The sequence below is a fragment of the Onychomys torridus genome, chromosome 1, assembly GCF_903995425.1.
Source record: "Onychomys torridus chromosome 1, mOncTor1.1, whole genome shotgun sequence".
Taxonomy (NCBI): domain Eukaryota; kingdom Metazoa; phylum Chordata; class Mammalia; order Rodentia; family Cricetidae; genus Onychomys; species Onychomys torridus.
Genome location: NC_050443.1, coordinates 155,269,414 through 155,413,592, shown reverse-complemented (window position 1 = coordinate 155,413,592; position 144,179 = coordinate 155,269,414). Strand labels below are relative to the sequence as shown.

At 41.1% G+C, this 144,179-nt stretch overlaps 3 protein-coding genes and 1 pseudogene across 15 annotated transcripts in view; 3 read left to right on the top strand and 1 right to left on the bottom strand.

The window, feature by feature from the left end:
- Cpeb3 (cytoplasmic polyadenylation element binding protein 3) overlaps positions 1-20,351 on the top strand; it is a 193,835-nt gene extending 173,484 nt beyond the window's left edge. For 8 of the 12 annotated variants that reach the window (XM_036167895.1, XM_036167877.1, XM_036167914.1 and 5 more), the window contains one exon: positions 16,565-19,492. In XM_036167895.1, coding sequence (XP_036023788.1) covers positions 16,565-16,792 — 228 coding nt within the window. In that variant the 3' untranslated portion in view covers positions 16,793-19,492. Of the gene's footprint in view, positions 1-16,564 lie in introns of all 12 variants that reach the window. The other 4 variants (XM_036167847.1, XM_036167923.1, XM_036167866.1 and 1 more) reach the window with 1 other exon arrangement.
- Positions 20,352-29,370: 9,019 nt separating this feature from the next.
- Positions 29,371-121,178, bottom strand: Btaf1 (B-TFIID TATA-box binding protein associated factor 1). Of its 2 annotated transcripts, XM_036167706.1 has the most exons (38): positions 120,867-121,178; positions 103,315-103,438; positions 99,959-100,073; positions 97,754-97,897; positions 92,979-93,142; positions 90,315-90,451; positions 86,711-86,840; positions 85,960-86,028; positions 85,298-85,387; positions 84,251-84,346; positions 83,986-84,162; positions 79,301-79,441; positions 78,482-78,606; positions 75,154-75,274; positions 68,508-68,612; positions 66,514-66,663; positions 66,110-66,252; positions 65,326-65,500; positions 63,688-63,891; positions 58,942-59,368; positions 57,633-57,823; positions 54,828-54,981; positions 54,367-54,476; positions 53,130-53,331; positions 50,939-51,087; positions 48,915-49,067; positions 48,623-48,744; positions 48,370-48,537; positions 46,753-46,830; positions 46,178-46,307; positions 42,843-42,984; positions 42,635-42,765; positions 41,240-41,365; positions 40,525-40,677; positions 39,277-39,488; positions 32,474-32,633; positions 31,974-32,144; positions 29,371-30,895 (listed from the first exon to the last, which is right to left on the bottom strand). In XM_036167706.1, the coding sequence occupies exons 1-38, from the start codon at positions 120,878-120,880 to the stop codon at positions 30,752-30,754; spliced, it is 5,547 nt and encodes a 1,848-aa protein (XP_036023599.1). In that variant the 5' UTR covers positions 120,881-121,178; the 3' UTR covers positions 29,371-30,751. The 2 variants fall into 2 exon arrangements, with proteins under 2 accessions (XP_036023599.1, XP_036023608.1); XM_036167715.1 differs by lacking the exon at positions 120,867-121,178 and having other exon boundaries at positions 92,975-93,142; positions 103,315-103,437.
- Positions 80,930-81,119, top strand: LOC118569635 (annotated as a pseudogene).
- A 14,180-nt stretch (positions 121,179-135,358) lies between the features above and the next one.
- Positions 135,359-137,363, top strand: Fgfbp3 (fibroblast growth factor binding protein 3). Its single transcript, XM_036196258.1, has 2 exons — positions 135,359-135,465; positions 135,746-137,363. Exon 2 carries the CDS (start codon positions 135,809-135,811, stop codon positions 136,577-136,579), a length of 771 nt encoding a protein of 256 aa, XP_036052151.1. The 5' UTR covers positions 135,359-135,465; positions 135,746-135,808; the 3' UTR covers positions 136,580-137,363.
- The last annotated feature ends 6,816 nt before the right edge of the window (positions 137,364-144,179 follow it).

Genomic DNA, 144,179 nt, shown 5'->3' with positions numbered 1-144,179 from the left:
CCTTTAGTCTATGACAGGGAAAACTGGATGTTCAGAGAGTTCTGTAAGGTACCTCCCAAGTAAGGGCAGGGCTGCCTCAGCTTTGGAGGCTCCTCAGCCGCACTGTTCAGCTCAGGCCTAATGTTCTGTTTGTTCGTGTGTCTGTTTGTCCCTCTTGTGCAGTGCTAGGAATGGGGGTTCTTCCACTGAAATACATCCCTCATCCTTTGGGACCCAAAGATTCTTCAAACTCAGTTCTTCCATGGAATCTCAAATGCTCAAACTTACTTTCAAAATTATAAACTGGGTGGTGGTGGTGCACACTTTTAATCCCAGCACTTGGAAGGCAGAGACAGGTGGATCTCTGTGGGTTTGAGGCTAGCCTGGTGCATAGAGTGAGTTCCAGGACAGCTAGAACTATACAAAGAAACCCTGTCTCAAAAAAAAAAAAAAAAAAAAAAAAAAATTATTGGCGCACCTTTAATCCCAGCAGTTGGTAGGCAGAGGCAGGTAGATCTCTGAGTTCAAGGCCAGCTGGTGTACAAAGTGGGTTCCAGCACAGCCAAACTCATTCTCTGGGGAAAAAAAAATCATAGGCCCCTTACTAAGGTATGTGTTTGTTTAGTGCAGTGGTTCTCAACCTTCCTAATGCTGCAACCCTTTAATACAGTTCCTCATGTTGTGGTGACCACCTACCATAAAATTATTTTCCTTGCCACTTCATAACTATAATCTTGCTACTGCTATGAATTGTAATCTAAATATATTTTGGAGATAGAGGTTTGCCAAGGAGTCTCAGTCCACAGGTTGAGAAGTACTGGCAAGTGCCTATGATCTTAGGCAGGTTAATGAAGGGAAGTTATGAGTTTAAGACCAGACTGGGCTATATAATGAGTCTGAAGCATAGTGAGACACTTCAAAAATAAAAAGAAAAGAAAAAATAAAAAAAAATAAAAAGAAAGAAAAGCTACAACAAAAGACTTGTACTTGTTTTGGTATTTCAAATAACTTTTCAAGAATATCTACGTCATGGAACAGGCGTCATGGAGTTGATGGGGCAGCTCCCGTGTGTTTCTGGACATAGCTAGAGCGTTAACAAAATAAGAATGAAGGTTTCCTATGGGTTGTTTTTTTTTTTTTTTGGAGGTTTTTTATTTTTACTTTTACTTCTTTTGTAGTCAAGCTATTAGTTTATGTTTCAGACTGTTCTTGAACTCTGCCCCTTAGAATGTAATAGGGGATCAGTTATGCCCACCCATGTCTCATCCCTTTGGAAAGTCATTGCTCTATTTAAAAGTACTAGCTTGAGAACTGACTTTTCCTCCCTTGTGCTGTGATCTTAAGAAAGGCCAGAGAGACCGGGTGGGTGTGGGGGGAGCAGGGTAGCTCTTGCCTTTAATCCCAGCACTCGGTAGGCAGAGACAGGTCGAGGCCAACCTGGTCTACAGAGTGAGTTCCAGGACAGGCTCCAAAGCTACACAGAGAAACCTTGGTGGGAGAGGGGGGCGTCAGAGGGTTCTGTGGTTATAAGAACATCAGCTTAAGTAACTTCAGGGTGTTCCAGAGATAAAGGAAAGGGCAGATGAATAGATGGTTTGGGAACTCCTTGTCAACACAGATGTTATTCTGGATTGTTGATGGACCTGGCCCTCTTAAACTGTTCCTAAGCATATGTCCACAGCTGATTACTGTCTCCCCTCTTCTAGTGTACCTGTGTGTAAGGGAAATGTTTAGTTGAAGATATCATTAGAAACATTTGACCCAGGCATCAGTCAGCTAACACTGTTTGGATGTTAGCCAAGACACATAGGTGAAATTTAAAGTCCCCTTTTCATTTTCCACTTAACAGACTGCAGAGTTTTCTTTTTTCATCTTGCTTAGAAAGAAATGCTTTACCTGTTGGTATCTTTTCTCTGACAAAGAAAAGATTTTGAACCTTAACTGGAATGGAAATTAAATTAAATTTTGCTTGTATTCCTTTTAATGGTAGTTTTGAGAGAAAACTAAAATAGTCTAAAATACCTAGGTATCATCAGAGCAAATGATGACCTCTGTGCTCACCTTGTCTGTTTTAATGTGTTTTTAGAAGGGATGCTAATGAATGCTTTATGGGCTGTGAAAGTCCTGAAGTCAAGTCTTCTGTGCAGCTCACACCTGGGTCACTGACACATGAGAGACTCCTGCAGTGGAAAAAGGAAACCACTGAAAATGGGCACTCTTCTTATATGGGCTTTTCCTACTCTTTTGTCTGCTTTATATGATAATGATAAAACAGTATCAAGTGTATGCAGGCAGTGGTGGTGCATACCTTGAATCCCAGTGCTTGGCAGGTGAATCTCTGTGAGTTCAAGGCCAGCCTGGTCTACAGAGTAAGTTTGAGGACAGCCAAGACTACACAAAGAAACCCCATCTTGAAAAACAAAAGAAAAAAAAAAGAAAGAAAGAAAAAAAAGAAAGAAAAAAAAAAAGAAAGTGTATAAAAGTCAGTTGACTCTTACTCCATCTAGCAAAAATCTATGACTGGATTGATGGATTGATACTAGCAATGTTTATCAAACTCTGAACCCACCCAAACAATTGGTTAGCACAACTTGGTCATGTCTCCTGGAAACCTCTACACTGGGTTTGCGAGACTTGAACAATGTCACACAGTGAACACTGGGTAGGCTCTGTCATTTCCGCTCATAAAAGCTTTTTTACTAGTGAAAAGGATATAGACCAGAATCAGCTAATGTAAGGTCTTCACACGCCTACTGACAGACCTTTCTCTGGTGTGCAAGTGTGTTGTGTGTGTGTGTGCGCGCGCGCGTGTGTGCATACGTGCGCGTGTATGCCCATATGCACACATAGTTGGCATCAGGTAGTGTTCCTCAGTCACTCTTCACCTGCATTATTGTGCCAGCGTCTTTTAGTAAACCTGGAGCTCACCAATCCCAGCTAGTATGGCTAGCCAGCTTGTTCCAAGGAGCCCCTGTCTCTGCCTGCCAAATGCTGGGATTACAAGCAGTTGCAGTACCTGCCCAGCCTTTGCGTGACTTTGTGAGAGCCAAAATTCAGTCCTCACAGTCATTCAGCTTGAACTTTATCCACTGAGCTATCTCCCCAGCTCTTCCTATATATCTTAAAAGAACAGTGGCCTCCCACAAACCCAGTGTGTATGTGTGTGTGTGTGTGTGTGTGTGTGTGTGTGTGTGTGTGTGTGTGTGTGACACAGAGAGAGAGAGAGAGAGAGAGAGAGAGAGAGAGAGAGAGAGAGAGAGCGCGCGAGCTTGAAAATTGCAAATCAGTGTCAGTATTTAGTAGCGCTGATAACACAGTGGTTCTGTGACTCTGGTTGGTGTTGGAGATCTTCTGGGAGTTGTTCATTAAAGGCTATAATTAGAATTTTGGGTGATAAAGGGAATCACGTATTTCAGACAAGGGGTAAATTTTGTTGGTTTTTCAGTTTTTAAGCAGGAGGAGGACTCTGGGAAGGCAGGTCTGTCCTGTCCAGGGATGTTACTATGATTAGTTCCTCTAATCTACCATATCCTAAAGTGTGCTCCATGAAACCTGAGTCTCTAGGGACTTGTTTAAAATTTATCTTATGTTTAAAGATCTGTTTGTGCATCACAAAAATTTGAAAATGCTTGTTAAAAGAAGTTAGGTAAATAGTTTATCTAGGACATATTAGGATCTTTCTCATGCTAACCTTCATTTTGAAGATCTAAAAAAGAGGCACGTTTTTCACACTAATAATTTTCCTATTATAAATTAAAATTTTAAATTAGCATGCAACATATAGTAATTTCATTGTAGCATTTTCATACATATCCATGATTTTTATCATAGGACCCTTCCAAGATATATCATATATGGAGAATAATGTTTTAGGGAAAATACTGTGTTTTCAACTTTTTTTCCTCCCATGTTCAAATTACATGAAAGAGTCACACAATTTAATACACAGTTGATTATTTTTTTTCTTCCTCAATCCTTTTTTTTTTCCCCTAAGTGTGTTTAGCTTGACATGGCCTTTGTAGCTACAGATTTGAGTAAGACAAAGGTATTGTGGGCATGTCTGTGATGATTGACAGGGCATTGAAGATGTAGTTGATAATCCTTTAGTATTTATGACTTTTGTGGTATTAATGATCAAACACAGGGCCTCTTGAATGTCAGACAAGTATTTCCCCACTGAGCTGCATCCCTAGGCCCCAAATTTCTCTCTCTCTCTCTCTCTCTCTTTTTTTTTTTTTTTTTTTTTTTTTGGTTACTTGAGATTATCTGGTACTTTTTTTTTTATCAAAGCATCTACAATGTCCCCATATTATTTTCAAATGCATTTATTCCTTGATAATTTCATATGTGTATGTAATATATGAGCTGCCCTGCATGGATGCTGGAATCGAACTTGGGTCCTCTAGAAGCGTACTTCATGTTGTTAACCACTGGGCCATTTCTCTGCCCACATGTATATAATGTATTGTGGTTGCTTTGCCCATTGGTGTCCTCTTCCTTCTCACTTCCTTTTCATCCAAAGTCCCTCTGTCCATATTCTTTTTGAGACCTAGAGGATCTCATCTATCCCCAGATAGCCCCAATCTTGATTGGTAACCAAAGCTCATCTTGAACTTCTGATCCTTCCTGCCTCTGCCTCCTTAGTGTTGAGATTACAAGCATGTGTCATCACTGTAGTTGGTTTATGTGCTGGGGACCAAACCCAGAACTCTCTGCATGCTACTCACATACTCTACCAACTGAGCAACATCCCCAACCCTCTAATGTCTTAAGATAATAAAATTTGCCGGCCAGTGGTGGTGCACGCCTTTAATCCCAGCATTTGGGAGGCAGAGGCAGGTGGATCTCTGTGAGTTTGAGGCCAGCCTGGGCTTACAGAGTGAGTTCCAGGAAAGACACAAAGCTACACAGAGAAACCCTGACTCAAAAAAAACAAAAAAAAATTTTTTAAAAAGAAAGAAAATAAAATTTAGAATACCTTTGACAAATATTTCCTTTACTACTTTATATTGAGGGCTAGAGAGACTGAGTTTCAAAGTTGGGCTTTTTGAATACTCTGGTTTAAAGAACATTGTAATAGTACATGCTGTTTGCTTTCATGCTTTTCAAAATCACCTTTCTAATTTAATGAGATGCCATCCTTTGCCCCTTTCTTTGCAAGCACCTTAAGTAGTTCAAATATTAATCTTTTTTACTTCTCTCTCTTTACTGAGCCTGAATTTGCTGAAGACTGAAAGGCATTGTATTTTTAGCTACTTGAAGATTAAGATGACCTAGCAGCCATACTAAGTAAAGTGTTGATATTACAGTTTGTCCCTGGCCAGTCACAGCTGGGATATATAAAATGACCCAATAGCAAAAAGTGTGAGGGCTCTAGGACCTTGCTTTGGATGATTTCTGCTGGGACCTGTAGTCTGGGCTCCTGTAACCAGGCCTGTATCTCACTGCTGTGATTTCTGCTGGCATCTGTGGTCTGGACTCTTGTGTCTCACTGCCGTGGTCTCTGCTGGCATCTGTGGTCTGGACTCTTGTGTCTCACTGCCGTGGTCTCTGCTGGCATCTGTGGTCTGGACTCCTATGTCTCACTGCCGTGGTCTCTGCTGGCATCTGTGGTCTGGACTCCTATGTCTCACTGCTGTGGTCTCTGCTGGGATCTGTGGTCTAGACTCCTATGTCTCACTGCCGTGGTCTCTGCTGGGATCTGTGGTCTGGACTCTTGTGTCTCACTGCTGTGATTTCTGCTGGCATCTGTGGTCTGGACTCCTATGTCTCACTGCTGTGGTCTCTGCTGGCATCTGTGGTCTGGACTCTTGTGTCTCACTGCTGTGGTCTCTGCTGGCATCTGTGGTCTGGACTCTTGTGTCTCACTGCTGTGGTCTCTGCTGGCATCTGTGGTCTAGACTCCTATGTCTCACTGCCGGGGTCTCTGCTGGCATCTGTGGTCTGGACTCTTGTGTCTCACTGCTGTGATTTCTGCTGGCATCTGTGGTCTGGACTCCTATGTCTCACTGCTGTGGTCTCTGCTGGCATCTGTGGTCTGGGCTCCTGTAACCTGGCCTGTGTCTCATCACTATTATTTGTCCCTGCCTGTTCTGGCTCAAAAACCTCCGAGCTATTCTAACCTGGGTTTCCTTTCAAACACTGAGACTCTCACCTTTGATTAGAAAGTCTTATTCAAGGGAATTTATTTGTGTAGTCTAGTGAGATTTTAGAATGGTGTGGGACCTTTCTGTCAAGGCTGTCTTTGCTAATTGTGAACTCTGACTTCTCCTCACCTGTCTTTCTGGGTCTCAGGACTTATGGTCACTTTTAGTGTGAATACCTGGTTGTAGCATGATCAACATGTTCTTCTCACTGTGCACAGTAGTGCAGGTCTTCCGGCTCCTCAGGAGACTGAGGCAGAACATTCGTAAGTTTGAGGGCAGCCTGGGCAACACAGTGAGATGCAGTATCAAATGAATGTTTTCTTTCTGGTTCATATTTGAGTGTAGACGAGGCTCATGGGATGACTAGTCCAAAAAAGAGCATTGTCATTTTCCTAGCTGTTTACTTTAACAGAACACTCGGGATCTGCAAATTTAGAGGTAGGTGCTATCAACCAGCTAGCAGTCTCTCGGTGAGTGCTTGTTCTTACATGGAGGAGCTGGCAGAAGCCCCTCTTGCAGTGAAGGAAACAGGCTGAGTTGACTCAGCCAAAGTGCTCTGTGCCTAGATACCTTAAGGGAGTGGCACTGTGTAACAGTCACCTCGCTCACCACAGATTTCGTACAAATGTCTTGTCTTTGTCATCCACCTGGTATAGATTTTGTCTCCAGTCCTTGGTTGAAGGTTCACATTTCAATCCCATTCCCAAGCAGCGTGAAGAAGTTAGGCTGGATGGCTCACCCATGTGCCACGTGGAACTCTACTAGCTGTCCTTTCTGTCTTTCATGAAACATGACTGCCGCCATGTCTGATGACCTGAGTTCCACCCCTGGGACCCTCGTGGTGGAAGGAAGGCAGCCAGATACCATAAGTAGTTCTCTGACCTCCATGCACGCCATGGTGTGCACACACAAATGAATTTTTAAAATGTAAGGTTTTTAAATGGATGATCTTAAGGCCAGAGACCTCACAGACCTTCACACTTTATAAAACATGGTGGAGGCATTGGCATGGGCCTACTGTGCAGGCATACATTTTGAACTATGGGGATGACGTCAGGATCCTTTTAAACCTTTCACCTCCTAGCACCTCAGAATGTGAAAAATGGTAAGGATTATCCTTTATAAAGCAAAAGAAAATAAAATCCAAACTATTCCCCCTATAGATTTTTTCAGTCTACCCAAAGACATCTCCAAAATTAATAACTGAATTTGCTATATCTGGAAGGTTGTGGGTGATTTTTGTTGCTAGCAAAAATCTATTTGCACATTGCTGCTTTCATTTCCTAGGTATCTGCCATCTGCTTCTTAAGTTGCAGGATTTCAGCTCACAGATAGGTGACACTAAGCATTCTATTTAGCTATTCCTGGTACAGCCTACTGGTGGGGAACCTGCATCATCAGCACTGTGGTGGGTATGGTAGTTACTGGGAGTCTTAATAAGGTGGCTGTGGTTTTTTAGGTCGGGATATAGTCTGTGATTCAAGCCAAGAAAATTTTGAGAGCATGTGTTAAAGGCTTTGGGTACTCCCATTAAATGATTTTCCAGGAAGACACGTTGCTCTGTGTGATAGGAAATAGCCTAAGTGAGCTAGAACCTTTCATAGAATACCCCAGTCACTGTAAGGCCAGTGTAGAGACAAGGAGCCATTCCACCTGATCCTTAACTTTGGAACACTTCAGTTGTCTTGAACTTGGGTATTAAACACTGCCCTTTTCCTAGCCCTCACACAGTGTATTTAAAGAACCCGATGCATTCCTACTCCTGTCCAGCAGGCTCTACTTTTCCGTCTGTGGCTTTGGTGAAGATGACTTCTCAAAGGCTTGGCAGACCTGCGTGAGTCTGAACTGTGCCATTCTAAGTGGGGTCCCGTCGGAGCACGAAGGTCCCAGCTGTACTGCTTCAGTGAGGGCACTGTCAGTATTGTTCCGTTTGAGGAGATACGTTTGTTCTGAGTTTCTTAGCCTCAGGAAGTCCTTTCATTTTGTTTTAAATGATATGTATGAGTGTGTTTCTGGTGGGGGTGGTAAATATGCTTGTGAGTGGTGCCCATGGAGGCCAGAAGAGGAAGGCGGATCCCTTGGAGCTGAAGTTGCAAGCAGTTGTGAGCCATCTGTGGGTACTAGGAACTAAACTCAGGGCCTCTGCAAGAGCATCAAGTGCCCTTACTGAGAGCCATCTCTTCAGCCCCCAGGAACTTATTTTTAAATGGTAAACTTAGGATGCTTCCTTTTGGCCAGAGAAAGCATTCTAACGTCGCAGTTTAGAAATGCTTACCTTGACTACATCACATACCCACAGTCGTCCTAATGAATATCTTGACTGGGAAGTGTTGAATCATATCTGTCTCAGTTGTGAGCTCTGGTTAGCTTAGGTCTCTTGTGTTTTCCTTTAGCTATTAAAGCTTTTGTGTTGGCAGCTTGTTTATGTTCTCATCAGCTGATTTTCTGTATCTCTCTCATTGGCAACTTCCACACATGTTCTGAACCTATCCAAGTTAAAACATTTCAAAATTCGTTCTACCTCTTCAACTACTATAATTAATTCCTGGAGCTATTGGAGAGACTATTTCTGACAGAGACATATAGTGTGTCAAGCTCACATTCACAATCTCTTGGCAAGACTAAAGCTGGAATTTATGCTTCTTCTTGAGACAAGAGTCCCAGTGTAATAGCCTAAGCTAGCCAGGGTGGCTTTGAACTCACAGAGATCTGCCTGCCTCTAAGAGTCTGTGCTTTCAGTCCTGGAAGTACTGTGTGTAGTTGGAGTTTTCCTGCCTGGCCTAGTCAGGACAAATCTCTCTTACCCGCCAGTCCCACAGTTGCTCAGACCCAACCAAGAAAACACACAGAAACTTATATTGCTTATAAACTGTATGGCCATGGCAGGCTGCTTGTTATCTACTTTTTCTATCTTAAATTAACCCATTTCTATTTATCTATACTTTGCCACATGGCTCGTGGCTTACTAGTACCTTACATCTTGTCATGGCGGCAGCTGGCAGTGTCTTCTCCACCCAGCCTTCCACCTCTCAGAATTCTCTTCTCTCTTGTCCTGCCTATACTTCCTGCCTGGCCAGTCAGAATTTTATTTACACAGAGCGATATCCACAGCAACTGTGGCCATCTAAAGCCATGCTGCAGATGTCTCTATCCAGAACTGTTATCTCCTTTGGTAGCATCACATAGGATCTCCCAGTGAGTCTGGTCCCTCTGACAATGTCCTTTCCAAAGCAGGATGCTCAGAATAGAAAGAGTTGATGGTTCCAACCAAGAGTATAGCTAGTTTTCTCTTCATTTGGTTAAAGCACAGCAGTGCCTCAGCTCCTCATTTCTTATTCCCTCATCTCTGAGCCCTAGAGAGACAAAGAACACCCACTACCTGTACTACCCAGTAGTTCGCCCCTGCAGAGTGATTATGTGTCCAGGTGAAAGCGAAGGACCCCACTTCAGAGCTATGTTTCCCATTTGAGTGGACTCCTCATAATCACATGCCTCCAGGTTCTCTTGGGGAACCTCTGTTTGCTGTGTTTCTTTTAAGCACAGAGGTGGTGTTGTCTTTGTCTCTTTCCGCTCATCCATGGGGGGGGGGGGTTGGGCTCTGAGTAGTGCCCCACAGCCTTTCCCACCCATGATCTCTGTATCCTTGCTTTCCACCTCTCCTCGTCTGTGCACTCCCATGTATCTGCACACGTTATGTGTCTTCAGGTGCCTTCCTCTGTCACTCTCCACCATGCTTTTTAGTCTCTAAGTTCAGTCTCTCACTGAACCTAGAGCTCACTGTTTCTGCTACACTAGGTGGCCAGAGAGCCCTTCCCCACCCATCTGCCAGCACTGGACTCACAGTTACATGCCTGGCTTTTATGTGAGTATTGGGCATCTGAACTCAAGTGTGCATGTTTGTGCACTAGGCATTTTGCCAACTGAGCTAACCACCCCACCCCCGCCCAATTTCCTTCTTAAAATCTTTGGCAAATCTCACAATTCAGTTTCTCCTCTTGTTGGCTTCCTCCTATTTCCAATTCATGCCAGCATGACCACATCTACCCTATAAGGCTTATTGTCAACTTTTGTGACCGCAGACAAGTCTTCAGTTCATTTCTGTTAGTTCTGTCTCCTTACTTAGCCTCCTCTCCAGCTTGTCCGCTTGCACTCTGCCGTCTGCAGTCTTTGCTTTTAATTAGCTTCTGTCCAGCCACCTGGAAGCATCCCTTACCTTCTCCCAGGGTGGCTAGACATCTGATTGGCTTATTTGAGTGGTAGCTCTCATCAAGGGCGTACAGTCTTTGGCTGCCCTTAATAGAGCTTTTAGACATAAGCCACACTGCAGCTGACCTTGTCCAGTGCCTCATCTCATTACCACAAACCTTCTGGTCCAAAGAGAGAGAATTCTGCACCTGCCCATGCTCTCCCTAGTGTCTGATCTGCCTCCAAGAGTTACTTAGCCAATTTTTCCACTTGATTTGGGAGGTCAGTATTTTGACTGTTAGAGACAAAGTAAGCACTGAAATCATTTTGTTGATATCTGACATTCTTTTTGTCTGTGTAATTCTAGATTAGCTAACAGCTACCTGCAGCCCCTAACTAAGGCTCTGCGTTGGTTCTTGCCTGGAGGAGTGCATCATCACAATACCACAGGGACTTTCAGTGTCCTTTTGGCCTTGTCACCCCATGTGGCTGTGTATCTAAATGTTTCTGAATGTCATTCTTCTGTCCTGTTCCTTTGAGTGTCCTGGAAGTGGAGGGTCAGCTTGGTTGTGCAGCCACTTTTGCCTAGACTTTGGTATTTGGGCTTTTGGGGTAGTCTAGATCTGTCTGTTACATGGTTCCTACCAGGCTACTGTCACCAATGTCCTGGCTAAATTGACGGTGGCTGGCAGAGAAACCAGCTTCTTTTCTGTTGTGTCTCTTTATCAAGAAGAGTAGAATTAATTTGGGTAGTTACCTAAAATACCAGTCAGTGGTACAGAAGGAACTGGGGTAAGGCAGAAACTGCAGAGAGTTTGGAATGCCTTTAGGAAACTTATCTTGTTTGGGTATACATGTTCATGTGTGTGTAGTGTGTGTGTGTGTGTGTGTGTGTGTGTGTGTGTGTGTGTGTGTGTAGGCCAGAGGTTGATGTTGAGGTGTTACTCTCCACCTTATTTTTTGAGACAGAGTTATTATCCAATAGCTGTCCTATCCTGAAGAATCTAACTCTAGTACCTAATTATGTTCATAGCCATAAAAGGGATGAGAGAAGGGAAGAGGAGAGAGATGGCTTGGCAGTTAAGAGCACTAACTGATGTACCAGAGGACCTGGGTTCAATTCCCAGGCCGTCCAGTGTCCGATCATGCCAGAGTTTTGTTTTGTTTTGTTTTTTTAAAGGAAGAAGGGAAACATGTGACCCCTCTATCCTCTCCTTTTAAAAGGTTACATACAATGGCAAGAAGCACCACCTCTTTGGGGCTGTATAGCCCAAGGACACCACTACACAGAGCATCTCATTAAACCTGTACCTCACTAATGGATTAGACCAAAGGCAGCAAGCCCTAGAGAGCCTCTGTCCCTTCGTCCATGTTGAGATGACCCGAGCCTGGCTCTTAGGAGATAGAGGCAGAAGATCAGGAGTTTGAGGTCGTTCTGGGAATCCCACTCAGGCCCTATGCTTATTGGACACTGATTTTATCAGCTGAGCCACCACTCTGGCCTCAGAAGCTGTTTCAGAGCAACATTATTTTTGAGAAGAGCTGTGTCTTAACCTCCATTGTTTAGTGGTGTTCAGTGAGCCTATAAATATCAGTCACATGGGTAAATCCATTTAACAAAATAACTGCCCTCCTGTAGTAGCATGGGACAATCTAAACAAACATCCTTCATGGAGGGTTTCCCTTTTGTAGAAGTCTCTGTACTTCAGATCAACACCTTCCATACAGTGTCCAGAGAGGCTTTGTGGTCAGCTCTGCTCACCCAAATGGAAGAAGGTCGGGGACATCTTCTGGAGAGCCTCTCAGAATTCAGTATTGTCTAGAAGCTGTATGTTCATTTGGGGTCAGGTGCTCTCTTTAGACTCCTATTGAGTGGCATTAATGAAGTAAAAACAAAAACGATGAGAATTCACAGACTTAAAAGGGCAGTTGGAAGGTTGTAGGAGTGATAGTTTGAGAGGGTGACAGGAAGTAGACTACATTATCCGACCTGACAGGGGCGTCATGCCTCCTGATTACCAGGGGACAGAAGGTACACTACATTCCAGCAAGGAGTGCGTGCATGTATGCATGTGTGTGTGCGCGTGCACGTGTGCGTGCTTGCGTGCATGCATGCGTGTTGAGATGGACTCTTGTAGCTCAGAATGACCTCAGATCCCTGATCTTCTGCCTCCATCTCCTAAGTGCGGGGAGGGTTGGGGAGTTACAGGCACACGTGTGACTGTGCCTTTTAAAGACCAAAAGTCAAGGTGTCTTAGAATCAAAAGGGAGAAATGCCTGACCTCTGAACCTTCAGACTAAGGGAGGGAACTACTGTAGCAGATAATAAGGCATCAGCTCTTGCAAAGATCTGACACGATGCAGCAGACCCCTCACGAAGAGGGCCTTTGCAGATGTGCAGTACACAAGTGACCTACTTTTCTGTATCAAAGGACATTGTCCAAAAAGTGAAAAGATACTAGACCATGGAGGCTGAATCCAGAATATTTAAAAAATTCTTCAATTTAACAACAGAACAACAGCCCACTTAAAATGAAGATGTTTGAACTCTAGTTCTCCAACTAGGACATACGCATGGCCATGCTTGAAGTAGGAGTGCATGCCTGTCATTCACAGCCCTGAGAACACCAAGACATATACTGAAAGCCTGTCTTTAAAAACAAAACCAAAAAATGGACAATACGCAGATGAAAAGAAGCTAAATATTCTAGGTTATTAATTAAATGCCAATCTTAACCATGTGGGTCACATCCTACCCACCAGGGTGGTTCTAACCCCACAAATGGAAAGTAAGTATTGGCACACATAGTCTGTGGCTCTGCTGCTTGGTGGGTTGGCGTGCAAAATGGTTTATGGCTGTGGAAAAGAACTCGGTAGTGCCTCAGAAGCGAAAACATTGACTGGAGAGATGGCTCAGCATTTGAGGACCAGAATTTGAATCCCAGAACCTGCGTCATAAGTTTCCCCACAGAAATGCTTGCAATTCCAGCTCCAAGGAAGGCTGAAACAGGAGAGTTGCTGGGACTTGCTGGCCTCCAGGTTACCCAGAGGCCTCCACACATATACTTGTACACACACACACACACACACACACACACACACACACACACGGTCACGTACATAGACACCTATAAATAACACAGAAACAAATCTAAGTTAAAATCAAATTGCTGTCTACCCAACTAAGTTCATCCCCAAGTATCTATGCTAAACAAGCTAAACAAATTAGAAACAGCTGCTCTCACAAATGTACATCCACGCATATTTGAAGAGTGGCAATCACAGCAGACTCAAGACAGAAATAACCTGGTGACATCAACAGACAAATGGACAAAATGCAGGAGTTGGGTAAAAACGTGTAATGGATATCATTTAGCTACAATGTGCATAACGTGGTGCTGGGGATGGAACCCAGAGCCCTATGCGTACAGCATGGGTGAACCTTAAAACCTCATAAAGGTCAAAGAAGCCAGAGGGAACAGATCTCATAGTATGCAATCCATTCTGTGGAATACCCAGAATTGTAAAATGTAGAGAGGGAATATAGAATGGTCCCCAAGGGTGGAGAAGTAGGTAACTAGTGGATCCAGGACTTCCTGCTGAGGTGGTAGAAGCATTTTGTAACCTTAGGTAGTGTCTACACACAGTATGAATGTATTGAGTAGCACTGACTTATTCACTTTAAAATTGTTGATTTGGCCAGACATAGTGGCTCACACCTTTAATCCAAGCATCCTGAGGCTGGAGGGCCTCTGTGAATTTGAGGCCTGTCTGGTCTACATAGCAAGTTCTAGGCCATTCAGAGCTATGTAGGGAAACCCAGTGACACACTTCCTCTAACAAGAACACACCTCCTCACAAGGACACACCTCCTAATCCTTCCAAAACAGTTTATCAACTGGAGACTGAGCATGTAGTTAGAGTTTTCCTGCCTGGCCCACAGTCAGGACAAATCTCTCTCACCCGCCAGGCCCATAGACGCTCAGACCCAACCAAGTAAACACACAGAAACTTATATTGCTTACAAACTGTATGGCTGTGGCAGGCTTCTTGTTATCTAGTTCTTCTATCTTAAATTAACCCATTTCTGTTAGTCTATACTTTGCCACATGGCTTGTGGCTTACCGGTGTCTTTATATGTTGCTTCTCATGGCGGCGGCTGGCAGTGTCTCTCTCCAGTCTTCTACTTCCCACAATTCTCTTCTCTCTTGTCCCGCCTATACTTCCTGCTTGGCCACTGGACAAACAGCATTTTATTTGTACAGAGCGATATCCACAGCACTGAGCATGCAGATAAAAGGATTGACTTGGGGAGATGGCACAATAAGTAAAGTATTTGGCGTGCCAGCATGAAGACCTGAGTTCAGATCCCATATAGTCCTATAATCCTAGCACTGGGGTAGAGTGGGGAGACAGGAGGTTCACTGAGCTTACCGATTGCCTGTGGAGCTCAAGTTCAGTGAAAGACCTGTCTCAAGGAACTAAAGTTGAGAACAGGACACCCACCCTCGCCACTAGCTTCCTTGCACACTCCTGTGCATATGCACTGGTACACAGAAGTGCGCATACCACACACACAGATTGTTGACTTTATGAAAAAAAGGGGAAAGAGTGGCTGGATGTCATTAGGGGTGACACTTCAGAGCATGCTGCCAGCAGGTGCAAGGGAAGGCTTTTAATCTGGGAAGCACCTGTTCCGGAAGAGACCAGTGTGGGAAGAAGCTGAGATAGCGGAATCTTGGGTGTGAAGCCAGCCTGGGCTGCATAAGGGAGACTGTATATCTGAAGAAAGGAAGGGGTGGGCAAGCTTGAGCAGTTAGAGTCTGCACTGGGACGTCACTAGAGAGGGGGTTCAGGGTGAACTGCAGACTGGCTTGAATTGGAGCCATTGGAGACAGGAAACAGCTGAACTCAGTCCTGTAGGCAGAACAGAACCTTTGACCAAGGAGAGGACCTTTGCTTTGTGATGGACAGTTTAAATGGCAAATGTATGTGGAGAACTAAACCAGAGAAGACAGAGAACTTGGTGGCCCAGTAGATGTTAAGCACTGAAGCTAATTTAAGCACTGAAGCTAATTTAAGCACATCCAAGCACAGAGTTTGCCTGGCCTCAGGAAGCCATAGAAAGTACAGCTGTGCCTATGGGGTGTGGGGCAGAGCTCTGGGGGGGGCCGACTTCACTTACTCATAGGAAATCTATAAAGTAGGGCGGGTTTTTTTCCTCCTGGTGTGCAGGTGAGGAGAACAGATTTCTGATATGGCCTGGCTATGAGCCCAGACAGGCTTGATTGCAGAGCCATGTTAGTTTATGATGCAGAGATTAAAATGAGAGATTTTTTTTTAAAATCCCACTTGTTCAATCCTTAGCTTAAGGAGGCGGGGGAGCAGTAAAGACATTTCTCCTTGGGTGACCAAGAGTGTGAGTCTTCTCATGAGGGTCCTACAAGGGGAAATGTCTGGCCAGCATATAGACCTGTGGACAGGAGCTCACAGTGGGAGGAGACTATATCCTCTGTGCCCCTCCCCCACTTCCTACCTTCCACTCCCTTAGTGAGACCCCTGACTCATGCTCTCCTAGAGGCTTCTGTCAGACAGTTGACCCATCATTGAAGACCAGGCTCCAGCCGCAGGGCTGCTCTTCCCCAGTGTGGCTCCACCACAGGTGCGGCAGAGACTTGGTCAGACTCTCCACCTTTGTGCTTAGTCCTGGTGTTCAAAACAAAGAAAAGAGAAACGTGACAAGCAGGTGTTTTCATCTTTGGTTTTGAAAGGCTTTCATGCTATGTAGCTTGGTTTCATTTTGGTCCATTAAGTGCTCCCTAAAGGGCTGGGATAAACACCCACTGGTCCAGCTTCCAGTGATGGAGAGAGAAAGATGATAAAGCATGTCCAGACTAGTAGGAAGCCTGTTTCTACAGTAACGCCTCAGCATGTCCCTTGTCCCCAGTGCCCCTACAGTTCCCAGAGTCCAGTATAGCCCTGGGACAGGTTCAAAGCCTTGCCATCACAACAGAAGCCCCGAACCTCCCTTGAGTCTCCCCGTCAGACCTGGTTCCCTGCCTTCTCAGGCTGGTAGCCTTTGTCTGAAGCATTCCCCAGCTGGGATGTTGTTTGTCTTGCACTAGGCTCTGTCCATCCTCAGGAGTTATGTGTGTGGGGTTGGGGTCCTTACAGATCAGGTAGCCGGAGGTTTGCAGATGAGGCTAAGGAAGCCTTGCTGAGCCCTGTCCTGTCTCCTCTCCTCTCTGGTCCAGGTGGAAGTGAAACCATATGTGCTGGATGATCAGATGTGTGACGAGTGCCAGGGCACGCGCTGCGGTGGGAAGTTTGCCCCGTTCTTCTGTGCCAACGTCACCTGTCTGCAGTACTACTGTGAATACTGCTGGGCCAGCATCCACTCCCGAGCCGGCCGCGAGTTCCACAAACCGCTGGTGAAGGAGGGTGGAGACCGCCCTCGGCACGTCCCGTTCCGCTGGAGCTGAACCCCCGGCGACCCAGCTACAAGTACTGGAGTAGATCACAAGGAGGAAGAGAGGGCACTGCCTCAGGGCTCACGGCGTTCTGGAAATCTGTGCATTCGTTCTCGATTTTTAAAGAAGAAATGGGTCTTTTTATTATTATTATTATTATTATTATTATTATTATCATTTACAGTCATATTACTGAACTCAGCGTCCAGTATAATGCAGAATCGCAGAGTGTGTAACGGTACCCATTTGCACTTTGACTCACAACTTGTCTGCTTGGTACCTTGACTTCTTACACATGACCTGTCACCTCCACAGTACGTGTAGACTGCCTCTCCCATCAGCGGCGTCAGGTTGACGTCTGTGACTCTGTCTGATTGTGCTGTCGCTCTGATTGGTTTTACTGGAGCATGCACTTATTTTCAGAAACGTAGAGAGTCGCCCCTAGGACAAGACTTACCAAAGGTCACACGTGTAAGTAGAGGCCTATGTAGCAAACACTTTACAATCGGCAGTCAGTAGTGGAGGTCCTGTAGAGTAAGGATAGCCCTTCATGAAAGTAAGTCTGTAGTCGCTCTGTACATGTACGGATACCTCACAAGCTGGATCTTTCATTTTTCCTTCATGTTTGATTTTTGTTTTGCTGAGGATTTGGGTTAGATCTTTTAGTGTTATGTAAATTTATGCTGCAATAGCTTCTGCTGCTATTAAAATGGTATTGTTGATACCATACTACTCTATTCAGGCTAAGGTATCAATTAACAACAAAAACAAGAACCCAACACACACTTTTGTGGTTTAGGGATAGAGCCAGCTGCCGGAGGGAGATGAGGAGAGACCAGAGAGAGCCAGCAGAGGCCGCTGTTCCTGACTGCATGCTACCTAATGCGGTTGCTGCATGCAATAAATTCATATCCAATGTCTAGTATAAAACCTTCCCACAATGCACAAATTAAGAATCTATATAAGCTATAAAATACTCATTTTTTTAAAGGATTTTTTTTTTCATTCAAAGAATTGGTAATCGGTGGGAGGAAGGCATGCCTCAGTGGGTGGAATGCTTGTGGACAGGAAGAGCCCATCCCAGGCCGACCATTATTCAAACCCATAGGAAACCTAGTGTAGGACACTCTTACGGCAGATCTGTGGACGGTGGATGAAGTACTTGTGGTGCTCTGATATATATTGTGCAATTTATTTTATATAGTAAAGTGATTGTGTCTAACTGTGATCAAATGTAACTGTTAAAAGCCTCTGTGTCAGACATTAATGAACTTGACCATTCATAACTGGTATATTATTAAGTAACACATGAGCTCTGAGTTATGACCTCCTAGTACTCACACCACTTTACATAGCTTCAGACCTTGTCCAGAAAGCCTAAGAGCTCAGCTTACAAACACGAAGACTATACACAGTATCTAGAGATAAGTTGTCAACTTGACACTGACGCACATCTTTAAGAAAGCCACGTAAGTAAGGGTGACGCTAAAGAAATGGCTGTACCAAGATGGCCTGGGCAGACGCGGCCTTCCGTGCGAGACACTAACTACTAGTTCCCTGGATTACCCTGTGAAGCTTGAATAGGATGGAGCCCTGCTCATGCTACCGTGGACATTGTTTTAGCATTCACTCCTGGGCTGTGGAGAGTACTAGGAACAGCACAGTGATTGCAAGACTGTAAAGCTTTCTAACCCTCCACCCTTGTTTTGAATTCCGGGGACGATCTGACTGGATGCACACTGAGAGCGGGTCTGTCGCTGTGTCTCCTGTGCTGTGATCTTGTACCGTCTGGAAGTTAGTGTGGCTTGGTTCTTTAGTTCTAGTTTGTTCTTTTTGTCTCTCTAGTGTTTAGTTGTGAATACTGGCTCTCCAGCTACAGCTTGTTTTCAAAAAAGGAGAAACAAAATAGTTTTTTACTGAATTAAAAGATGCCTATTAGATCCCTCCCCCTTGGGGGTTTTCCCTGGGCCTTTTGGGAATAATTGCTTTTCTGCGGCCCAGGTGTGGTTTGGTTTGGTTTTGTTTTTTCCTTTTTTTTCTATGTTTGTGTTTTTTTTTTTTTCATCTGTATGGGAAATTTTGTTACGCACTACTACTTTTTATATTCTAGAACGTTTTCAAAAGTTGGCTGATGATTTTTGTTTGTTTGTTTTTAAGGAAAAAGGCATGCTTTCTGACTGACCTGATCTTTTGCAATACCTCAATTTTGAAATATAGGAAAGAAAAATGATATTTTCTAAGTAAGTTTATTCAGAAAATATATATTAATTTAATTCTGCAAGAAAATGATTTAACAGATGGGTAACTTTATTTTTTTCATGCTTATTTGTGTTTTTTGAAAATGAAGAAGTTAGAGCTTTATAACTATAATATTAAAGATCATATCTAACCTACAGAAATCTACCTAATTATGTGAAAGATGCAGATGTTTGGAAGAAGCACCCCTCTTTCATGTACTAAAATAACCCTGAGCTCTAGAGAAGCCGGAAGACTGTGCAGCGTAAACTAACGCGGAGGCCACAGTGTCGTGGAGACCAGGTTGTAAGAGAGACTCCATTTGGTGCTGAGAGCTGTGACTAGGTGACGGAAACTACTTTCCCTTAATTTGTATATTTATAATCAAGTGTTGATTGTGCGGCTGACCAGGATTGTGAAAGAGTTCTTCTGTTTGTATTTTTTTAAAGAGAACTTTTTTAGTTTATTAAATTATAACATGTTCCCTTTTGTTTTTGTAAATAAATGTGCCCCTCCCCCAAGTTCTTAATGTTATATTAAAAGAGAGGGTCCTTCAAAAAAATTATTTTTTAAAACACAGAGGTGTTCTGCCCTGCGACTTGACGGGAAGCCCCTGGTGACACAGGTCCTGCCGTGGCCTTTCCTTGACGGGACCCTTGAACTAGTGGATTTTTGAAGGCTGTAACTCACCTCGACTCTTCGATGTTCGTGCAATACTGTTTGTACTGTTTGTATAAAAATAGAAAAAAAGAAAAGAAAAAAGGCATAAATCTTTATTGCAGATTTATTTTCATTGCAGACTTTAGACATTGTGACTCACAGAACTCATTTTCTACTGTCAAATACGTACCTTTTCCTCATGCTGGTATTTTTTCAATAGTAACGTAGCCTTTGTACTGAGACAAATTTTCATTGTTATTTTTAGAAAGATTTTTTGCTAAGAAAAAAATTAAACATATTTACATATTTTTCATTTTATTTCGTATTTTCTTTAAGGAGTGCTTTCTCAATCATTACTAGAGTTGTTTCTGGGAGGGACTTTCATATCTGGTCAACGTCATAATATTATTTTGTATTTTTACTTGGAATAAATTAATTTTATGATGCTAATTCTTTAAAAGTTTATTTTTTTCATTTTCAGTTATTTTTGAAGCTAAAACCTTTGTAATATTGTTACTAAAGTGTCTAGTTTTTGAAATGCAGAGCTTTATGTATTAACTTGCTGATGTGGTTTACAATAGTACAATGATGGAAATGGTTGGTTCTGTAAAGTGACTGGGACTGTAACGGACAATTGGGGAATAAATGAGAGTGAGCAGAACTTGCGGGATCTTGACAAGCCTTTTCCTTTATTACAGTGGGTTAGTGTGAGACTAGGGATGATGTCACAGTACAGGTCTCTAAGGATGTCACAGTGGGTTTATACAACACCAGATGCAGCAAAATCTGTAGTCTGATAATGCAGTCAGCCCTCCTGAACCAGCACTGGGTGTGAAGCCAGGCTTGGCCAGCAGTGTCCAGTGCTTTCCCTAAAACTCCTCTTTATGTCCAACGTGTGTGTGTGTGTGTGTGTGTGTGTGTGTGTGTGTGTGTGTGTGTGTGTGTGTTTCCCCGCCACCAGCTGCTGTCCATGTGTGAGCCGGTGCCTTTCCCTCCAAAATCTTTTACTTGTATGCACAGTGGTGACGTGTATGAGAAGACACCACTTGTATGTTGCATGACTTGAATGCCTCACCTGACTTGTCCCTGGAAGGTCTGGGGGCAGGCCCTGGGGAAGCACACTCTGTCACCACTCTATGTCACCACTGTTTATGTGTCAGCTGCATCTCCCCCACTCCCGGCTTCCCCGGCTGTTCTCTGTGATGGCGCCTGCCCGCCCCTTGTTTGCCTATTCTCCTGGTAACACTGGGCTGCTCTGTGCATGATCTGTCTGCTTTCCTCCTCCTGCTGCTGCTGCTGCTGCTGCTGCTGCTGCTGCTGCTGCTGCTTCAGCTCCCCCACCCCCCATCCACACCCCAGCCCCAGCCCAACCCCGGGAGGGCACTGTGGAAACAGCTGTTGCAAAGGCATCCACAGTTACTGCAGAGACATCTCCCAGTGACAAAGCTGGTGTTGTGTAAACAGCACATCCAGGGACTCCTCTAGATGGATGGTGCATTTCTGCTAGTTGTCGGTGGCCTCTTCTAGTTCTGTGGAAGTGGCGAGGAGGTTAATCGATAACTGGGATAAGTAAGCGTGTGTCCAGAGTTGGCTCTTGGGTTCGCTCTATGTATTCAGTTTTGTAAATAATATATAGATTAGATCAAGTTGTGATGTAAAATTTTAACTCGAATTGGGTCCTATTGGTTGGAATTTTACATTAACTACAAATAAATGATTAGGAACAGAAGAAATTGGGAAAATTCTTGTTTAGTGGTATAAAGATTATGCTTAGATTTCTGCCTATATCTTGTGTTTTATAGCTTGTTAGTGAGGCATGGGCTAATGCAGTGTACTGCATTTATGCAATTAGCAAATAACTGCTAGTTTTCATTTTATCTATTATATTAGCAACAAAGGGGCATTTAACTGGGTAAGGCTCCTACCTAAATATTTGAGTATTGTGACATCTCAGCTTGCAAGGTTTGAATGAAAGGTTAGTCACAGATTAGTGAAGAAAAAGTGTCTGTTAAAACTGGCTTCTTTGTACGGATCACTCCTCTATCACTAGTTTGTATGCTGTGTCTGCTAACGTTTTTTTTCTTTTATAATAACCAAACTTGTCAAACTCAGCTGCCATAGTGTTCCATTCCCACCACAGAGTATTTTATAATTGATGCTGTTGACTTAATACCCCCAAATGGGTCAAGAAGTGGATCATGAGTCCAGAGCGGTTGACTTCGTATGAATATAGTAGTTGACTGGGACCAGTAGAGAGCTTGGGTGCTAGTACAGGGGACACTCCTGGACCTAGTGCTGTCGGGGTATAAAGTATTAGTATTTTTGCTGTCAGATGATGGACATGACTTTTAGAGTGTTCACAGCTAAGATCTCTGTATTTGTTTTTCAACTAACAACTAATTTTAACTGTACTGTATCTTTTCCTACCTGTTCTCTTGGATTGTGTTCGCTGGTAACCCTTCCTCTGCCCTGGGGCTTGGACTAATACTGCTTGTACGGATTCGCTACTGTGACTGAACGTGGAGCTCATGCAGCTATCGCTTAACTGCTTAAACTTTGTAGTTTGGACTTTTTTCTGTAATAACAACTTATTAAATCTAGTTGTACGAAGCACTGACACTTGTCATCTTTTGCTACGGAATCTCCCTCCATGTGTTTGTCTGCATCAGGGGAAACTGATTTGCTCCATTAGTTTTTTTCAAAACAAAACAAAAACCCCAACTCTTCCAGACAGTTCACCTATTCCATCAAAGTTCACCTTTCCCAGACACAACACTTTCAAATGCACAGATAAATTTGAAGCAGGAAAGTATTTGTGGGCTCAAGTGAGAGACGTGGGGGCTTGGGAGTTTTTCCACACCATTGATGGCCCTCTGGGCCTCAGGCAAGCTGAATTTGAACTCTGCCCCTGAGCTATGCCCCCCACCCCCACCCCCATGCCTTGGGTTTCAATTGCCTGCAGGTTGCCACAGGAGGCCAAATTCCTTAATCAGAACCGTTGGGAACAGGTAAGTATTGACATCATCTTGTTTTTCACAATGACACCAGAGTCTCCTAATGAATTTTTTTCAGAAAATGGGGCTTTGTAAAAATTCAGATGGCTTCTGGCCTTGCGCCACAGGTTCTCTGAGTGTCAAACAGACCTTGAAGGAAAAGGGTGTGGAACACCCACAGTCGGGGTGGGTCTGGGCACAGGTGGTTCCAGGGTGAAGGCCTGGGGTGGTGACGTAGCCTCTGGGTTCATGGCTTCCAGGTGCCTCCCTGGAGCAATTCTCAGAGTCCAGAGGGGAGGGAAGGCCGCAGGAGGGGCGTCACTGGCAGCAGGGGGAGCAGAAAGCTGAGAGGTTTGGGAGGCGGGGTCAACCATGTCTGCGGACCCCGACCCTCCTCAATGTGTGTCCCATGCGCCCCAGTACCTACCCTCCATGTCTGCCTCCATCTGGCCGGGGCTTCGGGGCTTGGACTCCAGGGCGCTGCCCTGCAGGTAAGTGCACTGCATGCGCCCGGCCTACAGGGACCCAGGGCCACCGCTAGTGGCCTTGGCTGGTGCCACCCACAGCCATGGAGCCCATCACAACACCTTAATGAACAGCCACACATTAAAGAGCAAATCGAGTCCTCTTTTCAGGGTGCCCATCTGCCTTGAACCTCGCACTAAAATGGTCCTGATGTCCTGCCCTGCGACATGAAGGCCGGAGGAGGTATGCCAAGGTGTCTTTGAGACAGAAACTTCTGGGCTTGGCCGTGTGTGTGTGTGTGTGTCTTGAATCCCCAGCTCTGAAGCACCTGGTGGGTGGGTGGGTGCCCATTGAGGTATGCGAAGGTGTCTTTGAGACAGAAACTTCTGGGCTTGGCCGTGTGTGTGTGTGTGTGTGTGTGTGTGTGTGTGTGTGTGTGTGTCTTGAATCCCCAGCTCTGAAGCACCTGGTGGGTGGGTGGGTGCCCATTACAGGCTCCAACACTGGGGAGGGGGAGGGCTAATGTACCTGCTTTCCAGAAGCACCCATCACCAGTGAACACCCCGCTTTAAAAGAGGCCTGGTGTGGGAGGTCTCCACACCCTCGACATGTTTCCAGGAAGACCACACTCCCCCCCGCCCCCTGTTTTTTATCTGGAGTAGTTGAACTAAGTAGACTGTTGAACATGGGAACCAGAAGGATTGCTGGGGGGTGCTCTGTGTGTGACTTTTTCTGTTAGTGGGTGATTAAGATCTGTGACTTAACTCAAACAGATCAGCAGAAGACAAACGTTAACCCACCGTGGAGCTGCAGCGTGGTGCTGCTCCCTGCACAACTGGACAGATGGGCAGGAGAGTGTCTCCACGGGCAAGTCAGTGGACTGGCCTTCTAGCGTGCTCTGTTTCATGTCCAAGTTGGGTTGGGTACAGCTCACCTAAGGCACCTGGGCAGCCTCAGCCTCAGAGCTCCCCGCCTTTGGATAAAGGTAGCCCCGAAAAAGCTGCTCTTGTCAGCTGTTGAATCAATTGTCAACTTAAAATGGTGTTCATAGCAAGCCTGGGTGTTCATAGCAAGCCTGGGTGTTCGAATCGGGGCTGACCTCATGACCACATCCCAAGGGCATCCTCTACCACCAAGCCACATCCTTGGAGTAATGGGTAGCTTTGTAAGAAACTGCCAAACGGTCTTCAAAACTGAGTGCTTCTGACTGTACACACCCACACACCTCAACCCCCAAAATGCAGTCCGGTTGCTAGATCCTTTGCAGTGTTCTCATATTATGTATATTGAATTTTCACCATTCTCAAAGGTATTGAATAGGTTTTGTTGAGAATAGGTTGAGTAGGTTGCAATGTTCTACCACATAATGTAGACCATCTTCTGGGATACTCATTTGCCTTCTGTGCATATGGTTTTGTTTTGTTTTGTTTTGTTTTTTAGGACAGGGTCTTAACCCTGGCTGACCTGGTACTGGCCATTTAGCCCACCCTAGCTTTGAAAATGCAACAGCTCCAGCCTCAGCCTCCAGTGTTTGGATGATAGGCAAGTGCCGCCACATTCTGAAACACAGAGCACTTCTGACAGCAGGTGTGTTGTGGTAAAGAGTTCTGAAGGGACACCTGGATGCTCTCTCGTTCAGTTCTGTCTGCCTGGAGACAGCATCAGCTCCCACAGGTTGAGAGCCCAGTCCCCAAGGCTTCCTCATCTCCCCGATTTTAGAGGCCAATTGCTAGTCTCCGCTTTAAGCTGGGCTTCATACAACCCGCTTTCTGGGATGCCTGTTTACTGGTTAATAAAGGATGTTGCAAAGGCAGCTAGCTGTGTTGGCTAATGTCAATCTGATATACCTGGGACGAAGGATCCTTAACTGAAGTGTAGCCTCCCGCAGGCTGGCCTGTGTGTCTGTGTCTTCTGGGCGGGGGTTTTTTGTTTGTTTGTGATTTTTGGTTGTTAATTAAGTAGGAGGGCCCATCCCACTGTAGGCAGTCATAGCTCTACACAGGTGGGCCTGGAGCAAGCTAGTAGGTGTGTGTGTGTGTGTGGTGTGTAAGTAAAACTAGCTGAGTGTGAGCCTAGGAGAAAGCTAGTAGGGTGTGTGTCTACTCTGTAGTTTCTACCTCATAAGTCTCTTACTTTCTCAGTTTTAGAATCAGCTCTCTAAAAACTCTTACTGGGATTTTAAGTGGAATTGATTAGTGTTCAACATACATCTTCATATGCTTTGTATATATGTACCTGTCTCATGGATTCTGGTGCTGTTAAATTTGGACTATTAAAAAATGAAATTCTTGGGGAAAAAGAAAAATGAAATTCTTATTGCTTTCAGAAACAAAACCTTTTGAATATTGACATCATCTCCCATTAAACTGCTGAAGTGCCCAGTCATCACGCTTTTGTAGACTCTGAGAGATGTTCATAGAAAATGACTTTGTTTACAAGTATAGGTTCTTTTGTTTTCTGAGGAGAATCTCATGCAGCCTGGAATAGCCCCAAACTTTCTGCATAGCAAAAAGTCCTTGAATTCTAATTCTTCTGCCTCTACTTTGTAAGTGCTGGGATGTGTGACTATTCCTGAAGGGTTTTTTTTTTTAAATTATTTATATGTGGGTGTTTTGTGTACATGTGTGCCAGTGCACTATGCATGTGGTTGATGCTGGAGGACTAGAAAGGGTGCTGGATCCCCAGGACTGGAGTTAGAGATGGTTGTGAGCTGCCATGTGGATGGTGAGACACAAACCTGCATCCTCTAGAAGAGCAGCCAATGCTCTTTTTTTGTTTTGTTTTGTTTTTTCGAGACAGGGTTTCTTTGTGTAGCTTTGCGCCTTTCCTGGAACTTGCTCCTGTAGACCAGGCTGGCCTCGAACTCAGAGATCCACCTGGCTCTGCCTCCCGCGTGCTGGGATTAAAGGCGTGCGCCACCACCGTCCAGCCCAGCCAATGCTCTTAACCACTGAGTCATATCTCTAGGCCCCATTTTTGTCTTTTAGATAGCTCTACTGTGATGGCTACAACCAAGTATATTGAATTGGTAAAGAAGTGGACATGCATAATTTCAATTTCTTGAAATTTGCCAGGGATTGCATTCTGCCTCAGCATATGGTCAGTTCCCATATGAGCATCCAAGGAATGTATTCTGGAAGTTGTTGATCACACCCAGATTGCTATGCCAAATGCATGTTATATATCGATACTGTACATGCTACTCCAGTTTTTCTTCAACTCTGTTGCTTCTGAGATGTGAACCTGTTGCCACCTTGAATTTGTTTTCGTGGTTTCGTCCAGGTTTGATGTAAAGTGTTTATCCATCACCTGTGACTTTTCATGAACCAAATCACTATCCTAGGGTTTTTATTGTTGGGAAGAGACACCATGACCACGGCAGCTCTTACAAAGAAAGCATTTAATTGGAGTGGCTCACTTAGTTTCAGAGGTTCAGTCCATTATCATGACAAGGTCCATGGCAGCATGCAGGCAGCCTTGGCACTGGAGCTGAGAGTCCTACATCTTACAGGCAACAGGAAGTAGACTGTGCCACTGGGCAGTATCCTGAGTATAAGAAACCCCAAAGCCTGCCCCCACACTCCAATAAGGCCATACCCACTTCAACAAAGCCATACCTCCTAATAGTGCCACTCCCTGTAAGATTATGGGGGTTGATTACATTCAAACTACCAAGTTTACTATTAAAGTTTATTTTCCCTTTTGCAAGCAATAGTTTTTTGTTTTTTGTTTGTTTTGGGGGGGGGGTTCAAGACAGGGTTTCTCTGTGTAGCTTTGCGCCTTTCCTGGAACTCACTTGGTAGTTCAGGCTGGCCTTGAATTCACAGAGATCCGCCTGGCTCTGCCTCCCAAGTGCTGGGAATAAAGATGTGCGCCACCACTGCCCGGCTGCAAGCAATAGTTTTTACTGGGAGGGTTTGCCTGCATTAATGAAACCATGCCAACTTTGAGTTTTATCTCCTTCCTCATTTCTATGCTTCTCCCGTTGGTACATGGCGTCAAAGGAGCCGTGACTGCACATGTGACTGCTGCCTTCATGCTATATCCGAGCCATACATACAACTCTGCACACCTACAGGAATGTTTAGGTTTGCCTGGCTGGCTGGGCCTTCAGGTCTTTTGCAACCACTGTTGAGGTCCACAAATGACTTGCTGGTCACTGGCTTTTCTCATCACGCCATCTCTGCAGCTGATTCTGCAGCTCCTACTTTAAAGTATACCATCTCCCAAACTGGATTTCAGTCTTGATGGTCCGTCCCTTTTTGGGCTTGACTTAGGTAAGTCGGCCTGCTCAACATCTCCTTTGAGATGTCTTTGATCAGGTGTCTAAAAATTAACAGGAATAAAAGTTGTTTCTCTATCGTCACTGCTCCCCAGATCTTTTTGTTCTATTTCTCACTCGATGTTCACCCTTAGTGTAAGAACATAAACAGTCGGGGTTTTTTTTAATCACTTGTTTTTTTTGCTGGGGTTAAAGGTGTGCATTAGCACCCAGTTTTATGTTGAGGTACAACACACAGAACAAACGGGCTTGACTGGGATAAACAGAGGAACATGGGCAGAGATGTGGCCAGAGGTGGGCAAGGGCAAGGCTTGTAGACTCTCACAGGAGGCGTTTTGACGTTGTATGAACATGACAGGCGCAGAAGGGCCTGACCAGTAGATCAGCTGCAAGTCCACAAGAGGCAAGATCATAGCGAGTCTGCAGAGCTGAAGACACTTCTCAAAAACTGCAAGGCTAGGACTCGGGCTGTTAGGCTTGGTGGCAAGTGCCTTCACCCGCTGAGCCATCTCTTCAGCCCAGACGGGGTTTGTATCTATACGTATAGGTTGACAAGGAAACATTCTCAAATGATTGGTATCAAAACTCAAGTTTTTATTGTATTAATTCACACTGAATTTTCTGACATTTGATAACAGACATCCCTGCAATTAATGTCACTTAATCCCACCAGTGCCAGTGTGTCCTGGGAAGTTGAGGTCTGGAGAAGGTACAGAGCTAGATTGGTGGGCAATACTCAACATAGGCATGTAACAGAGCATTGGTTCTTTCCTGCAAATACTATTGCATTGGTTTTGGGGTTTTTTTGTTTTGTTTTTTGAGACAGGGTTTCTCTGTATAGTCCTCACTGTCCTGGAACTCGCTTTAAAGACCAGGATGGCCTTGAACTATTGCCTCTGCCTCCCAAGTACTGGGACTGCAGGTGTCTGCTACCATACCCAGCTCTATTACTTGCCACTTACCTGGCCATGCTCTCTCCAAGTATTAACCAGGCCTGACCAGGCTTGGTTCTGAGATCAGATACATTCAAGGGGTGTGGTCCTACACAGTCACACCTTCAAATGGCTCCTCTGGAATAGTTACATTTGACCAAGCCTCTATAAACCTGTTCAGTGGCAATGGAGACTTTTCACCAAGTTACCACCAAGTAACCAGCTCTGCTTAAAGACTAGGATTTGTTGAGTGTGTGCATAAATGTCAGACAATTACACCCAGAACCTTGAATTTTAAAGACTTTCCTACAAGAAACAGTTAAGTGTATGATTGACCTTAAATGTTGTTATTTTTAACTATTTAAAAAGGTCAACAATGAACAGTAGTACAATGGATTCCACTGAGCTCACAACCTAGTTCAGCTACACCATGTTTATTTCCCAGACCAACACATCGTCGACCTACACAGCGGACAGCAGAGCTAACAGCACCCACTGCACAGTTCAGTGGTCACTGTCTCAGGGACAAGATACTAAATTCTGGGTCGTGTGCTTTCCTTTATCTGGAAAACTAGAGTGTGATTTCACATCTTACAAGAAAAGGTTTTTAAAGTGATACTGTCCCCACAGAAAGATAAAATAATTTTCCCACCCTTTGAGAAAGTTTGCCAGTATAAAAATGTTCTTTCTGATTAAACCCACGAACTTTCAATTGCCTAGATATCACTCCTACTTGTGATTTTTCATGTTATGATAAAAAATGAATACATTGGTGTGAAATCTTCTGTCCTTTGCTATTTCTTCAATGATAAAACTGTTCCCAGCTTTTAGAAGATACGCAAATAGTAAACAAATATAAAAACACTCAAGTACACTGTATACACTACATGAAATCATGTATCTTCCTTTTGGTTTACTATATTTGAATATAAAAACCTTAGATATGAAAAAGTGTAGCTTTCAAAAACCCATGTATCTAGGCTGCTTGTTTAATCCTCACTGTAAACAACACACAATTGCACAGACTTTACAATTTGATATTTATTCTCTTGTGGAATGCGAGGTTCAGTATTACAGCATGGTTGTCAAGGCTACTCACGTGTGACAAACTTCATATCTAAGTGCTGTAGAATTTTAATTATTTTAAACAAAATCCTTGTTATTGTACAATTGAGGTCTGATGGTTTTAAGTTGATGCCTAGGTGTAGGACCAGACACAAACCTTAAGGATGTTTATTACCTGTACATATATATACAAATATATTCCATATGTGTGTGTATACACAGGCATGTATTAACTTATGTGGGAAATTTATAAAATTATATACATACACATACATGCATATCTATATACAGCTACCCACCCTCACCATTGAGCTGTTTTAACACTAGCTCATTAGCTCCGTGCTCAATTATTATTGCTGTCTGGTATAACTACATGATTTTAGTGCCAAAACCAGATACATTGGGTGTAGGATGGACACTTGGTGCATATAGATGCGTGTATCCTTGTATGCTTGTGTGTAAAGAGCGGTTCCTCCCTGTGAGTCAGTCATGCTCTCCTACAGTAAACAGCCTTCACCAGAGTTTGGAATTTTAAGCAGTGTAAAATCTATGTCTGAAAAACTGTGTGTGTCCATAGTTACAAAATATATATATATTTTATATATATATATATATATATATATATATATATATATATATATATATGATTGAAACCTACTGAGTACATATGTTCTTTGAATCTGGCTATATCTTAGCCATTAGATAAATTAAACAAAAACCCACCCTCTAATAGGATGTTATTATAGCCTTAAATATACCAGTACCTGCATTTAGAATAGTAGTTATACTGTAAAAGTGAACAAAATGATGTTAATAAAGACTTGAAAAACACTATATGCATCTGCATTAAATATACAAAGGTTGCCAGAGGGCCTGGTTCAATTCATTGTTTAACATTTCCATGTTCTAGGGATGACTAATATTAAAGTCATTCTGTAAAGTATGGCTCATTAAGGCTTTCACACAAAAGAAGCCCTATTTAATCAATTATAAAAACAAGCACTGTTTTAAAGAGAACAGTGCACACAACCACCACAGAATGGCAGGTCTCACTGTGGACAAAGTGACTGTCGAGGAGGCTGTTCCCCAGGAGCATCTCCCAGTGCACGTGGAGCTTGGCCACTCCCTGTCTGCAGCTGTTCAGCATTTAAGATTTAAACCTTTCACATTAACATTAAATCTCACACAGTGCAAATGTTTGAGAATACCTTGTTCCCCAGTGAAACAAGAGTCTTCAGATCTATGTATACATTCGGTTCAGGTCCCGTAGACTTAGGGATCTGCTGAATATCAGCAGATTGTAGCTGAACTAGCAGCAGTTGCACCCAGCATGCAGCAGTTACTCGAGAGAGCGCATGAAGGTCTCCAGGTTGTACTCGGAGTCATACTGCTCGGCCTCCCAGAGGTCACTCAGGCTGTCAAGGACTGATTTCATGCTCGCTTTCCCCGACGTGGCGCTGTCAGGCTTTTCTGCTTTGCCATCCTAATGGAACATTGGCAGATAAAAATAAGTTGGTTATTTGAGACAGGGTCTCATTATACAGCCCTGGTTGTCTTAGAACTCACTGTAGACCAGGCTGGCCTCAAACTCACAGCGATTCCCTGCCTCTGTTACCTGAGAGCTGGAATCAAAAGTGTGCACCACCACCACCCAGCTACAATGAGGTTATTAACTTCAGAAATTTAAGAGAAGAGGTGGTAATTTCATTTTATCTCAACACCATAGGTGTAGATGCTCACAAGCTAATTTGCCTAAAGTTGCCAATTGTTAAGATCTGAACCAGAAATCTCCACTATGAGTTCCACAGACTCCAGAGATAACAAGATTCCTTGAGAAGGAAAACAGGGAAGAAACCTTGAGATAAGATATTGGTGACAATACAAAGACTAAGACTTCAAACATCCAGTAAGTACTAGGCAAAGGTACTTGTCACCAAGCCTGACCATGTGAGTCATGTCCCCAGAAGCCAGGTGCTGGAAGAAGAGCCAACTCCAACAAGTCCCTCTGACCCAAGTGTGCTGTGTGTGTGTGCAACAACTGCCCCACAGACCCTGAAGTAAATGTACTTTAAAATAAAGCCAGGAGCCAGTGGCCCACGCCTTTAATCCCAGCACTGGGGAGGCAGAGCCAGGTGGATCTCTGAGTTCAAGGCCAGCCTGGTCTACAGACAGTTCCAGGACAGCCAGGGCTATACAGAGAAACCCTGCCTCAGAAAAATCAAAAAAGAAAAAGGAAAAAAAAAAAAAAAAAAAAAAAAAACCAAACTGTGTAGAATGTTGGAAGCTGGAGAGGTGGCTTAGCAGTCTGGAGGTGTCTGCTCTTGTGGAGGGCTCAAGCACCCCCACCTTACACCTCCAGCTCCAGAGGTTCCAATGCCCTCTTCAGGCTTCCACAGGCCCTGTGTGCACATGCACACACATAGAGAATTTAAAATACAATCTCTTACTATTCTTGGTGCTCTTGCTTCCTAACTTCAGAAGACTGTACCCAGCAGTCTGGCAAACTTCAGAGTGCTTAGCCCTCACAGCCTCTCACAGACAACGAAAACCAAGTTCTTTACCTTATCCAGAGTAAACAAGTCAAGAAGCTGATCAGTCCCCATGCTCTGTAAACTAGAATTCTCTTGGCTAATAACGGTATTTGCGATGTTCATCTTGAATTTCTGCAAGCCCATTATCTTCTCTTCTAAAGTTCCTCTGGTTATCAGCCGGTAGACATTAACCACACGTTTCTGAAAAAGAAATAATTAAACCGTAATGAAAACTGATTAAACTCAGGTTTGTCAAGCCAGCCCTTTTTATTATCTTAATTGGGGTTTGGTCTGGTCCCATGGCCTAAAAATGTTTTCAGGAACTGCAGATTATCAGGATAGACAGTGACCCAGACTTTCTTAGCCAAGCTCAGAAAGTGGTAGTGGAAACAATATCACAGAATATGTGAATGACATGTCCAAAGTCACAGCACTGCTTAACATCAAAGCAAGAATGAATTTGAATCTAGTCTTCTTAGTTTTTATGGAGTATTTGCCTAGCTTTTAGTGTAGTTTTTGATGACTTTTACCTGCCCAATACGATGGGCCCGGTCCATGGCCTGTAGATCTCGCATAGGGTTCCAGTCATGCTCCACAAACACCACAGTGTCAGCACCAGTCAGGTTAAGCCCTAGGCCACCAACATGAGTTGTAAGTAAAAGAACATCAATGGATGGGTCATTGTTAAACCTACAAACATAAGTAACAAAAAATATTGTTAGTACATTTCTTACTCAGGATCCTTTAATAGAATAAAACTGTTCTAGATACTGTCTTACTTATGGTTTCTATTGCTGTGATAAAACACCATGTTCAAAAGCAACTTGGGGAGAAAAGGGTTTTATTCCAGCTTCTAATTAATGTTCAGATCACAGTTCATCATCCAAGGAAGTCAGGGCAGTAACTGAAACAGGCCATGTAAGAGTGCTGCTGCTTACTACTACTGACTGGGCTGGCTCAGTCCTGTTTTCTTCTTTTTTAAAGGTTTGTTTGTTTGTTTAATGTGCACTGGTGTTTTGCCTGTACATATTCTGTGTGAGGGTGTCGGATTCCCTGGAACTGGAGTTACAGACAGTTGAGAGCTGCCATGTGGGTGCTGGGAACTGAACCCAGGTCCTCTGGAAGAGCAGCCAGTGCTCTTAACCACTGAGGCACCTCTCCAGCTCCAGTCCTGTTTTCTTATAGCAACCAGGACCACCAGCCTAGGAGTGGCATGACCCACAGCAAGCTGGTCACTCCCATATCAATTAAGAAAATGAACCACAGGCTAGCCCAGGGCCACTCTGGTGGGGGCATTTCTACGGTGAGTTACCTTCTTCCAAATGGCTCTAGCTTGTCTCAAGTTGATGTAAGGACTAGCCAGCACAGCCATGGTATGGACATTTGTTTTCCAGTGAGATGATAATAGCCTTTGAACATACTATAATGGTTAAACTCACTGTCAACTTGAGATTTGGAATCATCATAGAAGTGAGTCACTAGCTTTATCTGTAAGGGAGTTTCTAGATTAGGTGAATACAGGTGGGAATACCTGCCCAAAATATGGGTGGTACGTCCCGTAGGGAGGTTTTTTGGACTAAGTGAAAAGGGAAAATCAAACAGATGGTCCTGCATCCACTGCTTTCTGCTTCCTGACTGCAGGTGCTATGTGATCAACTACCTCAAGCTCCTGTCCCCTGACTTCTCCAACATCAACTGTACTCTTGAACTATTATATATTTTTAATATAACACACTGTATACACAGATATGCATGCATACAAATCTGTAGTAGAAAGAATTCATTCTAAAGCTCATCAGAAATTTCATAAACAGAATTAAGGCCAAAAATGTTGCATTTTATATCAGATACAGAGTAAGTCATAAAAAATGCAGATGTTTTCATTAAAAAACCCAACTATGAACTTTAAAGTATAGAGCAGATGGGTGGGAGTAGGTTACATCTTCCAGGGAAGGGAGAGGCAAACATTCAGGATAGCTGTATTCTCAGAAGATACTCTTAGGGACATCTAGTAGTCTCTAGGAAAAAGGACAATTATTACTAACATTAAAAGTAGCAGTCACACTCCTGGGTAAGATGGCAGATTGAAGCTCCTTCAGTGTGACCCACTGTGAAAAAAAGATAATGAATAATAACCCTCTCCTACAAAACACAGTAACTAGGAACCAAGGGAATAAGCCAGGTGAGAGCTTTGCCGAGGAGCACACTGAAGAAGCCTCATCCCTGTGCTGAGGTGAGCAGCACCTTCTTGTGGGTACTCCCTCCTCCCCTGATTCCACAACTGCAAGAACAGCTGGCAGGAAGCTGACGCAGAGTCTGAGCCTCTCCCTGAGCAGGCATCTAGGCAGGAAATGAGGACACTGTCCCAATCATCTGATGAGACAAGAACTGGCCAAATCTGAAACTGGGTAGACTAGAAGCAGATGCTAACGAGGCAGCCAGGACCCTTGCCAAAGGATAAATAAATAGCACAGTCCCAGGCACTTTCTGTACCTTGGACTTATCTCCACTACATATGGAACATGATGGGGAAATTCCCAGAAACCCCACACTCCATGCTGAGGGCTGGGAAAAGACCAAGGAAAGGCTGACAGCAACTGGCCATTAAACACAACACAACCCCAGAAGCTACTGTTCTGAATTCTCAGACACTTCTACACACGATTCTGGCTTACCTAGAGCCACAAGCTGCACCTCCCCCACCATAATCTGCTACATGGAACAAGGAGAGGAGGAATTCAAAACCCCTTCTCCCAGGAAGAAGGCAGTCTGATGACAGTCTCCCACCCCACTCCTCCTCTGGCTCTCCCTCCTTCCCTCCAGGTTTCTCAAGGAGCCCAGGCTGCTCTCAGAGAGTCTCTTCCCAAGGGCAGGAATTTTAGGCATGCCTGATTTGATTTTGCTATATATTTTAAAATCTAGTTTATCTGGCCTTTCTTTAAAACAAACAAAAACATTACTCTTGCATAAATATCTCTAAATGCTCTTGCTTTTGTTTTTGCATTGCTTAACTAGGTTTTCTGTTTGTACTGTATATTTCTTCAGACATTCTATTGTGCAACCTATTTTCCTTATAGCCTACTCCCTTGCATTCCTTCCTTATACCCTCTCTTGTTCCCTCTAAATTGTCTTTTTTACATGTATGAGTGTTTGGCCTGCATGCATGCCTGGTACACCTGGATTTCCCCTGGAACTGGAGTTGAGAGTCACCATGTGGGTGCTGGGAATAGAAGCTGGCTCCTCTAAAAGAACAGCAAATGCTCTTATCCACTTGCCCACTCCCTCCTCCTCCTTTTACTTCTTTACCAATCTATATGCCCTATAGATCCTAATATTCCAAAGCCCCTTCTATCTATCTTTTGCTGGTTTTCCCCTCTTGATCAATACCAACCCTTGTGATGGTTAGCCTATTCCCCTCCTAATGTTAGAACCAATATCACTGTACTGCTGCTGTTTGTTATGCCAACAGTTCCTGAAGTTAAGTAAGACGACTTCTCAAGAGCGGTGGGTGCTGTGACATAGACCGAGTTTCCAGTTCACTGGGAGGAGTGAGATTTCAGCCCGTCTGCACACTGCAAATACTCAGGCAGAAAGAATACACTGGGAGAGGGGGACAAGAGGGAAGGGAAAAAGAAAAAGAAAAAAAATCCGACCAATAAAACAACCCTAGACATCAAGTCCCAACAAAAGAAAATCAAGAATCATGAAAACTCAAAGCAGCGTGAACGCTGGGGAAAGCAGCAACCCCACAAAAGTGAGTGCCAAGGAGAGTGAGCCAGGTGAAATCCAAGATTTCAGGGGGAAATTATAATAATGTTTAATGAAATTAACAAGGACACAAGTGAACTTCTAAATATACTTTAAAAGGAAACAGCTGAAATGAGGAAGTCAATACAGGATATGAAGAGGAATTCAATAAAGAAAGAGAAACACTGACAAAGTAGGTTCCAAGGACTGAAGTGAGGTCACCAGGCTGGTGGAGCAAGTGCTTGTACCATCTCAGCCATCTCATCAGCCCCAAACTGAAAATTTAGAAATGAAAAGCTAAGTCAGGCGAAAACCTCAATGAAAGGCCTTCTAGGACGGAGGAAGGTGAAGTCAGACTATAAAGGATGGGAGAGAAGAAAAAGGAAAACATCCAGACCCTGAGAAAAACCATCAGGGTGTGACAGAACATGAGGTCTGTGAACAGCCTAAAAACCAGATGGACTACACCAAGAGTTAATACTCTCTGTCAAACCATGGTGGAAAGCCCCCCAAATCTAGGGAGAAATGAACACCCAGATTCAGGAGGCATTTAGAATGGCAAAACAGGGAATAAAAAGGAAAGCATACAAGCTGCAAGAAAGAAGCCCAGGGTGCACCTCATTTCATCAAATGCTACTGCATAGACCAGCCTCAACACACCAGCAGTGAGTGACTTTAATGCCAGCTATCACAGACAGACAGGCTAACCAGAAGGAAAAACTGACACACGATTGCAACAAGAAATAAGAGAATTTTTTTTTTTTTTTTTTTAAGCTGAGGATCAAACCCAGGGCCTTGCGCTTGCCTAGCAAGCGCTCTACCACTGAGCTAAATCCCCAACCCGAGAAATTTTTAAATGTCTGGAGTCAAATGAAAATTTGAACACACCAAAACTTCCAAAACCCAATGAAAGCAGTTCTAAGAGGGAAGTTTGGAGCTACAAGTGTATGCAGTAAAAATCCAGAGCAGGAGAGATGGCTCAATAAGGAATGGGAGAGGACAGACTGACTCTAAAAGTTGTCCTCTGCCCTCCAGAGTGCAACACACACACACACACCTCACACACACACAAGAGAGAGAGAGAGACAGAGACAGAGAGACAGAGACAGAGACATAGAGACACACACACACATGAGAGAGACAGAGAGACACAGAGAGACAGAGACAGAGAAATAGACACACACACACACACACACACACACACAGAGCGCGAGCTAGCTCTCTATAAAGATTCCATCAGAAAACTCGAATCAAGCAAACTTTTATCAAGTAGCTTTCCTACACACCAGTAACAAACAGGCTGAGAAATAGAAAAAGTTTTGGAAGAAACCTAATCTAGGAAATGAAAGATCTCTACAAAGAAAAAGAAATATCTGTTTGTTTATTCAGACGGTGTCTCTCTGTGTAGCTCTGGCTGTCCTACAACTTGATATGTAGACAAGGCTGGCCTGGAACTCAGAGATGTATTTGCTTCTTCCTCCCGGTTATTGAGGTTAAAGATTTGTGCCACCATGCCCAGCTAACAATGAAAAATTTTTTAAACTGAAAAAGAAATTGAAAAGGACACTTGACGACAAAAAACCCTCAACACCCAGTTTAGAATATTGTGAAAAAGACTGTACTACCAAAAGCAATCTACATATTCAAGAAAACCAAATCTAACCTTCAACAACTCCACTGAAGAGTACACAGGAGGCAGGTACTAGGACTCAGTGGGTTAAAATGAATAGAGAAGGAAACGAGATGGAGAGAGAATGGAATGGGAGAGTAGATCTGGGAGGAAGTGGTGAATAAGATTAAAAATACAGTATATGTCATTCTCAAAGAATTTATGAAATATTTCAACAAGCTAGGCATGGTGGCATTTATCTTTAATCCCAGCACTCAGAAGGCAGAGGCAGGTGGATCTCTGAGTTTGAGGCCAGCCTGGTCTACAAAGTGAGTTTCATGACAGCCAGAGCTACATAGTGAACCCTGCCTCAACCAACAAAATAAAATGATTTCAACAACTCTTCACAAAAAATAGAAAAAAAAGAAAACCCTATTCATATTAAGTACAGAAGCCGATGTCATCTTGAGCCAAAAAAACAAAACAAAACAAAACAAAAAAACGATTAGAGGTCTCATCATAGCTGATTTCAATTACATCTCCACAGGAAAAGCATATTGAAGGGCACAGACACCAAAAATTAACACAATAAAACAAAGGATCCAGATAAACACACACTGGAGTAAAGACAGCCCTTTTTCAACTGATGGAGCTGTGAAAACTGGACCTCCACATCTAGATCCCTGTCACCCTGCACAAAATCAATTCTAAGTGACCACAGACTATATCATAAGAACTGAAAATTTCCAACTGTAAGAAACAAAAATAGGGAAACTACTTAGGATATGGTCACAGTTGGAGATTTCCTAAAAAGGATTCCAATCACTCAGGAAATAAAACCAAGAACTGACAAATAGGATTACATGTAATTAAAAATCTGTACATCAAAGGAAAACAACCAACGAAGAGACGGCTTACAGAATGGGGGGGAAGTCTTTGCTAACTTTACAGAGGATTAATATGCACAATGTACAATGAACACAAACTAAATACCAAAATACCAAGAAATCAAACAACTCAACCAATAAATGGGCTAATGAACAGACAATTTTCTGTCTCTGTCTCTCTTTTGTTGTTGTTGTTGTTGTTTCCAAGACAGGGTTTCTCTGTGTAGCTTTGGCTGTCCTGGAACTCACTCTGTAGCCCAGGCTGGCCTCGAACTCACAGAGATCCACCTGCCTCTGCCACCTGAGTGCTAGGATTAAAGGCGTGCACCACCAGCGCCCGGCCAGAAAATTCTTCAAGATGCAATAGAACGGGTTACATGGAACAGAAGCAAACAAAGACAGACATTTAGCATCACGAGCTGTGGAAGAGATCAAAGTGGAAGCTGCACAGAGTCTCACAACAGCCAAAGTCAAGAGGCTGGCCGACAGCTCAGTGGGTGACGCACTCCACAGGAGCTCAGATCCCTACAACACACACAAATGCCACATGGACATGCAGCCTGGGACGGTGGAGATGGGAATCCTGGAGTGAATGAGCTATCAAGATTGGCCTTCTGGTGAGCTCTGGGTTTGAGGAGACCCTGCCTGAAAGAACACGACAGAAGAGTATTTCAGGTTTGGGAATGAGCCTGGGAACCTGCTTGGTCAGAACGCTGGCTCCAACGATGTCATTTCGGGCGAGTCTGCAGAACACACATTACTTGTTTTTAGCAGAGAAACAGGAGCGAGGACAGGGATCTCAACTAAGCTATCTATTTGCTTGCTTCTGCCTTAAACCCTAAAAACAGTGAGGAAAAAAGTAGTTATCTAAGATTTCATATGTTCTTCAAGTACTTTCCTAGGAGAATCACTTGCTACATCACAGAATTTCTGCAGTTCTGTATCAAAAGGAGATTTGTTTGGACTGGATTACCCTGTAACACACCTGCAGGTATCTACCCAATGAAAACATTTATTGAAGCAAACGCCTACATAAGTAAAGGCAAATATACTGATCTTGACTCATATTTACAGTTGGGGAGCTACTTACCTGGAAACGATGGAATGCCTCTGTCCAGGAGGTATGCTGCCATCTAGTCTCAAATAAGTGACAGAGGGCAGGTGAGGCTTTAGCAGGTCGTGTTCTACTATATCAAGCATGCTTTTAAGCTGACAGAAGATCAGTAGTCTGTGCTGGGCCACCACAGACTCTGTGCCACTGTCCGAAGTGCTGCCATTTCCCAAGCCACAGTCCAACAGCAACTGGGGAAGACAGTATCACACAGCTAGTCAATGGAACAAGACAACAGATACTTGCTACCACAAATACTTTCCACTGCAAGTATTTCTATGGAAATAAAAAGGTTAGATTTAGCTGTAACCTATTCTCCCATTAGTAGTTGGGGCTAAAACTAACCAACCACCTGGCCTGTTCTCCCCTTCCTTAGTCTCTGATGTTCACTAGACCTTTAGTAAATGTTAATTCAAGGCAGTGACAAAGATATCCCAAACCAAAGCTATAAAGCAACTTCAAGTGAAAAGAAAAAATATTTTAATAAGGGATCATGTGTGGTGACATGTGGTGACTTTAATCTCAGTACTCAGAGAGGCAGCAGGCAGATAGATCTGTGAGTATGAGGCCAGCCTGGTCTACATAGTAAATTCCAGGCCAGCCAGGACTACATAAATGAAACCCTGTTTTTTTAAAAAAAAAAAAAGCCAGTCAAAACACACACTGTATGATACCATTTCCGTGGAATAGTTAAAGAGATAAATCATGGAAACCAGGTTAAGGATTACAAAGGAAAGGTGGTGAGTGGCAGCTTGGTAGTCAGTGGTTCTGGGTTATAGAGTACTTGCGGACTAGATGGTAGTGACTGCTGTACAACACTGTGAATATAATGTCAGAATTGCACAGTTAAAATGGCATGTGATTTTTTTTAAAGCTATATAGAAAAATTAGCTCTGTTTGAATTTTACCATACTTTATTTAACTACATGAGAAAAAAAAATAACAAAATGGCCAGTTGGTGGTGGCGGCACATGCCTTTAATTCCAACATTCGAGAGGCAGAGACAGACAAATTTCTGTGGGAGTTTGAGGACAGTCTGATCTACAGAGTGAGTTCCAGGACAGCCAAGGCTATACAAAGAAACCCTGTCTCGAACACCACTACCCCCCAAAAAAATTTAGTAAACCAAACTTAAAAATATAGTAAATACATCAATAATCTTTGGGAACAGAAAATTTTTCTAATATCATAAATTAGGAACACATTATTTATCATTACAAGTCATACCTGTTTCAAAGCCGAGAGTTTAGGGGCATGTTGAATATCATGAAGGGAAGAATTCTGAACTGCCAGTTTTTCAGTAGTACTCTTGAATTCTGGGTGCTGAGGGGTTAAGACCAATGCTGGATGGTTGCACAGTTTACGTAAATATTGTAATGCCTTTAAAAGAGGAGAAAAACAACTTATGCACTCCATTTTTTTCATACCACAACTGTTTGCATTTTTGTACCCTTTCTTCACTATTCCATTTGTCTAGAAAATGCCTACTCAAGTGTTCAAGAACCAGTTCAGAGCTGGGCAAGATGGTTCAGCCCACGAACTATTTGCCACACCACAAGCATGAGGACCAGATTTCAGATCCCCAGAACCTACATTTTAAATAAATGAATGAATGAACAAACAAACAAACAAACAAATAGTAAGACCAGTGGGGATGGTGAACTGTCTGTATGTAATTCAGTGCATAGAAGAGAGATACAGTAAATCCTCTTGCCTGATAAGCCTAAATGAATAGCAAGCTTTAAGGCCCAGAAAGCGATTCTCAGAAAGTGGGGAACAATCTATAAAGATACCTAGCAAGGTGGTGGTTGCGCACGCCTTTAACCCCAACATTCAGGAGGCAGAGGCAAGTGGATCTCTTGAGTTTGAGGCCATGCTGGTCTACAGAGTGCCACCACCACCCAGCATTCTTTAATTTTTAAAAGTAGTTTATAACCTCTACCTGGAATACATGACCTGTAGCTTTAAGCTTTGGTTTTTCAGTTTCTTCTGAAAGGGCAGCTGAAGACACGGTCTCATCAACATCACACTTGGCACGAGACTTTGCAAAATCTTCATAAAGCTGAACCTATGAAATTACCCCAGGGAAACAGTATACATTTTAAAAAAGTATTCAGATATATATCTATTAAAGCCAAGATTAGTAAAATAAACCAGCCTTCATAAATGAAAGTGAATTAGGACACCTATACCTCATTATTAGTATTAGAGATCATTTACTTCCATCTGTGTTTAAGGTCCTTTAAAATTAAACTAGCTTCAAAGTATTACACACACACATACACACATACACATACACACACACACACACACACACACCTTTTTCACCATTTAGGAAAATATATTACCAATAAAAGGGAATCAGATTCTTTACAAGTAAATGAGAAGTCTCTTTTTAAACATTAGGCTATAAGTACATTGTAAGAGCAGGTTTTAAAAGATTGTCACTGCTAGTTCAAAGCATCACTGTGTATTAGTTGACATAATGCATTGAAGAGTGAAAAAACAGAACTCACAGAACACACACCCATAAAGGCTAAACAAAGCCAAATGTCACTTAGAATTCTCCTCTTCCAGTTTTTGTTTTTGTTTTTTGAGAAAGGGTTTCACTATGTAGTCCAGGCTGTCCTGGAACTCAGAGAGCTCTGCCTGCTTCTGCCTCTCAAGTGCTGGAACTAAAGGAGTGTACGACCAACAATATATATCATGAAATCATGTGCCACTCTGTGGTAAAATCTATGCCACCCCATTCTCTTCTGTCAGGGATGTAAATCACCCATGTGCAAGCACTTCCATGTTACAGATGGCACCTGTGTATCAGTCATGTAGTCACATTCCAATACAGATCAACTGTCACAATTTTCTAGAATACCTATGCTCGAGTGAGCCGTACTCACTTAATCACAGCACCAAAGTACAAGAGCAGTGAGACTACAAGCTTGGCTATGCCAAAGAGAAGTCATAAGTGCTTTCAGTGAAAAATCTTAATGAGAAAGTGGTGGTGGGTTCACATGGTGACTTTGGGCCAGATGCCAGGAAGATGATTTCCTTGTATTTGGGAGAAGAGTATTGGTCTCTATTTTAATCTACAGAATTCAGATCACTATCCTTAGAGAAAATAAGGTATTCCTTTGGAACGAAACCCTCTAGTCTCTTCCACCAGAGTGAGATGCAGTTCATGTTTACACTCTACTATTAACAGCAAGATTGAAGGAATCTGCCTAAAAAGTCACTCAATAGGTCTGGAAGAGTTTAATTTCCTACAGGCATCTGACGAAACTAAAGGCTGCCCCACTAATGATGTCCTCTCGACCACGAGAATGAGCACACTCCTGACCTGGAGAGGGCTAAGAGTACAGTAATAGTCTTGAATGATTTTAGGTGGAAGATCCTGCAAGACATCTTCTTTCATTCTTCTCAAGAGGAATGGCAGAACTTGGCGGTGCAGTGCATCCATTGCAAGAACACCTGTCAAGAGTGAGAACACAGCTTTAAATGTCTGGAGTAAATCATACAACCACAGGGACTTCCTGTAACTCTCTTACCGGCTTCTTGTTCTCGACTGGAGCTTCGTGCATCCCTACTTGCTAATATAGGTTTACCATATCGAGCAGCAAACTGGCGTTCAGTACCCAAAAATCCAGGCATAAGGAAATCAAATAATGACCACAACTCCAAAACGTTGTTCTGAACATAAAAAAAAAAAAAAAAAAAGAAATACCAATTATCTTTTCTTCAGTTTTGAAAACAACATTTCCCATTAGATCTGGACCCCAATGTGCCTCCCCACTTTTTCTTCTTCAGAAAAGCCTCCTCATCCAGGCCAGGCTCTGGCTCAGCATGTACAACTACTCTCTTACATGGACATCCTTCTAATCTTGCTAAAGCTCTGAAGAGCAGAAACCTATTCGACAGCTTCAAAGCTGAACTTTTAAGTGGGGAAAAAGGAAAGAGAGATGGTCTTTTCACTAGACAAAACACCAAACCCTCTGATGTGTCAATCAAGTACAAGTAGTGATCTAAAACAGAACAAACAACTAAAAGTCGCTGGACGTGGCGGCACACACCTTTAATTCTAGCACTCAGGAAGCAGACATGGTGAATCTCTGTGAGTTCAAGGTCAGCCTGCTCTACAAAGCAGGCTACACAGAGAAACCCTGTCTTGAAAACCAAAAATTAAAAAAAATACTACTACTACTAATAATAAAGTAAAAAATATCCCCTCCTTCCTTTTATTTCTAACTTGTGAAGGTAGCTTTATTTTGGTCATGTTTTCATTTATTGCACTGTCATGTGTTATAACATTAAAAACTATACTTCAGGAATAAAAACCTGCACATTCAGCATTACCAGCTACAAAGTCAAATGGTTTCAGACAATAACCAGCATATATTAACTTAACAACATTAATAATTACAAGTATTTATTTTGCTTCATTCTTCAATTTTCTTTTGTCTCTAAACTGAGACCTCACAGACTCTTGCAGCTCTCTGTATAAAGTATGTTCCAAGATGACACCTATGAAAGTCACCCCAGCCATAAGAAGCCAGTTCTTTCTAATCCAACTGGGGTTTTTCATTTCTTCTTCCATTGTCAAGTTCAGGTTCAGAGTTGCTTCTTTCTGTAACCTGCAGGCCTGCTACTTCTCCTAGCTTTGGCTCTTTGGTTGACTTGCACGGGCCAGACCATCTGGCTCAGTGGTGTCATCCTTAGACTTGGAAGACAGCTGTTTTTGCCTCTGTGCCACCCCAACTGTATGAACCCAATTTACAGTGCCATTGCAATCAGAACTTCATACTCTCCCCACAGGTTCGGAAAGCTCACAATTCACTGACATCAGTACACCTGCCCACCAGCAGCTGAATCTCGTGGTCAGGCCTCCCCTGGCCCCGCCACCACCCAGGACCCAGACACTATGTGCGCACAGTAACTACCCCTCCTCCCTTTTAATGTACTTTAAAACACACACATACAAAACCAACTTTGGGCAAGGGGTTTAATGCACACAGTTGCATTCGCCTGAAATCTTTGAGGCCCTGAATTTGATCCTCAACACAAGAAAATAATGCCACCAAAAAAGCAAAAAGCCCTAGTAAGTTTAGAAACAACTGTAAATAAAAAGCTTGTCTCTGATGATTATTAAAATATGCAGTGTTTACTTAATTAGTCATATTTTAACCCTTAGAGCAGTGGTTCTCAAACTTCCTAATACTGCAACCCTTTAATACAGTTCCTTATGTTGTGGTGACCCCAACCATAAAACTATTTCAATGCTACTTTATAACTGTAATTCTGCTGTTATAAATCTTAAGTATCCGATATGCAGGATATCTGACATGCAATCCCATGGGGTTGAGACCTAGCTCTACAGGTTGAGGGCCACTACCTTAGAATAAACAGTCACCACTAAAAATAAATTCAAAATAAGAATTATAAGCCATGCAAGGTGGCACAACCCTTTGATCCCAGCACTCCTGAGGCAGAAGCCAAGAGATCTCTGAGTTCGAAGCCAGCCTGGTCTATATAGTGAGTTCCAGGATAGCAAGGGCTACACAGAGAAACCCTGATGCAAAAGGAAAAAAAAAACTATAAAGAAAATTGCTGTGTGTGGTGGTACACATCTATATCCCAGCACTTGGGAAGCTGAGGCAGGTGAAATAAATTTGAGGCCAGCTAAACAACAGAGGGAAGACCCTGTCTTAAAAACAGTAACAACAAACCAAAAACCACACCATCAATTTTTAGAGCTAGAGCATATCCATCCTTCCACCAACTGGAGAATGATAAGGTGCAAGGTGACCTTCCTACCACAGATGGCTGGCTTATCCAGGCTAGATATGAACATCTGCTGAATTCTTCACACCTCTACTGTGGGGTGATTCATTTCTATGTTGGTTCTAGATTTTCATTGCTAAATCAGATTGCTGAGTAATACCATAGAATTAGAATCAAATCTGTTTCATACATCAATCAAACAAGTGTTATTTACATAGCCTAAAATTAGGGTTTAAACATGATCTTTAATAAAACTTGACCAATTTAAGAGGCAAGCAGATCTTTGAATTCAAGGCCAGCCACAGCTATATAATGGCAGGGGAGATGGCACACAGTGGTAAAGAACACTTGCCACTCTTAAAGAGGACCCAGACTCAGTTCCCAACACCTACATGTTGGCTTACAACAATCTCATGGAATGTGACACCCTCTTCTGGTCTCTGTGGGCTCCTTATACATGGAGTACACAGGCAAAAAGTCTCATACACATAAAATTTAAGAAGTATAAATGTGAAATATTTTTAAAAGATTCATTATGAAAGGCCAGGTGTGGTCATGCACACTTGTAATCCTAGCATTTAGAAAGCAGAGGCAGGGGGATTACAATGTATTTGAGACCATTGTATCTATCTATCTAGTGGGTTTCAGAGCAGCCAAGGGCTACAACAGTGAGATCCTGTCTTAAAAACAAGACAAAAACCAAAACCAAAACATACTTGCCCACTTTAGCTATTGCCATATACCAAAGGAACCTTAAAAAAAAAAAAAAAAAAAAAAAAAAAAAAAAAAAAAAAAGATTTATTTATTTATTACATATACAGTGTACTGCCTACTTGTATTCCTGAAGGCCAGAAAAGGGCATCAGATCTCATTACAGATGGTTGTGAGCCACCATGTGGTTGCTGAGAATTGAACTCAGGACCTTTGGAAGAGCAGCCAGTGCTCTTAACCACTGAGCCACCTCTCCAGCCCCCCAAAGGAACCTTTATAAACACAATTTAACCACTGGAAATTTTTTGTTGTCTTTATAAACTAAAAGACTCCTTAATTTACTGCTAAATACCATGGCACCTGGCAAATTTGCTGTTTTGTTGTAAATAATTACCTGGATTGGTGTTCCGGAAAGAATGATCCTATAGTTAGCAGTCAGTTGTTTTACTGCTTTTGACAATTTGGTTTTTCCATTTTTTATGACATGGCCTTCATCAAGAATACAGTAGTTAAATTTAATATTTCTAAGGAAAAATAAATAAAAACTGTTATCTTTTCTTGTATATCAGACATTATAGGAACAATCTTAGAAGCAGAAAGTTGTGTTCGTAACTTCAATATCAAATTTTTCTTATTCTTGCTAGAAATATTTTACAGAACTAGAGGAGACATACAGAAAAATCTACAATTCTGATGTGAATGGATGCACGGACTTTATAAGGTATACTTATACACAGAGCCACAGTCCAGAGCAAAACAGTATGCTCAGCAAACTGGGAGTCTCTTTTTATCTCCCATCTAAGGTTTTAAATTTAAATTAGCATGCATTAGCTGTAAAAAGAGATGGTCTGGCTGACATTTTCATACGTATACCAAGTACGTTCTTGGTTCATAGCACCCACAAGACTCTATCTTATCCTCCCTCTCTACTATCAATACTAAATTTTTCTAGAATATTTGAATTCTTACCTAAAAAAGTCTATGTCATTCCTCACAACATCATATGAAGCTACTATCAGATTATGCCTTTTTACTTGATGCTGTAACCTTTAAGAAAAATTAGGAAACAGGAATTATTAATTTCTCAATATTGTTTGTTTGTTTGTTTGTTTGTTTCTTGAGACAGGGTCTCTCTGTGTGGCCCTGGAACAGGAATTATTAATTTCTTAACACAATTTATTTATTTATTTGTTTGTTTGTTTCTTGAGACAGGGTCTCTCTGTGTAGCCCTGGCTGTCCTCAAACTCACAGATCTACTGCCTCTGCAAAGGCTAAAGGCATGTGCCACCATTGATATCTTCATACAATTTTAATAGTGTAACTACAGCTCCTATTATTAATGCAAAGTGCTTCAATCTACCTAACAGACCACACACATTCTTTATGATGCAGACCTACTCTCTGGCTCAGAAAAAAGAAAAGCACCTAACTCAAAATACAAACACTCTGTCAGTATCTCTTCTTTTGGGACACATTTCTTTACCACGCAGGTTAAGTGGAGCTTATCAATCATATGTCCCCATAATGAATGAAGAGACGAAGCATCAGAAGCAGGCTGAACTGCTGACAAGTTTTTGCCCTTTGAACATAACTCCCAGTCGGTCTATCAAGTTCAGCAGCTGAGAAATCCCCTTTGGAAGAGGAGAGACTGACTTAGCACTGCAGTGGGGCTAGAGGAGTGAGGCCTGGGGCTGCCCAGGGTCATTACCACCAACTGTAGAATAAAGTCAGGAAAATACCAAGTCAACACACTATGTTTGAGAAGGAAGAACAAGTAAGAGTACTCTAGTTGTTTCTAAAGCAATAATCCAGGCTTGAAATTTGAGGGAGTGAACTGTTTTACTAAAGCTAGCTTGAGTTAAATTCTATCACCTATAAATTCACGAATCCTAGAAGACACTATAGGGATTGCTCAAGTACAAACATCTGAACTGCTTATGTTCAAATCCTCACTCTGTCCACTTAACAAACTTAAGTGATCTTGGACCCAGGACCTATGCTTTACAACTCATCTCCAAACAGCACAACTTAGAACAGTGGTTCTCAACCTTCCTAATGCTGCGACCCTTTACTGCAGTTCCTCATGTTGTGGTGCCCCCCAAACAGAAAATTCTTTTGTTGCTACTGTTTTGTTACTGTTCCAAATCATAGTGTAAATGTCAGAAGTGCAGCTCCCTAAAGGGCGCAGCCCACAGGCTGAGAACCACTGCCTCAGAGGGCGACTGGGACTACACCATTGTCGACACAACAGTCATAGATCTGAAGAACCACTGTGGACCAAAAGTAAACGAAAACCAAGTAGGAGAAAAGGAAACAGAGAAATATGTAAATGGAAAAAAGAGCAAGAGGTGCTGTGACCACAAGGTCCTCAAAAGAGCAGAGTGGACACGGTGGCTATTCATTTCTCATCGGGAACACTTAGGACCAGTAGGGGAGACAGTGGCTCAAGTCCTTCATTCTGATGAGCTTCACTGATGCCTTCCTAAAGTACCGCCTTCAGTAAGCTGGGTCTCTATGGTTATAATCAGAACTAACTGCAGTTCACTTCTAATTAATATATGAAACATTTTGTTGTGCAGCTCTTACCTTATCCTTTCAGTGGGAGGGCCAGTATAATGCAATGGATTGAGATATTCTTTGGAGCAAAATTTACCTACTTCATCTACCCAATGACCTGTTAACGTTGGTGGACAAACCACCAAGGAAGGAAGGGGCATACATTCTGCCAATTTCGATCTTGCATATTCCTGGGCCCTTTACAAAAGAGAAAATAATTAAGTAGTTCATTTATATTCATCAGAATTTAGAACCTTTATTTTGAAATAATATTTTAAATTACCTCTGACAATGATCTCCTGCTAGAATGCAGATGGACTGTAATGTTTTTCCTAAGCCCATGTCATCACACAGAATTCCATGAAGCTTATATTTATTAAGAAATGCTAACCAGTTGACACCATCCTAGAAGGGTGGGTAGAGAAAGGATAACTATAAATGTAAAAAGATATCATAAGACTTTTTGCTTGTACAACATACTTGCATGGAATCAATATAGGACATTAAACCTAAGAGTTTACTAAATCAAATAGAAAAAAATGACTTCATATTTACAAGATGAAGGATAAACTTACCTGTTGATACTTTCTTAGTTCAGCATTGATTGGTACTGGGATTTTGTAATTTTCTAACTTCTTCCCATCTAATAATTGCTCTAAAAAGTGTCGCTCTTTTGCTTTCAACTGGATTAATTCTTCTGACATGTTTGGAGGATCTGGAATGCCTGCCTGAAATGATTTTTAAAATGTATTAAAATTAGGCTAGAGATGTGGTAAGTAGCTCATTCCTCCAGTGCTGTGCTAGCACGAAAAAGCCCTGGGTTCAACCACGGCACTGTATAAAACTCTACCTGTATAATCATAGCACTCAAGGGTTGGAGACAGAACTCAAGTTCATGCTCAACTACACACAGAGTTTGAGGTCAGCCTGAGCTTCATGACATCCTGCCTCAAAAAGAAGTATTAACTAATACTTGTTCCATGGGTGGGGGTAGGAGACACACACACAGTTGGACAGTCTCACTACGTTGTCCAAAGGCCTTGATCTCACTAGACAGTCCATGCTGTTTACTTAATTTTTCATCCAAAAATATTATCAAAATAATTTCAGTTTTACCAAGACAAACATATACACAGAAAAAATTAATTAAAAATTAGTATAAAGATTTGAGGGTAAATAAATCTAAAGATTTTGAAAGATGTTAAAAGTGCTTGAATTAAACAAAGAAAATATACTTAGATATTGTAAAGAACACAACTAGGACTTTATTTTTCAACAAGTGTTAATAAAGAAACAAAGATATATAATCTAATTTACATCCTATGTTATTGAAAACTATTAGTTTCATAGTGTACTGATGCCCTCAGGTATTGAATCTCAAAATATGGTATGTAAAAAGTCCCAACGAATACCTAAAATCTTTCTACCATTTATAACAAAGAAGGAACTGTGCTCTTTTTTGTTGACATCTGAACAGTTCAGCTGCAAAACTGCTGAGACTTGGAAAGAGTTTAACCAAGAGCACCAGATGTACTAGTGTCGTTTGTAAGTCGCCAGCCAACTTCATCTAGGAAGGGCCTTGCTGGGCTGGTGAGAACAGGAAGAACTACTAAATCTCACCCTTGAGCACGAAACAAATGTGACTGTGTACAAAGCACTTCTGCTCCTTGTAAAGACACAATGTATGGGTGAGGGGAGCACTTAGAGACTGTTAACTGTGTGCTAAACTAGCCTCTCTTTTCCCCTAGATAATTTACACACATCAGTATTCCTTGACATACTGTGATGTTCATAGACACACCCTGACTGTATCCAAACTTATGTTTCACTATTGATTTGACAGAGTGAGTGAGTGAGTGTGTGTGTGTGTGTGTGTGTGTGTGTGTGTACACGTGCTCATACATGCATAAAGCCCAAAGGAAGATGTCAGGTGTCCTGCTCTATCACTCTCCAGCATCATCCCATCATCCCTTCAGTCAGTCAGTCAGTCTCTCTGTCTGTCTCTCCCTCCCTCCGCACCCCCTCACCCCCACTGAACCCAGAGCCTGGCTGGGAGCCCACAGGCCAAGTGAAGCTCCTATCCTGACAGTGTCAGGAGTGACGGGCATATGTGGCCACATCCTCTCAGGTCCTGATGCTTGTGCAGTATGCACTTTTACACCTGAGCAATCTCCTCAGCCCATCACACTCTTGAGAGAAGTATTTACGAGCTGGGGGTGTAGCTAACTAGTAGAGCACTTACCTATCATGTACAAGGCTCTATGTTCAATTCCTAGTACCATAAAAAATTTTAAATACAAAATATTTATAATTAACAACTTGATCATTATGTAATTGTTATTTTAAATATAAACTGTACCTGTGGAGCTACAAATTATACATTAACATAGCAGGGTTGTTCTGTGTTTACATGTTTGTTTGGGGGAAGAGATACATGACAGTACTTCACCCAACTGAGGTATTATCATAGGAATGGCCCTAAATTCAATCCTCGGACTTTCACAGGAACATGCACCCCCTGACACACAGACAAAATAAATATTTAAAAATAGTTGTTATCATTAAGTTGTAGGAAACAGTAGAAATCTCTTCGGCTTACCTCAAGTGGCATCAGTCTAATTAGTGTTGCGAAGCACTGAGTAGCCATGAATCTCACACTATCAGTCTGATCACTCATTCTTCCCAATACAGGAACAACTAGAAGGACAATATATGGAACAATACCAACATCCAACTGCTCCATAACACCTACATAAGCCATCAAGGAAATTTCAATAGTTCCCAGGTAGATGTCTTCACATACTAGTATACCAAGACTGTAACTTCAGCATTAAAAATAGATAGATAGATAAATGAATGAATGAATGAATGAATGAGTGAGTGAATAAAAATGATATTTTCACACATGTACATAATCTATCCTGACCATTTTGCTTCCTGACCATTTCTGAGACAGGGCATCCTATAAGCCTAGAATGGCCTTGAACTCTTGATTCTCTTGCTTCTACCTCTTTTTTTTTTTAAATAAGGGTTAGTAAGGTTTATTTATTTATTATGTATACAGTGTTCTGTCTGCACATTGCCTGGAGACCAGAAGAGGGCACCAGATCTCATTACAGATGGTTATGAGCCACCATGTGGTTGCTGGGAATTGAACTCAGGACCTCTGGAAGAGCAGCCAGTGCTCTTAACCTCTGAGCCATCTCTCCAACCCACTTCTACCTCTTGAGTGCTGGGATTACAGATGTACACCTCCTGCCAGATTCAAGATTATGACTTCTGTTATCAATTATAACTATATTTAAAGGCTGGTGCTCTTTATAAATATTATTTAACTACCATAATTAAAAATATAAAATTACAAGCTCAGCAATAGTGGCACTCGCCTTTAATCCCAGTACTCAGGCAGCAGAGGCAGGTATATCTGTGTTCAAGGCCAGTCTGTGTTACAGAGCAAGTTCCAGGACTATCCAGAGAAATCCTACCTCAAAAATACAAACAAACATACAAATAAATAAATAAATAAATAACATTAAAAAAAGATGGTCCGGTAGTTATGAACACTAGATGCTCTTTCAAAGGACCCGGGTTTGATATTCAGAACCCATGTAGTAGTTCACAACCATTTACAACTCCAGTCCGAGGAGATCTGATATCCTCTTCTAGTCTTCATGGATACTAGGCATGCACATGGTGTACAGACATCCCCACAGGCAAAACATCCAAACACATAAAATCAACCCATCCATCCATCCATCCATCCATCCATCCATCCACCCACTACCTACCTATCTGGGTGTATGTATTTTTTTTTTAATTTTTAAAACTTTTATAGGTGTTTTGTTCACATATCTGTCTATGTACCATTTGCCAACCTGGTTCCCGAGGACGTCAGAAGAGGGAGTCAAGATTCCCTGGGACTGGGGTCATAGACAGCTGTGAGCTATCATGTGGGTACTCAGAATCAAGCCCAGGTCCTCTTAAGAACAGGTGCTCTTAACCACTGAACAATCTCTCCAGCATGTATGTATATATAAAATTATGGTTTTGTCTGAAGGTGAATGGAGAAAATTTTAGTAGGAACTTACTAAATATGTTCCTAGAATATCAATTTCAGAATAAAAGAATCACACTAACAGAAAAGGAGTACAACTCAGTGTCATACTAAGATTAATTCCAAATTTCCCACCAGGAGCATAAAAATCACCACCTGGATATACTGAACCTAATCCTGTGGCTGTGAAAATTCTGAACCAGGTTTCTACTGATCTGACCTTATCTACCTTTCCTGCTTTGACACACAGGGCCACACATTCTGAATTACACAATGGTTGCCATGTCCTTAAAAAGAGCTTGCAGCACATTTCTATATTTAGTATATTTCAGTAGAAGGCAAAAGTTTACATAATCTGATGAGAAACCAGAGTTTAATTATCTTATTATTTTAATCACGTTCCCCTGAAAAAAAAATGAACAAAGTTTGGAAACATACATTTAAAGTAACCATAACCTATCTATTATTTAATTAATACTAATGAAGCATTAATTATAAGATAAAACAGATCAGTTACTAGTTTAAAATTACATAAAATCATTTTGCTTATTAAAAGTTACCTGTCTTAAGCAATTCTTTAAGCTTTTTATGTGAAATTTTAATAATAAATATAAATAAAATATAGAAAGTCATTTTGGAATAAATCAGGTTTATGTGCATTTTAAAATGAACGAACTTTGAGTTAATCTTCAATAGAATGAGTAAAATTTCTCACATTTGGCAAAATAAAGGATACAGGCAAGTGCTTCAATTGCACCTTCTTGTTTGACATTGTCATCAATTGCTCCCAGCCACGGAAGCACCTTCTCTAAAAAAATGTTCATTGTTTCCATGGTAGCTATTTTGCTCATGACACCTATGCAGCGAGCTGCCATGTGCCTCACTGCAGTGCTGGGATACTGAAGGCACATGTACAGATGAGGCAAATGCTGTACCAGCTGAAAAACAAACAAACAACAAAAGCAATTACAATACTTCTTAGGGAATACTTAGAGTTCAGTGTTCCTGGTTTTGTTCTAGGTACCACATTCGGGTGGGAATTTCCATAGTGCTTACCACAGCATTATGGTCACAACAGCATCACACTGTTAAATGTCCATCTCATAGAACATCGAGTCTACCAATGTACTTGCTCAACAGTGAGGCCAGCCTCACATTTCAGTTGAGTACGGGGTGGATAAAGATGGAGTTCTTTCTTTACTAATACAAGATGGGGGGAGCTTTCTTTGAGATGGGGACTTGCTGTTGTCCAGGCTGGCCTCAAACTTCTGTACACAAGCAATCCTTCTACCTAACCTCCCAAGAAACTGGGAAACAGACATAGGCCACCAGGGCTTATCAGAAACTCATAACATTACTTTTTATTTCTAACTATTATTGCCCAGATTCATGTTTATGAATCTTATTTTAATGTTACATAGTTACAGAGAAGTAAAGCTAAAACTGTTTACAATACAATAAATTGTACAGAGCTCCCACAGTACAGATACACGGAAAGAATTTTTTTTTATTAAAACCAAATAGTTTTCTACTTTCCTCTATCCTCTGCAAACGCTTTTGTTAGCAGTATAATAGTAAAAGCCAAACCAAAGCCAAAGCCACATAGATACTAGTGTCCCCTGGCCACTGACCAGCTCCAGCTTAACACGTCATCTCCTGCTTATCCTGAAAAGCATCCTTCTGCCCGAGCTTTCTAGCACGAAGCTCTACCTATTTGGGGTCTAAACAGCCTACAATTTCCTTTCTCTTTATTCCTTCTCCTTTCCTTCAGAACCCTTTCCATAATGCACCCATGATTTCAAGTTGGGTTTTCTATCATTCCTGTATCCAATTCATGAGTCCCATAAGGAAGAATCTAGTTATACAAATTTTTTAAGTGCCAATAATAAGGACGAAATTGTACTTTCTAAGTATTAAGATTACTTAACAAGACCACTTGTTTTATCTGGAGAAGCACCATACACATTAATTACCAAGGGATGTAGTGCAGAATCCATCGAAGCTGCTGCTATTTCAAAAACTTGCAGAGAATTCACCAATTCTTGAGCAGGACCATCACCTCTTTCCAGGAGGGACTTTCCATCTACTCAAATAAAAGTTGTATCACTTTTGAAATAATTTTCAAAATTTAGAGACCTCAAAAAATATTAGTACCCCCTTAGCTAGTATGCAAATGTCAACAAAGATTTTTGTATTGGAAATGGTGTGACTTTAAGTACTTAAAGCAACTGAATAGATTTAAAATAATCCACTTTCAAATCTATTTTAAAATAAATAAGAAAAAAGGGGTAAAGCATCCAGAAAAACATGAAAATTACCAGTCTTCCATTTGAAAACTTACCTAGTGGTCAGTAAATAGAGATAAGCAGTTTTCTTTTAAAAAAGATACCTGATACACACTGAAAAGGCTGAACTGATTAAAATGAATGCATACCAAAATTATTCAGGTCAATCGTAGTCTTCAATGGGCCAACCATAGCATCCCAAAGATGTGGCAACTTCACCGCCATTTCAGCACCAAAATGCTTCACTACAGTTGTCAGGGCAAACTCAGCTCCTCTCCGCTGTACCAAGTAAGGCTTCTGACCCTAAAATCCAATGTTAGTTGAAAGGACAATTTTAGAAAAAAACAGCATTATGCATTAAAATTTTAATCCAGAGGATTTTAAAGTCACCCTCTAAAAATTGACAGTACTTTTGTTAGTCAATGAAACATTACTAGATGTCTTTATGACCACTGCAACATTTTCCAAAAATCAACTCCACACAGGCCTAACACTCATAACTGGTAACTGGATTTTTTTTAGTCTAATAGGAATAAAATAAGGATATATGACTTCTAGAGACAGTCACCAGTAGCATTTTTTTAGTGTTCCCTGCCCCAAAGAAACAGCAGTCCCAGAGATGAAACCATCTATTCTGACCCCTCCCCCTTTTCCCCACAGGGTTTCTCTGTGTAGCCCTGGCTGTCCTGGAACTCACTCTGTAGACCAGGATGGCCTCGAACTCAGAGATCCACCTGCCTCTGCCTCCTGAGTGTTGGGATTAAAGGCATGCACCACCACTGTCCACCCTGGCTGAAGCCATCTATTGTTGATATATTGTGCACCTCACTAAACTTATCTGGGGTCAGTGACAGAATAGCCACTACATTAAAAACATAGGTTTAGGCAGTGGTGGTAGCACACGCCTTTGATCCCAGCATTCAGGAGACAGAGATCCATCTGGATCTCTGTGAGTTCAAAGCCACACTGGAAACGGCCAGGCATGGTGACACATGCCTTTAATCCCAGGAAGTAGAAGGGTATATAAGGAATGAGGACCAGGAACTAGAGCCTTGTTAAGCTTTTGGCTTTTAGCAGCCGTTCAGCTGAGATCCATTTGGATGAGAATTCAGAGGCTTTCAGTCTAAGGAAACAAGATCAGATGAGAAATTGGCAAGGTTGAATGTGGCTTATTCTGTTTTTCTGATCTTTTAGCATTCACCCCAATACGTGGCTCCAGGTTTGTTTTATTAATAAGACCTTTTAAGATTTGTGCTGCAATCTATTCTTATTCAAAACTCACTCAGGGAAACAGAACATATTTTTGCTAACCCCAAGGGTTACACTTTTGTGTTTATCAGTAACTAGAGTCATAAAAGTGGCTTCTCTTAAGAACACAGACAAGAGTTTTAAACTAAAGTGGCAAAGCTCTCTACAAAGCACGATGGTATGCTTAGGAGGCTGAGGTAAACCTATCACAAAGAGCTTGAGGCTGGCCTCAACCACACCAAAAAAGAAAAGCTAGGCAGTGGTGGTGCACACCTTTAACCCTAGCATTCAGAAGGCAGAACTCTGTGGGTTCTAGGCCAGCCTAGTTTATGAAGGGAGTTCCAGGGCAGCTAGAGCTATTATACAGAGAAACTCTGTCTGAGAAAAGCCGGGGGGGGGGGGGGAGAACACGACAAAAAGAACTGTAAATATCAAATCATGGTAAAACTTTCATGAAAATTATGGAGAGAGATAATCACTGAAACAGATTTATAAAATGTTTTCAAAAGAAACAGAGTAGGATGCTGGTTTTAATAAGAAACTCATCCATGGCCCCTATTTTACAAAAACACATTTTTTTTAGCACCAACGGTTTACAGTGGAGCCCAGGTAAGTGCCCATGTCTTATAATCAAAAGTGCAGGAATAGTCACTCCATTGTTAATATGCTACTGTAAGGGCTATGGCTATGACTTAGTGCAAAGCACTGGCCTGCATTCCCTGTCCTGCATATTATCCACACTCTTGTTCGTTCGTTCGTTCGTTCATTCATTCATTCATTCATTCCCTCTTTCCCTCCCTTCCTGTCAGTCTGGCTTCAAACTTGTAATCTTCCTATCTCAGCCCCCCAAGTAGTAGGATTACAGGTTTTACCACCATAGCCAGCCTAATGCACTTTCTCAAACACTGGTTATGGGCCAGGGATGCAATTAACTAGTGTTTGCCCAGCATGTACAAGGCCCTGAATTTCACCCCCAGTACTAAATAGACCAAAAGACCAGATGTGGTGGCACTTGGGAGGTGGGTACAGGAGAATCAGAAGTTCAAGGTCATCCCTGGCTACATTAATATGTTTTAATCCAGCCTGAGATACATGAGACTCTGGCACAAACATACACACACAGAGGACATTTTTTTAGTACTTTATAACAGAGCAAGATGGAAAATTTATATAAATCATCACAAATAGGAAGCATCTTTATAGCAGATGTCATTATACTAATATGTTGTTATAAACAGAGATAAAGGGATTTAACAGTGTAATGACTAGCTGTTCATATGGAAAACTAGATTTAGATCCAAAACACATTTAATATAATACTTGGTTGACTAAAAGGTAGGTGTTACTATTTGAACACTAGCAAAATTTTCCTCAGAATATCCTAGGATTTTTGGCACTGATATGATAAGGAACAGGTAAGATGGTCATCAATGCCATTTAATATGATTTTTGCAATCAATGCTTTGAGTGAGTTGATTTACATTTATGAATAGCTTATGTAACTACAACCAATCAGTAGCTACTAAGCAAGTTAAGTTAGTATAAATTACATGAGAACTGAGAAACTTAAAAAGCTATTAATTCACTTGTAAGTAAAAAAAAAAATACAATTCTGAAAGCTAGTAAGGTAACTTTGTTCTAATCTAGAAACTAAATATTTAAAGAGTAAAAGCATTCAGAAAGGGGGAAGAAAAAAAACTACTTACCTCATCAAGTTCAACCAGGACATTCCCACTACTTCCTGCAGGCAGATCTGCTATCTGAGCTTTGATTGCTTTGGGGATAGGACCTCGCCTGCTTGTAATAGCAAAAGCTGCTTTCTGATGCCTATAGAGTGTAATGATACCCCTGTGCTTGGTGACAGTATGGTGCATTCCATCTTTTTCTGAATTGGATCCTAATAAGAAAAAAAGCCACTTAATCAAAACATAGGTGAGCAAATGTTTCCTGCTCCTTAAGAGACATATCATCATTTTAAACTGAGCAGACCTCAATTTTTATAAAGGATGTTGTTTTTGTTAATAAAATGGTAACAAAATTGTCTATTTGAATTAAGATTTATATTGAATATAGTAAAAGTTGTAGAATCAAAAACAATGAAAAATACCACATGCAATGATAGTACTTACTCATAAGAAACATTAAAAAGTATTTCATGTTTTCTCTACGTTCATAATCACTATAAATTCAGAAAAACACTGGCACTGCAAAGTACTGCCCCCACGCAGGAGGATGATCCTACTATATTTAAGTTAATGTTAAACATGGAACTTCTTCTTTCTCATTTGTTTTTAAAGTCTAGTACATTTTGAATAATTTAGGTTTTCTAAAATTTTACTGATTTAAAAAAACAAAAAACAAAAAACCATAAAGCCGGGTGGTGGTGGCTCATGCCTTTAATCCCAGCACTCTGGAGGCAGAGCCAGGCGGATCTCTGTGAGTTCGAGGCCAGCCTGGTCTACAGAGCAAGATCCAGGACAGCCACCAAAACTACACAGAGAAACCCTGTCTTGAAAAACCAAACAAAACAAACAAATACCATATAGGACTTAGACTGTGATTACACCAGTGTTAGTCTTGTCTCTGAGAAAGGTTTGTTTTCCATATAATTTTTCACATGAAAATAGAAAACTTGTTCATTTGGTATTATTTATCAAATAAGACTTCGCTCACATCATAACATGGCACTACATTAAGGAACCAAATTATTTACATTTGATACAGCTAGTTTCTAGTCTAGTTCTAATAAGCTGTGCAATGACTTTCAAGGTTAAGGAAGGGTGAACACAGACTTTCGGTGACTTACATCACTTCATATATGGATGGTTAGTTTTCATGTAAGAGGGCTGACTGATGGGCAAATACACAAACTGATAGAATAATTTTGTTAGAATTAATCTTTGTTTGTAAGAAATAGGGGGAGTAGTTATGCTTAAATTATACCTATAATCTAATGGTAAAACAAACTTAAATGGTCAATTCCTTCTCTATGCAAATAAAGGTTTAGATATATACCTTTAGAATTTTCCTGGCCACTTTGTGTCGGTACTGGACATGTTACACAGGGAGTGAGGTATGGGTCCACACACAGAGAGCTACAGAGGTTTTTAATAACTTTTGAATTAGGACATGGTGATCTTGTTGTACACTGCTGAAGAAGCTTAGCTATGCACTGAGCAGCATAGTTCTGGACTAGCGTATTCTCTTCCTTTTTAATTGTTTCCATTAGTGGTTTTATGATAGGATTTAATTTCTCCGGAAGCTGCTGCAAGCTCACAACTGCACATGCAGCAAAAGTATGCACTCTCAACTGCAACACTTGCCACTCTTGGTTCGTCTCTGCAACTGTCATTTGGACCTGATGTCGTTTACTCTCTAACTGCTGTAACACTTGAGCATTTAAATCAAAAGTTGATGTGACTTCATGAAAAACAGTAGTTACCTAATAAAAAACAAAAAACAATTAATTACAACAACCCCAAATAGACTCTAAACTTCTAAATGGCAGTTTTCTCATTCACTTGCAAAAGTCCCATAGTATCAAGAATTGTTTTAATAATAAGCTAAATAAATGTCTAAAACAGCCCAAAAAGTATAGCTTAGTCTGTCTTAACAGTAGCATTATATTCTTTAAGAAAAGAGACATCCTCTTGAGAAAAATAAAATTACCATTAAATATACAAAATTTCACCTAACTGGTAAAATGTGAAAGCTACAAACCAATATAAACTGTTAATACGAGGAACATCAAAATTCACAAACTACTTCTCTACTCCAGAAACCAAAGAAACAGACGCAGTAGCCACTGTAGAAGACCCAATAATACTAGTGTGACATAGTACTGTATACATTTCATTAAGAGACTGTCCTTCAATTTTAATTTTATTAAAAGATAATTCCTGTACCATAAATTAACTCATCTGAAGTAAATAATTGAGTGGTTTTATTAAGAACCATGGCTCACCACGATGAGAACATTTTCATCAATCCCTAAAGAAAACTCATATCCATTAGCAATGACTTCTCATTTCCCCACGGTTATGGAACCTAGTTCCCTCTTACACAAACAGGTTTATTTTGGCCATTTCATATGAATTAAATCTCAATATAAGTAACATTCTTCAGGTCCATCTATGTTGTAGCATGTAATGGTATTTTCTGTCAAACAATATTTAACTTTTGTATATAAACTTTCTACCCTATATTTATCATTCATCAGTTGATTAATATTTGGGTTTTTCCTCTATCTTTTGAATATATAAATAATGCTGCCCTGAAATTTTATGCACATCAAGATTGTGTAAAGGCTTATATAACAAAAATAGGCCAAGCAGTGTGGCTTACACCTTTAATCCCAGCACTGAGGAGGCAGAAGTGGATCTCTATGAGTTCAAGGCCAGCCTGGTCTACAGCACAAATTCTAGGACAGCCAAGGCTACAGAGAAAAATGCTGTCACCAAAAAATAAAACAAAACAAAAAAACCACCCAGAACAACAACAACAACAACAAAAAACATAAATAAGTAAATAAATAAAGTATTGAGAGCTTTCATAAACAGGTATGGTTTGATAATTATTGATCACAAAACAAGTAAACATTGGAAAGGTAAACTTTTCATGGGTGTTTAGTTTTTGTTGCTGTTTTGTTTAGGGGAACAGTTTCACCAACAGCACAGGCTGTCCTCAACATCATCCTCCTGCTTCAGCCTCCTGAATGCTGGGACTGTACGTATTTGCCACTATATCCTACTAAGAACCTATTTTTAAGACCTAGAAATAACTGATTCCTAATAGACAAAGTGGCATTTCTATATTTATTATGAAAAACAAAACAGTTACACAAGATCTTATTTTTCATCAATATAAAATATAAAAGGTTAAAAAAGAGGTTTTAAATTATAGCTACATGACTATGCCAATTTGCTCATCACAAAAGAACAGAAACACCATATACATAAAATACTAAAGTAAGCAAATCTTTAACCAGGGGAAAACACAAAAAGGAAGGTTTTAGAGCAGACACTACTGTGCAAGCATAAGGGAAAATCCTGTGGCTGGTGAAGAGACAAGGACAGAAGCGTCCTCTCTATGGAATAAAGCGCACAGGGTAGGGCTCCGACCCAAGGCTCCTTTTCAAATTACCCTTCTATCAGGCCGATAAGTAAAACAGAGAAATAGAATAGAGACTTCACTGGGAAATAAGGTGTCCTGGATTTCAATCCAGCATTGAGGGGAGAAAAAGAAGATAGGTAATAAATCTAAACATAAATGACTAGAAAACATACTTCAACAAAACATGCACATGTTTTCAATCCTTAAAGCTAGGAAAGGGTTTGTTAGATTGCAAGAATAAAAGAATCACAAAAGCATTAACTAGTTAGTAACATTTTCCAAAATGTAATCTATCCGATCATCCAAAGGGCCAGAGAGATGGCTCACCAGGAAAGAGCACTATCCACACAAGCCTGGTGATCTGAGTTTGAGCCCTGAAACCCCCATAACAATAGAAGGAGAGAACCAACTACCAAAAGTTTTCTTCTGACTTCCACACGCATACTATGGCATATGTGTGAGCATTTATGAACATGCTTGCACATATGCACAAAATGATTTTAAAAATTCAAAGACAGAAGTAATAAAATTAAGAGAGAATACTCAGAAAGCACACACCCAGCATAGGCTATCCAGGATACATCAAGTATTCTTACAACCTAACAGCAAACTGACAACTTAATTAAAAGGGAGTAATAAAAGACTCAAAGAATTTTCAGAAATAGAGGTGTGAAATGGCCAACAAAAGTGTAAGTGTTCACTATATCCTTCATAAAGGAACTGTGTAAAGTAAAGCCTTAATGGCCCAATTACACAACCACTCCAGAACTCAATAACAGGCTGAGTACATCCAACACTGGCAGTGATACAGGACAAACACAGCTGTGGAGCAGTGGAGTAAAATGGTATGACCAATTTGGGAAAAGTCTCATCTTAAAAATGTTATCTCTTGGGATGGAGAGATGACTCAGTGGTTAAGAACACTCACTGCTCTTCCAGAGGATCTGGGTTCAATTTCCAGCACCCACATGATGGCTCACAATGTCTGTAACTCCAATTCCAGGGGATCTGATAACCTCACACAGGCACACATGCAGCCAAAACACCAATGCACATGAAATAAAAATAAGTAAAATTTTAAAATGTTATCTCTGCTTACTCAAGTGCTAAGAATTAAACTCAGAGCCCAACATAAGCTGGAAAGGCACTTTATCATCAAGCCACATCACTGCATGGCTTTTGTTCATTTAAATAAAACTCAACGAGGGGCCGGAGAGACAGCTTAACACTTAAGATCACTGACTTCTCTTCCAGAGGACCCAGGTTCAATTCCCAGCACCCACATGGGAGCTTACAGACTTGTGACTCCAGTTCCAGGGGATCTGACACTCTCACACAAGTATACATGAAGGCAAAAACAATAATGCATATAAAATGAAAATAATTTTTAAAAAAAATATATATATATATATAAATCTCTTACAGCTCAGCAATTCTACTACATTTATCTAAGAAAAATATAACTACATGTCAAAAGATTTATACAGTAATAATTTTTTAAAATATTTATAGCATCTCTATTCACAATAGCCAAAAGCTAGGAACAGGACACGTGTTTATCAAGAAGCAAATGGCTGGCACTAACTGTGGTAAACTCCGCAATCCAACTCAGCAATGCAAAATAATTAATATGCATAACATAATAAATTAAAAAAATTTCATGTCCCCAAATTCTTATGCCAACAGTATGGTCTATGGTATCACTTATACAGAATTATCGAATGTGCAGATAAATCAGTAACAGAAGGATCAGAACAATGGTTATTTGGGAACAAGGAGGAGAAGAAAGAATAGGCTTGGAAACTAACAGTGTTGTACCCTCTCTCTTGTTGCATTTGTTTCTCTCTGGTTTATGTATCTGTGAAAATCCATAAATTGGTCCACTTTAGACCCTCATCTAACATGTACAAATATCTGAATTTACTTAGAAATGTTACAAAAACATCAAATGAATGATGGCTGGAAAGATGGGAGATATTTTTAAGAACATATATAATCTAACAAACTTAGTAACATGGTAACTGTAAAATCTGACCACTCGGTATTCTAAATCATGAGTACATGAGCAGTCTGTGTAACACTTTCGCTTCTATATGTTTAAATAGTTTCATCTTAAACCAAGAAGAGAAATACTCAAGAAACTGTAGAAGCAGGTTTTTTCATCTATCAAAATCTTATGATACACTCATAAGTGACAAAATTTTACAAGTTCTCTGTCCTCTAATTTCAAGACATTCAGCCGGGCAGTGGTGGCTCACACCTGTAATCCCAGCACTTGGGAGGCAGAGCCAGGCGGATCTCTACAAGTTCGAGGCTACACTGGGCTACCAAGTGAGTTCCAGGAAAAAGGTGCAAAGCTACACAGAGAAACCCTGTCTTCAAAAACCAAAGAAAGAAAGAAAAGAAAGAAAGAAAAGAAAGAAAAGAAAGAAAAGAAAGAAAGAAAGAAAGAAAGAAAGAAAGAAAGAAAGAAAGAAAGAAAGAAAAAGAAATTCAGTACAATGAATAACCTTTCTAAAGAACAGGGTAACAGGCTACCACATCACCAACAGAGTCAACATATTAGTATGCTTCTGTTGTGACACTTCATGGCAAATTTCTAACCTTTATTTCATATTGTAAAATTAAGAAAGTTACTTCTTTACTCACCAGGTCATTAGCTTGATCTATTGTTAAAACATTGTTGTTTATTCTATTACCAACTTCAATATGTGCATCAGCTAATGATGATATAAACTGTTTACATTCATTCTGCATTCGTGTGAATGGAACAGCAATTTCATCATAATACAAATGTTCTGAAAGGATATCAAGCAAACGTGGCTGCACAGCTAGGGTAACAGCTTTACACTCCTAAAATACAATAGATAACAAGATTCAGGGAAAATATAGAAACATAATGGGAGAGATGTTTAAATCTTGACTTCAGACAACCAAATGCTACATTGCCATTGATTTTGAATCTACAGTATGTTATCTTCCAGAATAGTTAGTTACACAAAGAAAAAGTATTACATCAAAACTACTCTGAGATTTTAATATGACTATAGGACATGCACATATAACTACTATAATTGCACTTAATTTTCAGCCTAATTATTCTTAGTGTACTCTGAATTTACTAAAAAAAATATATATATCTATAAATAATAAATAGAGCAGACATTTAGAAGTATATTACTATAAAAACCAGTCAGAATACAATCTGGCATGCACTAAAAATATTATTCAAAATTTGATATTAGATATCTTTAACAGTTCAACCACAGCTTCACATGCTGTATTGTAAAAGTGGATATAATTTAAAAGCTACTTACCTGCCCCCAAATTTAACTAACCCTTCCCACTCTCTCTGGTTGTTGCCTGCCCCAACAAGAGGGGGAATGGCCTCAGTGGTGAGCCATGAGGGGTTCTGTGGGATCTGGGTGATCAGCCTGGGCTTCACAGAGTAAATCCAGAGAAGCTCTGTGAGGGTCCAGAAACCGAACTGTCAACACTTGCTGCTGAGTCTGAGAGGCACAAAAACACAGCATCACTGCCTCTCCAGCACATGGAGCCCTGACAACAAAACAGAGAAGCTTTGCTTCTTTCCAGAGGCAAAGTGAGGTCTCAATTGCAATAAAGCACGGTTCAATTACTTTTAGACATAGCTTTGACAAACTGCTAAGAGGCAGTAACAAGCAACTCTCACAGCAAGTGCAGACAGTTAAATTTCCAGAATTCCAGTCAATGGAATAAACAAAACCAGCAGGAAGTTTCTTTGATTTACAGAAACAAGTCTTACACAAAATCATACATCTTACAGAAGCTTAAAGTTAAAGAGGCTAGAAGGGAATTTGGTTCATTTAGAAATGAAGATTTGAGTTCAAATGTGGAGATCTTTTTCTTATGACCAAAACTATCCATATAAATAGAGCTCCAAAAAACGCAAAGCGCTGAAAATGTGCTGCCTGAAAGTAATGACCAACTGGATTACACAGTCAGGCTCTGGCTTGCTTCTTTCTATACGCACACAAGTCTTAACAGGGAGCTTTGTAACAGACTGTAGGGATGGACAGATACTAAATATAAGCACAGCTTAGGAGTCTCACATGAATGGGGTGCTAAAAAAACAAGTTAAAAGTAAAGGGAAAACGATGTTCAATATTATATGGAATATTTTCCCATAACTGTTAGATTTTTATAAAGAAACTTTTTCTTTTATGTTGTAAGTTATAAATTAGTTCTAAATGCTAATAGAAATTGGTCTTACTAAATTTGCCTTTATTACTTTAGGAATATACCTACCTTTTGTAAAGCAGCCCATTCGCAGATTACTAACGCAACACTAATTCTCTGCAAAGCAGATTTGGAGTTCAAATGGAACAGAAGCAACTGGCCAAGAGACTCTGCTGGTCTAATTTCTTGGTTTACCGTATTTACACCTGGATCACAAATACAGCAACAAAGTGCTCCTAACAGCCTAAAAGAGAAGAAAAGGCCATACTATAAAAATTACTTGAGGGAAAATTTCTCCTACTAAAGTTATAAATTTCCCCATAAAACTATAACTTATCTTCTACCTTATTTTTATGAAGACATAAGGTAATTTGTTTTTGATACAGGGTCTAACATATTCCAGGTTGGTTCTCAACTCTCGATGTCACTGAGGATGACTCTGAACTCCTGATCTCCCTCCCTTCACCTCTCAATTGATACTGCAGGTGTGCACCACCACACTGTTTATGTGGTATCTGGGATCAAATTGAGAAACGTGTGCATGCTAGGCAAACGTTCTACTAACTGAACTATACCTCCAACCCCAGATTCTTGAAACGCTCTTTGTAGGCCAGGCTGGCCTTGAACTCAGAGATCTACCTGCCTCCCAACTGTTGGTATTAAAGGAATGGGCCACCATCACCCAGCCATCTATTTTTAAAACTTCAAAAACTTAAAAATATTTACTTGCTTTAATTTTTTCTTTGATAACTAGTATAAAGGAAGAACAACTGACAGACATGAAAAGTCTTTTGGTTAAATTGTATAGTTATTAGCCAGAATTTTCACTCTACAACACTTGGGGAGTACTCACTTAGCTGCCATCATCCTGGCCCTCATAACTACAAAATCCCTGGTAGCTGGGTCTTCCATGACTGTGTCTGCACCTGCAATATACTCCTGAAGCACTTCTTTATTCTGGATTTGGCCTTGCCGTACCTTACCACCTGTTTTTTCCTAGGGGAAAAATCAATTAATCAATTAAAGATTAATCAATAAAATTTAATTCGAAACAATAAAGCCAGTAAAATGTAGTTCTTTTCATAAAATTCTAAGGACTAATAATTACTATTGAGTTTGTCAGAGTGTGAATAAAGAACTGATCCTGCCTAATGTTAATGAAGACACCCTTAGAATTAAGCAATAATTGCAAGTTTCTCAGTTACTCTATTGGTAATGAGTTGAACATAGAAATACCTTGTGTTTCTCTATACTTACCTTGGCTTTAGCTTTTACTTCTAGCAACATATTTAAGTCAATAGGTAAATGAGAAGGCTGCATCATTAAGCAAAGCCAAGCACCCATCCATGGGCAAGCAGCTGCTACCACATACTGAACTGAAGCCTTGCTCAACAGTTCCATCCAAACCTATGGAGTGAAAAGGAGAATAGGAAACAATTTTTTCTATTAAGTGCTAAGAAAATATAAAACATACTTTTTAAAAAGAGATTTATTTATTTATTATGTATACAGTATTCTGCCTGCGTGTGTCCCTGTAGGCCAGAAGAGGGCACCAGATCTTGTAGATGGTTGTGAGCCAATATGTGGTTGCTGGGAATTGAACTCAGGAACTCTGGAACAGCAGTCAGTGCTCTTAACCACTGAGCCACCTCTCCTAAAACATACTTTTAGAGAAAATCAACTGGAGGGAGTAGGTTATAGCAAAGAGATTCACTTTGAAACACTGGTACATGAAATAATGCAAAGCAGTTTGTTGTTTTTTAAGAACATGGGGGCCACAAAGATGACTCAGTGAGTAAAGGTACATGCCACCACACCTGACAACTGAGTTCAGTTTCCAGAACCTACAAAATGAAAAGAGAGAACCAAAGCCTAAAAAGCTACCCCACCTTATATACCCATACACACACCACACCCACCCACAATAGAAGTTGTAGTCTTTTAAGACTAAATTGATTTTTTATGTGTGGGCCTGCATATATGTATATGTACCACATGTGTGACCAGTGGCCATGAAGGTCAGAAGAAGAAAGTATCAGATCCTCTGGAACTAGAGTTACAGATGATTATGAGCTGCTATTTGGGTGCTAGGAATCAAATCTGGGTCTTCTGTAGCAACAAGTGCTCTCAACCACTGAGCCAATCTCCAGCCCAGTAAATAAGATTTTAAAAAAAGGATGTAGGGGGGCTGGAGAGATGGCTCAGAGGTTAAGAGCACAGACTGCTCTTCCAGAGGACCTGAGTTCAAATCCCAGCAACCACATGGTGACTCACAACCATCTATAATGAGATCTGGTGCCCTCTTCTGGTGTGCAGGCAAACATAAAGAACACTGTATACATAATAAAAAAGTATTTAAAAAAAAAAAAAAAAAAAAAAAAAAAGGAATGTAGGAGCCAGGTGGTGGCAGTGCACACCTTTAATCCCAGTACTCAGGAGGCAGAGGCAGGCACACATGTCTGTGAGCTCAAGGCCAGCCTGGTCTACAGAGCAGGTTCCAGGACAGCCAGAGCTGTGACACAGAGAAACCCTGTCTTGAAAAACCTAAAAGAACAAAACCAAAAACAAAACAGGAATATAGGAGTTGGGTATGGTAGTACCCATCTATAAAGTACTAAGGAGGACTGAAGCAGAAGGATCAAGGGTTCAGGGTGAGATCTACAAAACAGAGAATATTTCATAGTTTATAAAAGACTTTATAAATTAAACATGCCAGCCAGGCATGCTCAACATATCTGCAAGCCCAGGATTGAGAGACCAGGAGTTTGGGGCCAACGCTACCTAGCTATACAGCAAGCTCAAGCCAGCCTTGGTTATGTGAGACCCTGTCTCAGAGATTCCAACAAGGTCCCTACACAAAGAAACAGAATACCTCTGACCTCCACAGGAATTCTCTCTTCTCTCCTCTCCTCTCCTCCCTTCTCCCCCCACCACCACACACACATTCGCCCCCACCCCACCCCCACAAACACACACACACAAAATTAAAAAGAAAATATTAAATAAAATCTCTTTAAAAAGCAAAACATTAGCTTAATAGGACATATAAGAAGAAACAAACATAACTAACCTGAATTTATATTATATCCCATAAGAAGCCTAGTTTTCTGGATCATCTTGTAGATTACTGGACTCTTCAAATATTTCAGTTGGCTTAATTCATTAAAATCCCTCACCAATCTCATAGTAATTATTTTAACTATATGTATAAATTTATTAGAACAAGAAATACTGACAGATTCATTATGTACCTTGTGAATAAGATCCAGAATTTCCTGGCTGCTTTCTAAAACACAAAACTGAAAAATGTGTCGCAGCATATCAGACAGGATGGGTATGAGCCAAGATGAAGAGTTCTGAAAACAAAACAGAATCAAATCTGTGACATGTAGTTCCTAGACATTAGCTTACAAGACCGTCTTCTCTTACCCTCATCTCAGTCATGGCAATCTGAACAGTGACCTGTAGACACCAAATTCCATCTCTAAAGGAAGACGTCTGCCCTGTACACTGAACAAATAAAATGTGATATATAGCATATTTGCTGTCTCCTGCTACAAATGCTGATGAATATACATTTTAAGCATTCAAACCTGTCTGGGGGGAAAAGAATTCATGGGTAGAGTACAGAGAATGCTTAGAGCAGTAAGACTATTATTCTATGTAATTGTGCATACATACACAAGAGGTTTGGTCAAGCCCATAGACTGTACAACACCAAGAGCAAGCAAACCCTAATGGATACTATAAACTTCAGTTAATGCAAACCCACTATTAGGGAGTGCCTTATTTTCCCATATAGGGTGTTCAGAGTGGGGGAATGCCGTATACCAAGTGAGATTAAGGTATATGGGAACACTATACTTTTCCTTCAGTTTTCTCTCAAAACTGTTCTAGGAAAGCCAGGCATTGTGGCACACACCTTGCAGAGGCAGGCAGATCTCTGAGTTTGAGGTCAGCCTGGTCTACATACTGAGTTCCAGGAGAGCCAGGTCTATATAAAAAGACCCTGTCTTTATTTAAAAAAAAAAAAAAGGAGGAGGAGGAAGATAATGACGGTTCCCAGGATCTAGTTCAGTGGTAGAATGCTTGCCTTGCATGTGTGAAACCTGGGTCTAGTCCACAGCACTATAACAGACAAACAAAGAAAAGAAAATATTCTGCATGGTATGTTTCAACAATGAGATTATCACAACACACCTGTTAAAATGGCCTAAATAAGGAACACTGATAAAATTATACACTGGCCAGAATGTGGAGCACTTACTGTTGATGAAAAGGCAAAATGGTGCATCTACTCTAAAAGACAACTTAGAAGTTCCTTACAAAATCAAACCTATTCTTATAGTATAGTCTAGTATGTGGGCTTCTTAATATCTGCACACAGTAGGGGAAGTATTGATTCATACAAAAACCTGTACTTTATAGAAGCCTTACACATACTACTAAAACTTGAAAGTACCCAAGGTATCCTTTCAATAGGTGAATGAATAAATTAGGGTACAACAAGACAATAAGAGTGTAAGACACCCTTAAAAAAAAGAAGCTATCACGACTGAGAAACACAAATGCCTATTACAAAGTAATGAAAAGGTTCCATACTGACGACTCCAACTACATGGCATATGCAGAACTGTAGAGACAGTGAAGGCCAGGGACTCTAAGAGGCTGGGGGTGAGACATGGCTACAACAAAGGTGACTTTCAGGGTAATAAAAGAAACTCTCTATGACACTGATGATGGTAAACACATGTCTTTATACAGTTGTCAATAATATATCTTTCTTCGAATCTTCCAATTTTATGGGCAAAACAAAAATAATAATAAAAACGATAGAAAAATTGTGAGTAAATTGAAAAGTGATCTTTACGAGGTGATATACTAAGCTACTGTGACCTTGCCCACCAAGTTACTGTGCAATTACTCAGTGACAGCTGGGTGTGTCAGGAACTGACACAAGAACACAGTGCTCAGGAACTCAGACATCAGGCTCATTTTCTCTCTGTACCAAAGCTCATTTCACCCTCTGAAGCTGGAAAGCAATTCAGTAGGTACGCAATTTATTTTCTTATTATGTCAAATTTAGGTAAAAGCTGAAAGAGCTGTGTAACCTATGTGAATTTGGGAAAGTTTCTTAATCTCATTAGTTCTCTCATCTGCAAAATATAAATAGTAGTAGCCACCTCCATATTTCCTAACATAAAATTAATCCCAATAATATTTCAGAGTATTGCTACTTTTTTTTTTTTTTTGCCTACCTATATGTATGTGCATCATGTATATGCTGTATAGGGATTTAACCAAATGCAGGAACTCATAGTTTGTGTCTGGGATCTTTATATTATTATATACTGAAGGTGTCACAACAGTGATACACGCTTTAGCTGACTGCTCTTCATGTTCTCTCTGTTACCATGCTAAGAATCCTGATCAATACCCAATGCTGCCACAGGCGCACAGGTGCAAAGACAGGGGAAGCAGATGAGCAAACAGAGGTTAAGTTAAAAATCACTGTAGGCTTTACTGTCATATCAAATACCTTGGAGCCAAATGTGCTCAGAATATTTCTAATTTTAGTATAATAATGAAGTTGTATGCACTGTACATTATGCAACCCCTTATAGAGTCTGAGGCAACACTTGAGTAAAATGTTATGATATGAATAGGCACATGCATAGGATACAGATTACAAATAGCTTTTCACAATGGTTTGGCACCAAGTGAGTAATTATATTAATTGACAAAACTTACAAAAAGCTTTGAATTTCTTTTTTGTTTTTTTTTTGTTTGTTTGTTTGTTTTTGTTTGTTTTTCGAGACAGGGTTTCTCTGTGTAGCTTTGTGCCTTTCCTGGAACTTACTCTATAGCCCAGGCTGGCCTCGAACACAGAGATCCACCTGGCTCTGCCTCCCAAGTGCTGGGATTAAAGGCGTGTGCCACCACTGCCCAACAAGCTTTGAATTTCAAAGCTGCAAGCAAGAAAATTTTTTTTAAATTAAGCTAAGGGATCATGGAATTATATTAGTAAGGAATTTACAGAGAACTATGAATCACCAATAAGTAACTACCTGATAATGTGTAAAGAAGACAATAAAAAAAATGGCATAGGGTTAGGAACTCTAAGAGTTCATTAGATGTTACTGGGATCACAGATTTATAATAAAGTTTTCATTATATAATAATAGTTTTACCCAAAAAAAAAAGTTTAAATTTAAAGGGGGTTGCAGAGAGATAATTCAATAGATAAATGTGTTTGATGATCGGAGTTTAATCCCCAGAACCTGGTGGAAGGAGAATCAACCCCTGAAAGTTTCCTTCTGACCTCTTCTACAAGTCATCCATATACATACAAATAAAGACATGAAGGAATGAATGAATGTAAAACAAAAACCAGAGGACTGGGGAGACAGCTCAGTCAGTGAAATGCTTAACCTGTAAGCATGAAAACCAGAGTTTAATACTCAGAACCCACATTAGAAGAATTTAAAAAAAAAAAAAAAAGGCTAGGGAGATGGTCAGTGGTTAAGTGCATTTGCAGCTCCAGTACCAGACATACATGGTACACATAAATGCATGCAAGTACTCATCCATAAAATAATAAAAAAAATTAATAAAATAAAATAAAGTAACAGCCAAATGGGGTAGGCAGGGAGGCAAAAGTAGGCAGATCTTTGGCAAATGTCAGGCCAGTGTGAGCCCTGTCTCAAATCAGAAAGGTTGAAGGAGCCCAAGGAATGATAGACATCGAATGCTGTCCTCTGGCCTATGCAAGTCCATACATACAGCACACACATAATGACAGTAAGTTATAGAAATTAAATAGCTTAGAGACACCAAAGATTTGACCTGTTCCCTGAAAGAAAGGATTAACCTGTAAGTAAACAGGAAGAGGGCTCACATTTAGAAAAGGATTTGAGAATGTGTCTGTAAACATGTAGGAATGGTAAGCCATATATATGCAAAGATACCCTGTTTAAGTGCACATGGTTTTAACTGGGTAACAAGGGTGGACTGAGAAATGTTCTCAACTCTGGGGTATAAATAAGGAAATAGATTTAACAGCTTGATATCAAGATAAATGCAGGGGTTTACTATAGCAGACAAGAACAAGCTCCTAAGCAGTGTGAAAATAACTGAGGCTATGGGTCCCCAAACTGTTGTGGATTTTTGGTTTTTGCTTTTGTTTTTGTTTTATTTTTGACAGTTTCTCTGTGTCATCCTGGCTGTCTTGGAACTCATTCTGTAGACCAGGCTGGCCTCGAACTCATGAGATTGGCCTGCCCTGCCTCCTAAGTGCTTCCAAACTGTTCTAACAGTTAACTTGAATTATTCCTTTTAATAATACCATGACTGTACAGAAACAAGTACCAAAGAGAAGATAATAATTTTGTAAATATGTAAACAGAAGAAAGTACATAAATTGAAAAATAGGTGGTCTTGGGCATGGTGCTGCATGCTCCTAATCCCAACACTCAGGAAGCTAAGGCAAAAAAGTTGAGGGCCAGACTGGACTATACAGCGAGACCAATTCTCAAACAAACAAAAAAAAGACATGTTTTTGTTTTGTTTTTTGAAACAAGGCTTCTCTGTGTAACAGTTCTGGCTGTCTTGGAACTAAATTTGTAGACCAGGCTGGCCTCCATCTCATGTCGACCTGCCTCTGCCTTCCAAGTGCTAGGATTGAGGGCATGTGCAAAATCACTAAAGCAAAAATGAAATGAAAATTAGGAACAATCCATGCCAGTTGCATTTTCAGCCCATAACCAATCAATGTAGAATTACAAAAGAGACCTAAAGGCTTTTCTGCAGAGATTCTAATTAGACAAAATTACAAGGATAATGCAAAATTAAATTTATAGATGTTTATTTACACAAATGTGACACAGTATCATGCTTCGGATTAAAGCACATCTATATGGAATATAGATGGTTAGCAACATAAGAGAGATTCACTCACGCACGTGTCCACTGTCTAAAAGCACTGCTGCTCTTGAGGAGGTTACAAAGTCTTCCTTTCACCTCTTTGTTTCTTGCACAATTTATAATGGGTAACTCAAACTGAGACCAGTCTGTGCACTTGACCCAGACTAACACACTTGCCCTATGGAACAACACAAGCTCCAAACTACTTTCTACACTTGTCATCTGAATTTTCACCACTCATTCATCAGGGTCCTAAGTGATTTCTCTGGTTTCCTAAGTCCTGATGCTGGGGAACAATCATTTTGTCATAAATTAAGAGTGTGGTTTGACAGCTGAGAAAGAGAAATCAAATGTATCAGAGATATTAAAAGTTCATTTGGGGCTGGAGAGCTGGCTCAGTGGTTAAGAGCACTGACTGCTCTTCCAGAGGTCCTAAGTTCAATTCCCAGCAATCACATGGTGGCTCACAACTACTTGCAATTAGATCTGGTGCCCTCTTCTGGCCTTCAAGGGCACATGCAGGCAGAACACTGTATACATAATAAATAAATAAACCTTTAAAAAAAACCTCATTTTAAAGATGGAATTAGGATAGCTGATGAAGCTTTGCCTGGATTTATAGTATTAGACATCCTTTTCCTCACAACAAGATTTTAGCTGTGAAACCTACTAAAATAAAATTATTAATAACTCTAAAAAAGGGAAGGCTAGAGAGTTGGCTCACTCAGTGGTTAAGAACTCTTGTTGCAAAAGACCTGGGTTTGATTCCCAGCACCCACACACTCATGTGGTGCACAGACTCTTGCACATAAAATAAAAATAAAGACAAAAAAAGAAAACAAAGCAAACAACAACAACAAAAACCACAAAACAAACTCTAAAAGAAAGTGGCCCAAATTTCAATTCCAGTACTCAGGAGGCAAAGGCAGGCAAATGTCTGTCAGCTGGAGGCCAGCCTGGTTAACATAATGAATTTTAGGTCAGCCAAGACCACACAGCAAAACCCTGTCTCAAAAAAGAGAAGTGATTGACTCAAACTCTGACACCTTATTGGCATTTATTTTCCTGACATTTTTTTCAATCTACAGAATTATTTCAAAAATAGGAATGTAAACAGGACTTGTCAGCTCACCACTCACACAGTAATATGACCTGAAGGAACTCTGTGGGAACCTCAGTACATGACTAATGAATTACATGATCCTTGGAAATGCATGTTCTTGTGACAGTAACTTTTAACAGAAGACAAGGTGGGAATCCAGTAGTCAGACTTTTTTTTTTTTTTTTTTTTGGTTTTTTGAGACAGGGTTTCTCTGTAGCTTTGGAATCTGTCCTGGAACTCACTTTGTAGACCAGGCTGGCCTCGAACTCACAGAGATCCACCTGCCTCTGCCTCCCAAGTGCTGGGATTACAGGCATCCACCACCACCACCCGGCTCAGTAGTCAGTCTTTAAGTGATTTTATTTCAGTGCTTCAATGCAGCCTTTATAAACTGAAATGGTTTCTGCCAATTACCTATCAACCACAGACTAACATTCATCCTAAAGGAAGAAATTATTCAATCAATAATTCACTTAATATTTAATTGATTATTTCATATGTATTAAGCACTAGTCCCAAGTTCTGGTATAATACTCAAACAAAATTCTAAAATTGATGAGATTCCCTTTTATTTAAATTTTTTAAAGATTTATTTATTTTTTTATGTATATAATGTTGTTCTGTCTGCATGCCAGAAGAGGGCACCAGATCTCATTATAGATGGTTGTGAGCCACCATGTAGTTGCTGGGAACTGAACTCAGGACCTCTGGAAGAGCAGCCAATGCTTACATGGTTACCATACACCTACTATGCTATGCTAAAGCATTTTGATTTCTTGATATATAGCAAAGATGAGGCAATGATGTGATCTGTTCTATAAAATTAATTTACAGAAGTTTTGAGGCTGCTATAAATAATTATCAGTTCTTACCTGGTCTTGTGTTGATAACAATGTAAAGAGAGTTTCCAATGCTGCTCTTCGAACTGAAGATATAGTGTGATGCAAAAATGGCCAGACACGGGGAACTAAAACTGTAAGTGACTGCTGAATACTAACAAAGAAAACACAAATTAATCTTATTCATTCTCAGTTGAAACTCCATAAACACGTATCTAATATCAATGTTGTACGAACCTGGTGATGTTGACCATGTCTTTCTTTTTTTTTAAAGGTTTATTTATGTATGTATTTTATGTATATAGTGCTCTGTTTGCATGTATACTTATATGCCAGAAGAGGGCATCAGATCACCTTAGAGATGGTTGTGAGCCACCATGTGGGTACTGGGAATTGAACTCAGGACCTTTGGAAGAGCAGTCAGTGCTCTTAACTGCTAAGCCATCTCTCCAGCCCGACATGTCTTTTTAATAAATAGGAAATGATCCAATTTTCATGAGTATTCACTTAACACTCATTCAAAAATGTTATTGTAACACCAAAAGACAGAGAAAATGCAGCCAATAAAGGGTAGAGATTTAATAATAGGTTTCGCTATGGCACTAATGCTTTAATTACCCTCCATCAAGTCAGAACTTTCCAATTATCTGCAATTGTAACTTTGCTCTTCCCAGGAAAATGGAGAACGTATCCTAGCTACACAATCAGGCTCACATAACTGTTTGCCATCCCCGAAGGCTAACCTCAATGGGTAGCTAATCATAATTTCTATTCATTTTTCTGGCCTCAAATGAGCAAGAGATTAAGAGGTAATAGTAGTTTTGAAATTTGTTATTCTGGCTTAGCATATTCTATATTAGGAAGACTCACATTTCTTCCTTCTAAGACTTTAAATGGAGGAAGTAAGCAAAGCCAAATCTAGGTTAACTTGAGTCACAGCACTTCGGCCACATTCCAAGGTCATTTCTAAAAGGGCCTCAAATTAGGAAGTATTTCTTCAGTAGCACTTGAACTACATGCATTCACAGAAAAAAAGTAGGAACAAAAAAAGGACATGCCAGTATCCACACTACCACCTGTCACCTTCTATGCCTCCCTCAGAGGATCCCTTCAATGCTGTTTTCATTACTTGCAGGTATACATGAACTTTACTTCTTGCACTTATTTACTTATTTTGTAAGTTCATTTTAAAAGTTCCAATTTAAATACATGCACATGCAGACATGAGAGATTCAGAATATATAAAAGTATCATAAAAAAGACTTAATAGTATAATTGTTCAACATGCTGCATTTTTTTCTTGTATAAGCTAGAAAGTATCTGCCAATTACCACAACATATGACACAATTTTTCTAATAAGGCCAATTTTGAGATTTAAAAAACGGAACACTATATTATTTCATATTGGATTACCAGAAATTTTATTACATTGTATAATTTTCTTACATTATCTATGATTTTTGAATTATTTCATTATTTTATGTGTCTGGGTGTTCTGCCTGCATGTATATCTGTGCAGAAGATGTCCACCGGGACCAGAAGAAGGCCCTGGAGCTAGAGTTACAGATGGCTGTGAGCCCTCGTGCCATCATGTGGGTACTAGGAATTGAGCCTGGGTCCTCTGGAAGAACAATCTTAATGCTGAGATCTCTCCAGTCCTACATTAATTAGTTTTCTTGATACCACCTACTAAGGTCTACAGGCCAAATCTATAGACTTCCTTTTTTTTTAAATGAAAGTTTTACTGAAACACATCCTCTACTATTGTCTGCTGGCAGTTATCTGTTACTACTGGTTACAGTAACACAGTGAAACAGTTTCAGCTAAGACTGGCTCACAACCAAAAATGTTCCGTATTACCTTCAAAGAGATTTACTTAACCTCTGGTTTAAAGTAATTCAAGACCCCTGTAACTTTACAGATCGGAAGAGTTGTCACATCAATTCAATCCCTCCATACTGTACTAGCAGCAGAAGCCCCACATGTGCGCTCCCACTTTCGTCCTGTCTTCTGTGGCTTCTATGAGAGCTCACTTACTGCTCTACTTGCACGCTGCTCGGCCAGCCTAAATTCTGCACTAAATCCTACCAGTTATAACAGATGAAGAACATGTTCTTCAAACATGCTTGAGTTTCACTGAAATACTCATGTAGCCATAGGTGCTTTAAAATCATAATCATATGAACATTCACAGCCGGGCGGTGGTGGCGCACGCCTTTAATCCCAGCACTCGGGAGGCAGAGCCAGACGGATCTTTGTGAGTTCGAGGCCAGCCTGGTCTCCAAAGCGAGTTCCAGGAAAGGCGCAAAGCTACACAGAGAAACCCTGTCTCGGAAGAAAAAAAAAAAAAAAAAGGACATTCACTGAATAAACTCACTAGGCGAAGAACAGTAACTTCCTCATTTGTGAATTTTTAAAAAGCTGTATAACATTTCTTCAGCATTTTTGTGGATACTATTATTACAAACAGTAACAGTGGGGCTGGAGAGATGGCTCAGGGGTTAAGAGCACTGGCTGCTCTTCCAGAGGTCCTGAGTTCAATTCCCAGCAACCACATGTTGGCTCACAACCATCTATGAGATCTGGTGCCCTCTTCTGGCCTGCAGGGACACATGCAGGCAGAACACTGTATACATAATAAATAAATCTTTTTAAAAAAGAGTGAGAAAAGGTGTATTAAAAAAAAGAAAAGAAAAAGAAACAGCATTCTGGCATGCTAAATTTTAAAAATCTATATTCTGAGCTATCACTGGAGAAATATAAACTGATTGGTTTTTCTGGCTGGTTGTTTGTTGTTGTTTTTGGTTTTTTGTTTGTTTGAGGTTTTGGGGGTGTTTTTTGTGTTTTCAGACAAGGTTTCTCTGTGTAACAGGCTCTGGCTGTCCTGGAATTTGCTTTGTAGACCAGGTTGGCCTCAAACTCAGAGATCCACCTGCCTCTGCCTCTCAAGTGCTGGAATTAAAAGGTATGAGTGAAAACCAGCCAGCAAAATGACTGTTTTTAAAATAAACAATTTTAAAGTATCTATTTTAGATCCACAAGATAATGAACTATAAAACTAATACCCAAGGTAAAAAAATAAATCTGAAGTTTCTTTATTTGTGTGTATGCAGTGCTAGAACTTGGGGCTTCCTATGTTAGGCAATCTCCCACTAAGCTCTTATCCTAGGCCCTAAATTAACCTTTCTTGTCCCAAATGTTCTAGTATCTAGAATAAAGGAAAAAAAAAAACTTTCTGAAAAGAAGTGGTGTCCTCAATATACACCACTGTTCTTAAAGGTGCTAGAGCAGTCTAAGTTTAATCATCTGGAAAGATATATAAAGGTTTACTATTTTATTACACTAATAAGAAATAATTACCTGCATTGCTGGACCTGAGGGTAAGTTAACATGGATGAAAGAAGAGTCATAATACTATTTGTTGAAGCTGTTAGATCATCTAATTCCAGGAGAGAATCCCATAAAGTATTTATAATGGAGGGTACCTATAAGATCAGTTTTTAAGAAAAGTTATTGACTTCAAACAAATTCATAAATCCTGCCAGATTGTATCCGAAGTGTCACTAATTAGTCAACAGGATATCCAATTCCAATGAATGTGGACAATGTCAGTTGTAAGCAACATCATGAAGACACTGTCTGCACCAGCCATTCTCCAGCCTCTTCTTAGTGCCATTAGGTCCTACTCTTGTCACTCCCCCCCTAACTAGAGGTGTACCGGACAGGGTGACAATCATGAAATACAAGTTTAGCTTTTGAGCTCATAAAATAATGCTGGTTGTACCTTTAACTTATTCTGGATTTGATAAAATGGAACTGTAACTAAAATGTAATAGTCTCCTAAAAATGAGATCAGGTTAAAATGCTAAGAAATAAAATCAAAATTAAAAGTTGACATCTCTAAACATAAGGGGCAAATTTAGAAAGAAATTGCTGTTTCCTTTTCAAGGAACTTCTGTGTATTGTGTACATAAAAGGAATTGGACCATACACAACTCACTGTTTCCAAAAATAACACATATGCAAGCTTGCATGCATCAGAGGGATGTTAGAAAAAAGAGGATTTCTATAAAAGGTATAGGAGATAAAATAACAATAACTTAATGTTTTTCTTACTATTCCATACCCAAATGTAAACATGCATTATAGGAAAAAAATGCTCAAAAACTTTTAACATACCTTTTGTGTCTGAAGGTAGACAAGGCTTTCTACTACAGGCACTAAGGATGCTGCAGCAACAGCTCTGACATCATCATCAAGGTCCTGGAGTCCTTCAATTATTCGAGTTAAAACTTTAGGCAATAAAGTATTAATTACATCCTGCAAAACAGTACATCAAAACAGGCTAATTTTCTATGGTATAATTACTGTGTTCAAACATCTCTATTAACTTTGAACAAATATTCCAATATTTTTGTTTGAAAAGAAATACATAAACAGAACAGGTAAGTTAGCAGAAGCTTACACAAATCATCTCACTAGAGAAAGACTCCATCTACTTTATTAAAGCTATCAAGAACCGAGGCTGGAGAGATGGCTTAGTGGTTAAGAGCACTGGCTGCTCTTCCAGAGAACAAGGCTTTAATTCCCAGCACCCACATGGCAGCTCACAACTGTCTCCAGTTCCAGGGGATTCAATATCCTCTTCTCACACAGATACACATGCAGGCAAAACACCAATGCATATAAAATAAAAAATAAATCTTTTTTTTTTTTAAAGCTATCAAGAACTACAGGCTGGTCATGATGTTACACACTTTTTTTTTTAAAAGATTTATTTATTTATTATGTATACAGTATTCTGCCTGCATGTATGCCTGACGGCCAGAAGACGACACCAGATCTCATTACAGATGGTTGTGAGCCACCACATGGTTGCTGGGAATTGAACTCAGGACCTCTGGAAGAACAGCCAGTGCTCTTAACCTCTGAGCCATCTCTCCAGCCCGATGTTACACACTTTCAATCCCAGTATCTGTGAGTTTGAGGCCAGCCTGGTCTACAGAGCGAGTTCCAAGACAGTCATAGCTATACTGAGAGACCTTGTCTCAAAAAACAAACAAATAAATAAACAACAACAAAAGAATTGGTCTTGTGGAGCTGGGTAGTAAAACAGCTTGCTCTACAAGCATGGACACCTGAGTTCAAATCCCCATACCAACATTGCCATCACTGTTGGGGACAGACAGAGATAGGGCTCCCAAGAACTTCCTGGGTGACATTCCAGTTCAGTAAGAAATCCTGTCATGACATTAAGTGAAGAGTGACAGACTTTAATATCTCTGTGTTAAGTCATCATACCAGAGACATTTTCACATCTGTGATCACTAATACACTATTCACAATAGTCAAGATATAGAACCAGCTTATATGTTCATCAACACATGAATGAGAGAAGAAAATGTGGTACACAGACAAAACAGAAAGACTTATTCTGCCATAAAGAAGAAAGTGTGACAGCTGCAGAAAAATGGATAGACGTGGAAATCACTGTGTTAATCAAACTAAGCCAGACTCTGATAGACAAGTATCAAATGTTTTCTCTCAGATGAAGACTCTAAGGGGAGAAGGGAGGCCTTTGCACTCACAGACCACAGCAGAGAAAGAGGGCTATGAGAGGAGGGCTAAAGGGAAGGAGGAAGGGGATTACAAGAGAAGGTAATGAAACACAGGTCTCATGAGGGGGATTATTTGGGATGAGGGAAAAAACAGCAAGAGGTAGAGTGGGAGATGAAGAAGATGAATAACAATAAAGAATAATACATACATACATGGGGATCAGGTTTCAGGGAAGGGACCATAGGTCCCATGTTGGACCGCAAGAGTGGCAAAAAGCAGCCCCTGAAACAGCCCAAGAAGCAGGCCAAGGATATGAATGAGGGAGACAAGGCTTTAGGCAGAGAGAGAGTAGCAGAAGAATCTTAGGAAGCTAAAAGCCAAAGCCATGAGGAAGGACCCCTTGGCCAGAGGTGGGATTACAAAATCTGGCAAAAAGTAAGCTGTCCTTTGTACCTGAGCTGATGGTACAAAATAACCCCCTTCCCTTCCTATTCAAACATCTGGATTCCTTGTAGTAATATCTTTAGCCACCTACAGCCAGGATAAAGTATCATTCCAGCTCCTGTATATACTGTAATAAAGTTTTGTAAAATAACAATATATATGAAAATGTCAAAATTAGACTCAATTCTTTGTACATTAACCATAAATTAACTTAAATTTATAAATACAAAAAAGAGAAACAAATCTTCAAGAGATAAGGCAGCTATTAGTCAGAAAATTGATAAATCAAAGTCTTCTTTTGTTTTTTGAGACAGGGTTTCTCTTTGTGTACCTCTGGCTGTCCTAGAACTCCAGGATGGTCTCAAACTCAGAGATCCACATGCCTCTGCCTTCAGAGTGCTGCTGGAATTAAAAAGGCATACATTTTTTCTCCTTTCTTTCTTTCTTTCTTTCTTTTTTTTTTTTAATTTCCTGAGCTGAGGACCGAACCCAGGGCCTTGTGCTTGCTAGGCAAGCACTCAACAACTGAGCTAAATCTCCAACCCTTAAAAGTCATTTTAAAAAAATTAGTCTTGCAAGAGAAATGGTCTTCCCCAGGAAAAAAACATATTAATTTGTCATCCAATATCAAATGGTCAGCCCTGAAAACATACACACAAATAACATTAATAATATGGACTAAGCAGGTTTTCTTTAGGAATATGTATGTATTATATACACACAGGCATGCAATAACAATGAAAAAATGAATTTGAAAGAGAGCAAGGAGTGTGTGGGAGGAGGAGAAAAGGACAGGGAGAAATGCTGTAATTATAATCTTCTTAAAAATTATCTATCTATCTATCTATTTATTTATTGTGTATGCAGTATTCTGCCTGCACATGTGCCTGCCCACCAAAAGAGGGCACTAAAACAGGAAGAAATGCTGTAATTATAATCTTCTCCCCCCAAAAAATAATTAATTAATTAATTAATTAATTAATTAATTAATATGTGTGCAGTATTCTACCTGCACATATGCCTGCCCAAGAGGGCACCAAGTCTAACTATAGGTGGTTGTGAGCCACCATGTGGTCACTGGGAATTGAACTCAGGACCTCTGGTAGATCTTAATCACTAAGTCTTCTCTCTAGACTCTGTAATTGTAATCTTAAAAAAAATTTTTTTTAAGTTTTTTTAAAAAAATTAATCTTGGGTTGGGGATTTAGCTCAGTGGTAGAGCACTTGCCTAGCAAGCGCAAGGCCCTGGGTTCGGTCCTCAGCTCAAAACAACAAAAAAAAATTAATCTTTTTTCAAACACTAGCAAGGCATTCTTTCATTCTGTTTTCTATAGAAGCTTTAGTATTTAAGAAAAAAGGGGGTTGTGTTTGAAGAGTTGATAGGTGGGTTGCAAGGACTAAAAGGCCAAAGAAGGCAAGGAACAAAGCAGAAAGGTAAACAAAGAGGGAGAGAGCTGGGCCACTGAGCAGAAATCACAAGGCAGTATTTTATTGCTGGCAGTTTAAAACAACAACAGAAAAAGACAACCTTAGAAGTAACTTCAAAAGGCTTTTCCGGGATAGGAAAGGAGGTTTCATTCTTGGACTACTGAGCAAGAGAACAGAGGAAAGCTAATCCAAAGTTAAGGACAATCTCCTAAGTCCCTGCCTATGCTGGCTGGTTCTAGAAAGCATTCAGGAAAACACACACTGGTTTTAAAAAAAAAAAAAGTTCAGTACTTCTTTCTCTGTAGCTCCTCGCTTATCTCATTATTTCTTTTCTTCTTTTTCTTTTTTAAAGGCAAGGTCTCATGTGTATCCCTGGCTATACTCTATCTAGCTATGGATGACCTTGAACACAAAGATCCTTCTGCCTCTGCCTGCCAAATACTGGGATTAGGACTTTGAGGACTATGGAGCACACAAGTTTGACTGCAAGCACTAGGATTGGGGGGGGGGGGGGGGGGCACTATGCCACTTGTTTTTATTGTTGTGAAAGATTTATGGGTCATAAGTTTTAAAAGCTTGTGTGAGTCAAAATAGGAACCCAACTGCTAACCATGACATGCTCAAGAGTATATCAAAATTTTCAGTAGCTATGGAGAGAACATTAGTGCTCACCAGTGGACTATATGTATATGGATGTGTTTTTATCCTGGGTGAATCCTGACAATGCAACCAACACTGGAGTATAGACATTCTATTAAAAAAGGAACAAAACACCATAGAGTTTTGACTTTTGGTATTAACCCTAATTAGTTTTATAACCTTAAACAAGGCTTCTAATTTTTAGAACTTGTTTTCCTATATGAAAATGGTAAAGTTACTTGTATTTTCTTTTTCTAAGCTTTCTTACAAAAAAAAAAAAAAGCACATGATGTGTGGACTGCTTGCTTTGACGACTGCTGTAAGTTTTCCAGGGTGGGTTCTATTTCTCCTGTATATGTATCTCCTATATAACTTGAGTCTTGCAGACTTCAGACCATGTATTCAATATTTAAATTAGTTTATACAATTAAAGAAACTATGAAATGCACTGAATTAGTTGCAACAATAATGTAACTAACCAACCATCTTTTGATTTCTCTGTAGACTGTTATGAGCACTACCTATTTCTGTGACAGTTTCTTAAGAAATCAAGCTTGAGCTTGGCATGACGACACACACCTGTAATATCAGAACCCAAGAGGCAGAAACAGAACAACCTCTGCAATTTTGAGGCCCACCTGGGTCTATATAGCAAGTTCCAGGCCAGGTGGAACTACATGCCTAGATCATAAAACAAAGGAACAATCAAGCGATCAAGCATACCTATCAAAACAAACAAAACACCTAAGACTGAAAAATCCCTTGCATATACTTTCAAAAACTGAGTTCTTTACCTGACGAACTGCCAGAGCATATTTTATTCCCAGCAGACCTCCGTGTCTAACTTCCCATTGTTCTTGGGTCAGTAATTTCAGCAGCACATCCACTGTCTTATGAACTCCTGTTTCATTCATGTGCTTTAAAACCACACCTAATGTTTGAGCACAAGTTTCACGAACTGGCGCTACAACCTAGAGAACAGAAAGAAGTCACATATGCAGAAGATTTACTTATGCAGAATTAACAATTCAGGCAAAGCTTCACTCAGATGTTACTTACTTCATCAGAAACAAAGTCTCCAAATCTGTCCAAGGCAAAAACACAAAGAAGTCGAATGACTAAGTCCTCCAACCACTCTTGATGCTGCTGAATCATCTATTAAGATACAAATGTTTTAATAATAAGTAAAAATCAACTCTGTACTAGGGGGATGATAGAGGTGTTAGGTCCAAAAAAGGAAAAACAATACTGTGACAGATTATCTTAGCAAAAGAACAGTTAGCAAACTTGGGAAGAATTCCATATACCATCTTTAAATGTGACCATGCACTCTTTAATAATTATATTCAGAGACAATATATCAAAATTCTTATACTCATGGTTCTATTATCTTACTTGTACTCCCTTTTTTTTTAAAGATGTGTTTATTTATTATGTATACAGAAGAGGGCGCCAGATCTCATTACAGATGGTTGTGAGCCACCATGTGGTTGCTGGGAATTGAACTCAGGACCTCTGGAAGAGCAGCCAGTGCTCTTAACCTCTGAGCCATCTCTCCAGCCCCATTACCTGTACTCTTAAGAAAACCAGTTACAGGCTGCCCCAAGAGGCAGAGGCAGGCAGATCTCTGTGAGCTCTGGGCTAGAAAGGTATACAGGAGTTCCAAGCCAGCCAGGGCTAAATAGTAAGACTGTCTCAAAGCAGTCCCATCTCCAAGAAAAGAAAAGAAAAAATTACTTTATTACTCTGTATCAGGCCTTCTGCTATCTCTGCTATTTCCAATGTTTCTTGTTCCATAAATGTTGTTGCTCAGGACCATTACCATTTTCTTCATCTAACTCTACTCTCTCCTGCATTATATCCTGCTCAAATGCTCTTCTTTCTACAATTTTTCCACTCCATGGTTTCTGAATATCTCTGTTCCCTAAATTGATTCTACAACTATAAACTTGTATTTTTCTTACTTTTTTCTTTTTAACTGTGCCACAGTAGTTCTTCTTACTCACCTTGCATTCCTACTTTATGGTTCACAACTTTTGTTACTTTCCCCCAAACTGGAAAGAGAGGCTGGCTACTAAAACTAAATCATAATTTTAATACACTTACCTCTTCTAAAGTGCTGTCTCCCATTTTACCACCACTTTTCCCATGAGCTTTAAGAATTTCTCTAAGTCCAGTACCTGCCCCGTGTCGAACCTAAAAACACACAGGAAGCAAATATCAGAGGTCAACTGTTTAAAGAAGCCAAGTTTGACTTTTCTTTCAAAACATAATTTAAAGGATGAGAATTAAAAAAAAAAAAAAATCTAAAACTTTCTTACTTAGAAATCAAACCTAGATGGGTGGCGGCAGTGGTGCATGCATGTAATCCCAGCACTCGGGAGGCAGAGCCAGATGGATCTCTGAGTTTGAGGCCAGCCTGGTCTACAGAGTGAGATCCAGGACAGGCACCAAAACTACACAGAGAAACCCTGTCTCGGACCCCCCCCCCCCAAAAAAAAGAAGTCAAACCTAGTGTGGTGGAGTACATTTTTTAATCCCAGCACCCAGAAGGCAGAGGAATCTCTGTAAGTTTAAAGCCAGCTAGTTAGTTATATGATGAGACCCTCAACCCCCCCCACACACACACAAGAGAGAAACAATAAAACTATATAATATGCCCTAAATCCTAAGGGAGACCCAAGGGGAAAATAGGAGTCTTAGCAAGTTTCCTATCCGTGGCATTGCTTCCTGTGTTAACACCAAAGAGAGTTCAGAAGATGCTTTACCTCCCAGGAGGGATTAAAAAGGTCATTGCAAAGTTCTTCACAGAAGCTTTCCAAAGGCCATTCATTTGTCTAAATAAGAAAAATAGAATTATTGCTAGATCAAAGTTTTATGCTAACAATTTAAGATAGTCAATAAAATGTGTTTATTTGTAGCGTTAGCAATATTAACAGCTTTAAAATTTTAAAATAAATGTTTTACTAATGAAGTGTTAAAACGTTTACTAGGGCTGGAGAGATGGCTCAGCAGTTAAGAGCACTGGCTGCTCTTCCAGAGGACCTAGGTTCAATTCCCAGCACCCACCATGGCAGCTCACAACTGTCTGTAACTCCTGTTCCAGGGGATCTGACACCCTCACACAGACATACATGAAGGCAAAACACTGATGTACATAAAACACAAATAAAAATGTTTACTAATAAAATTTCTCCTGGTTGAGAAATTTCATAATATTCTCAATGTATACATTTAAGAAACCTATAAATTTCTTTATAAGGCTGAAGAGATGGCTCAGTGGTTAAAACACTGGCTGCTTTTCCAGAGAATCCAGGTTCAATTCCCAGCACCCACATGACATCTCACAATTGTCTGTAACTCCAGTTCCAGGGGATCTGACACCCTTTTCTGGTCTCCATGGACACCAGTCATGTAAGTGGTGCACAGACAAACATGCAGCAAACCATCCATACAAATAATGATGATGATGATGATGATGATGATGATAATAAGTTAAAATAAACAATTTCAATATACCTCCTCAATTAAGGAAGAACTTTCTGGAACATTATCAATCAAGACTTTGGAATCATTTGCAGTCTGGTTAATAACAACATTTGCTACTTTCCGTCTCTTTTCTTCTGGCTCTCCGTCAGTGCTGTCATTGCTAAAAAAGAAGTTACTAATTTTAAAGTAAATGAAGGAAAATATGAACGATCCACAACATATGTGAGAAAAATCCATCATCTTCATGGATGTATTAATATTGTTTATGTAGCTTACGTAAAAGTTTTATGTGTCAACTAAAATGAACTCATTAATACCTTTGAACAAAATATATCCTACTATTCTCTAAGTTGGTGAATCTTTTCTTTCAAACTGAATCTCAAGTCTCACATTATTCTTTCATCTCTATAATCAGTTCTCTTTCTTTTAATTTTAAATTCTTTTAACTCAACAATTTAATCTAGCCAAGCATGACACTAACTTTTTTAGGCTTTTGCAACCTAGAGAAAAACTAAAATGCCAAGTAATATATTCTTATTTGTTGAAAGAATATGATTAAAACATACTGTATGAAAAAAATTAGCAAACATTTAAAAAATATACAGAAACTGACCACTGATTAAAAAGTATGCAGAACACTTGAGAAAAGTACAGTTTTATAACTTAAAAAAAAAAATACAGGGGTTGGGGATTTAGCTTAGTGGTAGAGCACTTGCCTAGCAATCGCAAGGCCCTGGGTTCGATCCTCAGCTCCACATACAAAAATAAAATAAAATAAAATAAAATAAAATAAAATAAATACAAAGGCTAGCCTAATAAGAAATATTAAAAAGGGAAAGACAAGTAATATTACTTTTATTTAATCTGGGTGTGGTAGCACACACCTTCTACCCCGGCACCAAAGAGGCATCATGAGCTCAAGGTCAGCCCAGCCAACAAAACACAAACTACCTTTATACATCATTAAAAGAATTGAAAAAGGCCAGGGAGTGGTGGCACACATCTTTAATCCCAACACCCAGGAGGCAGAGGCAGGTGGATCTTTGTGAGTTTGCCGCCAGTCTGGTCTACAAAGAGGGTTCTAAGACAGCCAGGGCTACACAGAGAAATCCTGTCTTGAAAAAAACAAGAAAAGTAATGTAGTTTAAAGCATAGATAGACTTACTTCCTCTAAATTTCTCCCTTTCTCTACATCTTTCTTTGTTTTTCGAGACAGGATTTCTCTGCATAGCCCTGGCTATCCTGGCACTTGCTCTGTAGACCAGGCTGGCCTCAAACTCAAGCTTGCCTCTGCCTCTCAATGCTGGAATTAATGATGTGTGTGTATGCAACACTGTGCCCAATGCTCAGTCTCTGCATCTTAAGAGTGTGAACTTTTGGCCAAGGGTTCCTGTTCTATAAAGTCATGAAAAAGCCTGAAGACTCCAGCACCTTAGCCCTGCTCTTTCCTTAATTTTCTCCTATCAGACTATACTGGTAGGTCACCTTACAGCTTTAAACCTGCATAATTCTACTTTTGAAGAAGATACTGCTTTTCAATTCATTTGGAACGTCTCTTCCTAGACAGTTAAGAGCCAGCATCCTTCTTTCAGATCTTTATTCTAATACCTATGAAGGCCTCCTAGACCACCGAATCAAAAATTTCAAACTCTGATGCCGTGTTTCCCCTTCTGCGGTGGTTTGACTAAGAATGGCGCCTCCTATATTTGAATGCTTAATCACCAGGGAGAAGGGTTTGGAGGTATGGCCTTGCTGGAGGAAGTATGTCACTGGTAGGTGAGGTGTGAGATTTCTAAAGCCCATGCCATGTCATGCTCTGTCTGTGTGTCTCAATCTGTGGATCATGATATACCTCTCCTGTTCCAGTGCCATGCATGCAGCCATGCTCCCCACCATAAAGGACTAAACCTCTGAAACTGTAAGCAAGATCCAAATTAATTTCTTTCTCTTATAACAGTCGCCTTGGTCACGGTATCTTTCCACAGCAATAAAACAGTGACTAAGACACTTTCCCTATTTTGTCTTTCTCTCTCCTCTTAACTATCATTAATATGATGCATCATACATACATGTACATACAAAGAAGACTTATTCCACATCGTTCTTCCCTTTAGAATGAATATAAGTACCAAGAGCAGGAATTCTCATCTACTGTATTCACTACAGTACCCTCTGGGCCTAAATTACTATTTGGCTATAGGAATTAGTGCTTGGAATAGATAATAAGCTCTGAAAAAGTGTAACATTTCCAACATTCAAATAGTCAGGTAAAAGTCTGAATGAAAGCTAATTGGAATTTTTATTAGATCACTAAATGATGAATATCTTTTATCTAGTCGGGAACAGAAACATTCTGATCTTAGACTTTACTGAATTTGAGGATATTTGCATGGACTTCATTAAGTGAGTCTCTTTAATGCCAAAAACCTAAAATCCTCTGGAATCTGTAACTCATGCTCAAAGGTTTAGATTTTTGGAACATTTTGGCTTGGGGCTACTGAATGTCTATGACCTTAAACAAGTCCTTCACTTTAAAAATCACACAGTTAAAAAATTGAATAACAAAGAATTTATACTTTAAAAAACAAAATAACTGGGGTTAGAGAGATGGTTCAGTGGTTAAGAGCACTGGCTGCTCTTCCAGAGGACCTGAGTTCAATTCTCAGCACCCACATGGTGGTTCACAACTGTCTGTAATGGGATCTGATGATCTCTTCTCTCTGATGCCTTCTTCTATCATGCAGGTATACACACAAATAGAGCACTCATATACATAAAATATATGAATAAGCCTTTAAAAAACCCAAGCATGGATTTTATCAAATAGGTTTATTATGTATCTGTTTGTGCTTAACTCTTAGACACTGCAGACACTTTAGCTTCATTTGAACTTAAAGAACAGAAGTATTATCATCTACAACAAAGATCTAATTTTATACTTTGCAATATTTATTAATTCATAACTTATACAAACATTTATTGAATACCATTAGACTCTGGTTTAATAGACACAAAGGGCCCAAGAGTCTATACTTTAACAAGCACTTTCAGAGAACAATCTGAAAGATGTAGTTTTGAACTAGCTACCCTTTGAGGACAGATAACACTTTCATTAATTCAAGTAAATAAGACAGTTACCCTACTTCAGAATTCTTTTCTACAAAAAGGTTAATGGAGCAAGTCTGGATTATCACCAACTATTTAGCATAGTCCCTAACTGAAGAACAAAGGATAACACCCTGACCGTCCTTTAACTTAACCAGTCCATCATCTTGACTGGTGACCCTTAGACCACCTCTCTGAATGCATTCTCTAATGTTCTCCATTTGATACACTTGAGCCATCCCGAATAGCCCACAGTAAAAGCATTAACATTCTCTGTGACTGGAATGCTCTTCCCTTGTCTTCTTCAGTCTTCATGTGAGGTTGAAAATCACCAAGGAAATCATAATAAAAACAAAACAAGAAAATCCTCCTCCTATAGATTTTTCTGCAATGTCATTCCCCAGTAACGGTAAATACTCTGTCCTGAGTAAATCCAAGCAGTACTATTCGGCTGAGTAAAAACTATCAAGGTGTTTCTCTGTAAATCAAGCACAATTACTGTTTCAAGTGAATAAACAAAGATTACTACCTCTTCTCATTCGTTTCCACGGCATCCCTGGATCTCTGTTTTGCAAATAACTTGGCCATTCTTTTAGCTTTGTTCTTCTGTCTACTACTCATTCCTGCTCGGAATTCTGAATCTATCAATTCAGCTGCCTGGAGAGTCTAAAAGAATAAAACAATGACTTTAAACTGTCAGAAATTAAAATAAATTCCTATATTCAATCTTAGAGAAATAGGTATATAAATTTTAATATAGAGAGATTAAACATTCTTTTTGATAATATTACACATTATGTTGTATGGCTATATCATGATTTTACTCTCAACCCAGGTGTGTTGGAACACTTAAAATCCTAACACTTGGAAGGCTGAAGGAGGATCAGAAAGCAAGGGCTACCTACTAAGACCTTGTCTCAAAAACAAAACTGGCATGTCTTTAATCCCAGCCGAGGATAGGAGTTCGAGGTCAGCCTGATCTACCTATAGAGTGTCAGGACAGCCAGGAACACACAGAAAGACCCTGTCTCAAAAAATAATTAAAACTTAAAAAAAAAAATCTTTCTTAATTTTCTAATTCTCAATGGACTAAGTCTTGTTTCCTAACTTTTTTATACTACAGGTGTGGCATAAATAAATAATCCTAACAAGGAGAAGGTTTCTGAAGAGCTGAGACTTCAAAATAATCATAATGCCATCAAAAGTTATGAAAACAAAATTCTCAAAAAAAAAAAAAAAACAATGCTTATCATGTTCAGAAGGAGGAGGAGGAGAGAACAAGAATTATTATTATTATTATTATTATTATTATTATTGCCTTAAGTGACCGGCTGGTACAGTATTCTATCATCAACTTAGCCACTAAGACGATCCTTTCACCTTAGCCACTTCCTACTTCTTTTGCTCTTTTTCTATTCATTGGAAACACTATAAAAATGGCATAATAAGCAAATATTAAGATGTTTGTCTACTCAGGAGGCTGATTCAAGAGGATAAATTGAGTTCAGGAATTTGGGCCTAAGCAACATAGTAAGAATCCCAGCCCTTTGGAGGCAGAGGCAGAAGTATCATAGGCAGGAAGGAGAGAAACATAGACAGTGACAGAAAGATATACTGTGTTTGTATAATAAAAATAATTTTAAAAATTCCTTTCTGAAGCCAGGCAGTGGTGGTGCCCTCCTTTAATCCCAGCACTCAGGAGGCAGAGACAGCTGGACTTTGTGAGTCTGAGGTTAGCCTGGTCTACAGAACGAGTTCCAGGACAGCCAGGGCTACTCAGAGAAACCCTGTCTTAGGGGAAAAGAAAAGGAAAAACAAAAACAAAAGAAATTCCTTTCTGTATCTACTCTAAGAATCAACTGAAAACGTACACTTCACACCTAGGAAGGATTACTAGTATGGATGCTGTGCTAAGGTCTTGGGACCAAGAACCACTGGCACGTGACAATGCAGCTAGAACGAGCAGACAGCAACAAAAACCTTAAGAAATTTCCCTTAAGGGGCCTCAACATGCAAGACCAACCTGTTAGGGCCAAAGCCGCCCCAACAAGACAAATCTTGCCCTGTAGCTCAGGCTAGCCTAGAACTTATTATGTACCCCAGGGTGGCTGCTGCCTCCAGAGTCAGGGGGTTGGAGACATGCACTCTGTACCTGACCAGAAGCAGGAAATATTAATGGAGCGAAAGGGCCCTAAAAGATTTTAGAGGAAGGAGAATGAGTACTGAACCTCTTGAAACACAACATTTCACTTGTGTGGGAAACAGCCACAGCATTTAGAGCTTCAAGACTGTGTCCAAAATAAAGTGAATGTGCACTGGGGGAGTGGGAGGAGGTGGTGCGAGTGGATCTGGATGAGTCAGGGATGAGTCATATGATCAAAATATATTACATGAAATTCTAAAATAATTCATGTTTTTTAAAAGTTCATATGCATCCACTGAAAATTGAAAGAATAAGCCGGGTGGAGGTGGCGCATGCCTTTAATCCCAGCACTCGGGAGGCAGAGCCAGGAGGATCTCTGTGAGTTCGAGGCCAGCGTGGTCTACAGAGTGAGATCCAGGACAGCCTCCAAAACTACACAGAGAAACCCTGTCTCCAAAAAACAAAAAACAAAAAAAAAAAAAAAAAAAAAAAGAAAAGAAAATTGAAAGAATAGAAAGAGGAAGAGGAGGAGGACGAGAAGGAGAAGGAAGAGGAGTAAAACCATGACTCAGCCATAAAATGGCTGAGGCTGTCATGTAAGAGTGTCAATGAAGTGCTCACTGTGTAAGCATGAGGACTTGAGTTCATGGGAAGTCAGGCATGCCAGGAGGAGATGGCCAGACAACCTCATGAATAAATGAGCTCCAGGTTCAATGGAGACCCTATCTCTAAAACTATGGTAACCGATCAAGACAGACACTAGATATTGACCTGACTTTCTGCACACATGAACACACACATACAAATGCACCTGGAAAAACTCATGCATACACCCACATGAACACATACATATACTACATACATAAATGTGTTTAATCTACATATACTGATTACTAAGCTAAAATAAGTGAGGAACGGTCAATATGAGCTAAAATGGACACACACAGCACTTGGGACTATAGAAAATTCTCGGTTCAGTTACGTAACAACACGATGTAAACCCTCTGTGTTGTTGTTACTTGCAATCAAATGACCCAATATTTTACCTACAGATTGTTTGGTTACAAGGGCTGCTGAAGTTGGGGTATAATCCAAATCTTCATCGTTGAAGAGTTCTTCAGTACTCATTCCAATTGCTTCTCCCATATTAAGCCCAAGTTTCTTCTGTAATAACTTCCGTTGACGTGCTATTCTCTCTTTGGGATCCACTTCACCTGTAAACATAAAAGAAATACATTCCCTCCAAATCCGTTAAGAAAGTCTTTGCTATATGCAGATCAGACTCCCACATTAAAAAACATACACTGTCTAACATTCGCTTGGTTTTGCAAGTGGTACTACATGTCTATAATCCCAGCACTCAGAAAGTTGAAGCAGCAATAGGGAGCCAGTCTACACTATACAGTTGAGGTTAGTCTAGAAATGTCACAAGCAAATAGCAAATCCTTCAATGAAAACAGTAAAACAGAATTATACCAAAAAAAGTGTCATTTCAAAAATAAAAACTGAGTGGGCTGGAGAGATGGCTTCAGGGTTAAAAGCACTGGCTGTTCTTCCAGCAGACCTACATTTGATTCTTAGCACCTACAAGGCAGTTTGTAAGTACTGGCTGTAAATGCAGTTCTAGGGGATCTGATGCCCTCTAGCCTTCTCAAGCACCAGCCACACATGTGGTATATAGTCAAAATACCCATATACATATAAAATAAAATACTTTTTAATTTAATAAATAAGAGCCAGGTGTGGCAGTGCACACTTTCAATCTCAGAGTCCAGGAAGGAAGCAGATCTCTACATTCCAGTCCAGCCAGACTACATAATGAGACTCTCTCTAAATAAATACATTTTTTAAAAATTAAAACTTGGGGACTGGAGAGATGGCTCAGTGGTTAAGAGCAGAGGCATCTCTTCCAGGGATCCTGAGTTCAATCCCAGCAACCACATGGTGGCTCACAACCATCTATAGTAGGATCCAATGCCCTCTTCTGGTATAAAGTCAATAGAGCACTCATATACATAAAATTAATAAATAAATCTTCAAAAAAATTAAAACTTAGCCTTAAAACAGCTATAAAAATGTTTTCTTAAAAAACAGCACTAGCACTGGGCGATGGTGGCGCACGCCTTTAATCCTAGCACTCAGGAGGCAGAGGCAGGTGGATCTCAGTGAGTTTGAGGCCAGCCTGGTCTACAGAGTGAGTTCCAGGACAGCTAGAGCTGCTCAAAGAAACCCTGTCAAGAAAGAAAAGGAAGGAAGGAAGGAAGGAAGGAAGGAAGGAAGGAAGGAAGGAAGGAAGGAAGGAAGGAAGGAGAGGAAGAAAAAAGAGAAAGAAAGAGAGAGAAAGAGAAAGAGAGAGAGAGAAAGAGAGAAAGAAGAGAGAGAGAGGGAGGGGGAGAGAGGGAGGGAGGGAAGGAGGAAAGGAAGGAAGGAGAGGGGGGAGGGAGGGAGAAGAAAAAGTAAAGAGAGAGGGAGAGAAGGGGGGAGGGAGAGAGGGGAAGAAGAAAGGAGGGGAAGAAAGGGGGAAGAAGGGGAAGGGAAAGAAAAGGAAAGGAAAAGAAAAAGAAACTTAAAGCAAGGCCCTGAATGGGAGACAGTTGTTTAGCTTGAACTGTTTGGGAGCCCCCAGGCAGGGGGATTGGGATTCATCCCTGGTGCATGGGCAGACTTTTTAGAGCCCAGTGCCTAGGACATGACACTGTGCACAGCCTTGGTTGGTGCAGGGGGAGGGGCTTGGACCTGCCTCAGCTGAGTGTGCCAGGCTCTGCTGACTCCCTGTGGGAGACCTTGCCTTGGGGAAGGGGGGATCTGTGGTTGGTATGTAAAGTGAATAGAAAATTTCTTAATAATAATAAAACAAAACAAAACAAACGAACAAAAACAAGGACTTGACTCAGTGACAGAGCATTAGTAAACTACATGCAAGGCCTTGGGTTTCATCTTCAGCTACACCATTAAAAAAGGAAAAAATATGGCCAAGAAAATAAAAAGGGAACCCACAGAATAAATAAATAAATGAAAATATGCAAGTAAAGCACTTGTATTTAGAACATACAAAGAATGTTTCCAAGTCATAATAAAGGACAAATTTTAAAATGAGCAAAGACCCTGGACAGGCATTTCTACAAGCCTTTCTAAAGAAGAGATAAAAATGGACAACACACACATGAAAAGATGAAAGACATTCAATATCACTAGTCAGTTGAAAAGCACAATGATGCCGGGCGGTGGTGGCGCACGCCTGTAATCCCAGCACTCAGGAGGCAGAAACTGGTGGCTCTCTGTGAGTTGGAGACCAGCCTGGTCTACAGAGCTAGTCCAGGACAGGCTCCAAAGCTACAGAGAAACCCTGTCTTGAAAAAAAAAAAAAAAAGCACAATGAAAACCAGAGCTAGCATTCATACTGACTAGTGTGGCTAGCATCAAAAGTTAGATAATAAAGTATTGGCAAGGCTGTGGAGAATTTCGAATTCTCGTACAGTTATGGTACAATATAAAATGGAAAAGCCACTTTTTTGTTTGTTTGGTTTTTTTTGGTTTTTCAAGACAGGGTTTCTTCGTGTAGTTTTGGTGCCTGTCCTGGATCTGGCTCTGTAGACTAGGATGGCCTTGAATTCATAGATTTCTGCCTGGCTCTGCCTCCCGATTAAAGGCGTGCACCACCGCCTCCTGGCACGGAGCCACTTTTTAGAAACTGGTAGTTTCTCTAACAGAAAAACATAGCTACTCTGACCCAGCATTCCACTTCTAGGAGAAATGAAAACATATGTTCATACAAAAACTTGTAGCCAGGCAGTTGGTGGCAAACATCTTTGATCCCAGAACTTGGGAGGCAGAGCCAGGCAGATCTCAGTGAGTTGGAGCCCAGCCTGGTCTACAGAGTGAGATCCAGGACAGACACCAAAATCACAAGGAGAAACCCTGTCTCCGAAAAAAACAAAACAAAACAAAAACTTATAAATGAATGATTTATAGTAACTTATTCTTTTCAATTTTTATTATGTGTATGTGAGGGGAAATATTGTGCACAGACAGAGCAGAGGTACTGGAACCCCGGGAGCTGGAGTTACAGGTGGTTTGACCACCTGACATGTGGGCTCAGAACCAAACAGGAATCCTCTGCAAAAGCAGTACATTTTAACCAGTGAGCCATATTCCCAGCCCTGACAAAAGCTTATTCTTAATAGCCAGAAAGCAGAGACAACTCAAAGGAGGAAAGGATAAATGAAATACGGTGTCTGCAAAATGGAATATCATTTAGCCATAAAATATGACTTTCTCATATCTTTAAAATGACTACTACCAAAAAATGGAGGCTGGAGGGATTGTACCATCAAGCCTCCAGAACCCAGGCCTGATAGCACACACCTATAACCCCAGTGATGAGGAGCAGGAGACAGGGAACTAGAGCTCACTGGCCACTCAGCAAAAACACATCAGTGAGTTGCAGTAAAAACTGAAACCTTGTCTCAAAAACCAGTATGAACATGAAGTTGACTTCTGAGCCTGAGGCACACATGTGTGCACACACATCCACAAACATTCAAACCAAAGGGGCAAAGGAAAGACTGGATTGTAACTCACTGGCAGATCTTGCAGAACAAATTATGCCTGAAGTTCAGTCCCTAGCATGCCAAAAAAGAAAGTTCTGGCTAGAGCACAAAAGAATTAAATCCCTGTTTACTGTTGGTGGGAATATGAAATGATGCAGGTGTTACAGAAAACTTAAGAGAACTACCATCTGATCAGCAACTCACTTCCTGGTAAATATGCAAAAGAAATCAAAGCAGAAGGCTGCCACACTTGGCAAGTTAATGAAGGTGCTTGCTGGTTCCAATTCCCTTTTCTGGCGTGCAAGAATACATGCAGGCAGAGCACTTATACATAAATAAAGGTGCTTGCCATCAAGCCTGATAACTTGAGTTCAATCCCTAGAACTCACACAGTAGAGAGCAAGAACTGAATTCTTCCTCTGACCTCTACATGAGCACCGTGGCACACATGCCCACACCCTACACACACACCCTATACACACACACACACACACACACACACACACACACACACACCATAAATGGCCAAAAGAAAGAAATCAAATTCAGACAATAATCAAAATCATACTGATATCATCTATTTTTTAATTTATTTTTATTTTTTTTAGAAGTCTCATTGTGTTACTTTGTCTAGCCTAGAACTCACTATGTAGACCAGGCTGGCTTGGAACTCACAGAGATTCACCTGCCTCTGATAGGATTAAAGGTATGTGATACCATACCCTGCTCCCTATTTTAAGTTAAGAGACAACCTATTTAAAGAAATCCATTAAAAACATCAGAGGTTTTTGGTTTTTTGCTTTTTTGAGGTAAGGTCTCCCTATGTTGCAATCTAATCCCAAATTCCTGGACTCAAATGATCCTGTTTCAATCTCCCAAGGAGCTGGCACTCTGAGGTATGAGCCGCTGCACTCAAGGCATTTATTTATCTAATATATTCTGTTACCCTAAAGATAGTGAGCCAGTTACCTAGCCAAGGTTTGATTTTAATTCCAATTTTTTTACTTTGCCCATAGGCACAAGATCCAACACTACTCAAAATATAAGGTAATACAACAATAAAATAACCTTCAAATTCCCAGAATTGTAAAATCATTGCCTATATTGGTTCTGATTATTCCAGCTTTAGAGCAAGCATTGTTGGTTACTTTGTCTATTCCCCCATACATAAAAACTTCAATTTACATTTTATGATTCCTTATATATTAAACAGCACATCATATTATAAGTCAATTTGAAAGCAAAGTTTCAGACTTCTCCAGGACTATTACTAACCTGATTTTTCATCTTGGACTTCAAATTCTGCACCAGCAGACCCCAAAAGTGATGCACCATGCTGTAACAATCTGCATATATCAAATCTGTCAAAATTTAATCGATCTGTAGTAGATGAATCTTCCATAGAACTTTCTGTAGGTTCTAGATGAAGTTTAAAAATATTAATTTGACCATACAGTCAAAAGTGCAGAATGAAAGAACATAGCATAGCATTACTTTCAGTATTGGGTAAGATTTAAGAAAAGCAAAGATAGAAAAATCACTGTGATTTATCTACAATCACTCCTTAATTATCTGTGAATCAATTATTAACTTGGTGACTCCTCTTGTACAAACCATCAGAATCTTAAGTGGGTATGTGTTTCCAACAGTGAAAGCATGTTATATGAAGAAATGCATCTCTGTGTTGGCATATATGTTAAATATCATACTTTAATTTACTGTTTAAGGGTTTAAATCCCCCAGAGTTGCAGTATGAATTTATTATACTGCTAAATCAGAAGAAAAACATGCACAAAATGTATTGATAAGAGACAAACACTGTCTCCCCCTATGTCGGAGAATAGCTAGGACACAAACAACCACTCACTCAGCAGGACTTACTTTCCATACTCTAATTGTTGCCTCACAACAAACTATTGAAATTATACATCCATTTGAGACCCAATGATATCTTCAAAGTGTTCTACGTTCTTTCCAAAAAAGATCAGCTATAAATGCTAAACTATAACTGCTTACTAATACAACAGTTAACCTGGCATTTTCAGTCATTTACTGTGAACTAAAGTATAACTGCTTTAACGTAAAAAACAAAATCAAAGCAAAAAAAACCTAATGAATGTTTTCTAGTAATGATAACCAGTCTCACTATAAACTTTAATGCTAGTTTAACTAATTCAATAAAAATAAGCTGTACTTATAAGATAACCAGGGATAAAGAGCTAGAAATGAGAAGCTTCTGGTTTTAGATTTGATAAAAGGGAAATTAACACCAAAATTTAAAATAACACATCAGAAAATAAGAGCAAAAACTTTAAGAAATATAAGATTTATGCAAAAAGACTAAAATAAATCTAGTTGCTCCTTACTGAATTCTCACTTAGGGAACATTTATTGTATCTTATGAAGTACTGCACAATGCTAGAATGAAAAAATAAATTCAACCAGCCCTCAGGACACAGAGGCAGCTGGAACTCACTTTTCAACAAAGTGAGTTCCAGCACAGCCAGGGCTATTACACACAGAACCCTGTCTCAAAAAACAAATGAACAAAACATTCCTGGAAACTAAATTTGTAACTTTATCCTTTGACAGAATTCATAACACTACATAACTGATATTGTGTGCCCAAATTATAAAACACAAAATTTAGATAAAATAATATATAATAAAAGTTCACTTAAGCTGCAGGGGAAGTGGTGGCATACGCCTTTAGTCCCTGAACTCAGCAGGCAGAGGCAGGCAGATCTCTGTGAGTTTAAGGCCAGTCTGGTCTACAGAGTGAGTTCCAGGACAGCGAGGGCTATACTGAGAAATCTTGTCTCAAAAAAACCAAAAACCAGAAATAAAATCACTTAATTAAATCGTATGCCTTATACTGTCTCAAAGGCATATGGTTTACTTTAAATCATCAGTATAAGCAATCATAAAATAAGTACTACAATCTTTTACCTCTATATAACATTCAAAGAGAACAACAACAAAAAACACTAATTTGGGAGAGCAGTACAACTCAGTAGTAGAATTCTTGCCTATCATCCACAAGGCCCTGGGTTCAACCCTCAACACCAGAAAATCAAAACAAACAAGAAGACAAAACCCCTACACAGAGAGAGGACTTGACTAAAGAGTTAGCTTGCCAAATATCCACACATAAATTATGCTGAAGTTTAGAAAATATCACATTGTATGATTTTTCTAAACAATAATGAAAAATGAATTGTTTCAGATATTTACACCATATTCATCCCTTGGATGGAAGTGATAAATTTAGTACCTACAGGCTTAAATATTTTTAGAAATACAATGAAAATATTGTTTATCCAGCAGCTTTTCTTTTTAAGTTTGGTGGCAAAGCTGAACCTGAAAATGTGAAAATTAAGCCTTTAAATCAAAATTGAAATTGTTAAACTACATACTTTTCACTGTAATTAATTCTATAGTTATGTTTTGTTTCGAACTACTTTTCCACATTAAAGGCACCTTGTTTGGTTCTTGGCACTGGATTCCACTCAGGCACATTTTTCACTATAGCTTCAACAGCTTGTCCTGCAGCAATCCGGGTATCCCAATTTGCACTCCTTAAATATATTAATACCTTAAAATTATAAAATAAAATAATTACATATCAAAACAAAAGTTTGTTCCAAGTAACCAGAAAAACATTAATTTGTTATTAATTTATGATCTGGAAACATTCAGAATTATTAGGCTAATTCATAAAGTTTGATTATTCATAGAAAGTACTATCCTCCCTCCCCCACCTTTTTTTTTTTACAATTATTTTGTGTGCATGTGCAGAGGTCAGAGGACAACTGCAGAAATGGACCTCTCCCTCCACTAGCAGGGTTCCAGTAACTGAACTCAGGCTGTCAGGCTTGGCAGCCTCCTCCTTTACAAACTGACCCACTCCTCTTGCCTTCACTACCATCTTAAAAAGGAGAAAGAGGAGCCAAGGGCGGTGGTACACACCTTTAATCCCAGCACTCAGGAGGCAGAGGCAGAGGCAGAGGCAGAGGCAGAGGCAGATTTCTGTGAGTTTGAGGTCAGCCCAGTCTACAAAGCAAGTTCCAGGATAGCTAGAGATGTTACACAGAGAAACCCTGTCTCAAAAAACCAAAAATTTAAAAAAAAAAAAAAAAACAAAACCAAGGGGGGTGGGGGGAATAAAATAGCTAAAGGTGTTTTAAAAATAACATAGCCATTTAACACACTGAAAAACAAATTTGAGCTGGCAAGATAGCTCAGATAATAAGTAAGCTCCTAGCCAGGCAAGCATGAAGTCCTAAATTCAATAATCCCTAGAACCCAAGTAATGAACAGGAATGATGGCTAGCATTTACAATCCCAGCATTGAGAAACAGAGAGAAGTAGATTCCTAGGACTTAACTGACTAGCCAACCTAGATCTCCCTATTCAGTGATCTCCAAGCCTATGACATTCTATCTCAAAGCATCCCCACATGGATTATGGTTCCTGAGGAACAAGTCATGACTGACCTCTGATGTACACAGGGTACCCCCCCCCCATAGCCCATGAGCACTCTCTCTCTCTCTCTCATGTGTGCACACGTACACACACAGTGCCAAGTACATACCTTACTTATTCTCACTGCTTAGTAATTGAGAGGCTGAGGCAGAACTGCCCCGTGTCTTAGGCTACACAGTGAGTTCCAGACCACCCTGGGCTACAGAGTAAAACTGACTGACTGACTGAATGACTGACTGTCTGTCTGTCTCTGTCTCTCTGTCTCTGTCTCTGTCTCTGTCTCTCTCTCTCTCTCTCTCTCTCTCTCACACACACACACACACACACACACACACACACACACACACACACAGGAAAAGCAAGTGTCAGGCCTGGCATGGTGGCACACTCCTTTAATCCCAGCACTCAGGAGGCAGAGGCATTCGGATCTCTTTGAATTCCAGGCCAGCCTGGTCTACAGAGCTAGTCCCAGGACAGCCAGACTTGTTACAGAGAAACCCTGTCCTGAGAAAAAAAAAAAAAAAGAGGCCAAGCAGTGGTGGCACTTGGGAGGCAGAGCCAGGTGGATCTCTGTGAGTTCCAGGCCAGCCTGGTCTATAGAGTGAGATCCAGGACAGGAACCAAAACTACACAGAGAAACCCTGTCTCAAAAAAAAAGGAAGGAAGGAAGGAAGGAAGGAAGGAAGGAAGGAAGGGAGGGAAGGAAGGAAGGGAAAGAGAAAGAAAGAAAGAAAGGAAGGAAGGAAGGAAGGAAGAAGGAAGAAAGGAAAAAACAAAACAACAACAACAAAACAATAAAAATGTACATAAATTTTTTGTGGCAGTATTTTTCACAAAATAAATGTCCCTTGACTGATGAGCAGACAAATGTAGCACACTGTCTAAGTACTGTCCATTCATATCCACAGAACTATCATTTTGCAATAAAGGAGAATGAAGTAATAAAACACACTACAATATGAACACATTTTACTTAAAACATGTCATAAGAGATCACATACAGCACAATTTGTTTTGCCCCAAATATTCAAACAGACAAATCTACAAAGTTAGTTTAATGGCTCTTAGAGCTGAGTATGTGACTAAATACTGAGTATGTGCTAGAGCAACTGCTAAAAGGGATATGGTAAGGATACCGTATCCTGTGGTGATAAAACCATTTTAAAATCAGACTGATAGCTGGGCGGTGGTGACACACCCCTTGAATCCCAGCACTTGGGAAGCAGCAGAGGCAGGTAGATCTCTGCGAGTTAAAGGCCAGCCTGGTCTACAGAGTGAGATCCAGGACAACCTATGGCTACACAGAGAAACCCTGTCTCAAAAAAACAAAACAGGAGAAAAAGAAGACTACTCCTTTAGAAGGGAGCCCTGATGGTACCACCACACAATACATAACTGTGTATGTTGTAAGGACTTGTAACTCTGACTCCTGTGCATCAGGGAGACAAAGGTAAGGAGAGGAGGGCTAGACTAGAGTCTAGTTACCAGACTGTCTTAGGGCTCCCAATGTCTAGGCAATCATATGCCCTCACCCTATCCTCTAACTCGGTGGTTCTCAACCTTCCTAACGCTGCGACCCTTTTAAAATAGGTCCTCATGTTGCAGTGACCCCCTCAACCATAAAATTATTTCATTGCCACTTAATAGCTGTAATTTTGTTAATGTTATGCATCTTGATGTAAATATCTGATATGCAGAATAAACTGATATGTGAATCCCGACGGGGTCAAGACCCACAGATTAAGACCCACTGCTAGCCTCCTGCCACTTTCCTGCTTCCACCACCCTGAAAGATTACTGCTTTATTTTGCACACCAGGGAAGTTAACACAGGACATTTGTCAAATATTAATGTATCGGTACACTTCAACATATCCACAGGTAAGCAAAAATACAGCCAGTACACAGGAAAAGACATGTACTAGGATTACAGAAAAACTGAGCCACCAATGTAGAAATTTCCCATCCCAAACAGCTCAACTAGGGTCTTATACATTCAAGCATTGCCCATGAGCACTCATCCATTTTAAAACTACCAACTATCATATAATTATTAGCCATTAAGAACAAGTCAGACCACTAACAAACCAGATTAACAACTTAGTTCATTAATAAATTGGGACAGATTCAATTTTGTTATACAAGCAAAACGTTCGATGTTGACAGATCTCTTAAACAATTAAAATTTATTTAAATACTTTTTAAGCAAATAGCAACTCTGAAAAACTAAAGATATTTAACGAAATTCAGAGCACACAAGGTTACTTAGAGTGATTTTACCTGTCCTGCTGTTTCTCTGCTCATGGACAAGTCCTTATACTTGTATTACATTAAGAAAACAGAGTTCTTTACCTTAGATAACAAATTATTTAGTTCATGAGGATGAAGCTTCACTACTTCTCCGAGTTGCTGTGCAGCAGCTTTTCTTGTAACTGGAGTAGTACCAGTATCCAGTAAGATAAAAAGACGATCAAGTCTATAATAATAGGAGAAATACAGCAGTTATTCTGGATGTGTTTCCTCATAAACTTGAGGCAGAAAATGTATTCAATACCTCTCAACAAAGCCCTATGCTGGACCTAAGAAACAGAAATATCAAGAGTTCAAGGTCAGCCAAATCTACAGAGAAAATTCAAGGCCAACCTGGGATATGCAAAGCTGTGTCTCGAAAACTTAAATAAATGTAAATATAAATAAATAATAAATAAATATAAATAGATACACACACAATGTGTGTGTGTGTGTGTGTGTATGTCTGTGCCATGGCTATAAGATAGACTATCTTTGCTTTCAAGGAAGAAGGAACAGGAGCCAGCAATAAACTGAGGGTGAGCCTATAATCCCAGCTTTAGGGAGGCTGAGGCAGGACTGTCAAGGCCAACCTAGGCTATATAGTGAGTTCCAATCCAGCCTGGGCTCCTGAGAAGATTGTCTCAAAATGCTTAAATAAATGAAATTTTAAAAGCCAGCAATAAAAAAGAATGCAACTTGCAAAGTAAATAATATGGCTTGGTTATAATTCAGGGTAAATAAATATGAAACAGGATGACCAGGTACAACTCCTAGCACTTGGGAGGAAAGCAGAAGCAGGCTGTAAGCTTGAGAACAGCCTAGTCTACATAAAGTGTTCCCAACCAGCCAGGGCAGCACAGAGAGACCTTATCTAAATAAATAATAAGCTAATGAAGGGGAGAGGAAGAAAGGGAGGGAGAGGAAGGAAGGGAGGAGAGAGGGAAGAGAGGAGAAGAGGGAAGGGAGGGGAGGGGAGGGGAGGGGAGGAGAGGAGAGGAGGAAAAAGAAAGGGAAATATAATATACCTACAAAGAAAAGGAAATACACTTGCAGAAGTAATGTAGAATCCTTGACTGTATGGTGCAAGAAAAGTCTTGGGCCAAGAAAATGATGGGACCAACAGGGCAGAGTGGTACACAATTATCTCAGTACTCAGAAGGCTGAAACAGGATGACTTCGGGTTCAAAGTCAGCCTGGACCACATAGAGAGAGGGAAAGGAGACAACGCACCAAGTGTAACTGGGGTTATGCATTGGGAGGACTGATATGGCAGCAGTGGGAAGCCTTGTAGACAGATAACCACGATCCTAACAGAAAGAAACACAAAGAAGCTACTAGTCATGAGACAGGAGAAAAACATACATGGAAACAAAACATACATAGTGTGGAAATTAAGCAAAACATTATGGGTATTGAAAGAACTATGAGATTTTAAGTCTTAGAAATGAAGATGTCAAACAGGTCTTTGTGGCACATGCTTATAATCCTAGCACTTAAGAAAATAAGGCAGAATAATCAGTTTAAGTGTGAGATTAGCCTAGGCAACAACTGAGTTCAAGACCAGCTTGGGCTACATATTAAGACTTTGCCGCAACTCCCCATCCCATCCCATTCCCTAAAAAGGAAAAAAGTATCACTGAAAGAAATGAGAAAGGACAGTTGAAACAGGAAAAGAAGGCACGATCACTGGTGGCAGGGGAAGTATAGTCAGGAGAGCACAGAATGATAGTTGGAATAGGGAGCTAATGTTCAGAAGAGAGTTGACAGGTAAGAGTCACCTGCACAGAAGCAATACACACTGCAACTAATATATTCCTGAGTTTGTAACTCATGTGGGATAATGACATAAATCCAAACCCTAGTTCTGCTCTTTATAAACAAGATGTGCAATAAAACCTCAATAGATTATGCCTAGAATAAGGAGTGAAGGTGGACAAAGTCACAGCTACACAGCCTATCTACATGTCACACAGTAACCTTGCCACTACACTAACCCACTGAAGTAAAGTTAGTGCCATGTTTATGAAAGGAGGCTTCATATTTGGGATAAATGGATCCTTTAAACAAAATGGATGGGAACAATGGGCAAGGTTACAAGAACTGCCCATCTGACATGAGGGGAGCTAGTGGATATAACTACATTTTATCTATAAGGAAGAGAGAACAAACAAGGTCCCAAAGCTAGGCATGAGCTTTAAGCATCAATAAACTAAGATGTTTATAATTCTTCTGGGATTCTTTTTATCTCACAAAGAACTAAAAAGTTATAAAGTTCTGAAAGCCTTTTATTTAAGAAAAAAGGAAGAGGGGGAAAAAAGGGAAAAATAAAAAGACTATTAGAGGACAAATGAAATAGAAGAATTTCTTTCACACTAAGAGTCAGGCAACATGGTGGCCCATGCCTTTAATCCCAACACTCAGAAAGGAAGCAGAGGCTAGAGGATCTCTGAGTTCAAAGCCAGCCAGGGCTACACAGTGAGGCAGAAACACATGGGAGGGGGGGCGTTGTTTGTTTTTGGTTTTGTTTTGTTTTGTTTTTCAAGACAGGGTTTCTCTGTGTAGCTTTAGAGCCTATCCTGGAACTTGCTCTGTAGACCTGGCTGGCCTCAAACTCACAGAAATCCACCTGCCTCTGCCTCCCAAGTGCTAGTATTAAAGGTGTGTGCCGCTGCCACCACCCAGCTAGAAACAGTATTTTAAAAATGATTCATATTGCCAGCAGTGGTAGTGCACTCAAATCCCAGCTCTTGGGAGGCAGAGGCAGGTAGATCTCTCTGAGTTCAAGGCCAGCCTGATCTACAGAGCTAGACTGCCAAGGCTACACAGAGAAACCCTGTCTCAAAAAATGAAAAGAAAAAGGCATGTTCGTATTAAACATAAAATCATTATAAATGGTTAGAAATATAACTAAAATATGTCTTTTTCAGTCAAGATTAATAGTATGGAAACATTCAACTATTTCAGAACAAAATGCTGAGACATGATTTACATTTTACAGTTTAAGGGTATTGTAAGGAAGATACAGCTGAAGAAAATTCCTTTAGGCAATTAAAGCTGAAGACAAAAAAATAATACAACACAGTTAAAGTCCAAAAGAAATGCAAAAATTAATTTACACAAATATAGTACATGTAGACTGTATTTCTTCTGGCTCATTCACAGCTCTCTAACCGCTGGCCTTTCCCCTTCTGTGGAATATAAAACACTTGCACAGACTAATGGGTTTAGGTCTGACCCCCAGCATACAGTGCTATTGGGAAATGCAGAAGCTGCAGGTGGACCTAGCTGAAGGAAGTGATCACTGGGGATGTCTTCAATGGCTGTCTCTGCCTCTGCCTGAGGGGAGCAGTCCTGCACTACCATGCCCTTTACGCAAGCTCTTCTTTCTTCCCATAGGTCCACACAATTGAGCCAGCCAACCATGGACTGTGAGCTCTGAAACAGTAAGCTGAAACAGCTTCCTTTTCTAAAGCCACCTCTCAAACATGTGGCACACCAACAAAACACTGACTGGCACACTGTTCATGCACTGGTTTTTGCTGAAGGATTGGTGGGAAGCTCTGGACTGAGACAGAAGAAAGGAAAGCTGTTTATGACCACTGGTATTCTTAAAAAGTTCTAAGGTAAAGTTAGACTTAAAACCCTTTCACTATAAACTGATTCCCTTAATTCATTTTATTTGTGATTCTCAGGTCTGAGCCCTTTGACTTGTTTTCATGAGTCTGCTATGTCAGAGCTCACGAACACCCACTGTGAATCTTCACAACAAATATCTGTGGAGATGACAGGCATCTGCATGTTGCTATCCAGAATGCCTGAAGCTCAATGACAAAAGAAAAGATTTAACAAAATTTTAGGAGACCAACAAGATGGCTTACTGAGCAGGTAAAAGGGTTTGCCACCAAGCCTGAAGACCTGGGCTCAATCCTCAGAACCCACATAGGTGAAGAAAAGATTTAAATCCCACCAATTGTCTTCTGATCTCTACATACATACCATGACACACAGGTAGGCCCTACCCCAAAAAAATAAATGTTTTTAAAAAGAAATTTTAAGGGGTTGGGGATTTTGCTCAGTGGTAGAGCTCTTGCCTAGCAAGCGCAAGGCCCTGGGTTCGGTCCTCAGCTCTGGCAAAAAAAAAAAAAAAAAAAGAAATTTTAAGCATGCAAAAACAAACAGGCACATACCTATTTTTTTTTTAAGTGTCCCTGTTAAATCCAACTAAATTTAACCTCCTACTTAAATTTGTATTTAACAAACTGCAACCTCACTTGGCCCAGATGTGGATTTTAAATTTTATTAAAGGTGCTGGGCGGTGGTGGTGCAAGTCTTTAATCCCAGCACTCAGGAGGCAGAGCCAGGCCAATCTCTGTGAGTTCAAGGCCAGCCTGGTCTACAGAGTGAGATCCAGGATAGGCACCAAAACTACACAGAGAAACCCTGTCTTGAAAAACCAAAAATTAAAAAAAAGGTAAAATTACCAAAAATTAAATATTTAAATAAGTTTTATTATAAAGAAATAGTTGAAGGGCTGGGTAAGAGCACTTGTTTGGCAAGCATGAAGGCTGTGTTTGAATCTCTAGCACCCATATTTTTAAATTGCTGGGCAGGACCATGTATGGCCCCTATAATCCCAGGGCTGTGGCAGTCAGTGGCAGGTGGGTTGCTGAGGCTTGCTATCTGCTGACCTAGCTCATGGTTCAGAAAAGACCCTGGCTCAAGGATGGTGAATGACACAACAGGACACCTGACATTCTCCTATGGCCTCTGCAAGCATGTGTGCTGCATAACATACATAAACCACACTGACACAAAGTGCTGAAAATCAAATCTATGCCACAGATGTTTCTATTTGTATTCTTCAAAATATCAAGGATGCTTTCATACGATGTGTGCAATTCACATCAACTGAGGACTCAACTATTGAAAAAACACCCTCACCCCCAAAAAGAAATAGACTGAAGTTTAAAGACCTTTCAAAGTCTTACTCTGTCATTTATTTTCTTTTGGTGGTGGTGGTGGTTTGCGCCCCCTTCTCTCTCCCCCTTGGTTTCTCAGTGTAGCCCTCTTGTCCTAGAACTCACTCTGTAGACCAGGCTGGTCTCAAACTCACAGATCCGCCTGCCTCTGCTGGGATTAAAGGTGTATGCCACCACCACCTGGCTTCTGTTGTTTGTTGGAAGACTGCCAAACTCACCTAAAATTTCCCTTAGACTCTTCTTATTTTGAAGTATAGAACTAGATAGTGTATATATTTGACAGTTTAACATTCCTATAAAAGTTTGTCATATCTTTGATTTATGTGATGCTAGTTTGTTAAATTGTGCCTCTGGAAAAATTCAACTACTCTAAAATTTTCTGTGGTTTTTTTTTTTAGATGATCAAAAGACCAGCTGTAAAATAAACACTCTAAAAAGCCATTACCAATCTATTTGTTAGTCCATATACAGCAAAATATACTCTAAGGAAATACACTCTAGTACTAACCTATTTATAAGACCATGTCTTGATACCATTACTCTTCTAACCTCAATTACCCTTTCCCCAATATCTGATCATAACATCTGTGTCATTAACCCATTCTCTCTGCCTTCCACTAACTGTGCAAAGATCTCTTGATCTCCATTTTCTAGCATACTTTCCTTTAGGGCCAAACATCTTCAGCAAGTGCTTAAATATTAAATACATTTATTCCTGGGGCTGGAGAGAGAACTCAGCCAGTAAAGTGCTCGTCCAAGCACAAGGACCTCACTGAAAACCCTAGACCCCACCTTTAAAAAGACCAGCAATCATTGTGGTGCATGCCTGTAATCCTGTGCTGGGAAGGCAGAGACTGCCAGGTCCCTGAGGCTCGATGACCAGCCAATCTATTCTAGTCAGTGTGTTTCAGGCCAAAAACAAGATGAATAATATCCTAGGAATGTCACCAAAGATTGTCATTAGGCCTCCACACAAATGTGCAAATACATATACACATACCATTTTTTCTGATGTGAAATTTAATCCTGGAAAACCTGAATTATAAATGACAGAAGTACCAGGCAGAGGTCACCAACGAACCCTTAACCTCCAAATCTAATAGCATTTTTATAAATTCAAATTTTCTTGACTCGTCTATGACTTTTGATACAAGTATTCATTCTTAAATTCTTTCCTTCTGAAGTTTTGATTACCTTGGTAGTTTCCAGGTACTTCTTTACTTCACCTTGTATTCATACTGCTCTTTCTATGAAAGTTCAGAACTCACACAAACTTTGGTTGCTCATCTCACCAGTTTCTCTTTTAGGAAACTACACACTATTGTTTCTTCATAACCAGTACAAATAGTCCCCAAATCTAGCTCATCTGACACACTTCCAACTGCCTTTAATTATATATAATTCATACTAAATGTGATCCAGTTGTCAGATTAACTTCCTAAAGTATACTCCACAATACTGTTATATTATTTTTCCCTTTATAATGTCTTTTTTTGTTTGTCTGTTTATTTTGGAGACAGGGTTTCTCTGTGTATGTAAGGTCTAGCTTTCCTGAACCTCACTCTGTAGACCAGGTTGGCCTCAGAACTCAAAGAGATTGGCCTCCTTCTGCCTCCTAAAGGTATGCACCATCACCACCTGGCAAATTTAATTTTTAATCTATTTTATTTTATAGACAGGGTCCTCATGTAGCCTAGATTTGCCTTGAACTCTCGATGCAGAAGAGGTTGGCCATGAAATTTTGATCTTTCTACCTCCACCTCTCAAGGGCTAGGGTTACAGGTATGTGTCACGATGCCTGGTTTAAGGGGTAGAGAGGTAAGTATCGAATGAAGGACTTTATGCATTCAAGCACTCTCCCAACTGAGCTACATCCACAGTCTTAACAACGGTCTTATAAACGGGGCTTGGAGACACATGACTTAAGTTCAAACCCAACCTGTGCTACATAACCAAGCTATTATCTTAGTCCACTAGTAAATTTTTGTATTAGTTTGCTTTTATTGCTGTCATAAAACACCATTACCAGATAGATATAGTAGTACATATCCTGGGAAACTCACAGGCCAGTTAACCTGGCTTATAGAACAGGGGTGGAGATGACAACAAGAGACCCTGCCTCAAAAAAAAGTACAGGTGTCTGGCAGTGGTGGCACACGCCTTTAATCCCAGCACTAGGGAGACAGAGGCAAGCATATGTCTGTGAGTTCAAGACCAGCCTGGTCTGAGTTCTAGGACAGCCAGGGCTGTTACAGAGAAACCCTGTCTTGAAAAATAAATGAAGTAATGACTGAATGAATGAATGAATGAATGAATGAAAAAAAAAGGGTAGAGGCAAGTACTGACCTGTAGGACTGTTCTCCGTTCAGCACACTCCTACCCATACATCTTTGATACTTCTCTAACCCAATGCTGTCCCTATCTATATCCCACAAAGGTCCTCTTGCGTCGCCTTTCTGCAGAGCCTTTATCCCAATGCCATGTCATCTCTGCTCACTTATCAGTCAACTGCCCTGAGATTGTCTCTTTCAATGCTGGTTTGTTTATTCTCACTTCTTCCACTGCAGTAGTAACCAAAATTGCCTCCTTGAATAGAGAAATAAACACAAGAAGACTTTTCTAATCTTCTTGATCAAAGCTCTTTTGGGAGTTCTCCATTCCAACTAGAAACAGCAAATTAGAGACCACAAAAAAGGAGAAATAAAAGAATGACCAGATAAAGATCTGACAACAGGGCAGTCTGACTTGTTAATCTAGGGTAGCCAGCTACGAGACAAGTAGGGTACTACTCATCTGGGCCAGGCCACAGTGATACAGTGAGAACTGGTAGAGGAGATGAGGGAAACACATCAAATAAAGTATTATGTTAGATAGTAGGCATAACCCTTGATAAGGGAGGCTAGATGTCAAGAGATATTAAAGAAGGACAAGAGGACTTAAAACATAGTACGTTTCTCCCTTCCTCTCTAAGCATACCCACCCCCAAAATATGAGGGGGTGTTAGTTATATTGTTAATGTATATGTGTAGGTGTTTTGTCTGTATATATGTCTACCCATCACATGTGTCTGTTGCGAATGGAAGCAAGAAAAGGGTGTTGGTTACTTGAGAGCCACCATGTGAATACTAGGAATCCAACCCAGGTCCTTCGTAAGAACACCCAGTGCTTTTTAACTCCTGGGCATCTCTCCAACCCCAGTGTTTGTTTTTCTTTTTTGTTTTGTTTTATTGGGGTTTTTTTTTGGGGGGGGGGCTGAAGACAGGGTTTTTCTGTGAGTCCTGGCTGTCCTAGAACTTGCTCTGTAAACCAGGCTGGCCTCGAACTCACAGATCCACCTGCTACCACCTCCCAAGTGCTCCATTGTTTGTTTTTAAGACAAGGTCTCAATATATAGTCCAGGCTGGCTTAGTACTTGAGATCATCCTGTCTCAGCCTACAGAGTACTAGGACCACAGGTACTTGCCATGCTTGGTTACCACAAAACTTTGGCCAGGTATGGTGGTAGTACATATCTTTAATTCCAGCACTCAGGAAGGAGGCAGGAGCAGGCAGATCTCTGCAAGTTTGAGACCTGCCTCATCTCCATAGTGAGTTCTAGATCAGCCAGAGCTATATAGTAGGACCCTGTCTTATCTTAATTCTCAGAAGGGTATACAGATACAAGAAACAGATAATAAATAGCAAGTTGAATGGAAGGTATGGGAGACTACAGAGTAATTGAAATAAAACTAAAGGTATTTCAAACTAGAAAGACAGCTCAGTGCTTAAGAGCATTTGTGGCTCTTTCAGAGATCCTAGGTTCAGTTCTCAGCACCCACATTAAATGGCTACAACTAATATTATTTCAGTCCCATGGGATCTGAAAACTCTTTTGGCCTTCATAGACACTGCACACATGAGAGTAATACATACACTGAGGCATACACATATACATATAAAGAGTAACAAGCCAGGCAGTGGTGGCACACGCCTTTGATCCCAGCACTGGGAGGGAGGCAGGTGAATCTCTGTGAGTTCGAGGCTAGATTGGTCTACAAATCGGGTTCCAGGACAGCCAGGGCTGTTGCAGAGAAACCTTGTCTCAAAAAATAAAAATAAATAAAATTTTTTAAAAAATTAAGAACTAAGACATGCTTCAAAAACTATAAAGAGAAACCCTGTCTCAAAAAAACCAAAAAATAAAAAATAAAGAGTAACAAATATTTTTGAAAATAAGGTAATTGTTTTCAATTCAGAAAAACAATACAGAAGACATGATTCATTTTTGTTTCACCAAACTGATTTCAAACAAATGTCCTAAAAACTGCCTTAAAGGGGAAAGGGTATACGGATGTTTGTGGAAGTTCTGTAGGTAACTGTAATATAACCTCTCTACTCTCTAGATGTTAGCAATATAATCTGTAACAGTTAAACTATTAAAAAGAAACAGAAATCTTGTACATTTTCAACTACAACATGCCCCAGATTACAACTTCAGTTAGCAACAACAACAAAAAAAGCTACATTTTTACTCTGTGCCTACCTGAAAAGAAAATAATCTCACTGAAATTCTCAGAATTTAATCTCTGAAAAACTGGGACAACTGACAAAATGGCTCAGCAAAGTGGTGACATAATCTCAGCTCAGAGTGACTAGCACTAGCACTATAGAGGCTAGCCCAGGACACAAAGAGCCATGAAATAGATAATCATAAAATGCAATGATCCAGCAATGATGCTGGAAAGCTGGCTCAGCAGTTAAGAGCACTGGCTGCTTTTGCAGAAGACCTGAGTTTGGTTCCAGCAAGCACATGACAGCTCCCACAGTAGACAGATCACAACCACCTGTAACTCCCGTTCCAGGGATCTGATGCCCTTCATCTAGTCTCCACAGCCACTCACAGACAGAGACAAACAGAAACAGACACAGGGCATACAAATACACTAAATAGTTTTTTGTGTTTTTTTTTTTTTAAATCTTCTTTAAAAAGAAGCAATGATCAGTCAAGTTTGTCCTTTGAGTGCTTTCGTGGGTTTGGGGGGGGGGTTGTTTGTTTGTTTTGGGGTTTTGTTTGGGGTTGTTTTGTTTTGTTTTGTTTTTGAGACCGGGTTTCACTGTGTTGCCCTGGATGTCCTGGAACTAGCTCTGTGGACCAGGCTGGCCTTCAACTCAGAGATCTATCTGCCTCTGCCTCCTGACTGCTAGGATTAAGGGTGTGTAACACCACCACCTGGCCATTTTGTTATTTTTTTTTTCCACACGTAATTAAATAAAGTACGATAAAATGTAACATAGTGATTGCCTGTGCAATTTAAGAAATAAGGAGCCAGGCAGTGGTGTCGCACACCTTTAATCCCAGCACTTAGAAGGCGGAGGCAGGCAGATCTCTGTGAGTTCAAGGCCAGCCTAATCTACACAGTGAGTTCCAGGACAGTTAGCACTGTTACAAAGAGAAACCCCATTGAAGAGAAGAGGAGGGGAGAGGAGGGAAAGGGAACAGACAGGAAGAGAAGAGAGAGGGAGAAATAAATGCTGGTATGAATACTGCACCAAGTTCCTCATATCAACTTAGTTTCTAAGAAGTTCTCTATTGTCTTAAAATGTACATCTTCTAATTCATTCTGAGAGTAACATAAAACCATGCTGATGTTTCTTTCTAATCAAGAAAGCAGATTTAACTTAAGATGCCATGTAGAACACTCATAATGAATAGGAAGATGTGAACCAGTCAGGTGCAAGCACAGGTGGAGGATGCTTTGGTTCTGTTATAATTCTAAGCTATGTTACTTCCTTAAGCCATTTGTCTACATCCCACCATCCAACAACTTATACTCTTTTATGACTTACATTAAAGATTAAAAAAAAAAAAAAAAAAAGTAAGCTAGGGGCTAGAGATGAATGGCTCGGAGGTTAAGAGCACTGGTTGTTTGTCCAGAGGTCCTGAGTTCAATTCCCAGCAACCACATGTGGCTGGCTCACAGCCATCTATGAGATCTGATGATCTCATCTAGTGTACAGCCAATACGTGCAGACAGAAACATTGTATACATAATAAATAAATAAGTAAATAAATCTTAAAAATAGCTAGACTCTGGCATAAATACATGTGATTTCAAATCATATGAAATTACATCTTTTTAAATGGTTAAAGTGGCACATTTAGTTGTGGTACCACAATTAAAAACAAAAGCATGACTGGGAGTAAGCATGGCTGGGAATGTAGGTCAGTGGTAGGGGACTTGCCTACCATGCATGTGTAATGCTCTGGATTTAATATCCAACACAGTAAATTAAAGCAAACTTTGTAAATGTACTAGAGAAATAAACCAAATCATTAGATTGAAATTTACCAGCGTGAAATAGAAAATCTTCTATAATGCCTCCTCTACTTTTTCCTGATTGTCTCTGAATTTTCTAAAGAATGGGGTATTTTTAAAAATGTAATTTACAGTATTACTTCCTATCAACCTTTTTGTTTTGTTTTTGTATTTGTTTTTGAGACAAGGTCTGTAAACCGGGTTGGCCTCGAACTCAGAGATCCACCACATCCCAAGTACTGGGATTAAAGGAGTGCACCACAACCACCCAGTTTCCCCGTCAATCTTATAAAGGCTCAAATGAATAGTAAGGGAGGAAGAGCAGCAGGCATAGGGCACTTGTATTGACCCATATAAGTAATTATTTCCCCTGTCCTTAGCACTTTCCCACATTAAGGAACTCCCTTTTATCAGCATGTAAGGTCAGCACTGAGAAAGCACTCAGAAGGCTACAAGTCACCAACCAGGTGGGAGAATGAGAGGTACCACTTCCTCTTATTTGTAGACTAGGCCTGTAGAAACAATGTTTCTCTGAAGTATCAGCAGTCTAGTGAGAATTAACAAGACTGAGTAAAAGTTCTGTTCCTATGTAACAAATAGATACGTTTCCTTTTTCTTTCTTGTCTTACAATTCATATATTTGAGGAGGGGGAGGGAAGGCTTCTAAAATAAATCCTCAGTTGTTGAAATACTTTAGATGTTTCCTTTTATGCATAAATTGGAGAAAAATAATATAAACTACATTTCTGAAACAACATAATCAAGGAAAAAACCCTGCCTGGTTAATTGGAAAATATTACTGTACCACAGTCAACTCAATCAGTTATGGCATAAACAGGCAGCCATACCAAAACCAATCCTTTTCTTAAAAACCCCTATCAGGGCCATCAAGACAGCTCATCTGGTCCACGCCCTTACTGCTAACCTGATACCCTGAGCTCAAAGCCCCCGAATCACGTGGTGAAAGAGAACCCACTCCCACAAACTGCCCTTTAAGCAAAGGTGTGCCACAAACTCTACAATAACTTCTCATCTATTAAGCGGGGCATGGTGGCACATGCCTGTAAGCCCAGCAGTCAGGAGGTTGAGGGGAGAGGGCCACCAACTGGAGTTTGGCCTGGGCTACATAAGTAAGGCCCAATCTCAAAGAAAGGCAAATCTACAGCAAACTTAGAATCTGACAACCACAGAATCACTACCAGTGAATAAGCTGTGACAAACCCACTAAGATTGCCTTTTCTGTTCTAATTCACACAAAGTGAAAGAGACAAGGGAAGAGTGTTTCACGAAGCAAGATAGAATTCAAAGATTTAGCAAGTATGACTGTTTGCAAGCAACACAAGCTCATACCAAGTACAAATTTGATGATGGGGGTGAAGGGTGGGGGGAATGTAAAATCGTTTTGGTTTTTTTTGTTTTTTTCAAGGGTTTCTCTGTGTAGCTTTGCGCCTTTCCTGGAACTCACTCTATAGCCCAGGCTGGCCTTGAACTCACAGAGATCCGCCTGCCTCTGCCTCCAGAGTGCTGGGATTAAAGGCGTGTGCCACCAACACCCAGCTGGAATGTAAAAGTTTATGGGACAAAGTCACATAACAGTTTAGTTGACTTTCCAGCATCCGCATTTTAACAGTAGCTAAACAGTTAAATTGTTTTAAATTCTGACACATATATTCTCTTTCTAGCACCTAAAGGAGGCACTATCTTCCAATGATAATTTGAATTTTTCTTCCAATGATATTTTGGTGAATTTTACAGAGAATTTCAAACTCTGCCTGCATCTGCAATCTTAAAGTCTCAGTTATTTTTTTTAAGACTTATTTATTTAATATCTATACACAGTGTTCTGCTTGCTTGCATGTACCTGAACACCAGAAGAGGGCACCAGATCTCATTATAGATGGTTGTGAGCCACCACGTGGTTGCTGGGAACTGAACTCATGACCTCTGGAAGAGTAGCCAGTGCTCTTAACCTCTGAGCCATCTCTCCAGCCCCCAAAACCTCAGTTATTTATGAAGATTTATATCCTCATCCACAGATCAGAAGCTCATGACTAGCCAGTCTAAGTACAATAAAGACAATCCTTACAGCAATGTAAGCAGAATCAAAATTTTTGATCACACAAAATGCAGGGATAGATTATATACAGTTTACATCATAACATGTTTGAATAGGACTTACTTAAAACTATTATGATGGTTTTTGTTTATTTGTTGTTTTTTGAGACAGGGTTTCACTGTGTAGTCCTGGAACTCACCAGGATGGCCTGCCTCTGCCTCCCCAGTGCTGGGAATAAAGGCGTGCACCACCACCGCCCAGCTTGATAATTTATTTTTTTCAAGATTTATTTATTTATTTGTGTTTGTTTAGTGTGCAGCATGTATGTCTGCAGGCCAGAAGAGGGCACCAGATCTCATTACAGATGGTTGTGAGCCACCATGTGGTTGCTGGGAATTGAACTCAGGACCTCTGGAAGAGCAGTCGGTGCTCTTAACCTCTGAGCCATCTCTCCAGCCCCCCCATAATTTATTTTTTAAAAACATGATCCTGGGCTCTGCAGTTTAGAGCACTGGCTGCTCTTACAAAGATCCTGAGTTCATCAACCTCCTAGCAACCTCATGGTGGCTCACAACCATCTATAATGGGATCTGATGCCCTCTTCTGGCACGCAGGTGTGCATGCAGACAAAGCACTCATACATAAAATGAATAAATCTTTTTTAAAAAGCACTTTCCTATTCTTCCAGAAGATCTGAGTTAAATTCTCAGCACCCATGTCAGTACACTAACAATAAATTGTAACTCCAGGTCCAGGGAATTTGATGTCTCTGGCCTCTAAGGTCACTTGCACTCACATGCAGGTATTCCACACACAGGCACAAACATATACATAATTAAAACTAACAAAATAAATATTTTTAAACTATAACCTTTATACTTTTATAAGCATATATAACATACCTATAACTATGCACTATGCAAAGCTAAAGTAAATGTTTTTCTTCCCAGCAACAACAAAGAAGCATAGCTCGGTGCCTGACCTGTTAGTGTACCTATAAAGCTAGCCCTCCTGAGGCAGGTACAGGCTGATAGCCAGATGCAAACCAGCCTAGGGTACAGATCCAGTCTATAACACAAAACCAAAGGCAGAGTATCTTTGGTAAAGTATCTGCCTGGCATTCACAAGTCTCTTGAGCTCAAATCCCAGTATATAACCATCAAACAAAAAACTATACTTGAATTAGGAAACACTCAGTGAGAAACTGACACATTCCTGTGGTCTCAGTTATGGGAAACTGAATTAAGAATAGCTTGGACACTAGATTGAGATCCCTGTCTCCAAAAAGAAAAAATAAAATAAAAAAACCCCAAACAGCACAAGTAGAGTTAAACTCAGGAAGAAGGCTTCCTGAACAAAGTGATATATAGGCATTAAGGCACAACTAAGATTGTAATGAGAAAGACTTGGGATGGGAAGGTAAGTGTTCCAGAAATAAAGAATGGGAGGTAAAAACGTTCTGGGGAGGGAAGATAAAAGTGAGAGAGGGATGTGAGTGCAGAGAACTTGATGCAAACGAAGCAAGAACCTAGAGATCTAAAGAATTTTGGGAATTTGGACTTTATCCTAAAGCAACAGAAAGCCAGCAAGTTTTAAGTAGAAAAATAATAGCATTAAAATTTGCATTTTAGCAAATAACACATCTAAAGTGATGAATAAATTCAAGATGCCAGTGGGAACAAGCACCAGGAAAAAGACTATTTGAGCTGGCCAGATCAATCTGCTGCTTCACCTGTTATTACAGCAGGTGAAGGTATTTTACAGGCTGGCCTCACAACCTGAATTCTATCCCTGGAACTCAAGGTAGAAAGGAGACTGACCCCAAAAGTTGTCCTCTGCCCTCCACATATACAACCACACAAACATCACATGCAAAAATATTCTTTAGAGAGATGCATTTAAAAAAAGAGAGAGAGAGAAAGGGAGAGAGAGAAAGAGATGCATTTCTTTCTGCTTCCTAACTGTGGATGCAGTGTGGCCAGCTGTCACATGACCCTACATGCCTTCCCCAACATCAACTCTACCCTCAAAATGAGCCAGAGGACGACCCCTTTTCTTAAAAATAAAATAAAATAAAAAGGGGTTGCTGTTGCAGATGTCCTGGACCATGGGCAGAGCCGACGACTGTGACAATCACAGAAAAACAAAGACTGGCTGCAGGAAGCTCAGAAAGCTAGGGCAGGACTGGATTTAGTGACTGCCAGCATAGAGGGAATGGAAGACAAAAAAGTCAGATATTATTCCAGATTTCCTGACAGAGGAAGGAGCAATAGTACCAGTTTATTTCCTGTAGAAACGTTCAGATAAAACCTTAAAAATACAAGGTTTCCCTACAGTTATGCACACGGACACAAACAGTGCAAAATATTTTTAAATTGATTTAATCTGGCATACGATTTCCATTTCTCAAACTATCTTCTGTCTTTTTTACACAAAAGTACTTAAATGAGCCTCCATTTCCACAATGCCAAAAAAAGAAAAATGAAGTTATTTAGCACAGACATATGCTGAGTGTGTGAGGTCATACCTGAAAGTTTGATTTTCAAATTGGATCCACAAATATTTTTAAAAGTCCAGTACCCCTGCCCACCCCCCAAACAAACAAGGTATTCCAAAGTGTTCGCTTGAACTTGTATTACTAACCCAACCAAGCACAGGAGCAATTTTTATAAAATGTGACTGACTTTAATTTTGGCAGTGAATTTAAAAAAAATAAAAACACAGGATCAACAAAAAAGCACTACTCTATGAAACCAAATAATGAGGACGAAAGCCTTCAAAGCTCACTCATTCTTTCAAAAACTGCATGTCCTAAACTTGAGTCAGTAGATGAATGTTAAGCAAAAAAGAGGAGTCTTTGAGCACTGACATTTTGTCTCTATAAAGCTTCCCAACATTGCACAAACATACACCTACTTTATGAAAGGAAGTACTAATTCTCTTAAATTAGGAAGGACTGATAAGGCAAGGTGACACCACACCTCTAACCCCACAAACAGGAAGGTGGATCCTTCTGAGTTCGAGGATAGCCTGGGCTACATGAGACCCTTGTCTTTAAAAAAAAAAAAAAGAAAGAGAAAGAGAGAGAGAGAGAGAGAAAAGAAAAAAAGGGACTAAGTGTTATATTGTTTATGTGGCAACACATTTCTTGTGTATATATTTACCCATTTACATATAAGATAAATTATAAGGTTATCTGTACTTACAGAAAAAAGAAATGCCACTTGTATTCTCTTAAAGGAATTTTTATAGATGCTGAAATAAAAATCTTCCCCCCACTGAGTGGATTAGTCTGCTTATGAAATAAAAATTAGATGTCCCGTACTACTGGTACCTAGCAACCCCCTTCACTCAACTCCCATGGGCTTCTCCCACACACTATTTCATCAGTTACCTAGGGAGTTTGTGAGGGATGGGCTAGTCTTTTGTTATAAGAGAAAACTTCAGCACATACTGTGTTTATTTTCATCATTTATCTCCTTCAGTCCAGAAGGCCAAAGGACTCGATTCTCACTAAGTTACCTCATCGTCCCTAAAGAACTTGGTAACTCCTTCTGACTAAACACCGAGAGCCTATCCTCTACTTAAATGTCACCCGGACACCAAAATCGTTTCCAAATTTTCCAACCCGTTTATCATCAGAAGCCGTACAAGTTAAATGTGTCTACGTTTTTCTATAATTTTCTTAGACTCTGCCACAGTGGGCAAAATTTGACAATAATTTCAAATCTATAATATCACTTGGGGGAAAATAGTCATCTGTTTTAAGACTACACGCTGATGACGGAACGCTTACTGCCGAACAAAAGGAGGAATTATAGCTTAAGAAAAAATGAGAACGCCTATACCCTTAACGCTGTAAACTGTCTAAATTTAGAATAACCATATGGTCTCTTAGATAACAGTATTTCAACCTCCGCCTCCTTCGACAGTTACTACCAAGTTTTGACGCGAAATGGTGGTTAGGGATCAGACGCAGATTCTAAGAAAGAAGAGACTCGAGTAGAATTCAAAGAGGGAAGAGAAACCAGAGGAGAGAAACGTGGTGGAGAAAAAAGAAAAACGCCCGTTCGCACGCGCCAAGGAGTCCCATTTAAGGAGGAAAAAGCCCTTCTTGAGCCGATTTCTCCGAGTAACCCGAGCCCCAAGCGCCCGCCAGTCGACGGGCGAACTCGGAAGTCCGGCCGGGAGAGAAGCGGCGCTGCGGCCCCGCCGGGAGGCGCCGGGAGCCGACAGCTGCCCACGCGCGCTCCCCGTTAGCGGGCCGGCGGCGACACCCACCTGGAGACCGCCATGGCCGGCGCCGGCGGTTCCGAACTCCGGGGGAAGCTACACGCCGCGCCGCTCGGGCGCCCGTTTCCCGAGCAGAGCAGCGCAGGCCCAGGCCGTGGGGCGCAGGGCAGCAGGCGGCGCGGCGTGTAGCGGCTGGTACGGGCCTTCGGGCATGGGCCGCTCAGCCTGAGCTCGTCCCCCAACGCGACCGGGGTCCCACACACGGGCGGAGGCGGCGCCGCTCTGACCCGCACCACTTCAAACCGGGTGCCCCCAGCCCCGCTCTCTGCTGACGCAAACGTCGGAACGCCGGACCTAGCGTCAGGGCGCCGGAAGTGACGTCATTCGCACGCGGGGCCCTGCGCGGTCGGCCGACTCTCCGAGCGCCGCCGCCCCCGGCCGCACCTGGAGCTGGTTCGCGGTGCGGATCTGGAGAGGACGCCCAGTCAGTCGGGAGATTAGGGAGAGAAATGCAAAGAGGTCTCTGTTTCCCAGCGCAGGAGGAAGATGACCTGGCTAGAGTTCTGGAAGTTCAAAACCTCGGTTTCTAAGTGCTTGCCTTCATGATCCTACCCCTCTAGGCTGTTTGCAAACAGGAACGAACCCTGGAGGAATTTGAGACTCCGGCCCCGGTCGCGATGCTATGGGCGGGGTGAAGCCAAGGAGGACCTGCAAAGGGCTGGGTGGGGTGGTGCACGCCTATAATCCTAGTACCCGGGAGGCTGAGACAGCAGATTGTGAAATTGGAGGTCAGTCTGGGCTACATAGCGATTTCCAGGCCAAGAATTTGCTGTGGTTCCGCGAGGAAGAGAGCAGGGAGGCTCAAGTGAATACCATTATTTACCAGAAGTTCTGTATAAATGCTGAAGGGACTGCCCATGATTTTACCAGGCCTTGCTTCCTCACTCCCTTCCTTGCTTTTTTCCTTCCCTCCCTCCTTCCTTCTACTTACTGCTAAACACTCCTCTGTTGCCTACTATGGCCTCTTACCACCTTAAAGTTTATTTTGATGCCAGTAGTCAAACTAGTATTTCTCTAGTTTCGGCAAGCCCAGTTTATAGGCCACTGACAGATTAATCTTCAAAAGGTGCATGTCCTGTCACCCCTCCGCTTATAAAACATGCCCACTGGCTTCTCATTACCTTTTTAGAAGTGACGTCTCAATCCTTGAGTCTGTCATCTGTAAGATGAGAAGCACTGTAGAAGGCCATGAAAATCAAATGAGGTCATGTGTCTAGAAAGGCTCACAAGAACTTGAACTGTGAAGTAGATATGTATGGAAGAAATAAAGCAAATACCTGCTAACGTCCTGGGCGGTGGCTTACGTTCTCTTCTTACAATCATAAGACAGGGCTGTAAATAATGTGATGTTTTTCCAGTTTGTTATTTGATGGTGCTGAGCCTAGAATTCAGGACTTCACACGCGCTGTCACTGACTTACATCCTTAGCCTGTAAAAAAAAAAAAAAAAAAAAAAAAGTTTGAATCTTCACTTTACAAGTGAGGAAAGGAAGCTCTAAAAGTTTAAATAATTGTCTAGCTCCAAGACAGTAATAATATTTATTTTCAAATCATTCAGAGGACCTAGGTTCACTTCCCAGATCGGCATTGGTGGCTCACAATCTTCTGTAGTTACAGATCCAGGGGATCTGATGCCTTCTGACTTATGTGGGCATCAAACACATATGTGGTCCACATAGATACATTGCAGGCAAAATCTCATATAAATGAAAAAAGGTTTTGAAAAAAAAAAAGAAGTAAACATAAATGCAGAAATGTTTTCCTAGTACATGAGACTGAATGCTGGAAAACAGAGTGACAGAGACCTATTCTGAACTTGGTGATTAAGAGAAAACTAAGGTGTTTAAACTGTTAACTATATGACAAAAGGTAGCTAGTTATGTGAAGATCCTAGGAGCTCTCTAGGTAGTGGGTACACCTAAGATTAGTCCATTCTGATGGGAGGGGTAAAGAGGGCTTGTAAGTAAGGAATTTGGATTTTACACTAAGCGTAGTAAAGAGCGTTTTAAACAAGAGAGGAAACTGATCTGTTATAGAATATTATTTTAAGATGTGTTACATTTGTTTAATGATGCAAAGATGTGAAGCTGTGTTCCTTTGCCTGTCTAAAACACCTGATTGGTCTAATAAAGAGCTGAACAGCCAGGCAGGGGAGGCTGGCAAGCAGAGTAAAAAGGAGAGAGGAGGACATCAGGGGCTAGCCACCCACCTACACACCAGAAATGGAGTAAGAAAGACAGGTATATGGAATAGAAAAAGATAAAGCCCAGAGGCAGAAGGTAGACGAGACGATTTAAGAAAAGCTGGCTGAAACAAGCCAAGCTGAAGCCAGGAATTTATAAGTAAGAATAGGACTGTGTATTTATTTGGGAACTGGGTGTCAGGCCCCCAAAAAGAGTAAAAGAGCCAAAGGAGGAAAAAACAACCAACTACACTGATCTGATACACATTTTTAAAACTCTTTAATATCAAGGATACATAGGTCTGTAGTCTAAACTAAGCTTTGAAGAGAGGAAACTACTATTGCTATCAACTTGGGTTTTTCCAAAGGTAATCAGTTGGGTTTTTTTGTTTGTTTGTTTTAATTTTGTTTGTGTGGCACATGCCCACAAAGGCCAGAGAATCTGACCATCCTGGAGCTGAAGTTACAGATGATTAGGAGCCTCCTGAGAATCGAACTCAGGTCCCCTGGAAGAGTAGTATGTGCTCTTAACTACTAAGTCATGTCTCCAGCCCCTTCAACTTGTAAGGATAATATAAGCGTCAAATGATCAAATATATTCTGTAGGACTGACTTTTCTTTTCCTTTCTTGGTTTTGGTTTTGGTTTTTTTCATGACAAGTTATTCTGTGTAGCCCTGTCTCTGTGGTCACTCTGTGGACCAGATGGGCCTCAAACTCAGAGATCTACCTGCCTCTGCCTCCCAAGTGCTGGGATTCAAGGTGTGCGTCCCCACCGCCCAGCTAGACTGACTTATTGTTAAGTCCTTTCTCACCACACTTAACGGTTATGTGTCCAAAGAAGTTTTATAGTTTCACTAAGTTTCAGTTCTACATCTGGGAAGTGAAGACAATAATGGTACTCAGCGTTGGTGGAGACTCAATGAGAATGCACAAACATTTAACTAAATGACTGCCACAACAGGCACTCAAAACTATTAACACATTGACCTTCGGTGCACATGGCAGTGCTGGTGATGGAATTCGGGGCCTGGCTCATGCAAGGCACATGCTGTGGCACTGAGCTAAACCTCCATCCCTGACTATCCCTTTTGTTAACAATATGACCTTGAGTTGCTCACTTAATTTCTGTATCATAATTCCTCAACTGTGAAATGGGGATAATAACACTAGCTCACAACTTTTGCCAAATATGGTTGTCTTAAGTTACAGATTTGAGGATTTCAAAGTAATCTAGTACATAATAGCTTTTATGATGCCACACCCCAGCAGCTTCTAGGTCAATGCCCTTTAATCAAATATATTTATAGTTTTGTAGCACACTGACTTTTAAAAGCATGGCACTACTAGACCTATACATTTCTTGAGGATCCATATATCCCCAATTTAAAGCTAATGGCTGTAGGAACACACTCTTTTACTAGAGATCATCCTTGTGAAGATGATACCCAACGGCTGGAAAAGGGCTCAGTGAGTAAAGGCGCTTGCCACCACGCCTAACCTGAGTTCAGTCCCTGAGACCCAGATAGTGGAAGTAGAGCACCAGCTCCTGCAAGTGGTCCTCTGAACTTCACTCATGTGCCCCTCACGCCTACACACACACACACAAATAAATGAATGTACTTTTTAAAAAGAACATTAAAAAAGGCTGGGCTTGGTGGCCCACTCCTTTAATCCCAGAACTCAAGAGGCAGAAGAAGGGTCTGTGAGTTCAAGGCCAGCCTGGTCTACATAGCAAGTTCCAGGCCAGGGCTACATAGTGAAGCCTTGTCTCAAAAAAAAAAAAAAAAAAAAAGTTCACTAGAACACTGTATATACTACATAGAAAACCTGGAAATGATCTGAATCTGTAGTTTCATATCCATCTAAATATCTACCTCTAATTTTATAAAAGAATCCCAAAAGCAGTAAAGTGAAAAAATAGGATTTATGAACAAATTATAAGTTAAGAAGAAAAATTCAAAATATTTTAATACTTTTACTATATTTGCTTTAGACAATTATAGTTAAAATTATTCTGTACTTCTTTCTAATTCCATCTATCCTCCTCTGTACCATTCCAGAAATAACTGTCACCATGAAGCTTGAGTTTTTATAAATATATATGTATCCAGAGTATAATTTTTTGAGTTTTTTCCTTTTTCTTTTTCAAAACAGGGTTTCTCTGTATGGCCCTGGCTGTCCTGGAATTTACTCTGTAGACCAGGCTAACCTTAAACTCAGAGATCTGCCTCCTGAGTGCTAGGATTAAAGGCATGGGCCAACACCCCCAAGCTATAAGTTATTTATTTGCTCATTTGTCGGGGCCCACAGAGGCTACCTAGTAAAGCCTTACTCAAGGCCAGAAAGTCTGAGCTTGCTTTACCCAGTAGGGCTGCATCATGGGATGATTTGGCCAAGGGCGTAAGTACCAGGTGTTTTGAAGGATCTACACTGGTTGATACTTTATACCTTGACCTTGAGAGGGGGAGGTCTTTTGTTCCTCCCCTAGCTGATGTATAAAAAGCCCATTGTGATTAAACTCAGGGTGACTGGATATTGACCCACTGCCCTCCCAAAGCTATCCTGCATTTCTCTCCTTTTCTTTGCCTATATTTCTATGTAATACTTCCTCATTCCTCTCTCCTCCCTTCCACAAGAACCCTTCCACAGGTTGGAGCTGGTCTACACTCATTCCTTTTTTAAAAATCTGTGTGGTGATGGTGTGTGTGTGTGTGTGTGTGTGTGTGTGTGTGTGTGTGTGTGTATATGTGTGTGTGTGTGTTTGTGCACGCGCACATGCAAGTGTGTGCCTGCCTCCTCCAGCACAAATGTAGGTCCAAGAACAACCCTGGATATCAGTCCTTGGCTGTCATCTTGTTTGAAACAATGTCTTTTTGCTGTGGTATATGCCAGGCATGCTGGTCTAGCAGCTTCTGGGAATTCTCCTTTCTCAGCCTCTTCTTGCTACAGGAGTGCTCCAATTACAGGTGTGGTACCAAGTCAGGCCTTATGCGGATTCAGAAATCTGAACTCAAATCCTCACACTTGCATGTCAAATGCTTTCCCAACTGATCTGTCTCCCCATCCCTATTTACTTATTTTTGAGAAAATCTTACAATGTAGCACAGGCTTTCATTGAACTTGCAATCCACTGTGGTCTTTACAAAATTGCTTAACTAATATTATATTCCAGTACATGAAAATCCAGAACAGTTAATATTTCAACTTTCCCAATTCAATTTAATATCCATAAAGGTACAATAACTATGCTGGTGTGAGTTTTTCATATATGGACATAAGCAAGTATGTAGTGGGTAGCCATTCCAGCCTTGGCCTGGAAGTTCCAACCCCCATTGAGGCTTCAGTAATGGTCACGCCCACAAGGTGGGGCTGAGGGAGGACGATGAAAACTCAGGATCCAAAGGAGAGACCTCTCTTGGTTCCAGGACCCTGGACGCTGGAGGTAGACCGAGCAGAGTTCTCCAGAGAACACCACTGGATTGTGCCATACTTTTCCCAGACCCTGCAACCAACCCCTTCATTTGTAAGTTACCCCACAAAATAAACCTCCCTTTTAACTACGTGGAGTGGCCTTAATAATTTCACCAATACAAGTATACAATTATTACAAGTGTGTGGTGGGTATTGTGTTCCCTGAAATATTGTGTGTTCCCCGAAATAAACAAATCTGGGGTCAGAGAACAGACAGCCACTAGAACAAAGCCAAAAATGGTGGCTAGAAAATGGGAAGAGCAAGCTATAGCAGAAGTTGGGTGGTGGTGGTACACACCTTTAATCCCAGCACTTGGGAGGCAGAGCCAGGTGGATCTCTGTGTGTTCAAGGCCACTTTAGAAACAGCTAAGCATGGTGACCCATGCCTTTAATCCCAGAAACCCAACCTTTAATCCCAGGGAGTGGGGGCAGAAAGAGAAAGGTATTTAAAGCATGAGAACCAGGAACTAAGGGAGAAAAGCATGTAGTGAGAAAAGCATGTAGTTAGTTAAGCATTTGGTTGGTTAGCATTCAGACTTTGGAGCAACACAGTTCAGCTGAGAGCCATTGGGATGAGGACTCAGAAGCTTCCAACCTGAGGAAACAGGATCACCTGAGGAACTAGCAAGGTGAGATAGCCGTGGCTTGTTCTGCTTCTCTGATCTTCCAGCATTCACCCCAATAACTGGCCTCGGGTTTGTTTTTATTAACAAGTACCTTTAAGATTCCTACTACACAAGTGGGTTAAAAGAATTCACTCCACACTTATGATAACATATTCATTACCCCTGGAAGGAAGCTGCATGGAGAATAAAAGGGTATATGAGAAAGGTAATAGAAATGTAAGCATTATCTTTTGTTTAAATTTGAGACAAAGTAGCATTAATCCCAGGCTGAGCTGGCATTTAATCCCTTTAGGGGATTAAACATGTAGGAGGCAGAGACAGGCAGATCTCTATGAGTTTGAGGCCGGCCTGGTCTACAAAGCTAGTTCCAGGACAGCCAGGTAGAGGTATACAAAGAAACCCTTTCTTGAAAAACAACAACGAAAGATAGCCCAGGCTGACCTCAAACTGGTGGCTATCCTGTCCCAGCCTCCTAGACATGCACAGCCATTCCTGGCTTAATCACTTAAACCATTAACAAACTTTACCTTCTTATGAACTGTTAAGACTTTTGGGCTGCCAAGGACAATGTAGCTGGGCCAGTAAGATGACTCAGCTGTTTAATCCTGAGAACCCACATAAAAGAAGTGAACTCACCTTGCAAAGTCGTCTTCTGACCTACACACACACTCTATAGCATATATGCCCAAACTCACACGTGAGTGTTCACACACACACACACACACACACACACACACACTGCATTTAATTTTTTTTAAAGATTTATTTGTTATGTATACAGCATGTATGACTGCAGGCCAGAAGAGGGCACCAGATCTCATTACAGATGGTTGTGAGCCACCACATGGTTGCTGGGAATTGAACTCAGGACCTCTGGAAGAGCAGTCGGTGCTCTTAACTGCTGAGCCATCTCTCCAGCCCTAATTTTTAAAGTATTTATTACTAAGGTGTGCAGCAAGCACTTTGACTGCTGAGCCATCTCACCAACCAAAATTGTAAGGTTCTTATGTTTTTTTAGGTATGTATGTGTGCTCATGCACACGAGTACATGTGAGTATGTGTGTGTGAGTGCAGGTGCCTGCAGAGCCAGAAGAGAATGTGAGGTCCCCTGGAACTGTAGTTACAGGTGGTTTTGAGCTGTCTGGTGTGGGTGCTGGGAACTAAATAAACTGAGGTCCTCTGCAAGAATAGTAAACATACTTAACCGCTGGGCCATCTCTCAAGCCCCATCACCAGACAAATTTAATTATTTTTAATTAAAAGATAACATTTGGGTGCTAAAGAAATAACTTGGTGCTTAAAAGCACTGATTGCTCTTGTAGAAGACCTGGGTTTGGTTCCCAGCTCACAACCATCTGTAACTCAAGTTCCAGGGGACTCAATCCCCTCTTCTGGCTTCCTTGGGGCACCACACACACACACATGGTACAATTACATACATGCAGGTAAAACACTCTCACACTATCTTTTTTTTTTTTTTTTGGTGGAGCTGAGGATCGAACCCAGGGCCCTGCGCTTGCTAGGCAAGCGCTCTACCACTGAGCTAAATCTCCAACCCCCTCTTACACTATCTTAAGGTTTCTGTTGCTTTGATGAAACACTATGACCAAAGCAAGCTGAGGAGCAGAGGGTTCATTTAATGGCTTACACTTTGGTCATAGTCCATCACTGAAGGAAGTCAGGACAGGAACTCAAATAGGGCAGGAACCTGATGCAGAGACCATGGAGGCATACTGCTTACTGGCTTGCTCTTTATGGCTTGCTTATCCTGCTTTCTTTTTTTTTTGTTTTTTGTTTGTTTGTATGTTTGTTTTTGTTTTTGCTTTTCGAGACAGGCTTTCTCTGTGTAGCTTTGCGCCTTTTCCCTGGAACTCACTTTGTAGCCCAGGCTGGCCTCGAACTCACAGAGATCTTCCTGCCTCTGCCTCCCGAGTGCTGGGATTAAAGGTGTGCGCTTCCACCGCTGCCCAGTGGCCTGCTTTCTTATAGAACTCAGAACCACCAGCCTAGAGGTGCCACCACCCACAATGGGCTGGGCCCTCCCCCATGAATCACTAAGAAAATGCTTCATAAGTTTGCCTACAGCCTGATCTTAGGGGGGCATTTTCTCAATCAAGGTCTCTCTCAGATGACTCTAGTTTGCATCAAGTCGACGTAAAACTAGCCAGCACATACACATAAAATAGAAATTAATGAATTTTTTTTTTAGAGCAACATTAGGGGCTAGAGAGATGACCCAGTGGTTAAGAGCAGTTTCTACACTTGCTGAGGATCAAGGTTGAGTTCCCAACATCCACATTGGGTAACTCACAACTACCTGTAACGCCAGCTCCAGGAGATCTCACTCTCTCTTCTGTCCTCCAAGGGTACCAGGCACATATAGTGCACATAAACACATGCAGGCAAAGTACTCATTCACATAAATATTTTTTTAAGAACAACGTTAAGATATGTACTTCATGTTTTCCTACTCCTGTCATGATATTTGGAAATGGTGTTTGCCTTGAATGCCATCAAAATTAAAAACATAGCTGCACCTCAGAACATTACTAACAGTGGAAACATTCCATTCCAAAGAATGCAGGGGGATATTTCCAAATCACATATCTTATAACATGTTAATACACAGACTATAAAAAGACTCCCACCTTCTCTACAACATCAACAAAACAACTAAAATATAAGCAAAGGACTTACTCAAGAATCATTAGAGAAATGCAAACCCAAACCGCAGTGAGATGCTAATGCGCACTCATACAATGGCTGTGAACAAGACAAGTGATGGTAAAGATGCAGGGGAACTGGGATGAGTGTGCCCTGTTGATGGGAGGGCAACATGACACACCCACTGTAGGACGTAGAATGGCTGTCCTCAAAAAAGTATAAATGGAACTTGAAAAGCAGGAACCTGATCAGATATTTGCAAGCCGGTGTCATAACAACATTATTGATAATAGCCGGAAACTATAAGCATTCAAGTATCCACCAATGGATGAATGAATAAGCAAAATGTAATATATAATACAATGCATATTATTTAGCCTTGAGAATGAAAGGAATCTAGAGACAAGCTACAATCTAACTGAATCTGGAGGATATCATTTCAAATGGAGTACGCCTGTCCTAAAAGGATGAATACTAAATGATTTTACTTTATATTAGATGGTTACATTCATAGAGACAGAAAATAGAATCATGGTTGTCAGGAGATGGGGAAAGAGAAGAATAGAGAGTTATTGTTTAATGGAGACAAACTTTTACTATCTATTTTTATTATTTTTATTTAGTGTTTATGTGAGAATGCTACATACGTGGATTCAGGGGAAGCCAGAAGAGGGTGTTGGATGCTCTGGAGTTACAGATGGTTGTTAAAGCACCTAATGTGGGTGCCAGGAGCTAAACCCTGGAAGAGCCGCAAGAACTCATAGCTTCTGAGACATTGATGTCTCCAGCCCCACAGAAACAAACTTATTTGGACAAGTGAAGAAAGTTCTGGAGACAGATATGACAAGGATTGCACAAGTGTGGGACATGTCCTCACTGCTGCTGAACTATATACTTTTAAATGGCTAAGACGGTCATTTTTTACCTGTTATAAAGACTTCTCATTTATTCTTCCCTGCATCACTTACTTCCAGGGTTCACATTTCCCATCACTGCTCTTCTCCATTCAGTAGGTAATGTGCAATCTCCCTTGTGGGCCCAGGAAGGGTGGGAGCTTGGCGCTAGGCTGGGAGGGCATTGGCTTTTCATATGAGCCCTTCTGAAGGCTGACCCTGTGACAGAGGCGTGAGTGGATGTGAGTGGGTTTTCCCCTAGCCATCTTCCCTGCTAGGTGGGTTATTTTTTCACACTCTCCTGGATGCTAAGGGTGGAGACTGTGCAGCTCAGGAGGGCAGGACAGGACAAGCAGCAGACCACCAAGGGAGGGCCGCAGGGATGGCTCCTGGGATAAGACACAACCCTGTCTTTGGCTGTCCTAGTGAGTAGTTCACTCTCCTGACTTGACACCAGCTCCCCTCAGTCCCAGGAGTCAGAGGCACCTCTTGAGGTTCTTGGAACCAATGGACTGTGTGCTGCAAGACCTCTCAGTACCAGGGAGCTGCTCCCTTACAAAGCCCTTACCTTGGCCAAGCTCAGGTTCTTGCCTAGTTACCAGGAGATAGTGCTTTGGGATCTGTGATTGGTGGAGGTGGGGGCATTTATAACTAAGGTGCTTCTCCTTATTGAGGGGTATGGATGCCCCTCTACTTGGCTACCCAGGGCTAAGGTTCAGGGGCCAGGGCCAGGCCAGATCCAACACCTCCAAACCTTGCCATCAGATGTTAGGAGGAACTGCAGCAAGGCAGACACTGCTGGACTGGAGAGAGGTCTCTAGACAGAACTCAAAAGGCTCCGTCCCTGCCTCCTCCAATCCTGCAGCCTCTTTCTCCACCTCCTCCTCCTCCTCCTCCTCCTCCTCCTCCTCCTCCTCCTCCTCCTCCTCCTTCTTTTTAAGATTTATTATGTACACAGAAGAGGGCCCCAGATCTCATTACAGATGGTTGTGAGCCACCATGTGGGTGCTGGGAATTGAACTCAGGACCTCTGGAAGAGCAGTCGGTGCTCTTCACCTCTGAGCCATCTCTCTCTCCTAAGACGCAGCTAGAATGCAGTTGGGAGGAGAGGAAGGAAGGTCAGGGCTAGGAAGGCAACAGTGAGACAGTGGAATAACATTAATGGAGGAGAGTAATAAAAACCCCTGAGCTCACACATGAAATGCAAACACTCAAGAATATACTCTGGGAGAGATCCAGAATAGAGAAGAATGGCAAGAGAAAATTCCACAAACCACTCACAATTAACATAGGCCTTACCCTGCCACACCTCCCCGCAGTGGGCTCAGCCAAGAGGGACCTGGAACATTCAAGCTGTAGTCCCTGAGGAAGGAGAGATGGTCGGATCCACAGGAGCCCAGGGCTGCTGGAGTTGGACCTCCCTTGGAAAGATTTATTGATTGACTGATTTTTTAAAGAGACTTTGAATATTTTTCTTTTCTTTTCTTTTCTTTTTTTTAAGATGTATTTATTATGTATAGTGTTCTGTCTGCATGTATGCCTGCAGGCCAGAAGAGGGCACCAGATCTCATTACAGATGACTGTGAGCCACCATGTGGTTGCTGGGAATTGAACTCAGGACCTTTGGAAGAACAGCCAGTGTGCTTAATCTCTGAGCCATCTCTCCAGCCCTATTTTTATTTTTTTAAATCATGTGTATGTATCCATGTGGCAGTATGTACATGGGAGTGCCAGTCCCCGTGAAGGACAGAAGAAGGTGATAGATGATCACCTGGAGCTGGAGTGACAGGTGGCTATGAGCTACCCGATATGGGTGCTGTGAACCAAGTTCCAGTTCTCTGTAAAGGCAGGAAACATTTTTCACCCAAGCCTCTAAAACGTGAGATTTTATGTTATAGTTTCTTTCTTTCTGTCTTTGTTTTTAAGACAAGGTCTTGTGTCTCAGGCTGGCCTGAGCCTCACTGTGCTGCCCTGTCTAGCCTTGAGTGTCTGATTCTCCTGCCTCAGCATTTAGGGTGTTGGACTGACAGGCAGGAGCCACCAGGCTACACGTGTTCTGTTTCACTCACCATGGTTCGAACTTGTCTTGCCTTTTCTGACGTGTATAGCACATCTGTGTACCTTTCCTTTTTCTTCTCAGAGTAAAGTCTGTGAGTTTACATTCTTTCAATGCAACTAGACCACAATGCCACAAGATGTCACTCTTTAGCTGAAAAATCTATCCCAATGTCAGGCTGCCCTTGATATACCAGAGCAACAACAAAAAAAAAAAGTCTGTGACTACTTTTGGTGCTTTCCCTGTGAGAACATTTTTCTGATAAAGAAATTAAGAAAGGATTTCCATCTGTGAAATTCATTCTTTATCTATTGATGATTACAAAACTTTTGTTAGTGTTCCTGTTTTCATGTTGTTAGCATTTCTTAATGCTTTAGGTACTGATTTGTTTTTATTAAAAATGTGGCCGGGCAGTGGTGGCGCACACCTGTAATCCCAGCTCTCGGGAGGCAGAGGCAGGTGGATCTCTGTGAGTTCGAAGCCAGCCTGGTCTACAAAGTGAGATCCAGGACAGGCTCCAAAGCTACAGAGAAACCCTGTCTCGAAAAAACCAAAAAATAAAATAAAATAAAATAAAATAAAATAAAATAAAATAAAATGTTGCTAGTATAATTAATACCAACATTAGCTTAGGAAATAAATATTCTTCAGTACTGAGGGGTGAACCGAGGGCCTTGGACGCACTAAGCAAGTCTTCTGCTAGTGAGCAACATCCGAGTGACCTGGGGGAGTAAGTGCTTTAAACAAAACATTTTCTCTTATTATTGCTGTGTGTATGGGAGGGTATGTGTCACCGTGCCTGACGGAGATCACAGGACAACTTTGTGGAACCAGTCTTTTCTTGCCACCTTTACACCAGCCCCTTGGCAAGAAACTTTGTTGTTGTTGTTGTTGTTGTTGTTTGTTTTCGAGACAGGGTTTCTCTGTGTAGTTTTGCGCCTTTCCTGGAACTCACTTTGTAGACCAGGCTCGCCTCGAACTCACAAAGATCTGCCTGCCTCTGCCTCCCAAGTGCTTGGATTATAGGCATGCACCACCACGCCTGGCTGCAAAAAAACTCTTAAAAAAAATAAATAAATAAAAAATAACATATATTAGGGGAGAATATAAAACCCAAAGCTTAAAAAACAAATTGCTTAAAATACAAGGTCACAGTCAGATACATTGTGAACTCAAGGCCAGCCTTGGGTACATAAGGCCTTATTTCAAAAGGAAGGGGGCTCATAAGATGGCTTAGCAAGTAAAGGGGCTTGTTACCAAGCCTGATCGTCAGAGTTGGCTCCTTCAATCCTTGAGACCCACATGGTGGGAGGAGAGAATAGACTTTGGAAACTTGTCTCCTGACCTCCACAAGTGCGCTGTAGCATTGGAGCACACACACAGCAAATAAATTAATAAATAATAAATGTAAAACTCTTTCATTTTATAACTTTATCATAAAAAATTGTAAACTAGGGGCTGGAGAAATGGCTCAGTGGTTAAGAGCACCGACTGCACTTCCAGAGGTCCAGAGTTCAATTCCCAGCAACCACATGGCAGCTCACAACTGTCTGTAACTCCAGTTCCAGGGGACCTGATACCAATGAACATTAAAAAAAATAAATAGGGCTGGAGAGATGGCTCAGTGGTTAAGAGCACCGACTGCACTTCCAGAGGTCCAGAGTTCAATTCCCAGCAACCACATGGTGGCTCACAACCATCTGTAATGAGAACTGGCGCCGTCTTATGGCCTGCAGGGACACATGCAGACAGAGCATTGTATACATAATAAATAAATCTGAAAAAAAATTATAAAAATAAATAAATAAAATTTAAGGAATTGTAAATTAAAAAGACACACAGCAAAATTAACCAGATCCAAAATCTATCCTTTCTCTTTAGAAGCATACAAGAACAGGTTAATACTTAAATATTACACCATTTGAGTTTGTATTACTTTCCGACTACAAAGCGAATAGTTCCGTTTAGAACATGTAAGTTTTGAAAGACATTTAGAACTAATTTATCATACCCACAAATAGTCAAAAAGCAAAATATCCACCCCTGGATCGATACAGAACTGAGAGATATGAAAAGCCGAAAATAATGGGCCTTCAAGATGGCTCAATAGGTAAAGGCGCCTCCGGGCCCCAAAACTGAGCTGGATCCTTGGGGCCCATGAGGTAGAGGGAGAGAATAGAATCTGGTCCCGCAGGTTTTTCTCCTACACACACACACACACACACACTACAGGTAAGACAGAAAGAAAAAGGAAATTGCAAATAGTCAAATAATATCTGGTTCCAATTTTTTTTTGTTTTACTTTATCTTTTTTTAATCTTAAAACTTAGGTTTTTCTGTTTAATTTTTATTCTTCATATAAATATGTAAGTTTCAAAAGAAAAGAAAGATTTGTTAACATTTGCCTTATTTTCAGTGATGGAAGGAAAATACAGCATTTATGTTTCATGTCTCATGGCCGCTTCTATCACACTTCTGTGATGAGTGGGGGTCTGCACGAGAGTGTATCTTCTGTGTGTGTTAGTAGTGTGGGAAATCCAGTGTGAGCGAAGTCTGGGAGGAGCATAGAGGGGGAGGCCCCTTCTGTCCCATTGATAACAGGTTCATTCACAGAGGACCGTTTAAAACAGACTAATCCCTTACGCAGTCATTCGCTCTGCTCTGATAGGACCCCTCCACCTCTTCTAGAATCCGGTAAGCTAAAAGTGCATGCATCCTACAATTAACCTGAAATTATTTTGTAGACAGTTTGGTGGAGGGTGGCGGGGTGATTATTAAACATTTTCCTATCTCAATGAACGTTTCAAAAACGATCCCTTAAACAGTAAGTTGTCCCCTTAGGACAACCCGTTAGAGGGGCTCCGCGCAGCTAACTGAGAACATTGGTTTCTAGAAAGTCCAGTCAGGGGAGTGGGCAGGTTCCTGTGCCCAGGGAGAGGGCTGCGTGGGACTGATCCGTAGCCTTCATCCGCAGATCCAAGGATGCTCCTCTCCGTGTGCTGCCTGCACTGAAGCCCCAGGACCCCAGAAGAGTGGGATGGCCACCGCAGGCAGGAATCCTCCGAGGCTGCGGGCGTCGCCCTCGCCACTGAGGCTGCTGAGGCTGCTGCTGCTGCTGCTGCTGCTGGGATGCTGCCTCCTCGCGGCCGCCGGGAAGGACAAGGGGGCTGCTGGCAGGGAGGCGGCCCCGGCCTCGGGCCCCACGGGCGGTTCCTCGGGTCGCTTCGTGAGCCCAGAGCAGCACGCGTGCAGCTGGCAGCTCCTGGTGCCAGCCCGGGGGACGCCGACGGGCGGCGAGCTGGCCCTGCACTGCCAGGCCCCGGGCGGGGCTCGCCTGCAGTGCACCTACCGCGGGCACCCCGAGCGCTGCGCGACCTCCGGCGCCCGGCGCTCGCACTACTGGAGGCGGCTGCTGGGCGCGCTGCGTAGGAAGCCGCAACCCTGCCTGGACCCCGCGCCGCTGCCACCGCGCCTGTGCGCCCGCAAGAAGGCCGGCGCCGAGCTGCACCCACCCGCCCGCCCCACCCTGTCGGCGCGTCCAGCCGAGCAGCCCCGGCCCAGGGCGCGGAGCCGAGCTCGGGCGCGACAGTCGGTGCGCTCCCCGAGCTCGCCGCCCGAGGAGAAGCCCTGGAGGGCGAAGACCAGCTCGGGCGGGAGGAAGGCGGGCTCGGACCAGGTCCCGGAGCTTCCCGCGGTGGCCGAGCTCCAGCCTGATGGGCTGGACCAGAACGCCAAGCTCACCGAGACCTACTGCGCCGAGAAGTGGCACTCCCTCTGCAACTTCTTTGTCAATTTCTGGAATGGCTGAGGTTGCGGGTCTGGTGGGGGCACCAAGGGCAGCTGCCGCGGAACAGAGGGCACTGAAGCCGGGGCGGGAGGAACCGGGATGGAGAGTAGGTAGGAGTCCGGGTTTCCAAAATGGGTCTGGGGTCAGGGTAGGGAGAATCTGAGACAGCAGAGGAGTACACGTTTTGAAGCATCTCAATTCTGATTTAAGAGCAGAAGTAGTGGAAACGGATGGGTTTATATTAGGTTTGCAAAAACTGTAGACTAGAGAGAGAAGCTGAAAATAGGGACTGCCGTGACTGAAGAGGTGCGAATCTCTCCTATGAAGTGAGATACAAAGTCTATTAACACATTATTATTAAAATGTAACTGTGAGTAAGAGCCCTGGCCAGGCTGAATTGTTTCAGTCTTCTTGGCCGACAAGTTTTTCTTTTTTGAGATTGTTATGAACTCTGAGTGTGACAGCATCACACTTTCTATGTGGATTGAACCTTATAGGTATAAAGTAAATCCAAAAATGGGTTATCAGGGCAACTGCTTTTCAGTTCCTTTAGCGTTGCTACTTTGTAACTGAATTTCGAATATACTGTCCTGAAAGTTCCTTACCTACCTAACATCAGAAGTGAATTTTAGAAGCTCTCTAGATCATCAAATACAAGCAAAAATCCCCAAGTCTTTACATTTTATCACTCTTTTAAAACTCAGATAAAATGTAGACGTGTATCTCAGTTGTTTGGGCCCTTATCTCTTGTGTAATTAAATTTAATTCTTTCATTTTTAATATGATGTAATGATAATCTTTAATAAAAAACTGGCTGGACTTAGAAAATGATAAAGCGATGGAAATTCTGCTTTTGTCATTTATCTGTTTCTAAATACACATTTATTTAAGCCCCTCTCATGTGTGTGTGTGTGTGTGTGTGTGTGTGTGTGTGTGTGTGTGTGTGATTTTCTCAAGACCATGATGCCTCAGACTTCCAAATTTGGGGTTTATAGGTGCTCCACCATGACCAACTTGAATTAAGGTTTTTTAAAAAATTTTTTATTTAAATTTTTTTATTCATTTTACATACCAACCACAGACCCCCCTCATCCCTCCTTCCACTCCCCCTCCCCCGAATTAAGTTCTTACACACAATGTGAATTGTTGGGAAAAGAAACTGAAAATTTTGTATGAAGCAAGAGCCACTAATAGGCTGGGGTATGCATTGCTGTGCTTGGACTCCACAGGGGTTCCCCCTCCCTCCCTCTCCCTCCCTCCCTCTCCCTATCTCCCTCTCCCTCTCTCTCCCTCTCTCTCTCTCTCCTTTTCTTCCTCTCTCTCTCTCTCTCCCTCTCTCTCTCCCTCTCTCCCCCTCCCCCTCTCTTCCTCTTCCCCCCCTCTCTCTCCCTCTCTCCCCCTCCCCCCTCCCTCCCTCTCTCTCTCTCTCTCTTCCCCCTCTCTCCCCCCTCTCTTTCTCTCCCTCCCCCTCTCTCCCCCCCCTCTCTTCCTCTTCCTCCCTCTCTCCCCTCTCTCCCCCTCTCTCCCTCTCTCTCTCTCCCCCTCTCTCCCCTCTCTCCCTCTCTCTCTCTCTCTCCCTCTCTCCCCCTCCCCCTCCCTCTCTCTCCCTCTCTTCCTCTCTTCCCCCCTCTCTTCCTCTTCCCCCCCTCTCCCCCCCTCTCTCCTTCCCTCCCCCCCAATTCCTCTTTCTTTTCTCTCTCCTTTCTCTCCTGCCCCTATGTCCTTCTCTTCTTTCTTTATTTCCTCCAATTTGGGCTAGCCGTCAGCATTTTTTGTTTGTGTTTTTTAGAGACAGGGTTTCTCTGTGTAACAGCTCTGGCCCTCCTGGATCTCACTCTGTAGACCAGGCTGGCCTCCAACTCACAGAGATCCACCTGCCTCTGCCTCCCGAGTGCTGGGATTAAAGGCGTGCACCACCACCACCCGGCTATCTGTCAGCATTTTAAGGTGAAATAGTTTCATATAAAACCCCAAAGACCTGGTTTTCTTGAAATAAAAGCAGATCTGCCAACACCAGGCCTGTCTTCTCACATGGTAACAACTGGCTGAGTGTTGATTGCCTCCCTTCGGATTAGGTGTGTTTTCTAGAGTTCGTACTCATTCCAAGGCATCAATCAATTTTATTAATTTGTGTGTGTGTGTGTGTGTGTGTGTGTGTGTGTGTGTGTAACTGAGAATTGAGCCCAGGGCCTTGTACATACTAGGCAAGCACTTGACCACTGAGCTACATTCCAAGCTGGGCTTTTGGTGTGTGTGTGTGTGTGTGTGTGTGTGTGTGTGTGTGTGTGTGTGTGTTCATATGTGTGTTTGCGTGGGGGTGTGCACATATGGCAGTCAAGGGACAATTTGCCGGCTAGAGTTACTTCTTACCTTCCACCATGTGGGTCCTGGGCATTGAGCTCGGAGCATCAGCCTTGACAGGCGGCTCCTAAACCATCTGAGGAATTTTGCTGAGCCCCTAAACTTGTTTATAAATTTTAGCTTGAAACAGGGTCATGCTTGGCATCCACATGAACCCTGTAATCTTCCAGACTCAGCTCCCAAATAGCTGGGATTAAAGGCATGCCCCATCTTGCCCAGTTATCTTTTATTAATTACATTACAAGCCTGAGCCGATGCCAATGCAAAGCCCACCCCCAGGAATAATACATTTCTGTTGACCTTCTGTTTTTACTCTCTCCCTTTAAAAATGCTTGTAAGTGCAACAAACTCCCAACTTCTCATTTTTTGATCTGTCTTTAGGGAATAGAAACTATTTTATGTCCATTTTGTATATTTTTTGTCAAAGCATCCAGATTGAACAAAGTAGGCTTATGTGGTCACATGTTGCATAACACTGACCCTTAGATAAAATTCGTCCTGGTCAAGGATAGGAAACTCAAGGTATCTGGAGAACGTTTTCTAAAAGTATTGCCAACATACGAGTTATCTAAAAAGACAAGCAAAACACATGCATCTCCAGAAAGACGTAATGGAAATGAGTACATGGCGAGAATCCTGCTTTCAGCTTTCTGTAAGAGAGGACTGCCAGTCCCTCCGATGGTCTGACGAATTTCTTTCTAAGAAAGAGGACGAGGCCACACTCCATGTGTCCAAGCCAACAGGCAGCCAGCATTCCTGCTCCCTTACTCTCTGATGAGGGCTGTGCCAGGGCTCTGTCTCAAGAACAAAGTAGAGGGACAGGAGCCAGCTGCTTGCCAATGGGCTGGAAGGATCAGATCCTTCCATCAGACTTTTGAACAACGTTGGCGTTGGCTAAGTCTCAGTGTCTCCAGGGCTGTATGAAGGTAGGGTTGGGTTAAGTCTGGGACTTTGTTTGTTTGTTTGGTTTTGGTTTTTCAAGACAGGGTTTCTCTGTGTAGCTTTGCACCTTTCCTGGAACTCACTCTGTAGCCCAGGCTGGCCTGGAACTCACAGAGATCTGCCTGGCTCTGCCTCCAGAGTGTTAGGATTAAAGGTGTGTGCCACCACTGCCTGGCTAAGTCTGGGACTTTAAAGCACACTATGCACCTTATAGAATTCTACGTGTGGTCTCCACAGAGATAAAGACATGAATGTCAACAGGTATAACATAGGTGAACTATGTGATGTAACCCCAAAAGATGGGGGGCTTCAAAGAGCTGGAGAAAGCCAACTGAAATGTCCAGGGAAAGAGAAAAAAACCTGTGTCTCAGACATCCAGAAAGGTTTGGAAGAGCACACTAGAAAGTCAAGCCTGCAGTTGGGAGAGGACTGAACCAAAATCTCCACAATAATGAGGGGGTTGGTACTGGGAAACACGAATGTTTCCCCATAGGGGCGCCATCCTGAGTGGAGAGAGAGTTGCCAGGGTGTACTAGTGTTTACCATCAGTGCTGAGATCAGAGGTATTAAAGAGGAAGGCACTGAGCTCTGTCTATGGGAGAAAGAGAAGTTATCAGAGACAGAAAACCATCTGATTCTTGTTCTGTTTTCAAAATTATTTGGCACTCAGGAGGCAGAGGCAGACAGAGTTCTATGAGTTCAAGGCCAGCATGGTTTATATAGTTAGTTCCAGTCCAGTCTACATGGTGGACTCTGTCTCCAAAAAAAAAAAAAAAAAAGAAAGAAAGAAAGAAAGAGAGAGAGAAAAAGATATCTGCCTTAAGATACTGGTCTAATTTATGAATTTGCTTGGCAGACATGGGAAACAGAAAATGGCTAGTCACAGTGTCTTAGTATACTGACAGTCCGCCCTACATTTTTAACCCAGAATGCAAATTCATACAAAAATATTATTAGATTCATAAAATGTTAACTTTCTAGCATATCTTGTTGTCTAAGCATAATTATCACCTGGAAGATATGTTTTAATTCTTTACAGTCTGTTGACTGAAAGAAAATTTTGGGGATAAACTTCCCATTTTGATATTCAGCACAAAGTTCAAGGCTAAACAGAGTCCCTGAAAAGGTCACCAGCTAGCTACAAAGGAAATAAACAATGAGAACTTTTAGGGATGGGGATCAGTTTCATTGCCCTGTCCAGCTGTTAAGAAGCTGCCCACCTTCCTTGGCCCGCAGACTTCCTCCATTTTTGAAGCTGGCAACCATCTCATTCACTGATTTCACCTTTATATTATTTCAGAATTTCACTTTCTTACCTGCCTCTCTCTTTTATGAAACAAACAAACAACAATAAAACAAAACACAACACAACAAAACAACAAACACCAACAAGACCCTAGGCATGATGGTACACATCTTTAGTCCCAGCACTTGAGAGGCAAAGGCAGGCAGATCTCTGTGAGTTCAAGGTCAGCCTGGTCTGGGAATGATACCTAAGCCCAACAAGTCTACATTGTGAGACCCTGTCTCAACAAAATAAGTAAAGAAACAAATAATAATAATGATTTTGAAGAGATGGTTTTGAGACAGGGTTTCTCTGTGCAGCAGCTCTGGCTGTCCTGGAACTTGCTTTGTAGACCAGGCAGGTCTTGAACTCACAGAAATCTGCCTGCCTCTGCCTCCCAAGTAGTGGGATTACAGGTGTGTGCCACCATTGCCCAGCAAATAATAATAATTTTGTAGTTCTATTGGTACCATTCAAGGTCAGCTTTTTAATAACCTTAATTCCACCTGTAAGCTTAATTCCCCATTTCAGTCTAATTTACACGGTCTAGGCATTAAGATGATGACATCTTCGGAGGGCCATTATTCTGCCTATCACAAGTGATACGTTATAATCCAACAAACTCTAAAACAAAGAAATGGGACAAAGAAAAGCATTATATAATGATGAATTAATTCATGCCATGCTCGCCTTTAATCCCGCACTCAGGAGGTAGAGGCAGGTGGATCTCTAAGTTCAAGGCCAGCCTGGTCTACAGAGAAAGTTCCATGACAGCCAAAGCTACACAGAGAAATCCTGTTGTGAAAAATGGGGGTAGGTTGTCCATTCAGAAAAGAGGAATCCTAAATGTGAATGTATATAACAACAGCTACAAAGTGCAAAATGCAAAAACTAAGAGAAGAGAGGCTAGCCAGATGGCTGAGTGGATAAAGGCACTTGTCTCCAAGCCTAAAGATCTGAGTTCAATCCCTGGGACCCACATGGTCTTGGGGGAAAAATTAACTTCCTCAAGTTGTTCTCTGACTTCCACATGTGAGCATAAGAACACACACAAACATGTACACATAAAAAATAAATAATTAAAATAAAATTTAAGGGGAAATATATAAAATCACAATTATATCTGAGGACTCCAATATTTCTCTCTTGGTATTTAAATGAAAAGACAAAAGCAAGGGGCTGGAGAGGTGGCTCAGTGGTTAAGAGCATCAGCTGCTATCCCAGAGGACCCAGGTTCAATTCCTAGCATCCACATGGCAGCTCACAACTGTCTGTAACTGCATTTCCAGGGGATCTCACACCTTCACACAGACATATATGAAGGAAAAACACAGTGCACATAAAATAAAATAAAATCATTTTAAAAAGAAAAAATAAGAAGATAAGCCAGACATGGTAACATAAGCCAGTAAATCCTAGCATTTGGAGGTGAGGAAGGAGAATTGTAAGCATGGTGCCCACCCCACTCCCCCCAAAAAAGGACAGGAAAAAGTCAGTAAAGATATAAAAGTCGCCGGGCAGTGGTGGCACACGCCTTTAATCCCAGCACTCAGGAGGCAGAGGCAGGTGGATCTCTGTGAGTTCGAGGCAAGCCTGGTCTACAGATTGAGTTCCAGGAAAGGCGCAAAGCTGCACAGGGAAACCCTGTCTTGGGGGGAAAAAAAAAGATTTAAAAGTCCTGAACAACACTACTGTAAAACAGGTTTGATTGACACAATCGGAGAGCTGTCTAATAAAAACAGACCACATATTCTTTTCCGATCAACCTAGTACAGTCAGTCACCAATACAAATCATATTCAGAGCAAGACAAATTGCAACCCATTTGAAACAGCTTAATTAATGCAAGAATCTCTGATGAGAAAAGAATTAAGCTAGGCATCAACTACAGTAAAGAGATTTCCAAATATTTAAAAAGTAAACACATACTCCGAAAATAGTCTGTGGATCCTAAAGGAAATAATAAGTTTTTTGAACTATATGAAATCGAACCTGAAACATAACAAAATGTGTGGTTGGAGCCTGAGAAGTATGTGGACATAGGCAATATTAAGTGCATCTATTAGCAAGCAAAGACAATGGCAGAAGAAAAGGGAAGCCAGATATTGTCAGGCTTTCTGATAGTCGGTGTAGTCTGCAGTCTCAGGACTGGAAAGCAACTTCTGGAATAGTTGGGCAAAAGAAAACCTTTAGTCCCAGCACTCGGGAGGCAGATCTCTGTGAGTCTGAGGCCACCTGGTCTATGTAGTGAGTTCCAGGACAGCCAGAGCCACATAGTGAGATCTTGTTGAAGAAGAAGGAGGAGGAGAAAGAGGAGGAGGAGGAGGAGGAGGAGGAGGAGGAGGAGGAGGAGGAGAAGAAGAAGAAGAAGAAGAAGAAGAAGAAGAAGAAGAAGAAGAAGAAGAAGAAGAAAAGAAAAAGATATCAACCTCTGGGCTTTGGTAGGGCCTGTTTTGCTTTGAATAAGGTTTGTATGAGGTGGGTGGGAAAGGAAATAGGAAGATGTGGAGATGAGGGGAGGGAGAGGAAAATATACCTCCAATTTCTCCATTGTTCATTGTGATAAAGTGCCAGTTTTTCACCCAGATCTGATCTCCATTTTTCTTTTTTCTTTTAAATTTATTTCTAAATGTGTAGCCCAGGCTGGCCTCAAATTCATGATCCTCCTGCCTCCTCTTCCTTTAGCAAATCCTACCAGCATGTGCCACCACAACTGGCCTGATCTCTATTTTTCCTGCATGAGTACCCTCAAGTTAGGGACATTTATAGTCTTCCTTGCACGCAGGTGCGATCAAGTGACTCACTTTTGCCAGTGATTTGTGCAATTTCAACTTCACTATGCTTCAAGAAGATGCTAATTGCCTTGGCCTTTCCATGTCCTCAGTTTAGTCAAGGATGCTCTAGAAACTGAGCCTTAACCCTGTGGAGATGTGCAGTACCCTAAGGATGGTAGAGTAAAAGGTTGGGGAAAGGAGGAAGAAAAATTGAGAAGGAATAGTCTCAGAATTACAGCCCCGAGAAAACCTCAGCCATG

What these genes read in the sequence shown, in the direction of transcription:
- Btaf1 (XM_036167706.1), bottom strand. An exon ending in TGTTATCAACACAAGACCAG is followed by an intron (nt 68,613 to 75,153) that starts GTAAGAACTGAT and finishes TTTTGTTTTCAG; the next exon opens with AACTCTTCATCTTGGCTCAT. An exon ending in CAGTCGAGAACAAGAAGCCG is followed by an intron (nt 42,766 to 42,842) that starts GTAAGAGAGTTA and finishes CACTCTTGACAG; the next exon opens with GTGTTCTTGCAATGGATGCA.
- Fgfbp3 (XM_036196258.1), top strand. Translation starts at nt 135,809, where the DNA reads ATGGCCACCGCAGGCAGGAATCCTCCGAGGCTGCGGGCGTCGCCCTCG.